The sequence below is a fragment of the Poeciliopsis prolifica genome, unplaced genomic scaffold, assembly GCF_027474105.1.
Source record: "Poeciliopsis prolifica strain line A6 unplaced genomic scaffold, Auburn_PproV2 SCAFFOLD001, whole genome shotgun sequence".
NCBI lineage: Eukaryota > Metazoa > Chordata > Actinopteri > Cyprinodontiformes > Poeciliidae > Poeciliopsis > Poeciliopsis prolifica.
This window is the reverse complement of record NW_026562376.1, coordinates 3,531,209-3,637,500: the sequence shown is the minus strand read 5'-3', so window position 1 is coordinate 3,637,500 and position 106,292 is coordinate 3,531,209. Positions and strand designations below refer to the sequence as shown.

Below are 106,292 nucleotides of genomic sequence, written 5' to 3'. Positions count from 1 at the left end.
TTTAAGAGACCTAGTCAGATTTGGGTTTTAGTTTAGTTGTGCAGCAAGTTAAGTGGAAAAAGTTCTGAAATTATTGGTCAACCAAAAAGTTTCTTGTTTTTTTTTTTTTTCCATATAAAAAATAAACGTTTTCCACTCATTAGTGGTTTGCCTGACAGGTTTGTGCTTCAGCAATGGCAGATGCAAAAATAGAAAACAAATATTTCCCTTTTAATGATATAAACACTGACTGACTCGTTCCTCCACCATTATAACAGACCCAGAGCGGCTGCATCACCGAATGCCAGAACGGGCCCCATTAACGGCAGAGCTGTTGATGTTTTCCTGCGTAATGGAGACGTTTTTATTCTGAAACCTGAGTTATTATTATCCCACAGGCTGCCTGGAAGGCAGGAGCAACCACTCAAACTGTACTCTTACTGCCATCAGACGCGCTTAAATGTCAGATGTAAATGTGATCCAGTTTAATCAGATGGAGACACAATTGAATTTACAAGCTGTATATCAGTGTCAGGAGGAGAGAGGTGTGAGGAAGTGAAATAATATCAAACACGGCCCAGTTAAACGCAGACGAGCTCCCACCGCCTGCAGCTGCGATCAGACTGGAGTCAGGACAGATTAAGTAGCTGTGTCACTTAAACCCTGCGGAGGCTGGAAATGCCAAACTAAGCCTGGCATTTGAATCACTGTCAGTCTTTTTCTCTACCTCCAACACTTTCTCTGCCTGGAGAGTCGCTGTCACACGTCAAATCACCGAAGGATTCAAAACCGAGCCGGTTTCACGCACAATGAGTTCAGGAAGGAGACACAGGAACCAATCAGCTATCTGACTATCTGATGATTACAGAGCTAATGAAGTAATTAATTAGTCTGTCTCTGCTCTGTGGCCCGTGATCAGATCTGCGGCTGGGGGACGTGAGCGCCGTCAGGCGTGAAGCGGGACATTTGCTGGCTTCGCCTCACATTCTGCAGCTTTCTGTGGGAAAAACTTTGAAGGGGAAAGATTATATACTTTCCAGGCACATATTGACATTTTATATCACAATCTAGTAACTGTTAACTCCAGCCATCAAAATGCTTAACCCACCCACCAACCAACCACCACCAACCAACCCACCAACCAACCCACCAACCAACCAACCAACCAACCAACCAACCAACCAACCAACCCACCAACCAACCAACCAAACAACCACCCAACCACTAACCCACCACCAACCCACCACCAACAAACCCACCAACCAACCCACCAACCACCACCAACCAACCAACCAACCAACCAACCAACCCACCAACCAACCAACCACCAACCCACCAACCCACCAACCAACCACCAACCAACCAACCAACCCACCAACCCACCAACCCCCACCAACCAACCAACCAACCAACCAACCAACCAACCAACCCACCAACCAACCAACCAACCAACCAACCAACCAACCAACCAACCAACCAACCAACCAACCAACCAACCAACCAACCAACACCAACCAACCAACCCACCAAACCACCAACCCACCAACCAACCCACCAACCCAACCACCAAACCAACCAACCAACCAACCAACCCACCAACCAACCCACCAACCACCAACCCACCACCAACCCACCAACCAACCCACCAACCCACCAACCAACCCACCAACCAACCAACCAACCAACCAACCAACCAACCCACCAAACCAACCCACCAACCAACCAACCAACCAACCAACCAACCAACCAACCAACCAACCAACCAACCAACCAACCAACCAAACCACCAACCAACCAACCCACCAAACCACCAACCCACCAACCAACCCACCTACCAACCCACCAACCAACCAACCAACCCCACAAACCAACCAACCCACCAAACCACCAACCAACCAACCAACCAACCCACCAACCCACCAACCAAACCCAACCAACCAACCACCAACCAACCCACCAACAACCAACCCACCAACCAACCAACCAACCAACCAACCCACCAACCAACCCACCAACCGACCCACCAACCAACCAACCCACCAACAACCAACCAACCAACCAACCCACCAAACCACCAACCAACCCACCAACCAACCCACCAACCAACCAACCCACCAACCAACCCACCAACCGACCCACCAACCAACCAACCCACCAAACCACCAACCAACCAACCCACCAAACCACCAACCAACCAACCAACCAACCCACCAACCCACCAACCAACCAACCACCCACCAACCAACCCACCAACCAACCAACCAACCAACCAACCAACCCACCAACCAACCCACCAACCGACCCACCAACCAACCACCCCAAACCAACCAAACCAACCAACCAACCAACCAGATTATTTCAGTTCTAGCATGAAAAAATGTCGACTTTCATACGTTTATTAACTCTAATGCAGCACAAGGTGTTAAGCGATGCGGCTCTGTGTTTTGATCGCCGTCATTTTGCTTCATTTGTAAATAATTGCCACTGCACTCACTACCTGCAAAAGAACTATTGATTTATCAATCTTGGCATTAATCACTTGTTTCATTAAGTAGAGCTCTAAGCTCTGTGACTTGAGGGGATAAATTATCTGGAATGACGGAGATGGTTCCTGAAACTATCACAGATTCCTGCGTTAAATGAACAAGCAGAGCACTTACTTTAATTAGACTCAACCTGAGCAGATGCACCACAGCCGCTCTGTTATCTACTGCAGGAAGCTGTCAGTGTTTATAATTCAGCACGTTTCTTCTTCTGCAGAGCAAAACACATCTGCAGGTTTCCATCTGCATCAAAAGCACGCCTCTGGAAAAAACATACAGAACTCAAACCTGACTGATCTGTGATTTCTACCACAAATTTAAAGCATAAAAATTCATTTTCAATCAGGAACAAAATTCTAGTTCTTAATGTTGCAACAGGTGTTTACAAAAGAAGAGAAAGTTTCTGTAGACCATAACAGCATTTTGGATAAGCAAAAAAGAAAATGCTCTTCTCTTTGAAAATCCAGTCATACTTTCTAACAGAAACAATATTCAAAGCTTAAATGTTTCTCAAAAGGTTGATCTTTTACTGACTTAAATATCAATTTGATCACCCTGACAGTAGTTTCAAATATTTTCCCTAAACTTTTCTCCTATCTGAGGTGCATTTCTCATATGTTAACTGCATGGAAGGAGATATTTATGTGGTGATGAATCATCTCTGCTTCCTTTAGAGGGATTCTCATTTACACTGCAAAAACACATAAATCTAGATTATAAGTAACTTTTCAGCTTGTTTTAAGTCAACAAATCCTTGATATTGATGAGAATGTTCTAGATATGAATGAAATAATCTGCATTTTCCTGATAATAGTTGAAATATCTTGTCCTATTTCAGACTATTTCATTTATTACTGGTACGCTTTCATGGATAATAAGGAATTACTGACTTCAAATAAGCTCCTACATTTTGCTGTAAATTTATTTGGAAGTTTGTTTTCTCCTATTTCAAGTACACTAGAAACTAGACCAAAATTACCTGGCATAATTTCATGTTTTTGCAGTGCAGCTATTGTGCATAATCTTCCTCTTCTTATTTTTCTTCTTATTTCCTTAAAGCTTTTTAATTTGACCTCCTGCTGGGTTTCTTTCCTCACCAGCATTCCCCTGAATTCCCCCCTCTGCACACTGTATTTTGAACTATTGTTGCATTTCCTCAGGGTGTTTCATTATCCTGCATGTTTATTCAGGGTTGCCCTCCGGAGTTGCTTCATTGTGTTGCTTTGTTTTTCCTCATCCGTATGTTTCTGTGTATTGATTAAGTTCTGGTCCTGCCCAGTCTGCAGTGTTTGGTTTGTCTTGCTGCTGACCCTGAGAGCGTTATTAAAGTTTGCTTTTGTTTTTCTAACCTCTCTACGTGAAACTTGAACCCTGTGCTTGAGTTCTGCTGCTGCGAAAATAATTACAAACACAACCAATCAGGTGCAAGTATGTCACATGTGTATTATGATAGCAGGCTGCTGTTCATGAAAGGTTGTTGTTGTTGTGACGCTGCTCACCTTTTAAAACTATATCTTTAATTATCATGCAGCAGCTGTCAGGGAAGCAGATTCAGGAGTTGTTTGTCCGTCTGGACAGAGATCCTGTCCTGCCTCCGGCCGAGTGGAGCTTCTCCCTCTTCATACCAGGCAAGACATTCATTATTGAGCTGTTCACTTTTCTACACATCACTTCTCAGAATTTAAATCAATAATAATTTTTTTCAATAAACTTTTTGATTCCATGTAAGTTGTGATCAATCAATTACAGAAATAATCAATTTCAAAAATATATATAGAAAAAATTATTTTATATAACATATATATAATATTTAGTCATTTCACTGAAACCAATTATTTCAAAAATCAATTAATCCCAATTTATTGCTTCAGCCCTACATGACAGCAAAAATGTTTATTGAAGAAATAATTAGTGATTTATAAACATTTTCTGTTTATATTTATATATACATGATCTGAAGGCTGGAATCTACTTTTTTATTTGTTTTATTTTTTTGCCACTATATCATTTTAAGTCCTGAAGTTGAACTGGGATTTCCGTTTTTTTTTGGGTGAACGACTCTTGATTAGCCAATAATCACTGATTATTGGCTAATAATCGGTGATTATTAACCAATAATAATCATTTCATGAATCCAAAAAGATTCATAAAATGAGAGTAAGAGCGTCGCATTTTATTTTTGCGCTTTTCTGTTGCACAATTACAACTACTTTTGAAGAAAATAAAATGTATCTGAGATGTATCTGAGTATCTAACCTCACCGTGTGAGAAAGAGACTGATCTGAAAGATGGGTCTGAATGACAAAAGTAGATCTTCACCACAAAAGGCTGATGTGAGCCTCTTCTGTTGGGTGTCTAGACTCTGCCCTACATAAGGTGAGAATCCCTCAGGGAAGTTTGGAGCAGAGCGGACCTCCTCTATGCGCCGAAAGCAGAGAGCAGAAAGCAGAAAGCAGAGAGCAGAAAGCTGTGTTTCGACCCAGTTCATCCAGGGAAAGACAGAAGCAACAATTGCACAAGATGTAAACTGGAATACGATGAAACAGAATGAAATTATCTACTGTTCAGTAAAGTCCAAAAACTAAAATCAGAGGCCATCGAGAAAATAGAACTTCTACTTCAAACATCAAACAAAAAGTCTAATTTTATGCTAAGCAAGAATCACAAGATACACAGACACCTGTTCCCCTCCTCGCCTGTGGGGGCGCAGCACCAAGAACCACTGAGAGAAATTACACAAAGACCTAAGAAGAAAACCCTGAACTCAAATTCCTTCTTCACAAAATGTAAACAAAAGTTGAGTGGGATCAGATTTTAGTGGTTGTAGGATTTCTCTTTTGTCTTTGGTAAAAGACAACAAGCCATTTCTTCTGCTAGCGTTAGCAACATCCGTTGGTCAAAATTAGTTGGTTTCTCAGTTTCTTAGATTCAAACTAAGAAACTAAACAGAAAGGAATGAACTAGTACAGCAAAACACGCCAAAATGAACAGAATTGGCGAATAGAAGATTTAAAAAAAACACAAACCTGAAACTAACTAACATATAGACACGGATGGTTGTATCTTGTTAGCATCTCTGGTTGATTTCTGTTTTCAGCTGGGATGAAGACACATCTCTAAAGACTACAGCATTGATTTTATGTCTGAAATTAAGAAGCAGTTTTCAACTCCTTTTCTTCTTCTCCTCCATGGACAGAATAATAATGGACCATTTGTCCCACAGAGAGCCATAAAATCGTTTTTCTTTGTCACTTATTAAATCCACACAACCTCACCACTGAGGGTTTTCTGATTTATTCCTGTACCTAAAGGCTTAGCAAACTTTCTGTTGTTTTGTTTGTTAAGAGCTGGGATTTAAAATTTAAATATGTTCATTTGACTCGCCAATGAGGCCACATTAGCATGAGAAAATGTGTCCAGGTGAGGAGGGCTCTCCAACGCAGCGGCTTTTAAAATGACGGACGCCGACGATGAGCTGCTGCTGGAAACTGGAGGAGCAGGAGATGATTTCATTGTTCATCTAAAACATTGTTTCTCAAACTTTTTCAGGCTGAGGACCACTTAACCTATTCCACAAACCCTCTATAATCGCCCCACAATAACACAACTATGTTCAACCTGAATGAAAATATAAGCCTCTTTCCACACTTTTTGTCATAGACACTAATATTTCAAGCATTTTGAGTCATTTACATATTCTGAAAGTCTGGACTCTAAGCTTGTCAAATACATGAATCATGTCCAATCAATCATGTCAAATACATGAAAATCAAAAAAGAAGCTGTTCTTTCTTACCAAGTGTTGTGTGCAATGATAACATTTAAGCGCATTTGTAATTTAGAAGTACAATTTAAAAATATGTATACTTGAGTTACAAAAACAAAAATCTTCTTATGCATATAAAAAATATACCCATTTATATTTATTATATGTAATTAATGTGACTAATTTTAGTTAGATGAAAATAATAAAACTGTTGACTTGCTAGCAGAGTATCATAAGCAAGCAGAGTCATATCAGTGAACGACACATCAGCACTCTCCTCTCTTCCTCTGATCTTATTCGTATTCCTGCTGTGTCCATCTCTATCTTTATTACTATCCATTATTATTTTTCAACACAATCCTTTGGTAAGCTGGGTGTAGCGTTGCACTTTGAGCTGATAATAATCGGTTGTTTCCATGCTGTACCTCCCAGACCATTAGGGGGCGCCAGTGAACTACTCGTTTGAGAAAAATTGATGTAAAGATGGCTGAAAGGTCAACAGGAGCAGGGAATGACAGACTGCCGCAGCAGAGAGTAGCACATTTTTCAGCGCGTTCATCAGGAGTATTGGCATCGCTAAGCCCCTCCTCCTGGCTCTGATTGGTTGTTTTGATCGGGAGCAGTGCATTTCAGAAAGACAGCACAGAAAAGCAGCTTTGCTTTTGGCATAATTAGTTTTTGTGGTTTGTAATTTCTTTGAATTTACATGCCAGGACAATTGATCAGTTGCCAAGTTCATGAAATATGTTTGAAATTAGCTCACATTTTGTGTTTTTGCTGGATTTCTTCAGCTGCAGCATGTTGGACTCCCTGTACGGAGGAACAAAACTGACTTCTTTAGAAATAAAAGCAGAAATACAAATATTTTGTTTTCCCTTTTTTACACATGTGGTATCGCCAAGAAATGTATTTTGTTTTTCTTTTTTCCAACGCATGCCTTTTCATTAAGAAATATATTTTATTCTTAAATTTTCTCACATTAGGGGGTTTTGTCCTAAAATGTAGACATTTTATTTTATTCTTTCTTTACACATGGGTTTTGTTAAGAAATTCATACTTCTTGACGATTCCCATTTCATGCTGTCTGTGAAACACATCTGTAAGGAAAAGGAAAAACAATATATGCATATATTTCTGCTTTTATTGTGTCACGTTTTGGCCTCCGCACATAAAACACTGAAAATGTCACAAAGGATTCAGTGTTTATGACTTTCTTGCTTTCATTTCCTGCGACAAACATCTTTCCTCTCTTTTTTTGTGACCTTGGCCTGTGTGGTTGTTGCTATCGGACAGATAGTCCTCAGAAAGCAACGTTTCATCACGGTGGGGAAGCAGAGAAAGAGGGACAGAGATATAAAAGAGACGCTGCGAGGTGACGCGCGATAAGAAATACAGGAATTCTCTGTTTAAACCGAGTTTGTGGCGGTTGGCCCCGCTCTCAGGAACTCATCTGTCACTATCTGCACATTCTGTTGTCACGGCCAAAAATCACGTCCCTCCAGACTCCAATCAGCAGCCTGGCTGAAGGCGGGAGGCGGAGGGGAAGGCGCTGCGGCAGATTGGTATTCACGGCGTCATTCCAGGGGAAATGAAATCACTTGAGCCACATTGTGCACATTCAGCTCCATATTTGTCTTTATGCGTCTGCTGAAGCACGATAATAAACAAGAATATTTTCTAATATGAGCTTCTGTGAGGTCTCTTATGTGAAAGAAGTTTTTATAATAGTTTATAATAAAGATGATTGTGAAGTGAAATTTGGGTGTTTTGATGCCAATATGTTGCATTAAACGCCTCACAGCTGATTTACAGAACATGAAAATATTTTCCTTAAAAGGTTGGATTTAATAAAATGAAAGAAATACATTGTAAAATAAAGAAAAACAAAAAGAAAACTAACAACTTCAAGTAGAACTGAGCTAAACTAAATGAAAAACTTTAAAAATAAAGAAATATAAAAAAACAAAATATATTTTTTACAAAAAAATTAAATTATTTAAAAATTCTGATGATTAAAAACTGAATAAAAATAAAACATAATTGGCATTTAAAAAATACAAATTTAAAATAAAAAAAATATGATAAATAATAATTAGATTTAAATGATAAGGGGGATGAAATAAAATACATTTCAAGAAGTAATAAAAATGTTACAAAACAATAAAAACAGTTCATTACAAAAGTAATATTACAACAACAGTAATATTACATAACAAAATGTAACCAATTATGGGGGAAAAAATCAATTATGCACAACAAAACAAAAAAAGATCAAGAAATAAAATAAAACTAAAATTTGAAAATATCGAGCAAGTTATGATTCATGTGGTACAAAATTATGTGTATTTATTTATTGTCTATGGTTGTTATTTTCTACTGCTGTTACCTTAAAAAATACAACTATATGTTAAAATATCAAAAGATGACATGATATCAGGATAAAATTGCATGTAATAAATATTAAAGCCCAGATCAAAACTCCATCATGATGCAGAGGATTTTAAACATGGAGGTTCTGGACTGGGCTGTGCAGAGCAGTGAGCAGCGTGAATAATTTACCTCCATTATGAGAAGATCATGGTGATGAATACAGTCGGTTGCTTAATGTTGATGAGAGCATCTGCTTTCCTAGAAAAGATCCACTTCTTGTTGCATTGACGCAGAATAAATACAACAAAGACGATCAACTCTGAACAAGCGGATGGAGATTTCCAGCTCTGGGTTCCAGTCCAATATTTACTTTCTGACTTGTTTTGACTCGTTTTTCTTTCCAATGATACTTAATTTTGTGGAATTTTGCAGAAGTAGCTTTCTAAAAATACTTTTTCTGCAATTCTGAGGAATTGTTAATTTCAAACAAGCTACCATATTGTGCTGAAAAGTTGCTTTTAAGTTAGTTTTATCTTATTTCAAGTAAACTAGAGCAAAGATATTTTCCTTTTTGCAGTGAGATAGATGCACTCCTTTTTTCCCATCTAGTGGCCCGAACACGCCGTTGTATTGACATGTGTAACAGGATCTGTTGGCTGTTTGCTTCTCCAAGCAGATGAATCAGCAACATCCCCACCGAGATGCTAATGAGCTGTTTTTGTATCTGTCAGTGACTGAATATCTGCTGGACGGACGGTGAATAAAAGCTGCCAGAAACCTGCAGGGGTTTTACCGGGTTCCTGCAGAACTCTGCCAACTGAACAAACAGACAGGAGAAAAGCCCGACCTGTCGCTTTCCTGCTTCGTTGTGTGACAGCGGTGAGCATGTTCGCTGCGTTGATGAGATTAGGTGGAACTTTGTTGATCCTGGAGGGAAATCTGACTGCGACGCTGCAGAAACAGAACAACCTTTGCGTTATTTATTTAGCAGAGATGTCCTTCTACTCAACGAAACCACAAGTTACCAGAGTCGAGCAGTAACTAGTTACAAAAAATAAATACTTTCAGTATGTTGTACTTTTTGCTTTTACTTGAGTAATATTTCTACTCTTACTAATGTCTTGAATCTCTTCGCACTGAGTGAAAAACAAACATGTTTTAACCAAAAAATTCACCAGACTCAGACACACACCGGCAGTTTTTGTTAAAGTTTCACAAGTTTTTTATTTAAAAAAAACTGATTTGGAAACATTTTCTTTTTCCTGATTTTGTTATTTTTTGTTATGTGAATTATTTTCATTTTCGTCCTTAAAATAATCTGGAACAAACAGGAGGTTTGCATTTGCAGAAATTGTTCTTTAGTGAATCAAAATTGGTTCTGACTGTGAAAAACTGGTTTTACAATTGCAGAAAATACTCAAAAAGTTCAAAAGTATCATAAATGATACTCGAGTACTAAATGATAAAACATCATAATCAGGCCAAAATACAACTTTCATGTGGAAATTTAGGTTTTCTTAAAGCTCAAGATAAAAATAATTCATGTAAGTTACAAAATCAGGCCAAAGGAAATTGTTTCCAAATTAGATTCTTTCAAAGTAAAACTTCTAAACTTTATCAAAAACTGCAACTCTGTGTCTATGATGAATTTTTGGTTAAAGTTACTCATAGTGAGTCGAGTATCCAGAAATTAAACCAAGTACAAAAAAAACAAACTTCATAATAAAATAAAGGTACAGATGAAAAAAATACTATTAAAGGATATTTTTTTCCAAAAAGTTACTCAAGTAAAGTAGCAAATAAAGTAAAAATATAATTTCTCTTAGGAGTAAAGATGATCAAAGTGATTTATTATCATATAAAACTGTAAAATAAAATGATTCTTTCTTATTAATGGACAGCCTCCTCTGAGTAAAAATGACTTCTGTGGCCTCCTGCATGCAGCTCCATTCATGCAAATGTGTTTCTATTTTGGTTCTGATGAATTCAGGCTGGTGCTGAGTGTTTCCTTAAAAGTCACAAAGCGTTTTGTCACAGCGGCGAACCTTTCCTCTGCAGAGCTGATCTCAAACACGCCGGCGCCGCCTGGCAGGAGCTCCTCTGGGCGCCATTAAGCTGTTGCACCCCATCTCAGCTGGAGTGCTTTTCACATGTCTACAACACTTTTTTTGATTTCTTACTTACTGCCATCAAAACCCAAACAGAAATAATTCCCGCCTCTTTCATCCGGTTTTCTCTGCTGCCATCAAAAACACGGTGGTGATAGTCGGAGGTCTCAGAGCTTACAGATGTCTTACGGTTCCCTCCTGCTGATTCCCAAGAAGACACACAGCCAGCACTTTATGAGAGCAGCAATCGCAACATCAGAAAAGAAATGAGGGTGGAGGTGTTGCTGCTTGCTGTGATGGCGTATTTCTGAGCTCCAGACATCTAAAATTTAAAAGAAAAATTTATGATGTTTTAAATTTAATCTCTGAAATTTTCTAGAAAAATACGTGAAAATTTATTAGTTTGAAAAGTCAAAAGTTTGTGAGAAAGAATGCCAACATTTTTAGATTAATATAAAAAAATGCTTTTGAAAAAGATCTGAGCTCCAAAAGTCTAAAATTTTAAAGAAAAAATTAAGAATTTTAAAAATGAATATCAGAAATTTCCTAGAAAAAAAACATTGAAAGTTCAGAGATCCAAAAGTCAAAAACCTTTTTACTTCTGAAAGCTCAGAAATTTCCTTTTTTCTTTTTCTCAAATACATTCTTAAGATTTATCCCAAAACATCAGTTTTTTTGAGCAAATATTCAACTTTTCCAACTCAGAAATTTCAAAGATTGTTTCTAGAAAATTTCTGAAATTAACTTCAAGTTTTTTTCGCTCTTCCATTTTTCCTCCCTATCCATAATGGCCCTAATATGCTGTTGCTATCACTGCCTGCAGGCAGAACTCAGGGGAAAAAGCCCAGAAGAGAACAGATAAACATTGCTGCTTTAATATGGAGCTGTGGCCTTCCTGTTGATCAGTTTAAACAAACTTTTAAATGCATTGAAGCCAAATCTGAAGTAATGAAACAAAATGAATCATGAATGAAAGTTCATTTTGACTTCTGTTGGCCTCTGGAGCAGAAGGAAATCAGTTACCGTCAGATTTATTGGCTGAAAGTAACGACTCCGCTGTGTTCCCAGGCAACAGGCAGAGAAGAAGGAGCAAAATTAAGAAAAACATAATGAAGCCAGGCAGCTCTCATGGACTCAGACAAGCAACAGAAAGCAGCAGACCTGCTGAGAAATATTATGATCCCATGAGGAAAACTTCTGTAAGAAGAAAAATCAACAAAATTTCATTGACTATTAATTACCTTTAAAACTAGAAAATCTAAAAATGTTTGACAGTATTAAACAAATCACTAAAAATTAAGCTTCTCATCCTCTTTAAGGCAGATAAGTAAGCTTAAAACTTACTACACTGCATTATGTAGAAACAAAAAGACCGCTAAAACAGAAAGGCATGACCAAATATGGACCTTTATAGCAAGGAGTTAGCACTTGTGCTACAAAGATCTATAGATGGAACATTCCAAACCCAACCGCTTAAAAAAAACAAAACAACAACAACAAAAAACACCCAGCTGGTTTTGGCAATAAGTTCATGTTTTTTTGTGTCTGGAAAAGGAGCCGTTTAAAAAACCCTCCAGAATGCAACGTCACAAATCTGCAGGCACTGCACGGTTACCTAGCAACCCCAGCAGAGTTCCACCCGTTACCTAGCAACCCCAGCAAAATTCCACCCGTTACCTAGCAACCCCAGCAGAATTCCACCCGTTACCTAGCAACCCCAGCAGAATTCCACCCGTTACCCGGTAACCCAAGCTGACCAGCTGGTTTTACCACTGTATGCTCTGTCCAATGGCTGCTGGAATAGATAAATGTTTTGTTGTTGACTTACCATCCAGAAACCACTTGCTGGATTCTTGTTGCTTATGCAGGAGGCTCCACTTGTGCTTTTCAAAGATGCACTGTTGTTTAATTGCGCATCTGTTTGCAGCCATTTTCACATGCGAGTGTAAACGTTGAGTTGGAGGGGCGTGGCCAGCAGCAGATTATTTGAATTTGAAGTGAGAAAATTGCCTAAAACAACAAAATAGATAGAACTGAGCAGAATAAAATCTCATTATTTGAGAATAATTTTGAGAAAAAATTATATAAGCATATTTTGTACAGCTCATAGACCTGCCTTAACTTGAACAGCGAAGCATAATAGGAAGAAGAAGCAATGCATCTCATACCACAGATAAGTCTATGTCTTTGGAACCACAATCCTGCATGTTTTTGGTGTTTCCTACCTCATTTAAATACATTGGTGAATTAAATATGTGCCAAGGAAAAAGGCTGAGACATTAACAGTAGTTAATAAAGAGTCACATAGCTATCAGCTTTTAAGTAAGGGAATGAGCCAAATAAATGTTACCCTGATGAAGATGAGTTTTAATGTGTTCAGTGGAGTTTCCCAGGAGAGTGTGAGGTTAATGAGGTAGAGAAGGGCTACATCCGTTATATTTCTAACCAGAGGGAACCGTAGTGCATAGGTTTCTCCTCAGTGCATAAAATAATTAAGAAGATTTAGTCGAATCTGTTGAAGGACAGAGGTTGGCCCTCCAGCTATTTTAGCTAATAAAAATAAAAACTAACCAGAGTCAAATCAACGGTTAATGACTCAGAGTCAAGTCCCCATGATCAGGCACTGAATATTGTGTTATTATTAAAAGATGACGAAAACACTGATGTTAATAGCAAAACAAATACCTACATATTTCGCTTATAATTGCGACTCTATGTTCAAGTTTCACTTGTTGAATGTAAATGCTGAAATAATATTAAGATATTCTAATTTATTTTGGGCACAGGAACAGTAAGGGTGACTTGGAGGATTCAAAAGATATTGAAACAGGAAATAATCTAGATTCAAAACAACTTCTTACCTGATCAGGTCTCTGTCAAAGCAATTTTATTCTGAAAGCAAACTATGAAATACTAAGAAGTCTCCAAAAATCAACAGTGGACGCTTCCGCTATTATGCTAATAACCGCATTTTTGCTAACTTTGAAAACATTTCGCTCACTTAAATTCCTTTAAATTAACCTTTAGAGATGAACTACAAAGAAATAATTTACTTGCTTGTTTTATAAACTTCCAGTTGAATAAAGTTTGACATCAGACTGGACGTTTTGCTTCAAGTAGCTAAATGTTCGTATGCTTTTATTTTGAAGTCAATGGATACTGTTTACTCTGCAGTTCCGTTTCCTGTCTTCCGTTCCGTTTTCTGTACTTTACTGAAAGAATTCTGCAACGTGGTAAAGGAAGGAAAACGTATTTTAGATATCTTTATTCTCAGTTCTCTCTCGTAACAGACGATGTCATTTTAACAGGAAGGATTGTTGCTACTGAAATCCTAAAGTAAGTAGAGACAAGACTGTGATTTGATTAAGGGGGCTTAAGCCCCTGCCCCTCCAAAGGTCTCTGCACGGCCCTGGAAACAAATACAATGAACTTAACTTATTAATGTACATTGACACAAATGTACCGAAGCCAGGGGAAATATTTATGTAAATTAAATAAAGTTATTCTCCTTATTTGAACCTTGCAAAATCAAACTGACCCAAAACTGAGCATTAACAAATGGTCCAAAAAAACATATTTATGCTTAAATATGTTGTTTTTGGTGAATAAGCAAGAAAAAAATTGTTTTCTTTTATAAAATATAAGATGAGACATGGATGCAGTATGCAAACATTTATTTATAAATAACTCAATCTTTCATGGATTTTGTCTCATTTTTACATGGCTAAAAATAAAGCTGCACCACAAAAAACTTAGAAACACTTAAACTTTTTTAAAAAATATATTTTGTGAAGATGCCGAACGAAAGCCACTGTACTGCACCACAGAGCAGAGCACGCTGCAATTTTCTTCACACAATCAAACATTTTCCTACATCAACAACAAAGACAACACTTTTAAAAACCAAAAGCACTTTAAAGGAATCTGTGATTACAGCACATTCAAGAACACATCAAACCAGCAGCTCTCCAGGGCCAAATAATTACAGAACTACATTCAAACATCCACACATTCTAATTATACAGAAACAGAACATATAATATCCAATACAGAGTGGGTTTTCAGCGCTGAATCACTTGGCTGATTTAGTTATCATTAACTTTCTTATTTTCCTGCTCTCTCTGTGGCTGATTCATACAAACATCAGGCTTCTATTATTTTTTTTTTTTATGTTGCAACTTATTTATAAAAATCTCCCTGTGAACAGTCCGCACACATCAACACAACTTCACACACATTACACCAAATAATCCTTGTAAATTTACACCAAGTGTCAGAAAACACATTACAAGTTAAAAACACAGGAAGAAAAAGGAGCAGGAATGGTACCAGAGGTGCAAATGCTTTGTTTTTCAGGCCGAGGCAATTTATGAAAGACTGAAACTGAAAGAACATAAAAATATACTACTAAACATATATCTGCATCTGTCCATGTAGTCACAAATAAACAAATTAATGTTGGTAGCTCTGATTGATAATACTTCTTTCTAGAGAACATAATAGCTCTCAATCACAACCTAATAGTTAACAAATAATTTACTGCACCATTCAATATTTCTAACAGTAATCCCATTTTTCTATTTTCTTTATTTCCCCAAACATATTCATCCCTTTCGATCAGCTGCATGTCATTTTTTAAAATATTTCTGCTTTATTTAGCAATCAAAATATCAGTCAGGCAAGAATCAAAGCTTAAAGAAAAATGAATAAAACAAATGAAGCTATCCACCGATGCTAACAGTGCTAACAGTGACAGTATGACATGTGTTGGATAATGCTAATGGTTGTCATAAAGATGCTGCTTTATTGGGCCAAACTGCCAATAAAACAAATCAAGCTAACTGCTAGTGCTAATAGTGCTATTACAAACTATGCCAAAAGTTTAGTGGATGAAGCTGATGGCAGTCATGGCAATAAAAACGCTGCTAATGCAAACGATGCTAATTTAATTGAAGGTCTGCAAAAACTTGCATTAAGCTTTATAAACTGCCTGTAAGCGGAAGCTAACAATGCTAAAGTGAAACGCATGAGCAGCTTAAACTTACGGTGAGGACAGTTGGCCAAGTAGCAGAGCTTTTTCCTTTTAAAGACAGAAACATGAGCATTATAGGACATCATTTAGTGAAATTAATAAAATCAGTTTTCACACAAGTGAATAAAAATCAGGCATTAGCAGCTCATTTAAAATGCTGCTCATAGATTTGAGGGATGTTTTGGTAAATTATTTTTATGATTTTAAATTGAAGCAAAAAGATAAAAATAATCTGAACTTAAATAGTTAAACAAAACACAAAGGTGATTTGGGAAATAAATAGGAAGAAACTGAAACTGTGTACTTCTTAATTTACACAAGGAGAATAATAACTTATTTGACATATTACATGCTACATATCCAAAAATAGTGAATCGTTTTGTTTTGTGACATCCTCAAAAACAATTCAATACCCCAAATTATAACAACAACCTTACTGGAAGCATTTTTACACTTTTATTTTGGAACTGCCTTTTTCCCTTACATGTTCTCTGTTTGTGCATAAAACCCCCAAAGGAACAATTTCTGTACCTGAAAAACTGAAAGATAAAATAGGTCTTATGTTTGACCAACACATTTCACAAAATTATATAATCAGTCATTACAACTTCAGTTAATTTCCATTATTTGTAATTGTACTACTTCTTGTCGATTCAATAAATCTTCAGGATAAGAATTGGATATAATGGGAATGTGATAAAATACCAAAGAAATGTATATATTTGTGAACTTTTAGTTTCGTTCACACCTAAATGTTTAAAACGATCAAACACAATGTTAATATCACACAAAGATAACCTGAGGAAACCCAAAAAGCTTATTCTATTTATTAAGGTAAAAAGAAAAAAAAACAAGATTTTAATAATGAATTAAAAGTAATCAGGTATTTTTGTCATTCTTTTACTTTGTTTTAATGTTTTCTGAATGCACCTTTATATTCAGTTTAATTTAGCTAATAGTTTTCATGCACATTTTTCAGCCTAAAACTCAAAGAATGTTTTGAATTATTAAAAAAAATAATTGCGGTTGATGGAAAGTTGATTTTATACTCTTTATCATGCAACTAAATATATAAATCTGTATTTTTTTTAGCTGTAGCAAGGCAAACATTTTGGAGGATGAACATACACAAACACACACAGACTATTACAAAACTATAAACCTCACCAGCAGGGTCGGTGGACATGCAGTCATTCAGATAATTAAACAGAAACATCACTGTACATTATTTACACTAATAAGTCCAAGTTGCTAAAGAAAGTCTCTAATTTCCAGCTTCAAATCTACAGTCCATCTTTCCAGCATTTTTACCTTCAAAAAAGGAAAAGCGAAAAAGGTAACAAGGTTCTTAAAGTGACTGAATAATAGGAGGAAAACCATCAGAGACACCAAATATGACGGCAGAAAGGAAATATCCCTGCACACGTTAAAATACACACATTAGAAAAGTATAAGTCTGCTGGGAGACGAGGTGATGGACATCGACTATTAAAGGGAACGCTGACTGATGGGACACGGCTATGGAAGCAAATAATACTCATAAATATTTATCCAATCAGAAACTGTTTCACTGCAACATAATAATATAAGAAATAAATGTTAAGAATGTTTAGGACATTTAATAACAAAATGATGAAGATATCGTAATATAATCTGAAAAAGTTACTAAATTTAGGTTGTCAGGATTTGTTTTTTGCAGATTTGATAGTGTAGTTTTTGGAATAAGCAGCAAAAAAATCCTGAAATATTAATAAAACAGAATTGTAAAGTGTGTTTCCACGCTTTTGCTTTGGCATTCTTCATTACAACACATAAAACTGTCTTTGCACTTAACATTTTAATATTTATTTACATTATTTGCTTCCACACATGTCCCTAGAAACTGTATTTTCAACCATTTGCAGAAAGTATATATATTTTTTCTTTTCACTCCAAAATACGGTGAAAACACTGAAAAACATTATGGCTGTATTTAATGTGTTTAAGGTCAGTAAACATGTATAAGTACTTTTTTCTGAACAAAGTTGATTAAGTTACTTCTTGATCTATTTTAAACTTTCATTAAAAGGTGAATAAAGTAAAGTAAAAGACAAATATATACAAAAATTTACAGAGGTGGGAACACTTTCTCCAATGTGCTAATTGCAGAGCTAATTGTTTGTTTAGCATTTTAGAGTTTTTGCTAACTTTGAAAATGTTTACGGCACATAACTCCCCGAATTTTAATTTTAAAGCCCTAATTTACTCAGCTGTTTTGTAAACTTCCAGTTAAATAAAGTTGTTTATACTAATGCTCTTATTTTGAAGGGGATGAAGACTCCTAAAGCAGCAGTTTTCTTCCCTCATAACTTTATTTTACACATCAAATATATTGGGAACAAAATAAAAACACAAATACAATATTTAAGGAAAAACTGGTGTTGAACAACTGCAAGTCCTTCAGATGTTATTACTCATTTAAACTGTTAATGGGCCTCAGAATGAACTTAATAATCACCCAATTATGAGTTAATTGCTCAATGAAAGTCATGAAACACAGATATTGTTCTTTTAAAAATAAAGCTTCAATACAAAAATTTGGCTTTTACTAATCTATTGTACGGAAGAAGATTAGGGCCAATGACAAAGAAAATTCTGGCTTGAATCTCAGAATTAAGAATTTTTTTCTCAGAATCCTGACTTAAATCTGATTGTTAACATTTTTTAATCTCAAAATTTTTTAATTATTTCTCAGAATTTTGCAGTTCTTTCTCACAATACTCAATTTTATCTCAGAACTCTGACTTTTGATCAGATTAAAGTCAGAATACTGATAAAAAAAAGTTGTTTTATCTCCCAGCGACCATGATCATCTTCAATACTACTGTAACATATAAGTTTTCTGAGTGTTATTAAATACAGTTAAATAAAAAAAATCTGCACCCTCTTAAAATTGTACACACACACACACACACCCACACACCCACACACACACACACCCACCCACACACACACACACACACACACATATATATATATATATATATATGAGTAGATGAGTATATTCACATGGTACATAATGTATCTACATTATTCACATTATTGACTGGTTTTGTCTGCAGAACCAAGCGTTTTGTTAACCGACTGATCTAATTCCTGGCCGTCGGGTCGATGATCTGCCGTCATCCCGTTCACCGCCGCCATCTCCTGATGTTCGCTCCTGTGGAGTTTTGACGTTGAATTCGAGGAAGGCTCCAGGACGGCCCGCGTCTCCTTTTCATCGACTTGGTTGCTGTTCTGCAGGGCAGGCCTCGGGTCTCGAACGGTACCAAGGCAGGTCTGGGCGGTGGACAGCATCCGTTGGTTCCCCTCCACTCGCTGGCAGCTGTACAGCCCCCGAAACGCGGAGCGAAACTTCTGAGACATGGCGTTGTAAATCACGGGGTTTATGGCGCTGTTGGCGTAGATGCAGGTCCGACAGAACAGGAGGAACCAGGAGTCCAGGTAAGGTGTGGACACAAAGGAGTTGATCAGAACCAAGGTCCGGTAGGGCATCCACAGCAGGGCGAAAAGGATCACCACCACGGCGAGCATCTTCGTCACCTGCAGGGTAAACACATTTTAAAAAGTCTAAAACCGATGGATCTGTTAGCGAAAAGCTCATAACAAAGACATTTTGACAGCTTTGTATTCAAAGTGTCATGATTTACCGGATGACACTAAATGACAGCAGTCATAAATATTGATGAAGACTTACTCAGGTTCATGTTACGTTTATGACCATGTTGTGACAGTCTTATTCACAAAGCATCAATAAAGTGCAATCAGTAATCTGAATTACTGAAATTTTTCAGAAACTTATTAAACCTTTTATACTTCCCCAGTTACAAATGAGCATGTTCAGCTAATTATCAGAAAATTGTTGACATGAAACCAAAAAAGACACTTTTGAATGAGCATTCGAATGACGTCAAAAAGTGAAGAAAAAATGGAGAGAAAGGGAGAGAATATCTACAGGAAGATAAAATAACTGGATACACAGCAGGTGTGATGATAAACACATTATGAACAGGTGTGAAGTCTGAAGAGACAAACAAAGAGAAAACATAAAGAACTGAAAATATTAAACCTAAGACACAACCAGAAACAACCAACTGCACCACCAGGCAGCCCCTGTTTTCAAACATAAAATAAATTATACTAATATTTAGTACCAGACAATAATAATTAATTATTGTGCTTTTTTTTTCCTTACTTGTATTTCTGAAGAATCAAATATGTGTTAGCACAACACCGGTTGATTCTTACAGGGTCATTTGCAAACTTCTTCTCCAGTAAGAAAGATTATTCACAAGAGGAAAACATTTAATATGGCAGCTAGCTGCGGAAACAGATTGTAGAATACAAAGATTTTCTTTCTAAAATTGGTGAAAACAAACTCAGAGGACAAAAACTGTAAATAATTCCCCCCCAAACAATCACTGAATTATTCAACCGCAGCCATTGAAATGCACAATGAATGTACAACTATGCAGTGAGCGCTGAACCTCAAAGGACCGGTCCAATATGAGCTGATGGTGTCGTTCTAATTTCTGCGATTAGCTGTGATTGCTTCGTGATAACTGGAATCATCAGCATGTCAGAGGAAGCACGAGCAGACAGAGTTCTCGCCTGCGTGGAGCATTTTGACACCAATTATTAAAATGCTTTGTGTGTCTCTGAGTGCGCTCTGAGGGGGTTAATGAAGGCTCATTGGGTAATTGAGTCATTGGAAAAATAAAGACAAAGACAAGTGATACGAAGTGGGATTTGTGTGAAAGAAAAAGGGAGAATTAAAACATTTGAAAAGTATATTACGGAGTACGTAAGTTACCTAACAGGTCCAAAATATACCAGGAGATGACGGATTTATCACCAGAAAGAAGCTTGAGAGCTTTTGCTCAGTCGTCTTTAAACAGAGAGGAACATCAGGAAAACAACTTTACTGAAAAAACACAAACTCATATCAAGTATTTTCTGTCATTTCAAAAGCAAAAACTTCATATTGTGCCAAATTAACATTTTGTTTTTGTACTTTTATGAAAAAGACAAAACACGAAGCTGGTTTGGGGCTATATGTTAATGTTTTTTGGTTTCTGGAAAACAACCAGTTTCTAAAACCTGGGAAATGTAACGGCACAAACTAGCAGGAACTATGGCATTACCTAGCAACCCCAGCAGAGTTCCGCCGGTTATCTAGCAACGCCAGCAGAGTTCCGCCGGTTACCTAGCAACCCCAGCAGAGTTCCGCCGGTTACCTAGCAACGCCAGCAGAGTTCCGCCGGTTACTTAGCAACCACAGCAGAGTTTCGTCGGTTACTTAGCAACCCCAGCAGAGTTCCGCCGGTTACTTAGCAACCACAGCAGAGTTCCACCCATTACCTAGCAACCCCAGTCGAGCTCAAACACATATAAGGTCAGCTTGTTTTGCCGCTGTCTGTGCTGTACAATGGCTGCTGGAAAAGACAAGTGTTTCGTTGTTGACTTACCATCCAGAAAACAATCGCTGCATTTTTGCTGGTTGTGTTCTACTTCTGCTTTTCACAGCCATTTTCACAACGAGTGCGGCTAGCAGCATCTTATTTCGATTTAAAGTGACAAGACGCCCTGAAACAGATCATTCTGAACAGATCTGAGCTGAGAGGACTAAGATCTTATTATCCAAGAATGATTGTGTGCAAAACATGCAATGAACATGTTTTGTATCACCTGTAAACCTAACGTGTCCAATAAAGGATAGCAGATCACCTTTAAAATAAAGCAAAAGTAACTCACCAGTAACTTTTCAGCAAGATATAGAAGCTTGTTTTGCATCACAAATTTTTGAATATTCATTAAAAAATACTAGTTCCAGTGGACGATTATTTCATTTATGAAATGGGAAAAACGTCTTATTAATGAAATCCGTTGTAATTTGTTCAGTCTCTGCAGGTGTGCATGAGCTTGCATGATACACCTCCAAGCCAAAACTCGTTGGCGACACTTGGTGATTTCTTTTTCTTTTAATTACTGCAAAATCTAGATTGAAGTCTAGAAATAAATCCACCATGAAGGAACATCATAAACTCTGTAGTCTAACTACCAAACATTGTATGGAACCCAGGAATGGGAGAGAGATTCCTGTTCATCACCTTTTTTTTCCATGCTGAGCAGAACAACAGTTTCTCCCTGGTTGCTATGGAGATATGCAGGGATTAAAATCAACCCTTGACCTCTGAGCTGTTCCCACATCCTGACTGCAGGTTAACAGCAGCTCTGGGAGGCAGGACAGACACTGAACACGCATCTGAAAGTCCAATTAACGGGCAGCTCGTTAAAACACTCGCACACAACTCTGACGGTGCTGTTTCCTGAACTACAAAGTTCTCAGTTAAAATACTTTTTTTACAGCAGGCCGCAAATATTGTTGGAAGTTGCTAAGAAAACTTTTGTTTACTTCCTGCACCAAACTAAAGCAACTTTTCTCAGCGTCTCTGTCATGAGGTGCAGTGAAGGCGGTGAGGCAAAATGGGTTGAAATGATGCTTTTAATGATGAATAGCACACAAATAATTCCCAAAGTCCAGGCAGCACAGCTGGAGCGGGAGGCTAATATTTTTATCTGTTTGCTCCTGATTGTCTTTATCACTTGTTTAGCAGTTTAATGTTCATGTCTGATTATATTTTTTATGTATTTATCCGTTTATTGTTAGCATAGCTAAAATTCTTGAATAGCAAATTAGCCTTTAATGAACCTAACTTTTTGGTTAGGTGGTAACTGTCAATTTTAGTAAAAACATAATATCCATTACAACCATGGCGGCCATTTTGAAAAAGGTCCATCAGAAAACGGAAACAGAAGATCAATAAAATATATGGTTTCTGTGGCTCAAAACATTTGATTTGATTCTTAGTACAAAACTGTATTTCCTTGACAACCGTCGTGTTCATCTTGAAAACTTGAAATGTAATTTCCATTATGATAAACATTGGAAAGCCCAACAGAATAAATATTTAACGTGTTCAGATTTTTTCTGTGAAAATGCCACAAAAACGACCTTTTTTTGTTGACATTTTCTTTAATCTTCATGTCAAAATGGCAAACGAGCCACAGCACTCAGACAGAAGCACATTAGGCATTCCTCCCCGGTGGAAAAATGTTGCAAAGCCTCAACATTTTGCAAGTGAGCGACATCCCTTTGCACGCCGTGACCCCCCTTAACATCGCCGCTGTCTGGTGACCATGGCAACGGCTCAGACGTTTTTCCGAGCCGCTGCGAGACAGCGGGTCAACGGGGAGGGGATGGAGTCAGTCAGCCTGTACGGCTCAGGTGATTAGTCTTATCAGTCAGAAATAATGCCGCACACCCTCAGCCTTCCTCCGTCCCGTCGGTGCGCCTTTCTCCGGTTCTGCCGGAGCGTGTCACTCCGTGCTTCATACACCTGATCGGAAAGAAAAGCCTGGAAAACAGCATCACGTCAACGCCCTCTCTCAGCAAAATGCTATTCGAGATAAGCGTCCAGGTCCAGGTGGGAAGCCGAGAGCCAAACGAGGCCATCTCGGCAGGTAGATAACGGAAAACAATTAACTGTTTAATTGCAGTCGAGGAGGAAGAGGAGGAGGAGGAAGAGGAGAGCGTAGCCTCTTAATTACACCTGCAGTGATGAAACACAAGGCTTTGTTCACACCAGCCATGTTTGATCCGCTTTAATCCCGTCAGTTTGTCCGGTTCCTTTGTGGACCAAAACTGCTACATTCTCTTTTCGGTTGAAGTGAACTCTGGTGCGTTTCAAAAGCAGTAAGTGGACTAGAGCGCAGGGTATTCTGGGTAAATACAACCAAAACAAACACAGTAGTTTGTGCTTGCAGGTGAAATAACTATATGGTTGTTAACATGCAGCTTAGTCTTTTTCAAGGTAACACTGGTGGACAAACCAACCTAAAATCATGCTTCGTTTGTGAACTTTCACTACTTTTTCGTAAACGAATTAAAAACTGAATGTTTTAATTGTTTTTAAGCATCTGAGTGAAATGAGCATCGGATGCTATCAGCGGCGACCAACTGTCAACGTTTCCTCGACACACAATGAAGAGATCAGGCACGGAAAACTCCCTCAGAGATCAAAACTCTGCATTAATCTCCAATCATGCAGGGGGTCATTATTTTTCAGTGCAGTTTATCAAACCCCCATCAGATTGAGTTGGCCTATCAAACAGAATGAAAAAGCATGAAGTGCCTTTTTGAAAGAAATGGAGGACTGAACTCATTGGCTTTATTAAGATCTCTTCTCTCATTATGTAAATCTTCTGCTCTCACATGGAGCTCCTTAAACACACAAGATTAGGATCTCCTCCGCCGTCAGGTTCAGCCTGTTTTCATGCCGACACACAGAAACTCTGCAGGCGAATCACTCAGCAGCCATTAAAATCCAAGGTTGATGGTTTTAAAAGGCGCCCTGAGCACCATCTGTGGGTCAGAGCGGACTGAGAGCGTTTGGCAGAGCGTGACGGATCCGCTGGAGGTTTCCTCTGGTTCAGAGGTAAATATAACTTTGCTAACAAACGGCTAACATCCTCTCCGGCTTGAAGCGGCAGCTGCAGGGCTGCTGTGTCAAAGCCATGTGAGTCTCTGATTCTTTAGTGTCAGAGCTGACACTGTGAATAAATATCTGACTGTAAATAAACCACGAGTAGGAACCCTGCAGTGTCCGAGTGTTTTCACAGAGTTTCTTCAGGTTCTCCATGTTCCCAACAAACACCCGCTGGTTTCGTGGATTTGAATGTGTGTCTGTCATTGTAGTTCGTTTGTGAATGTCCTGGATCCAGGCAGTGTCTTAGCAGCAGAGGCAGTCGTCTGCTGCTAAACATCCAACACCTTCACCTGCTTACCAGATTCCCTGGATCAGCACCAAAACACACAGCCTGGAACGATTAATCACTATGAATCAAATATTCCAATAATCGTCAACTATTTCAGTGATCAATTAATCATTAATTGGAGTATAAAAACTCAAAAAAATAGTAATTAAGCCAAAAATCCACAAATATTATACATATTCAAGTGACAATTTTACCTTCACTTGGTTCAAATTCTGTAAAAATCTACTTTTAATCACCTTTTGCTACCCTTTGATTGATAAAAACAAATCAACCGATTACCCCTGCACTGATTTGATGTCAAGTTTTTCACGTTATCAAAACTTTTTTTTTTTTTTGCTACAAGTGATCAAGCATTGACTATAAGAATGTAGTTTTTGCATTTTATACAGTAAAATGTTTATTTTTTTACTTAGAAAGGGAATTTAATGGTTTATTTGTATCTTTTAATGTATTTCTAATATCATATAAAAAGGCTTAAATGATCATTTTTTGTGGGATTAATCATATAACCGTTAAAATGATCGCTAGCGGCATCCTGAGGGCAATTAAAGAAACCAATTAACCAAAGTCATGTGTTTTGGGCTGCTGATAATTTTTGGAATTAACCAATTAATAAATGGATGCAAAACGTGTTTAAAATGAGTTTTTAAAGGAATTTGAACCAGGTGAAGCTAAAACTATATTACTTTAGGAGTTTTGAGTAGAGCATATTTACAGACAGTTTTGTTTGTTCATCTTAATTGCAAAATGTCTAAATTTTGTACAGCTTTGGGTTAGTTACTACTCTGAGTGTTTAATTCTTTTTTTGAGTCTTTATACTCCAGTTAACAATTAATTGAGAACTAAATTAGTTGACAGTTATTTAAACAATCAATTAATCATGTTTAATCTGATTAATCATTTATCCAAACGGTGATATTTGATAGTTGTGGATCTTTAGAAAAAGGTTTGTTTGAGGAAATCTTGTGTCAAGAGGCATGAAAGTGCTTTTAGCTTTTCATGTGTCCACACAGAAACCCAGACTGACCCCAAAACGGAGACATGCAGGAAATTATACCACTCTGCAAACACAAGATGACAAAGTCGTTTTGACTCGGACGTGTTATGAATCCAGGGATCAAGCTGTGGCAGCCCAGGCTGACAGAAAATTACAGTCCGCGCTCTCCGCTGCTCATCTTTCAGCCCTTTTTTTCTGCTTCCCAGTGCAGATTGTTAGGAGGAGGCTGGATATCAAAGCGCTGCTAAAAACATGTTGCTGCCTGCTTCAAGGCACAGTTTGATATCAGGAGTGGGGTCAAGACGTCTTCGCCTTGCAGAGGAAGAAGCTCTGGTTCCAGACGAGCTGAAAGTCTCACACACATTCACAAAACTGAAGCTACTTCTGATTTACTGCAAAACCTCACAGGGTCACAGATTCATACCACTGGTCTGAAAACTGTTTGCTTTAGCAGATTAATATGAAACAAAATGTGAATACTAAACAAAGACGACACTTTTAAGGTAGAAAAGCAGCAGAGAAAACAGAGCTGTCCAGAAAAACTATTCATTCTGGGAGAGCGAGAGCTTCTACCATGAAAAGCTTCAGCATCAAGAAAAGAAACCATCACGACTGCCTGCAGAGCCGTGGACCGACAGCTGATGAGACGACTTCTCTCAGAGAGCGAAGGGCTTTGACATCATCATCATCAGGCTGGCAAACAGAACCCGTGGGCCGGGTCGAGTTTAACTAAAACAGCAATTACCAGAGGGATCAAACGTTAACGAGGCTCAGACCTGTTTCCTGGAGGAGACCGGCGTCTTGGGCCGGCCCTGCCGGCCCGTCCTCGCGGCCAGCGATGTTTCGCGACAGCTCCTTCGCAGTGTGGTGGCGCTGGTTTCGGTGTGGCTCGGCAGAGGGCTGGAGAGGCACAAACAGCCAAATACAGGAGCTTTACTGGCGTGGAAGCAAAACAATGATGACCCTAAACTAAACACAAAAACGTGAATGCAACCATCGTTCCTGGACGATGATGGAAACATAAATTCTTTCGAGGAGAAAATCCTGATGGAGAAGATCTTGTAATCAAGCACACCAGTTATTCCACCTCTGAATGAAAATAGGATTTAAATCTGGTTGAGATTCTGTGGCAACATTGCTGAAACAAAACAGTTCATCAAAGCAGAGTGGGCCACAGTTCTCCGTAGCGATTTAAAGGGGTTATCGTCAGGTATTGCAAGCCCTTGACCTCAGCAGTTACAGCCGAGGGAGGAAATACCAGTTATTAGATCTGAGGGGAAATTAGCTGTTTACAAAGGCCATCTGGTTTACCACAACTGCGCTTTTATTCAGGTTATTTGTGACTAATGTTACCACATCTTTAAAGTTTCAAAACAGAAGAAATATGTAAAGGGAAAAGGATCTTCCGAATCCCTGTGTTTTCCTCCAACTGCAGATAGCAAACAGCATCAGGTCCTGGTAATGCGACACTAATCGCAACTGCAGTAACTTTGAAACTTTGATTGGTGTTTCTCTAATTATTTGCATTCGATTTGGGCTAATTGAAAAGGGGACAAAGCCACTGTGATTGGTCTGCAGGGCTCTTTGATGAGCTCATTACTCTTGGTAAAGGCGTTGTGAATTAGCAGTGTCTGGTTCTAAGCGGTTCTGTAGCGTAGCAGGAAACAACTGGCCAGATGTGTCTGTGAAAGGTGCTACTGCTTCATCAGAGGTACGACCTTCTTGATAGACTTTATTGGTCACTGAAAACCCTCATGAGCAGCAGTGTGAGTATAAACAGGAAGTGTCACATCACTGTGGACAGAGAAGGTTCCAATCTAAAACAGACCATTTGGTGATCACTTGGACATCAATTGGACTTTCTCACGGTCTGATGAGAAAGGTCAAACTGTTTGGCCCCTCTGACAAGACGTTTGGAGACGTCAATGTGCCCTTGACCAGTTCAGCATGGTGGTGCTACCATGTTAATCCCAGTGGTACCAGTGTTTTCCACAAAGTTTCCATATTCTACCATTTTACCGCAAATTAGCTCCACAGCGTATCAAACTGATCAAAGATCATCACAATGTCAGTAAGTGAAGAACTGTATTTGCAGTTGACTTCTTGACTGTAACATTTGGGAGGCTATAACATTTTAAAGGTGGCATATTATGCTTCTTTGAACATAATAGGATCGATCTATGTGCTATACAAAACATGTTCATGATATTTTTTTTGCACAAAATTATCCAATCATCCAATGAGATTTTAGTCCAGTTAGTTCTACTTTCAGAATGAGTTGTTTCAGGGCGTCTTGTCACTTTAAATCCAAATGAGCTGCTGCTGGTGACGCCCAGATCAATGTTTTCACTCACACTCGAAAACAGCTGCAAACAGATGTGCAACTATAGAACCGTACATCTTTGACTTCTGGATGGTAAGTTGGCAACAAAACATGTACCATTTGCATCAATCGCTGTTAAACTCATGTCAACGTAAAACCAGCTGGCCAAAGATGCTGGAATTCCACTGGGGTTGCTAGGTAACGGCGCAGTGCCAACTTAACATTTCAGAGGGTTTTTTGTTTTTTCTGCATAATTGATACAATGAGATTAAAGTCATAATATCAGAACTTTATTTTCGTATTACTGTGAATTTATTGTCAAAATATTTCAACTTTATTCTCAACTCTGTGACTTTACTCTCATGTTATTTCTGCTCTTTTCTTGGAAGAGTTTATGAGTTTATTATGACTTTCAGCTTGTATTATTTTGACTTTAATCCCATAATACAACAAATTTATTCTTCTATTATTTCTACTTCATTTGTGTGCGAGTTTATTTTCACAATTTTACGACTTCATTATCATGATTTTATTTTAATTTTTAATACTCTGTTGTAATTTCAGGTTTTATTGTGTTAAGAGTTATTTTTGCAAGTTTTTTTTCCATTTTTATTGCTAGCTTTATTGAATAAACTGTCATTTTAACAGCATTTCTGTCAGCTCTGTCTGTTTTTACCTGAGGTAGAGCACCCGTGCTATCAGGCCGTACAGCACGATGGCGAGCAGCAGCGGGATGACGTAGAAAATGGTGAAGTCGATGAGGTAGATGGGGAGGTAGAGCTCCCGTTTCACTCGGTAGCCACACTGCACATGTCCGTCCTGGCCGACCTGCACATCACACACAGACGTGACGGAGATAAGAACAAAACCGGCTCCAGCGCTCGGAGCTGCATGTAATAATGGTTCACATCTCAACATAATAATACTACTCTCAGACGAGGCTCAGGGCTCTTAAGCAGCCCGCAATTTAAGCAGCATTTGAACAAAACAGGTCGTAAATGTTTCACCCGCCTGCTGCGGACTCCTGTCTGTGATAAAACACAGCATCTTCCTGTAATAGCTGAGTAAATAAGCCTGTGATTCAGCAGTGTGTAAATAAGTTTCTGCCCCACACTCTCATTCTGTGTGTTATTAGTTCAACCTCATTAGTTTAGCCAGAGTAAACAAAAACCTGAGGCTTGTCTCAGCCTTCCACTCATTCATTACTATAAAATGATGCGTTACCACAAGAGTTCATGGTAAATGTTATATTTGTTGCAAACAAATCAATTCATGCAAAATGCTTCACAAAAAATGGGTCAGGATAAACCAAGTGAAACTAATGTGTTTTTTAATAACTTTGGCAAAAGCAGTAAAAACAACCAGAAATAAAGATATAAAAACAAATGCAGGTTTTTATTTTTTATAAAATAATTGCACTAAAAAAACAAAAGAATCAGTCCAGCACAGGTAGTAACATTTTTCAGGGCTTTTTTTAATCAAGAGGTTGGAAACTATGTGCTTTTGCAGAATCCTATACAGGCCAAGATTGTTTTCAGAGACAGAAATATTTTCCTTCTAATGGTTTTTTTGGCTCTATTGGCCTTTATTTGCAAATGCCAGGACAGGAAAGAAGGGTAATGAGAATGAGGGAAGACATGTAGACCGGGATTCGAACCTTCAACGGCCGTGTTGAGGACTGAAGGATGTGTGTGGCTGTGAACTTTGACTTCTATTTCAAGAGCTCAAATTGTACAGACAATAAGTTTAAACATATAAACATTAAGGGATTTTTGACCAATATCAACATCTCACAGAAGAAAATGTCTTTAATCATTCTTTGCGTTAAAACCCAAATGCAAAAACAGGACTAAAACGATCATAACTGAAACACAACGCATTTTATACAATAGATAGATACCAATAAAAAAGTTATAAACCGTCTTTTTTAAAAAGGTCATAACATTTGCAGCCCTAAACCAGTTTTATTTAGCTGGACTGAAGGTAAAATTAGTCTTTCTATTGTAAAGGTTGCAGACTTGTGTTGTAGATGAAAACTAAAAATATTTTAATCCTTTTCTTAAAAACTAGCTCCACCCTTCCTGTGAGTTTTCTACCCACTGAATGAAATTTTACTCAAGTAAGAGTAGAGAAACTTTATAATAAATTAATTAAGTACAAGTAAAAAGCACAGTGTAGTAAAAATACTCCTAATAGTAATTAAAAAAAGAAAGTTACTCTATTAGCCAACTCTGGAAAAATGCATCTGTCTGTTTTTGTACAGTGTACTTTATGTAAATGTCTGGTTTCAGTGGTGGATATGGATTCAGCTAATAAAAACAATCATCCTGCCTGATCTCATAAATGTGGCTCTTCGTCGGTCGCTCTGCTGATGATTGACTCAATGCCAGACACCTGAGTCCCAACCTCTTCACAGAAATGGGTTGGAAAGTCGCCACTGCACCTGCACCAACCGGATCAAAGCAGCTCTGCTGTCCTGACAGGTCTGACGGGACGCACAGCGGATCCACGGATCAGAACCACGGATCGGATCCACGGATCAGAACCAGAACTACTCAGCGGTTCTAAACGTGAAATAAATTTTTTTTTTTTTGTACACAAACCAGAAGAGGTGGGCATTTATTGTATCGCTTATCATTTATCACGATAAATTTCTGATCGTGATGATATTTTGATTTATAGTTCATTGCTGGGATTGTTACTGTTGCTATTTCTCTCCACTTTGAAAATGTAAAAAAATAAATAAAAAAAAATATATATATTTTACTTTTCTGTTTTGGTGCTTGGAAGTGCCATTTTATAATCTAATTCAAACTTGAAAATGCAAAACTACAAATGAGATTGTTTTTAAAGAGAAAACTCTCTGTTTGAGGGTTTATGATTCCTTTGCTATGCAAACACGGTTATAAATTTACTACATAAAAAAAACTGTAATAAATAGTTATTGTTACTGTTATCACAAATTAAATTTGCCACATGGACTTAAATTAGACTTGGGTCCACATCGCTCATCTCTACCATCCAGAGCTGCAAAATGGTTAGAAAATCAGATATTTTCTAGTATCTCCTAACCTGAATGTCCACCAGGAAGAACCACAGCATGCAGTAGACGCAGGTGAAGATCCAGACGCCGGTTATGATCCGCTTCGCACGCGACACCGTGCACACCGTCTGAGCCTTGATGGGATGGCAGATAGCAATGTACCTGCAGGTGAGGAGTAAAAACAAGGTTCAAAGCATGTGCAGGTTCAGGTTTTTTACTCATTTTAGTGCACTCAGCCATTAATGCAGCAGAATCAGAGTTCTGTTCGGAAGCCTTTTCTTTCATTATCCGAACACACAGGTGGCGTTAAAACTGAAACTGCGCACAGAGGTCACATCATTACGAGGTGCTTTTCTTTAATCCGTTGAGCCTCGGCAGCACAGAGAGGCGGGAATGCGGATTGGGATTGGATGTGTGTGAGGAGATTCATGGTTTAATCATTTCTCAGGTTCTCCATGGAAGTGCCCTCAGCAGATCCACACTCTGTTATTAAAAACACAACCTGATGTGAGAGTCTGGAATGAAACTGAGCAAATGTTAGCAGGTGGGTGTCTAAAAATAAAAGCGCTGAGGCTGAGAGCTTACGCTGTTATAGGATGAGAGAAACAAAGAGATTTTGAGTCAAAACAGGATCATAAGTGTCTTATTTAACATGATGTGGGGGAAAGTACGCAAAAAGACAAAAACAGAATTATACAGCTTTAAAAGTTTAGTGAGAAAAAGTTAGGCAACAAAATAAAACAATAAACCAGAAAACAAAAGATAAAAGCTATAATAATAATAATAGTATTGTTTTAATTTTTAAAAAAAAGATAACTATATATATAGTATATTTGCTCTTTTTGTCATAATAATGAAGCACCTCTAGATATTATATTATTATTATTAACAAAATAATTGTTCATATAGTATATGTGAAAATATACGTATTATGTATTATATAATATATCATGAAATAAAGATAATATATTATTATTAATAATAATAATTAAATAACTTTACCATTTATGCCACAATAATAATAATAATAATAATAATAATAATAATAATAATAATAATAATAATAATAATAATAATAATAAAACAAATTACCTAAATATTACATTAACATTTATTTGTCATTTATTTATTATTTATGTATTTTTCATTTATTTATTTTTAAGACATAAATAAATAAAATGATACAACTGTCACTACCAATCATAATAGTTTTTTATCTATTTATTTTATGTAAGCAATTTATCTGCTATTAATGTCCTAAAAAATAATCAAAATAATAATAAAAATGAACCTTTTTTAACATTTATTGTTGTTGTTCTTATATTAACATTAAAATAAATGAATTAATAATAAAAGTCAACACTCAGCTCTCTGAGGTTAGAAATAAAATAAACATTTTCTCTTTGGATGCACGCCATCTGGTATCCCTGAAACGTTATGAAATCAAATCCCTCACTACGTTAAAGTGAGTCGTAACATAATCACACAAACGTTCATTCAATATCTCCCTCAGGACATTTCACTTGACACGCAACCAAATGTTACGGCTCAGGTGAGGTAAATTATTTAGGAAAGTATATAATAGACGTCCACATCTGTAGCTCAAAGAAAAATAGCAAAACCCGTAAACATAAAATATTTAAATCAGACAAACAGGAAGTGCTTTTTATGAACAACACAACTAACAATTCAAATAAAGGACATGAGGGCCAATAAACCAAAACATCTTCTGAGAGGGTAAATCAAAGTCAAGACTCGAAGTTTTTAGAGAACAAGTCCGAAGTCTTTGTTTTTGTGATCCAAGTCGACCATTTGAGTCCTTATCTTTGCAGAACTTCCCCTGATTCTCCAAACTGAGAGAATCCGTTACATTAGAGGGAAGATACTGACCGCTCAGAAATACTCCACATGACCTCCTCGCTTCAAAAAGCAGAAAATAATATCAGCCTGACGTTTCAGGTCTTTTTAAGTCCAAACCTTCATCATATGAATAATTTTTATTATTATTAGACTACAATGATAACAGTGTGACCGTAATTATTATACAAAGTCAATTTTCCTAAAAACCATCAAGTCATAAATACACATTTAAAAAAGCTTTGTCACTGAAATGTGGAAAAGTTACAACAGCTAAATGGATCAGAAGAGATCATTTCACTGAATGACCCTTTGAACTCTTGCTCAGTTTGAGTTCTCATGATTAAAGTGCTGCTGGTCTGCTGAGTGCCATCGACCTGAACACCTCCTGTTTTTATCTTTCATACCTCAGACCCTGACATTTATCACGCCGTGCAGAGTATCCACTTCATTTGCCTCATCCGTGGGCGATCGCGTTGTTTTCTGAGCCGGACATAATGCCCAAAAATCAGACTCCAGGAAGAGGCGCGCTACTTCAACATATTTTTACTGAAGTGATCAAATTATCGATCAATCAATGTTTAACAATTACGTCATCAGATGGACTGCATTTTAAAGTTAAGTTCTGGTATTTCAAGGACTAAAATGACAGTAATTCACATAAGTTGCAAAAAATAACAAAATCAGGTGTAAAAAAAAATCAGTTTCTTTAAATAAAAGATTTATAAAACTTTAACAAAACTGCAGGTTTGTGTCTGGTGAATTTTAGGTTAAAAGATGTTTGTTTCTCATCCAGTGGGTAGACAAATCCAGGAATTTTGCAAGTAAGAGTAGAAGAACTTCATCATAAAATTGCTCAAGTAAAAGTAAAAAGTACAGTGCAGTAAAATACTTTTAAAAGTAAATTTAAAAACAATTGCCAAGTAAATGTACTTGAGTTACAACCCAACTCTGATTGCTTCAACCACTTGTTTCACAACATTAAAGGATCAAAACAAGCGTCTCTCTCACCTTTCCACGGTGAAAGCGGTGATGGAGCACGAGGACACGTTGATCCCCAGGTACTGCAGGTAGGTGATGCCCAGACATCCGGCGTTCCCGTAGATCCAGGTTCCCGTCAGGCTGTCGGATACGTTGGGCAGCCCGGCCGCCACCAGCACCGTCAGGTCGGCGATGGCCAGGCTCACCAGGTAGCAGTTGGTGGGCGTCCTCATGTGGCGCGAGGTGACGACCACCAGGACCACCATGATGTTCCCCACGATGCCAACGCAGCACACCAGCAGCACCAGGAACACCGAGATCGTCTTGTACTCCAGCGAGTCGGAGACGGCGACGGCGGCGCTCAGGGAGATGTTGGTCGGTGTGTCGAGTCTGGAGCTGAGGTTGTGGGTCATGACTGCGTGTTTGATAACCGACGGCGATGCTCATTTAATCTGAATCGGGTAGTGAGAGCTGTGACCCCCAACCTGCTGCCATGTTTTCTTCTTCTTCATTTGGAGAACTTCTTCTCATGTAGGAGGTTTTAGAAAGGTTTAACTAGCGACTGGTTTATCCTGAGTCCTGCTCAGTCCTTGTTTTCTAGGATTCCTCTGGTTTTCTGTGATTTAGTAAGAAAACTGGATTTATCCCAACACTTCCAAACACACCTCAGTTACCTGCAAACAGCATCAGGCTGCATTAATACCGATTCCCTTCACTCCCAGTTAGCATCTTCTCCATACAAGAGACTTTTCGCAGGCTGAAAAAATGGAAAAGGGAAAACATAACTTATTAGTACCAAAGGTTTCACTTCCTTCAATGTGAAATTCAAACCACTTTTATCACCTTTGGATATAGACAGTAAAAAACTTTAACATTCTCTCAGGAATCTTTAATCTTCTTGGGCTCCTAAGACAAAAACTTCAAGTCAAAGTTTTATACGGGACAACACCAAGTTTAAGTAAACGCATAAACAGAAAAACAAATAACAAATTAGACTTTGGAAGCAATTTTCAAAATATCTGATCCTTAGATCTCCATTTATCTAATTAGAAGTCCAGGGCTTTAAACCTTCAGTTTGAGGAGGAAGCTGGAGCTCAGGATCGTCTCCATCAACAACCAAAACACACAAACCTTCATTTTCAGGAAGATGCATCAACTTTTATTCTCTTTTCAGCATAAATGCTGCCTCTCATCTTCGGGTGTTTGTTGGCTATGCTACGATTGCTTAACGAGCTTAATAAATTCAGCTGGCAGCCAATTATTTTACCCAATATTTTATAACTGAAACAGAGATTAGATTTTAAAATAATAAATGTAATTTAAATTTTTTTTATTAAAAATGAATTAGACTAACTTTGTAATATTTTTTGTCATCTTCCCTCCAGTTTTCTACCAGCAGCAACTGCACCATATTCATAGAGTAAAGAATTTTGTTTCAATGTTTATACTGTCAACATGTGAAACTCCTGACCTGACAGCTCATCAGAAAACATCCTGAACAAGTTCTGAACAAGTTCTGAACAAAACGTAAAAGGAGGAGCTTTTACCATGCAGAAACCTGTTGGAGTGGAGGATCTAAACATCTTTATTTGTCTGTTTGTTGAACATTTTGGTAGCATAATAGCCAGATCTGATATTTATTGCATTCCAGTGGTGGACACAGCTAACTAAAAAGTTAGCTGCTCTAGCCCTAAATCCCTGGATATTAGTATTAGTTCTGCTAACACAGTGCTATTTAGCAGAAGCTAATGCTAAAACTTTAATTTCAACCATACCTGCCATGTCAGTGACACAACATAGCAATCCTCCCTCAGCAGGGTTTCAGGAAGTGATTCTTTGGAACATATTTCACTCAGTTTCAGTTTATTTGGGTTTGGTAGGAAAACCAGAAATGTTCTAATGTTACTCTTTTGCCTCAGTCAGTATCTCAACTTCCTGGTTTTTACAATTGGTTCCTACCTGTTCATTCACCCACTTGTGCAGCATCCAGTAACATGACAAAATAAAACCCATAAAGGTCAGTGCTTGGCTGGGTTACTATTTCAAAGCTTTGTCAGGTAACAAGTTAGGAAGTCTCAAGTCTCAGGTCCAGAATCCATGAAAACACCAACCAGCCTTCATCAAACAAGACATTTCAGGCCATCTTCTGGCATAGATTATTCATGCATTCATTCTTTTGCAACGTTTTGCTGATACAGTTGCTGATATGATTTCTCATTCAGAATGATTAGGGGGTCCCTAAGTGTGGTAAAACCTTCCAATGGTCTGAGTCTCTTTATATTTTCATGGAAGTCCTCTAATGGCCTCAGAAGGCCGGCTTGGTGGAAAATTGCTGCAGCACAATCGGAGGGAAATCCTTTTAAAAGAAGAAGGCTTATTAATATTTGCAACCGCTGGCTGAGTGGAGGTCAGCTGTGTGGTCTTAACAAAGAAAAACTCTCAGCAGAAAGGAAGAATCTGACTTAATTACAGCTGAAATGTCTGATGCATGATCACCCCAAGGTTAAGTGCAGCTATTTCAGCACGCTCAATGCTTTCAGAGCCGTTTCAGGGCAAAAACTGCAGCTAACAGGAAGGTGTCACAATGTATGAAAGACTGCAACATGCATGACTCTTTTCATATCTCTCATTATGGATAAATGTGTCGTTAAAGTGCCTGATAGTGTTACTTAAGGAAAGCTAACCAGAGTCCCATAAAAGTCAGAGCTGCAGCCAGCTCTAATGAGACCCACAATGGATCCTTATTAAAAGCAATATTCATATCTACTTTCAGGCTCCTAAAATGCAGCACTCAAAGCCTTAAAACGCTTCACAAGTGCATTAAGACCCTTTTGACATGACAACCTGATGAAACAAAGCAAAGCAAATGATTTCCCCTCTTCCCCTAATGCACTTCTGATGCCTCCTAGTGCATTTCTGATAATGTTACAGCCACATCTCCAGAAAAATTCTGCATAGCAGGAAGAGGAATCTGATTAGACAGTTTTCACACTTAAAGAGCTTGAAAAGGCTTTCTGGTTCCTTTCTGGTTTTTACATTTTAAAGAAGCACAGCGTTTGTTTTGATGGGTTTTATTCTGCTGAAAGCTGATTAATACAGCATGCAACACTTTGAAACTCTGCGACGTTCTCTATTGCTCTTTTTACTTATCTCTCAGCCTGGGAGCACACACACACACACACACACACACACACACACACACACACACACACACACACACACACACACACACAAACACACACACAGTGAACGGCAGCTTCCCGATGGCTGCCTCTAATAAATTGAGGTGGATTTGAAATGAAAAGTAATCTAGTTCCACTATTGTGCCGTCAATCAGACTGCTGCCACTCTCTGTTCCATTACACATGCACAAGAAGTGATTTCCTCCCAGTTTCTGGTCAACAGGCACATTTGGCAAACGCCGAGGCGTCAGGAACTCTGATTGGCTCCCGTCACCGCATGCTTCACCAGCACTGATGACTATTCCAAGTGAGAAAATAACGGACCTCAAATTAACATTTTTATGACGCTTTAAGGATTTTGGGATTCAGTGATAAGAGGGATTTTCATCTGCATGGTCCATTTGTGCTTTTTTTTCATTGTCATATTTTAAAAAGCAGCAGCATCACAGTTACAGCTTGTTAAACAAAGGCAGCAAATGTCCTGCTGGCATTTGCTGCCTGTTCGTGTCTCAGGGGACGGAAACGTCTGAAGGTAATTTCTCAGGAGGAAAATGGAGACAAACCTTTATAAGACTTGCTGTTTTCACAAAACTACATTCCAGTTCTTTTCTTACTTCAAAGTGGGAAAAAACAACTGGAATGCCCTCCGAAACTGGATTTTTACGACGGTGCACAGTCAATTTCCACCAAAAAACTGACAAATTTGCTAAAAATGTTTTTGACATTTTTGAATTTCAAAAGAAATTCAGAAATTTCCAAGTTTTCTCTCGAAAATTTCTAAGACTAATCTCAGGTCTCTGAGATTTTTTGTGGAAATCTACTCCTCCTTCTTATCTAATCCACAATGACTCTTAATACGCTGCTGTAAATTTTCCACTGAGAAATTGAGACTACCCTAAGCTACAACTTGTAAGGCGGACTTTGTGTTTCAATATGGCCACTCCCCGCAGCCACCCTAGATAATGAGATTTTAGTCTGATTGGTTCTGCCTATTTTCAGTTCCTTTCAGAATGAGGTGTTTTAGTGCTTCCTGTCACTTTAAATCTTAATAATTTGCTGCTCGGCACAACCTCCCCTACTTAAGTTTCTAGGCAGAAATACAACCGGACATCTTTGAAAAGCAGATGTGGAGCCTCCTCCACAACCAACAAGAATGCAGAGACTGGTTTCTGGATGGATAGTTAAAAACAAAACACCTGTCTTTTCCAGCAGCCATTGTACAGAGGTAAAACCAGCTGATATGTGCTGGAATTCTGCTTGGGTTGCCAGATACCGCCAACACCAGAAATCACTGATTCCCAAAATATATATTTTTTCTTGTGTTGGTTTTAGAAGCATTTGAAATCCAAATAGGTTTACAAACATGTTCAAAATGTAAATTTTGTCAATAATCATAATTAATGTGACTACATTGAGCTTACTGCACCAATTGAAATCCAGGATTGATATCCAGGACTACGGGTCATCTATCGCACAAATCGCCTCACATTTGGCCTCAGGAGGAAGTTCTTGCTGGTATGTTTGGTTTTCTCCAACATGGCGCTGAGAATTATGATCAAACATCTTTACTTTCATTAATATGCACCTGAGTCATGCTAAAGTATTGATCTTCTCCTTCAAATAACTTATTCAGTCATTTTCTAATTATGCTGTAGTAAATTTTACATTCGAGCTGCTAACTGAGGCCTGGAGAGTCTGAGCCTGGTTTGTTCATTTCATGCTCTGACCTTGTTGTGAATCTGCTGAGTCGTCCACTTCCAGTAGGATTGGCTGCTGGCCTAAATATTTTCCACTTGTTAATTTTTTTCTTTCTAGGACAGATAGTTGCACTATTCCCGGATTGACTGGCACCAACAGTGAGGTCATTCTGATGTCTTTAAACTTTGGCAATATGTTGACACATTCCATCAGTGCCACCTGAGTGCTGATTCCTCATCATATTCTTACCACTTCCTGTCGTTGTCTTCGTCATTTCCGCCAGCAGTAACATCCAGTTGTTGATCACTTTTTGATACAGCCAAAAAGACACCTCCTCCTATCAAACAGGTAGAAGGCTTTTTTTTAAAGTTGGCTATTTTCATTAAGCAAATTTATTTTCATGATTCCAGTGTGGACAAATTTATAGTCACTGGAAACAGCTACAGTTGCCTACTTGACCAGTTTTACCAGTAATAGAAGGAGTTGCGTCTTTGCTCATCATTTTAATCAAAACTTTTCATTCTCAGTAATAGATTTTAAGAAACAGACCCTGAAGATGCAATAAACTGACAACAGTGTGTTTGTTATGTTTGATGTCTGCTTACATCAGGCTGAGCCGATATCACAGTTACATTTATTAAAACAGTTATATTCATCTTACCTTTGGAGCTGGAATCTGGAATCATATTTACTGAGACAAAATACCAAGTTGGCTTCAAATAAATGCTTTAAAATAATTTAAAAAATATATAAAATAAACGCAACAAAACTAGTCCGTTCACATCGGGAAATACTGATATGCCAGGAGATTTATCCAGACCAAATCGTGTTTGTATTAAATTCACTCAATTTAACCAACATTAAAAAGTAAAAGGTTTGCAATAAACATCTAAATGAGTAAGAACATTTTCTAAAATATAGGTTTGGTGCTTAAGGAGCAGGTATTTTCTTTATTTTGTTTTTTGCTAATATTTGATTCAGGTAAATCTGGTTTACCGAAGCAACAATCCATGAAGACCAAGCGACATCCTATTTTTTTTCCACTTATTTGCTAAAACTATTAATAAAAGCTTTTTTTTAATCTAAAAAATAGTGGACAGAACTACTTTTTCCAACAGAATCTGGTTTCAGGTTGCGTCCATGCCTCAACGTGTTTTCATGCAGCAAACAGAAGGAGGAGAAACAAAGTACATATTTCTGAACCTGCAGCTGCTGCATTGATCAGTGAGCTGCATGCTCAATAAGCATTAGTGGAAAAATAAATAAATGAATAAATGGGGCAACATTGAAAACACAACTGATTAATTGTGGAATTTAAAGTGATTAAATTATCTGAAATTACATCACAAAAATCTGAAAACGTTCCTGCTCATTTTAGTAAATCAGGAGAAAATAAAAGTTTTTCTTTCTCCAAATGTACCTGACAGTACAAACTTTTAATTATTCTGCCAGGAGATTAGAGTGAACTCACCTGATCAGCGTTTCCATCCTTTCTGATTCATCCATAATTCTCTTTTAATCCCGTTTTTACTCTCCAGATGAATTTCTGCGGACTATTTGAGTGCGTCAGCCGCAGTTTACGGCGCGCTCCGCGGCAGAGCCATGCTTCAACTGTTGCCTACATGATGTGAACACAGAGTGCAGCTACTACTGGCTGTGGGGCTGACACACACTCTCTCTCACCCACACACACACCCCCCCCCACACACACACACACACACACAGAGGAGGCAGAGCTGGTGCCTTCAAAATAAAAGCATACATTTTTTTATGTTGCTTTTTTAAAAACAGTAATGACTAAGAATAATAACATAAGAACAAAACACTGTTAAAATTTTGAAAGACATGGAAATATTCAATTGTTTAACTGTAAAACAAATCTTATCTAAACCCAGAATCTTCTCACTTCAAGACAACAGTGCTACCAACTGTACAGCTCTACAACCCACTATAAAAACAATTTAAGTAAAATACATTGACCTTTTAAAATCAATCTTGAAATTTGCTATCTGCTTTCACACAGTTGGAACAATTACCAGTGACATTTAAAATCAGGGATTAGACATTTTGCAAACACAAGTGTCAAAATTGAAAAACTATCCAGCAGATGAATGGTGTATAAATTTATATCTTTCACAAAATTTGATTTGACCTTTTAAAAAAAGAGTAATTTTTCTTTGTTTGCTATGATAACTTAAACTAAATCCAGAAAAAATAAGTTACTATAAACTACAAACTCTTAGACAACCTAAGTTGGGCTAAAAGAATAAGCTAAGCTGACATGAGATAAAGTAAAACAAGATACATTAAGTTGAACTACAATAAATTAAGCTTAGATTAATTAAAATAAATCTGTACAGGTCTTTCAAAAAAAATTATCCACGCAGTATGTTATTTATAAGAGTTGGACAATATGGATTTAAAGTTTAATCACAAGTATTTCTGATACTATTGTGACAATGACAAAAGTGACAATAACAACTATTTATTACTTCTTTATGTCTGTGAATGCATGACTACTCTTGAGAAATGTTTCCATATGTAACATGCTTATAAGAAATTTGTCACAAAAATGGCTAAATACATATGTATGGTCAAAATGCATAAAAATTAATTTGTTTTCCCAAATGCGTGTAACCTAGCTTTCAGTTGTTAGCAAGCTCTTCTGATCCTGATTCAGAAAGTTTGGAGCAACATCCAGCCTCAGCATTCAGCCATAAGAGGGTTGTTATGTCTAAATTATGTGTGGTACCAGCTGCTGCCAGACACTGCCCATGGTGTTCCATCTGTTAAACGCAACATTAGACATGAGATAATTAAACTGGACCTATTATGTAAAATTCCCTTTTTGCAGGTTTTTGTATGTCTATGTGGACCAAGCTGTTTTTTGGCAATACATTAACGTTTTAATGTATTGCCAATGTTAGTTTTCTTGGTGTCCAGAAAATGAAGTGTTTCAAAACCCACCTGATTATTGAGTCACAATGAAGAGGCACTGCGCCGCTACCTAGCAATTCAAGCTAAGCTCCAGGACGTTTGGCATACTGTGGTTTTACCACAGTGTCCACCGTACAATGACAACAATTGTTTGGCTGTTCGTTTATCATTCAGAAACCACTTGCTGCATTCTTGTTGGTTGTGCAGGAGGCTCTACTTCTACTTTTCAAAGATGTACGGTTGCATAATTGCACATCTTTTTGTAGCCATTCTATCGTGCAAGTGTTAACTTTGATTTTGACGTGAAATAGACAGAACTGAACAGACTAAAATATTATTATCTCAGAATAAATTTGTCCCAAAAAACTTTATTAATATGTTTAGTATAGACCACAGACCTATCCTAACCTGCTAAAGGAAAGATAACAGGTCACCTTGGAGCAGAAAATATCTCAATAGTTTGCTCGAAGAGCTGCTTTCTCCGGTTCACACACAGTGTCTGAGTATCAAATATACATCAGAGTAAAGTTAAGTTGATTTCCTGTATTAATCTTCTCCAGTGTGTCTCCACCGAGCTCCTGAACTGCTGTTAAAACATTTATTTTAGGACAAAATGGATGCCACACAAAGAGGAAAATCTATTACTCAAGACTTTTCTTTGTTTACTTTTGATGTTTTCAGCTGATAGTTTGGCTTTTCTTTAAGGTTACCCAGCAGGTGCCCTGAGGCAAGCAATGGAAACTGAGGAATGACTGATGGCCGAGCAGACCAGGCACGCAAATTTACAGTAGGAAGAAATGATTTGGGCCTTTAACTTTGCCCCAGTGGCCTCCATTACTAATGACTGATGTGTTAAACAGTTGACAGGGCCCTGCAGGGGAGGGAAGAATAATGAGTGTGGCTGCAATCCCAAAAGTCAGAAATGTGAGAAGTCATCCAGTGTCCGTTTCTCCTGAAATGCATCACCGCAGGTCGCCTGCCATTCAGACGTAAACAGAGATGTATTAGCTCAGGCTGCAGATATTCCACATATGCCAAGCGGGAACTTTTAGCTCCGACAGCGGGGGGGGGGGGGGGGGGGGGGGCAGCATAAATATGAGTCTGTTCTGAATGCAGGACACATTTTATTTGTTGTACTTCTGTCAAGGTCAAGGTTATTTCAATTAATAACAAATTATTGCAAATGTACAGAAAATGCTACAAATATATAAAGCAGTGGTTGTCATTAAGGACACATTGAGAGAACACAAGGGCCACTTCTTTATTTTTATTAAAACTGAAGAGATTTGCTGTTTATCTCTGCACATTCTGCAAATTTTTCATTTGAAAATCAGAAGAATGTGCAAAAATATTTGCATCTTTTATTTGCTTTAAGAAATGTAAATAAACAATTTAATGGCTTTTTGATAAACATTGATTAGAATCAATAATATAGCATTCCTTTGGTGGACAGAGGATTATTTGTATCACAAAATGCTTCTTAAGTGGAAAGTTCAGCCTTTTCTTCACATCAATACAATTTAGGACGAATCTGTTCACAAGTTTTTGTTTTAATTAATAATTGGATAGTAAAAGTTGCTTAATACTTTATTTTATTTACATAACTTGAACCGGGTGAACTAAAACATAGCATAGTCACAAGTAAAGAAGGTTTTTCATCTTAAATGCAAAATGTATTTATTTTTTGTACAACTGTGACTTAGTTCCTGCCTTGAGTTTATTGTTTTCTCAACAAATCATCTTCTGCAGCCTGGAGTGATTGATTAATTTAGTGATTATTTAATCACTAAATTGGTTGGCAATTACTTTTAAAAAATCACAATTTATTATTTCAGCACTAAGGATTAAATTATTTAGGCTTAAATTTGTGCTGCTTCTATCATAAATTACTCTTCATAAACTCTTTATTTGAAGTTCTGTGAAAAAAGTTTAGCATTGAAATCTAAAGACAGTCTCCTTTGATAAATTTGACACATTATATGTGTCAATAAGTAAAAGAGAGTGAATCCAGATTAACTGAAACAGAAAATAAATTATAACCTTAAGCAACTTATGTTTTCCCTTTCATGTGGAGCTAACCTCAAGAGGTTTTAATGGTTCCATTTTGCAGGATTCTTAGGAAAAAATGTTTTATTTCATCCCTTACTTTATATATTGATTGTACTATAATTCATCATTCCCCCAGTTTGTCTCAAAGGTTTGAAATATTTCGAAATCATAGACAAATTTAATCTCTGGGTGGAATTTAAAACGTTTACTTTTTGTTTAAAGTCGTTACTGCCACCTAGTGGCAGAAAATAAGAGAAGCAGCAATTCTAAAGATTCCTTAAATGTGAATTTAAAAAAAATATTGCAAAATAGTTACCACTATTATACTGTTCAGTTGTATTAAACAAAGTGGTTTAAAGTACTGTTTAGTTTTTACAGTTACTTTAAACAAATCTCTTTTGTCCAAATTGAATGGTGGATATTGAATATTTTGATGTTCATATCTATAACAACTTTGTTACAGTTCAATTCTGTTTATTGTGGGAACTTCATTAAGCAAATACAAGTAAAAAGAAGGTAAAAAAGTACCTTACAACTACTCTTAAAAGTACATAGTGTAATAATAATATTAAATATAATCAGGGGAGAACTACTTCAACATGTTTTTACTCAAGTAAAAGTAAAAGATAGACATCCAATAAATTACTCAAGTAAGAGGAAAAAAACTTATTTGGTAAAAAGGCTACTTAGGTACTGAGTAACTGATCAAAACATAAATCAATGTTAGATCAAAATATAAAATTATGTGGAAATTTTGATATTTTTATAAAACCAAAATGAAAATAATTTATACATTACAAAATATGCCAAAAGAAACATTTTTCCAAATCAATTTTTTGAAACTGATTTGGAATTTTTTTTTTTTACCATATTTTGTTATGTTTTGTTACCTACAAAAACATCTTTAAAATAACAAATTTTCCATTTAATTTTATATTTTGGTCAGCCTCATTATGTAATTTTTAAATATTAAATTACTTAAAAATGCAAAATACTTTGTGACTTACTTGAGTGATTTAGTTTTGGACGGCTACTTTTTACGTTTACTTGAGTACAAATATGTTGAAGTAGTACTACTCTTACTTCAGTATAATCTTTGAGTACTCTGCTCACCTCTGTTCATAATGAAATTATACTCAAGTAAAATAAAATATACAGCGTAGTAAATATACTGATAAAAATAAAAAAACATTCAAAAAGGTTACTCAAGTAAGTTTAAGCAAAGCCTAAATATAATAAAATTTAATTTAATTTAATTTAATTTAATAAAATAACTGATCGTAGATCAGATTTTGTCCACTGACCTTTGGCTGCTGTCCTGCTGAATGAACTGATCTCAGATCAGCCCTCCCTGTCTTCCAGCTCGGTCTGACTCCTCCCCTTCTCCCGCTCCGCTCTGTCGTCTGTGGATGACGCTAAGCTAATGGCCGCTGGTGCTGCACGGTGCGGACTCATTTATTTTCTCCGCCGCAGCGGCTGAAGTTAAACCGTGAACAAACTGACCGTAGTCCGTTACTCCGGTATCAGTGGGAGGGGGCCGTCGGTATCGCTGCAGAGCCGTCAGTAAAGAGCTCCTGGTCGGCAAGGTGAATGGAAAAAAATGCTGTTAGTTAGCCTTTAGCTTAGCTTCAGTTATGCTACATTGTCAACTCAAAGATGGCGAGCGTTGTGCGGCTAAACCGAGACAAAGTTCGTAATTAAGTCGTTAAGCTCGACCGGTTTCATGTTTCTAGTCGTGGAAGAAGTTCGCGGTTCGGCCCGGGCAGTTCGGGTTCAGTTAGCCTTCTCTCTGTTCGTCGCCAGGTTCTGGGCCTAAGCTAGCTTGACCAGCAGCTATTGTAAGTGTTACCGCTTGTTTTTGCTACAGGAGATAATGTGTAGCATTCACAGCAATAAAAATGTTTGATTCGCCAAATTAGGAGGTCCATGTGAGGGTTGAGGTGGTAAACCAGATTCGGTAAATCTGACCTGGTAAGCCGGGAGCGGTTCTTCATGAAGCTCATCTTTGTATTTGCTGTATCTTTCCAAAAAATACGTTTTTTCCCCTCATGTATGATGTAACCATGTTGAAAACAAACGCTGCACTCATTTCTTAAGCTCCAAATTGAGCTGTTTGTTGTTTTTTTGTAGCTTAGCCATGCCTTGTTTTTACAAAAAATGTTTAATTAAGCAAGTTATGAAATGCTGATCAGCCATAACATCATTACTATCTGATGTTTATTATACTGAATGTGCCACAGATTTTTAATATTGTCAATTAAATTGGATTTCAAGGTATTCCACTGAAATGTGTCATCCATAGAAATATTGTGGTCCATATTGTTTTATCTCTAAGGAGTGGAAGATGCACATGCAGGAATTAGAGTTGTCACCCTCTTGCTTTAGATTGAACATTTAAAACATTTAAGGGTTTTCATAACCTTTTTAAACCTTAAATTGTATGAAACAATCTATTTGTTGACACCGTTTTGTTTGATCAGATCCAGCAGGGCATTTTTTTTTTCTTTTCTGTATGCTTTGTAGGTCCTGACTGTTGGAAGATGTAAACTTCCCAGAGATAATCTGACCAACTCATCCTAGTATCTCAGATGTACTATGTCCATTATTTCAAGATCAGTAATAAGGACAGAGTGATCACTGAATTTCTGATTGACAACTTTTATGGCCAAAACAGGCGCGGCTGTAACCAGAACCCTGAAGGTGTAGTGCAGTATCTGGCACTAAGATGTTAGCAGTAGATATTTTAAGTCCTGGAAGTTGTTATGTTCAGCACAACATACAATATGGGTGCTTGAAATTTCTTTAATTTCAAGTGGATGTTTTCAGGGTTCGGAAAGTGCTTGATTTCTATATAAAAGTTTTTGTAATAAAATGCAATCTAATGCTTGATTAAAAGCATAAATTTGACAAACATTGTTTACAGTTGGAATCAGATATAGATGATGAAAAAGACATATTTCCTCACTTACTGGAGTTAAATCGGACAAAAATGTATCTTGTTTTAGATAGTTAGAATGACCAAAATTATTTCTCTTTGCTAAATGCCACAAGAGAAGTGTCAGGTGTAAGAGAGACACTTTAAAATGTAAAATGTTGTCACATTTCAGTGTACTTTGCCATAAAATATCGGTAGTATCAAAATATATTGACAATAATCTCATATGAGATTATTGATTATTATTGTTCAGTTAATTTGATGAAATCAGTGACTGACTTTGTTGTTTTGTTTTTGCCTGCAGACTGAGGAAACCAAACAAGGGCTTCTTTTTAAATATAATGTAAAATAACTAAATTCTGATGTCGCTCAGAGAAAAGAGCATAGCATTAGACTGAATAGATCTGCCATTATGAATCACATTGTCACACATCCAGTCTAGAACATTTTTCAAAATTCAGAAAAATACATCTCGGATTGTTGCATGTATCGGGCACATTCTCACCGATACAGAGATTGGTGCATCTCTAGTTTTAAGTTTGTTTTTTTGTACTAAACCTCAGATATCCATATTGGAAATTGAGCAAGTGTACCAGTGCGTCACTAGATGTGATGTTCTGGCTGATTGGTGTTTTACCTTTTGTTGCTTGGACTCAGTGACTGCAAGACTCATTGATTCACGCTTTCTTCCTCCGTCAGAAACATCCACCATGGATACGCCTGAAAGCCCCACGCAGTCCCCTCAGTCTCCAGAGGAGGAGAAGGGCCTTTCTGACAGCGAGCTGCTGCGCTCTCCCGACGATGACGAGGCCGGCGGCATCCTCTCAGACAGCGAGTTGCTCCAGGACGAGGAAAACGGAGGCCTGATTGAGGAGGAGGATGATGAGGAAGAAGAGTATGAAGGTCGAGGAGGAAGATTGGACCTGGAGGACGAGGTCGTCCCTGACTTTGTCTCTGATCCGGAGGAAGAGGAGCCTGTTGAGGAGTCCAGGATGGGGCTGGAGGATGAAACCATTGTGTTCATGGACGGTGATGAAGATGATCCACAAGGGCGAAGGTCAGCTGAGGAAGAGGATGGAGTTCTGGACACGCCGCAGTCTCCAGACCTGGAGCCAGACCAGAGCAAGGAGCATGCTGAGTCTGAGGAGGGCGGCGACGAAGGGTACGGCGGCTACAGGGAGGAAGCCTCAGCAGAGCGGGATGAAGATAAAATCAGGGCTGAGGAAGAGGAGGAACTGCGAAGAGCCGAGGAGAGGAGAGCGGTTCTAGTGAGGGAGATGAAGGAGGATTCGGCCTCCGTTTCCCGGGAGCTGGACGAACATGAACTTGACTATGACGAGGAAGTCCCGGAAGAACCGCTTCCTGCTCAGGATGAAGAGGAGGATGAGGAGGACGCAAAGGCGGAGGGAGGAGAGGAGGATGAGGAGGTGAGTGAAGAGAAGAACAATAAGAAAAGGGAGAAGAAGCCGATTCTTCCTCCCTCTCCAGCGGACGACGAGTCCAAGAGGCTGGAAATCTCCAAAGGGACAGAGAGACTCCGGAGAGATTCGTTCAGAGACCGGAAAAAAGACGAAGACGATGGAGAGATTGACGAAGGAGAGATTGATGTAAGTGATCGTAGTTTGTTTGTTTCTGTCTGCTGAAGGGCTAGAGCTGTGGATTACAGATCACTATACTAGGATAGTAACTTGCTACATGAACTTGAGTAACTTTTTGAAAAAATACTTTTATTAATAATATTACTACACTGCACATTTTACTTTTGAGTGATTTTATTATGAAGCATCTACTATATTGAAAAACTCAGTGTTTTGGCTGTTTTGGAGTTTTATGGAAGTTTGTTCCAGATTTGTGGCGCATCGAAGCTGAATGCTGTTTCTCCATGTTTGGTTGATGCAAGAACGGCATATCTTCAATGTATGAATTGTTTGTAGGATTTATAAACAAACAGTATTTTAAAGTCTGATTAGAGATGCTATTAGTATGTTACTGTTGTTTGTGATGTAATGGTCATAATGTTGGCAGTAGCATCACAATCACAGGTACGTGGAAGATAAAAGCTGAATTTTTTATGCTATGTAAATGGGTCTTACAGTTTATTTCCCGGTTACATTTAAAACCGATGTATAACGTTTATTAAAAAAATATTTTTTACATATTTCTTGAAACTGTCATGTTGTAAACATAATGAGGGTGTCCAATAGGATGAATTTATCAATCATTTTACTTTAAATTGGTTTCAAAATAACGATATAATGCGGTGAGGAAACTTTACTGAAAGGAGAAGCTATGGATTTACAGATCCATCAACATTTCACCAGTCTCTGAACCCAGAAGCGTCTTTTCTCCTTTGTGGCTTGATCTGACATATGGGAGGATGCCTTGAAGTTCTGATAAAAGTAATTTATGTGAGATCAGAATTGATTCTCTTGTTCTCGTTGCAGGACGATGACCTGGAAGAAGGAGAGGTCAAAGATCCATCTGACAGGAAGATCAGGCCACGCCCCATCTGCAGGTTCTTTATTAAAGGTCAGATACTGTAAAGTATATTTTATTTATTTAGAAAACATCTTTGTTTACAAATAGAATGAAAAACAAAGAAGCAGTAGATGGAATATGAAAAAGTATGCCAAGACTGTAGGCTTCTATATGTAGCTGGGAATCAGGCACAGACGACATCTGGAGTTGTCTTTGCAAATTAAAAAAGTTTTATTTACCTTAACACAGAAACTCAGCCTGTCACTCTCTGTGCCTAACGCTCCTCAGCAGAACGAAAACAGCGCCCTGCCTCGCCAACAGTACGTTCAAGGAACACACATAAAACAGCCGCATTCAATGACATGTAGGAAATATCAGCACCAAGGCACAAGACGGACACAAATCCAAGTTCTGAAGGAAAGAACAAGCTACAATAAGGAATGAATGAACGTTTTATAATAAACAAAATAAAATGGGTGGGGTACATGTGAACTAAAATACACATGAACAGTAAAATAAATAAACTAACTCACATATAGTAAATACATAATATTCAAGAACCTACAACATCGGTATGTGTTTACAGCTTTTCTGTTTGCACTCTTGATAGTTAAATTTCCTTAACCAAATCTGTAAAAAAAAATTAATAAAAAAGATGAAGATGATGAAAATTTACATTTGTGAATATGAAGTTTGCCAAATATAGCATTTGAAAAAAATAGCAGTTTCTCTGATTTTACTTTTTATAGATGCACATTTTAGTAAAATGAACATTGTTCTTTTATTTTATGAACTACTGACATGTCTCCGAAATTTCAAGTGGAATTTTGTATTTGCAATTTCTCATTTTGAAAATGAGAAATTGTCAAAATAAAGAAAAAGATGCACTGCTTTCATACCTCAAATAATGCAAAGAAAACAAGTTCATACTCATTTAGAAACAACAATGCTAATGTTTTAACTCAGGAAGAGTTTGGAAATTAATATTTGATGGAATAAGCAGGAGGTTTTAAATGGGTTCAGTGAACTGGACTCTATTTTTCCAGAGCTGTATAAGCTCAGGTTGTGGTGGATGTTTGAGTTGGTGTTCAGCAGAGGGAGCCATTGAGCTGCAGAAATTGATTATTTGATAAGATCTGGATTCCAGTCTTCACATATTTAAATCTGTATCTCAGTGATATCTGAGCTGCATTTTAATCTGATCTACTGAATAATTGTAAAACCTTTGCAAATGTTTGGCAAAAATTCCATCCAGGGTTCCTATGCTGACATGCAAAAAAATTCAAATTTATTGAAACTGAAACTTATAAAATGCTGGAAACTGATGTCACACTGCAGGCTAGTTAAATGTAGAAATAATTCACTGACTGACCTGAATGAGTGCTATAACACCAACATAAATGTTTTCTTTTCTGTGATGATTAATCTCACAGTTTACAAATGACACATAAACCATAAAGTTGTTCATTTGTGGCAGGAAAATGTAACTTTATATTAAAAAAGATGGCTGAACAAAAGACATGGATTGTGGCTTTTAACAAGTTTGAAGACCAAAAAGATAAAAGTTAAACCTAAAATTATAATTTTTGAAAAAAAAATGTATACTATAGATTTGCTTAATTCAAATATTTCAAACATGAATTTATTGCAGAGCTTTACAATTTAAGGATTCTCAACACTTGTTTGGGTAAAATCTGGAGACACCGATGCAAACATTTAGATGTTAATATTTTCATAAACTTGATAACCCTCTGGAAAATTTGTACTGTTAATAAAACCAGACAAAACCTACAAAACGTTTTTTTTCTACAGTGCTGTTTTTTGTACTTTGTGTAAAGAGTAAACTGGCTATAAAGCACAACTGTTGCAGTTTAAGAAAAAAATCTACAACTACATCTCAAAAGCATCTGATAATCATCAAGGTTAAAAGGATTTTCTAATTTAGTTTACCTCTATTTTTATTTGAATTCTGATTAACCAGGAATGCCGTCATGTTTTCCTCAGGAAACTGTACATGGGGAATGAACTGCAGGTTCATCCACCCAGGAGTCAACGACAAGGGCAACTACTCTCTCATCACCAAGCCAGACCCTTTCTCTCCAAACGGAGCGCCCCCTGGTGGACCGCTGCCTCTTCTGCCCAACAACCCCTGGGTGAGAAACTCTACATCAGGACTGTCCATAGGGCCAACAAAATAGAAAACGACAGATGATCAAAAAAACAAACATCTCAGTTAATAACCTGAGACATGGAGATGAAGTTTTTCTTTTTTTAGTGTACTGCACCAGAGCAAAGGAGAAAATAACACAGAAAAACAAAGACTAACTTTTTTCTCAATCTCTGTTTTGACTGTTACACAAACAGGCTTGTTGTCGTATAAACCGACTGACAACAGCGGCATCAGAACACAGAAAAATGCTTAAACTTTTCCCACACTAAGAACAGAACATTCAGTCAGTTACTGTTTTGTGTTTTCAGGTTTGGTGTTTATTTTGCAATTATTAATTACTGACTGAGTGGCAAAGTTCATGTGTGGGTCTCCTTTTTTCTGCGTTTTTATAACTGAACTGAAATGCACCAAATTCTGCAGCACGTCTACATGCTCTGATTGTCATAGTCAAGCTAACATAGCCGACCCACTTGCCTCTCTCTCGCTCTTTTGTTTTAATTAAATATTTTTTCCAACCTTTTTTTGTAGTTGTTGCAGTGTTAATAATTACTACCAAAGCCCTGCACCCTTTATCTTTTATGCATCAGACATACAGGTAAGATTTAGCACGTTGTGTTGACATCTTGACAGCTAACACCAATGCTAGTCATTGTCAGGAGAAGTTTGCTGCATGTGTAAAGTCATGCTGCAATGTGTTTATATATGTCCAGTAAAGTTTAGATCTTTGTTGAGCAGATAAAACTAAAAAACGGAAAAATATTTTTTTATTTTTATTTATTTATTTATTTATTTATTTTCAATTGAACAGCAGTATTCATGAAAATATGAATATGAGCTGAAAGGTTGTGGTTGCTTATCAATTAGGGGATTGACTGCTGGGATTCCCTATCCGGAAAAGTTGACGGTAGTTTTCCGTGTTGCAGGCCCCTCCTGTGGTGGAGGAACTCCCTCCTCCGCCGCCCCCGGTGGAGCCTCCCGTGGAGAGCGCCTGGGAGAGAGGTCTCAGGCACGCCAAAGAGGTAAACGCTGCCACTGTGTTTCATGCAAATCAGTCCCAGTTTGTGCCATATGTTTATGTAAATTTGAACCAATGGGTTGTTTACTCAATAGGTTGTGTAAAACCAAATGGAAGCATGTGCAAATTTTTTGCTGTGATCTCATCATTTCCATTTTTCAGTTTTGAATGTGTTTCCCTTTTCCTTGAATCTCCTACTTAATCCACTCAAGTGGCAGGTCTAACATTTATACGCAATTATTAATCGATGAATCCAAAACATAACACACATTAACCCTACTTTTTATTGCTGTGAAGTCAAACAGAAAACTTTTCACATGCAGATGTTAGAAATATTTTTTGCATTCACAAATAAACAATAATACTCAAATGTTATCTTTTTGCATTTTAGGGAACATATATTTATTTTCTTTCTTTAAAAAAAGACAGAATTGTTTATTTGAAACCTGTAGATTCGCACATATAAACCCACAAATAATCTTTTTTTGTTAAGCAACAAAGACTTGTTGGATTGAAACTAATGAACCAGTTCCGTCTGCATGACATTCACACCCATATCATCGCCATACCTGGACGAACAGATGTCGCCGTATCTCACACTGCTGTCTGTGTTTGCATTTCTGGCAGGTGCTGAAGAAGGCCACCATCCGGAAGGAGCAGGAGCCCGACTTTGAGGAGAAGCGCTTCAACGTGACGATCGGCGAGGACGAGAGAGAGTTCGACAAAGAGAACGAGTTCTTCAGAGAACGCAGCTACAGGATCATCCGAGAGTACGGCCGGCTCACGCTCAGCGCTTCACGCTCGTTTCAGCCTGCAGCAGCACATAACGCAAACGTCCCGATGCACGTTCTGTTGATCCGTACAGATGTCGGCAACTTTAAGCTCCAAAAACCAACTGCAACAAAAGATAACAGTTCTGATTTCAAAAAGGAACGTCCGCTGTCTAATCCAAACATAGGTTTTATGAGTCAGGTCATAAATACAAAATAATCTGTATTTATCAAATTCTAAAGTTTTATATGTTTTGTTATTCACCATTTATTGCGTATTCAACAAACATTATGGACTAACAAAGCAAAAACAGGGCGTATTAATCTACAAAATAAACAAAAACAATATATCAGTCGAAACCTGATCACCAGCGGATCAATGATCTCAAACACAAATGTGTCGCAGTGGCCTAGTCCAAGGGTTTCCAACCTTTCCAATCCAAGCAGCCATATTTGCTCTGTCCATCTAAATAAAACTAATTTAGAGACAGAAACGTTAAATGACCTTCTGCAAAAAAAAAATATTAATAGTTTTTTTATAAATGGCTACAAGAGCAATTTTTATGTTTATTTTTAGGATTTTAAATATAAAAAAATGGCCAGTTTTAATGGAGAGAGTGGATGCATTTTTTCCTATGATATAATGAAAAATTGTGTTAAAAAAAAGACAATAAAAATATTTCTGGTACCTTTAATGAGTATTTTCTGTGAAAATTCAATAGTATTCTAACTTTAAAACATTTTAATTAACTAATGTATGTAGAAAAAACATTACAGACTAACAAAACTAAGTATTGATTTACAAAAAAAGTGGATAAGAGATCAAATAACAGCAACACAAAAAACAAAACAGGTATTAAAATGAAGAAACTGGATACATTCACAACAACTTAGTAACTTAGTTTTTATTCACTGATTTCTTATTCATTTACATAATGAACAGTTTGGCTTCTGTTGGTTGTTTTTGAATGCTTAATGTTAAATTTTACTGTGACTAGATAATTATGTTCTGATACAGAAAACCCTGCAAAGAGGCAGTACTTTCTTTTTCCAATAATAGCTACAGATAATGGAGTTTTTAACAGCTCATTTTGACAGGAGTGTGTGTGTTTAAACTTTACTTCTTCTTCTGTTCTCAAAAATATCCCAAAACAAAAATAGAAAGTAAAACGCGATGTTCCCTTTAATGCAGAAATACTTTAATTAAATGTACTCACATGATTCCTTTACTTCTTTCAGGGAAATGGACTTCAGAGAACCTGTATATGGGTAAGTTTAAATCATCCTCAGAAATATTAATCTGTTACTTTACATCATTAAAACCCTCATTAACTTTCATAAAATCAGACATTTTTAAGAGTTTTTACCCAAAAGTCCTCAATAAGCAACGATTAGGATTTTACTTGATATTAGAGAATGACCTTTTAACCCTAAATTAGATGATTATTTCAATAATTGATTAATCATTTAAGCTTAAAATACTTTATTGATTGTATTGAAAGATTAAATGTTGTAATTTATTAATTCAAATTCTTTAAACAGTTATTGTAGATGGTGATTGGCAGGAAAGATCTACTTTTAAAGCTCATCTTAAAACCTATTTCTTTTACTTGGCTTTCTACTCCAGCGAGATCTAGTTTTATATTGTATGTTTGTTGTTTTAAGCTGTATTTGTTTTTATCTATTTTATGTACAGCACTTTGTTTCAGCTGTGGTTGTTTTAAAGTGCTTTATAAATAAAGTTGGTATGGTATGGTATAGTATGGTAGCAGTCTGTATTACAGTGAATTTGAAGAAGCATCTGACTGAAGACAGTTTTTCTAATCCTCAACCCTTAAAATTAAAAATCTGTAGAATTTGTAGCAATTTTTCTTTAGATCCAATTAATCAATTATTGGTCTGGACGTAGATATGTGGTGCATCTTTGCAGTGTTTGCAAACATCTACATTCTCCATAGCAGCAAACTTTCAAAATGGCTGCCTTTACAGAAGTCAAACTGACTGTGATCAACAGAAACCTTTTTATCACAATTCTGTTGATTTCTTTTTTCTTAGTAGAAATTCTTTCATGATAAGAAGGAATTATTTATTTTTTATGGAGACATTTTGAAAGTATCATCCAGTTTCTGAATATTGCTTCTGTCCACAGTGAACCATATGTTGACCCGTACTACGACTATGAAATGGAGGCCTTGTGGAGGGGGGGGCAGTATGAAAACTTCAGGGTTCAGTACACAGAAGCACCTCTTCCATACCACTTTGCCGTGAGTATCGCCACTCAACGTTTCTCTGCATAAATTAAGGCTTATCCAGCCGTGGCATCTGTTGTTTGTTTATTCTATCAGTGACAAAACAGGTGTGTCCAGCTTATTAATTATATCAATGAATACATGGTTGATGAATGCAGAAAATATACAATGAAGTCTCACATTATCTGACACCACTTCCCAGTTTCATGACAGGCAGAGTTTAGCTGCTCTTCCTATTCAGCAGGATGCAAACCTTCTAGCTGAAGCCCTGAGTCACAGAGGAGCATTTGTTGCCCACAAAATGTATTTTTACAGTTCATCACCTGGCATTACAGGGTGGTTGTAGTATATAGTCGCCTACTTCTTCTTCATGTCTGTTTCATCTTCTTATAGTTGCTCTGCTAAAGGAACAAAGATCAGTAAATCATTTTTAGCTGACTTGATCCAGCTAAAAAACAAAGACGAGGAGTGGGAATGATAGCATTCAAACTAACGTTAGCTTTTAACCAATTTAACTCAAAAACTAAGATCACTTTACTGAATTAAATTATTACTCAACATGCCGGTATACAGAAACTTAATAATGATAGCTTTTAAGCTAAAATGAAGTTTTCAGATAATTTTGTCTCAAAAGCTGAAGTTAACTTACTAAATAAGTTTAATTTGTAAGCAAATAAACTGTATTGTCTGTTTGACATAAAAACGAACACATTAAATTAACTGAGTTAATCTTAGCCATCAAAGTAATGGTAACATTTAAGCTAATATTAGCTTTTTAGCTAATTTTGACTCAAATGGTAAAATTACTGAATAGATTAAGTTAATGTTACCAAACATTGATGTTCCATGTAAATGAACTTGACTAGTGTAAATAAATATAATGTTAGACTTTAAGCTAACATTAGCTTTTTAGCTTATTAAGGTTAAAAAGCCAGCATTAACTTAATCTTTCCAAAATGCTAATGTTACTCCACACGATGATGTAGATCACCACAAGTTGGAATATATTTGTCTGTTACTACCATTTCTGCAGGAGCGTGACCGTGAGCGTGACCTCCGGGAGCGCCACCGAGACCGGGAGCGGGAGCGAGATCACCGCGAGAGGGAACGACGGCAGCAACGGGAGAGGGAAAGAGAGCGGGAACGCGAGAAGGAGAGGATTCGACGGAAAGAGGAGTGGGAGAGAGACCGATTGAAACGCAACGAGAAGGAGAAGCCGAGGATTCGTCCTCCTCGCGACGCCCGGGAGAAGAAAGAGGAGGACAAACTGAAGCCGCGCTCCCCACTCGGCCCGCCGCCAAAGTAAGGACTTTTCCCTTCATATGACATTAGATTAAAAAAATGATGCAATGTAGCAATCTGTTACACAGTCAGATTTATTATTACCAGCTGTTAAATCATCATTGGCATCATTATAAAATATTTCTGCCTCATGACTGTTATGTCATCTTCCTTTAATTTGGTGTTTTGCAAGTTTCCTAAAATAAGAAGCACAGATTAAATCTGATTTTCAGTTTTACAGCTAAGTAATAATAATATCACATTTTATTTCCAATTATAGTGGATAGAAATAAATAAGGTTTATTAATAAGTGCTTAAATTCACCAACAGCACATGCAGTAATAATGCATTGTCTTTGTCCGGTCTAACCAGTTAATACTGTATGAAGTGTTTTACCCTTTGACTTGTCCTAGATATTGGCCATGTGACAGGAAATTTGAAAATGTATCAAGGATTTTTGAAAGGTGACACACAGCAAAATGTGAGATCCTTTTCCATAAGATGTGGATATATATATATTTTCTTTTAATTTTAGCAGATATTTTTTATTTGCATTTTTGTTTTCTTATTCTCTAATATTCCTGGATAAACCTATTGTCACAAATGTTTTGGCTAGATGGCTTTTAAAGATAAGTCCATTATTTCTACACATTATGGTGTTTTTTGGGTTTTTTTTTACAAGGAATAAAAACATGACATTTAAAATTGGAATATTACATCAGACCATGAAGAAAAAAAATATTCATTTCAAAATGTGGGCTTGATAAGTATATTTAATACCAGCTCAAAGGTTATTTTAAAACTCATTCTATACACTAATTTATAAAATGTGACTATTTGACTAACATGAATTACACATCAAATAAAAAAAAAATTCAGACTACTTTATTTCTTGTATTAAAATACTAAATGTTTGCTTTGAGAAAACATTTTTCAAAGCATTGAAAACGTCTAACTTAACAATTTCAACCCACAGGTTGTTAAAAACTCTTACATTTATTCAATTTTAAGTCTTATAAAGTGAGACGAGTTGCTCCAAACGTGGCCCAATCATGTTTGTGCTAATTTGCTGTTTGGGTTCAGTGAAAAGCTTTTCAAAGAATAGTGACTCTCATTCAACCGTTTTTTCTGTCTTTTCTGACGATAGAATTGCTCTTCTGACTTCAGCAAGGTGACATAAGTTTCTGACAATCAAAGGATTAAATGATAATGGAGCAAAACGGTGTCTCATTGTTTTTTGCATGTGTATATCCGTTTCTGATATTGTGCAACATTCCCAGGCTTCCCGACAGTCTATCGAAGCCCAAAAACAATGATGATGACGGTCCTTCAACAGCTGTAAACACACGTGAGCCGACGTCAGTATTTTGTCGTAAAAAAACACTGGTTTCGAAATCATTGCAATTGTTTTCTCTCTTAGTCACATACGACTAAGACACTCTGACCAAGACAAAGTCCCCATTAAATAGTATTCAGTTATTTTTTGAAGGACAATAACTGAATACATGTGCACAGCCAGAACTCGACCTGGGTCGGCCTGGGTCTGGCTGTGCAGTGCAAAAAGGGCTTCAGACTCTCTGCCTTAGACTCTAAGACAAAAATAAATCAATATTTTTTTTAAAAGGCTATTGTTTTCATGTAATTGCATGTACTGTCTGGATCAGGTCAATGCTCGTGCAAAGTTCAGCTAATAAATGCGACGTCTTCTCGTTTCCAAGGTTGTTATAGTTACCTAAAACCAGCGACATTACAAAACTGAAATTGAGAAAATATTTTTAACTGAAATGAATAAAAGCAGTAATTAATGGGGGAGAATCTTACAAAGTAATTTTGGTCTAGTTTCTGGTGCAGATATTTTCATACAGTTGAAATAAGATAAAACTAACAAATAACTTTTCAGCAAGACATTTGTTTTAAGGCAATAATTTCTTCATATTGATAAAAATGTTCTATTGATACATTAAGTCACTTAGGATGAGGCATTTTTCTCTGTTATGAGTGAAATAATTTATCAATAGAACTAGAACTTTTATTATCAACATTTAGGCATTATTGACTTAAAACAAGCTCATATATCTTGCTGAACAGTTACTTCTAAGTTTGTTTTGTCTTAATTTAAATGGATAAAGATATTTACACTAGAAACGGAACCAACAATACCGGTAAGATTTTGTATTTGTGCAGTGATCACTGATAAAAACTAAACAAAAACTATTTAATAACTAATAAAATCTAGTAAATACTATTAAAACTAAGCAAATCGGTCAAAAAGTCAAATCGAAATGAAACTAACTTATAGTATAACCCCATTTTCTTTCACACATTTTTCTACGAGTCCTGTCAGGATCTTTTAATAAAGTCTTCAAACACTGAAGACTTTATTAAAAGTCTTCAAACACTGTGATTTTATGCGTCCTGCTTCCTTCCTTTCTTCATTCCTTCTTGAAAAGGAAACAGGAATAGATAAGGATCTAAAAATATCTCCAGTGTTGTGGTTCTATTTTTAGCTGTGACACGCCGACTTGTTTGCTCTTGCATCACGTTTATGATCTCAGTTACTCCAGGCTATGAATGTACACGATTGCGCCGGCATGCATACAAAGTGAGCAGTTACTCATTATGGTGATGTAACTTCAGGTGTGTTCTGGTTGTACAGTTTACATAGTTGATTTATTCAGCAATCGCAACGTAAACGAAACTTTTCTGAGTTTCTTTAGCACTGGGCAGTGTTATTTAGTAGGAATGTCCCCTTGGTTCATTTCCAGTTCATTTCCTCCTACAAATATTTATTTTAGACACTGGAGGAGAAGAGCTCCTGGTTCTTGATGCTATATTTGGAAAATTAAATGCCGATAGCGCAAGCAGGATAATTCCGGTCGCTGCTTCCTTTTGGTCCCGTAACTGTGAGGTTGTTGGTTCAAACCCCCGCACCATCTGTCTCTTGTTTGTTGTCAGAGGGACAAGATTGGTGGCACCTAAACCGTTTGTCACGTGGGCCAAAGTCGTGAAGTCAAATGTTAGTCTGTCGCAGTCAGAGGTGGGCAGAGTATCCAGAAACGGTACTCAAGTAAAAGTAACACTACTTCAACATTTTTATTCAAGTAAAAGTAAAAAGTAGCCGTTCAAGAAATTACTCAAGAGTAAAATGTCTGCTCAAGTACTCAGTAACTGATCAAATTATCAATCATTTCATATTTAAAAATTACTCCAGACGGACCAAAATATAAAGAATATAAAATATAAAGCAGCTCTTTTACACTTTGAATTTGGATTGTGGATTTATTTTAGAATTGGGTTTGTTCTTTAGTTCTCTAATTTTTGTACAATAAAACTATTGATCTATCGATTGATGGACAGATCTAAATGTTTATCTGTGATGCATATATACTGCTGCACTAAAAAAATTTTTTTCTTATTTGTGACTTAAATTTCAAAATGAAGTCAGAAGAAAAGTTAATATTGTCAGATTTTCCAGGGAATGTACTTAGTTATTGGTATATCATGACCAGTGACGTGCAGTGAGGTTCATAGTTGGTGAGGCACTGACTTAATCATAATCAAATATACAAATATAGACATTATATAGATGTTATTATTTACATAAGAAAATTTCACTGGTGGGCAAAAAAACATTTCTTCTTCATGTCATGCATAGCTGTGCTGCCGCTGTAGAGTAATTATTTAACTCAATGTAGATATTATTAATTTTGTGCTATGCTGCACAGCAAATGGAGAAACCGTTAAAATACTTCCAATAGCAGTGGTAACTTATCTACTACAGCGATCACTTAATAATCGCAAAATAAGCATCAAGCCTATCATAAAACTGAAACAGACTGAATGTTCTGTTCTTTATTTTGGAAATATTGGAGTGATTTTTTTTTTTTAACCATCTTCTTGCTCTCCATTGTTGCGCGCATGCGCAAAGTTTCCAGACGTAAACAATTACATGGAAGGGGTTTATAGTCTTTCTATTCTGTCTATTTATATATTGCAAATTCACAATGAACATTGTCTCAAGGCATTTTCCAGAAAATCTAAAATAATTTCAATTTAATTGCACAAACATTTCAATTAATCATAGTTATGATCTTGATTATTTAATTCTACCTGCCAGTCCTGAACTCTTTACAGTTCTGTACGACTCTGTAATATTTTAACACAAATTAATACTTTTTTGTCATCACGCTTTATTGTCTTTAGCTTAATCGCTGTTTCATCGTTTCTGCATTTTCTATGATTCAACAAAAACATCTGAGTACAAACTGAATCACCCGCTCACTTTCTGTAGCATGATTGTTATTCCATTATTGCAAAATGTTCTGCATTGAGAAACCCAAGAGTGTGAATCAGTTTGGAGAGAACAAACCTGGAGGTGTGTGTGCAAAAAACAAAAAATAATCAGGAATAAAGCGGCCGCTTTCACGGAGGATATGCAAATACAAAGAAAGGTGTGTTGGCCTTTGTGCCCTTCGCTTTCCAATCGTTTCACAGGTTTCAGCTCAGAAACTTTATGCTTTTAGCAGGAAGCGCCTTTTATTTACGACACTCTGATCATCTTAAAAACAAAAAAAACCTTTTTGAGTTTGAACAATTTGTGTACTGCAGAGAAATAAGCTGCAGGTTTTACTTTTTCTTTCTGTTGATATTTGAATTTAATTAAAAACAACAATGGAGTGTAAAATTCCCTCATTATTTGGACACATATGACCTTTTACAACAAGTGGCTCTGATTTTCCCCGTCTGGCTCAACTTTGACAAGTCGGGTCGTTTAGCTGAGCCTGCATAGATAATCATGGAGAGGTAGTTTCACTGTAGCCTGTGTGTTGTTGTTCATACAAATCCTTTAATCTCTGAAATCTTCTTTTGTAATTAGTGGTTAAACTAATGTTGTCGATCTGCTGTTCCATATGACTAAATAGAAACAATAATAACCTTTTGTATCTGCTTTCATTAAGGGTGAAATATGGGAAATGATGGAAACTGTAAACCTGCTTTTTATGATTTTTCAGCAGATTTCAGCTTTTTTAATGGCCATTTCTTTTGTCGTGTCTATAAAGTCCTCAAACTACTAATTAGTAGGATCTAATTTTTAAAAATTAGATCCTACTAATTAGATCCCCCGCAGAAGCAAGAGCTGTGCGATCGGACTCAAACATCAATTCTCAGTTTTTTTCATACCAAATCCAATTGTTGATTTTAATCTGTTTTCTATTTCTTTCCTAAAAATGGCAGAAACTATTTAAAAATGTTTATTTAAATCATTACTTTTATAAGTTGTATGATGGAGTATTAATGCCAAGCTACAATCCCTTTTAATTATGAGAATACAGGTATATTAGTAGAATAAATATGCAGGTCTACTAGAGAAATGTACTAAACTTATGAGCAAAAAATTAATGAAAAAAAACTTGGATAGTTTGAAGGATTTTCTGCAAAATACAGAAGTTTGTAGGACCATTTCATAGAATTGCTACAAACATTTTTTTCATGTGAAACCAGATCCAGATTTCTTAAAATTAAATCTTCGATTTGATTAATTGCCCAACCTTTGCAGAAATTACATCATCCCTCCCAACAATATCGCAAAATATCAAAATATTATGATGAATTCTGTCCAGCATTGTTCAAAACTTGCATAAATTAAAAGGGAAACAATCATTTTTCAAATTACACTTTGAGATTAGCTACCAAAAAAAGAGTCAAAGTCGGCACACAGTCAACGTTTCTTTCACATGACAGACCTTACTGGCTCTTCTTCTGCACAAACCAACAGATGATCCATTTTTCTCAGCAGGCTGATGGAGCCTCCCTCCAAAAAGGAGATGCTTCCCCTCATCAGGCGACCAGATGAGTGGAAGGACCCGTGGCGACGGTCCAAATCTCCCCGGAGACGCGCCGCCATGGGCTCCCCGCCCCGAGGACGCCGCCGCCATCGCCCCTCAGGCTCCTCCGTCTCTCTATCCAACTCATCCAGGTAGGAACTCATCTAGTCTGATTTAGTTTGTTGAGAAATGTATGTGACATTTAAATTGACAGTAGGAGCACTACAGCGCAGGGCATTCTGGGTAAAAGCAACCAAAACAAACTTTCTGGGTTAGTTGGCGCAAGCGGGAGAAATGATCAGAAAAGTGAAATCATAAAACTGCTGAAACCTGATGCTACTCCATTTTTATTTAAATTTTGTGAAGAGGGAAGTTGTGCTCAGTGTCCTCTTAAGAGGTTTTCATGTTTTCTTCAGTGGTTCTTGATGCAGCGCCCCCACAGGCGAGGAGGGGAACAGATTGTGCAAAGTGTTTGATTCATTTAACACAGTGCAGCGTCACAGTGAAGCTAGAAATGTAACAAATGTTACAACCTTGGTCCCAATTTATCGTCCAGCAAAAGATTTTTCAGGCCTAATCAGAAAATATTGTCATGGTTTCATTTTTAGTGTTTAAAAACTGAGATGTTTGGGAGGGGATTCCAGCTTGACAAGTTAAAACATTACAGTTTGCAACCATATAATTAGTAGCTGCAATCTGATGCTGCGGTTTTCATCGGAAGTCTTTCCAATTTCCTTTTCTTTTTCCAAAGTACACGCTGCTCCCCAGTGCAAGGCTAAAGGAAGATGCCTCCATGTCAATTTCCCTAACAGCCCGAGTATATAAGAAGCATCAACCGTTTTATTCTGATGCTTTTGTGTACTTGTGATATTGCCATTTCCTCCCCAACAGTCAGACTTGTTGTACTTGCTGAACAGGAATGATGGGTTCTGAAGAACTCATGATTTTCTTCCCAGCTAAACTTGAAAGCTGCATTTTCAAGTTACTGAAACTCAAGTTTGTTTTATTCAAACAATAGGTGCCGTGTGGCATTCTCGTTGAACACGTTTTCCTCCAGAGGAAACAAAGTAAACATCCCAACAAAGTAAACATAAAACAATGTTTCTGCTCCTGGTTTCCACTTACTGAAGTTTACTGTTCTTCTGTTCTTGTTCTGTGGAAGAAAAACAAAAACTGAAGAACGTTTGGCATAAAGCAATAAAAGCTGTGCACCGCAGTCGGTGTGAATCCCACCAACGGTACATTGCTTCACTCAAATATGATTACAGGGTAGCTTATCTCCACTGAGGAAGCAGATGAAGAGAAATTCATTCAGCACCTGCCAATTAAGATGTACTAAATTTTCCCGGGGAAGTCCTTAAAGTAGTGGAAAAGTTCACGTTTTTTGTTGCATAGCAAAAGTTTGATGATTTAAACCTGTATGGAAACTTCCAAAATCAGTAATTATTTTACTAGAAAGTGAAAGCATGTTTGAACTTTGTTTAAATCCACATAAGCACAACTTAATATGATTTTGCAATTATTTTGGTTTTTATTCAACGTGTCAGAAACTCTTTTAGGTTTTTGTTCTTGCTTAGAAACATGGATTGTTGTCTGTAATATTTACATAACAGAAAACAAAAGATTGAGGTTCATTAACTGGCCGAATCTCAAAGAAAAGCTGACACTCAGTAACTGTATAAATTCATATATCTATTTTTAAAGCATGGAAATCTTTAGTTTTAGTTTCAGTTGGTCTCTATTAGCTTGTGATGTGATGTTTTTGAATTTACCAGAATGTTGCCAATTACATTTAGCTCAGATGTATGCAGATGGTGCATTCCTCTAAAAACGAATCACTTATAATGATAATTGATTGATTATTTGATCAAACTACTATTTGATCAAATAATAATCAACAAATTCACTAATCGAATAATTAACTGGAGTACGTCAACTCAAGAAAGAACATTTGCTTAAAGAGCAACACAGTTGGAGCCGTAATTAAGCCAAAACTGTGCAAAAAATACATAAATTTTGCATTTGAGATAAAAAAAAAAAAACTTTGTCTGCAAACATGTTTGACCCGAAACTCCTAAAATGGCATCGATTTAGGTTCAACTTGTTAAAATTCTCCTTTTTTATATCCATCCATTAATCAGCTAATCTAGAAATTAATCATCAGGGCATCTTTAATCTACTGAAGTTGAGCTTTTCACGTTAAAATTATTTTTATTTTTATTAACATTTTGCATGTTGTGTACTTCCATGTGGGTTTCTACCACAGACCCCACACATTCTGGACACAGACTGCTCCGACGTTTACCTTCAGGTCAGTGCTGCATAGCGATGTTTGAAAAACAGACACTGTTTGTTCCCCCAGGCTCTGTCTCTGTGATGAACACGTACCAGTCAGGGTCCAGATAAATTTCATGCACACTTGCACTAATTCAACCACGCCTTCCTCTTTTGTTAAAACTCTGTATATATCACAGGGCGCGTTAACAGAATTTTGTTTTTCTTTTCTTTTTTTTTAAAATGACGCGAAAATTTGAAGGCTGTCGGTCATTTGACAGCTTGTAATAAACATCTCTGACTGGTGCACATGGACAGACATTAAATACTTTAGGCAAACAGTTAAACAGAAAGGCAGCTAAAATAAATCAATAAAGAAATTCTTTCTGACTACATGCGTCTTTGTAACTGAGAGCTGGAAGCGTCTTGAAGATCCGTTGCGCCACGTCTGGTTAGGAAGCAAATTCCAAACCTTTGGTAGACATAACTAATTTCAGTCTCCATTCCAGGCCAGAGGAAACTAAAGAGAAGGAATGTTGTTAATCCGTTTATAGTCTAACCAGAGGAGCCAGCAGTTTAAGTTGAGAAAATAAATAAAGGTGCATAAGTGAATTAGCCCATAACTTGAGGGGCTGCAAAGAATTAAACTGAACTGCGCCCAGAAGGAGAGCGGCGCTCAAGAGGAGCGCGGCAGACATAACATCTGTCTGATGCGGGTTAGCAAAACAATGCAAAATAAAATAAAAATTCTCGTAAAAGCGCACACCCGGACTATGTAGGGTAAAAAGCTCGTAGAGCTCAGATCAGACAGATGCTACTGACTGATGAACCGGCGCAGATTTCTCTGAAGACGCGGATCAAGAGGAATTGGTGTAGCTGTGGGTTCAGACCCCCAGCAGGTGAGGTGCTGGTAATTTAAATGGAGTGGTTTATTTAATTTATTCTAAGTTATTGGGTCCACAATCTGTGATTTGTGTCACTGTGGGGAAAAAGTTAGATGCGTTCATCTGCTTTATGTGTGACGGGGTCTGGATTCACGGTTCAACTCGGTGAATATGAACCAAAACGCTTAAAAATGTTACTATGATTTTAACTTGACAGGTAAAAATAGAACATGACTGATTTATGTTGTCGGTCAAATGACAGATAATAAAAGTCTAGCACGACCTCTGATACGTAAACACAGCATTTGGAAAACATTCACAGGACTTCACTTTTTCCACATTTTGTGTTCCAGCCTTTTTCCAAAATCAGTGTTTCCACATGGTAGTGACAGATGCTAAATTAAATGTTGGCAGTAAACAGAATTTCACTTGATAGTAAATTTTTCATCACTCCTTAAATTATTTTGACTTTTTTATTGATGATGACTTTTAGTTTTAATTTCATTGAACTATAAATTCTGTATAAATGTTGAGGAACTCGATTGGTTGAGACTAGTCATTTTGCGTCTCATCTTGGGAAAATACACGTTTTTATAACTTTGACTCAATGACCAGAAATTGAGAGATTGGCTTAAGCCTGACTTGGGGGAATGAACAAGAAGCTTTTTATAAATGGCTTCTATAAAAAAATCTTTACATTTTTCCCTAAACAGTGTAACTGCGATCAAATCACACCAAGCATTTACCAGCAGCGCTGAACTGAAATAGGGTATGAACTTATGAAAACAATTATCTATTGAACAATATTTATAAATTATTTCTTGTAATATATAATCATCTTTTGATTCAAAGTTGCATTATCAAAATAATTTTCTATTTCTACAAATGAACCTACACTTAATATATTGCATCATAATACTAGTATTATTCATTTACTGTCTTTTGTTGCATTGTGTGCCTCATGCCTAAAGTTAGAAATAATAAGCAGAATTTTATTTACTCTTTATTTAATTTAGTATGTCATATTTAGAAGACGTTAGTGAGTGAATCTATTTTTATTGCACAAACTAACTCAGAGTTAAGATTATTCACTGAGTTTATCAGCCAAATTTGATGCAGTTGCTTTTTGTTCGCTTCCACTTCAATGAATCATGTGTTGTTCTCACTGTGACTACAGTCTGGTATCAGAGCGCTTCTAGTAGCAGCCTTGGTATGAGAGGCATGCATAATATCCCATATGTGTAATATTATTCACTATCTGGGCTGTACTTTCACTGAAAGAGGTATGAAACCAATTAGCTTTGCTAGACTATAAGCTCAAACTGACAAAGTGAACGTAAACTGTCCAGCTTTAGAGAGAACTGGAATGACTTTTTCCTTCTGCCTCGTACAGATTGTTGTTCGTGTGTTGCAGAAAGGACCAGACTGCTCATAAGTGTTTGTTTTTCTATTTTATTTAATCTTAGATCTTCGTCTCGTTCTTCGTCCTACACGGGCTCCGGCTCGTCCCGTTCCCGCAGCCATTCCTCGTCGTACAGCTCTTACTCCAGCCACTCCTCCCAGCACAGCTCTTTCAGCGGCAGCCGCTCCAGGTACGCATCTCACTCCCGCTCAACCTGTAGAGATGTTTTGGATTTAGAAAAATAAATGTTGTGACTCTCGTACTGCCTTTCAGATCCCGATCGTTTTCCTCGTCTCCGTCACCGAGCCCGGCTCCACCGAGGATGGCCAAGAACAAACCGGAGCCTCCACCTGTGGCTGCTAAGAGGTAAAGCTTCAGGACCTGAAACGACTTCAACAGAGCTGAAATATCCGGTCTCACTCAAATGGTTCCCAATAACGGGGATAATTTGTGGAAATTGCAGCCAAAATGATTGAACCTGACATCATAACTGCTTGTTGAGTTACGACACATAAATGGATGGGCAGAGAAAAGATGTCTGTGCATCAGATGTTTAGGCCTTTAAAATGTTTTAAATTCAGTTCAGAACATGTAAATTGGCCTTAAATACCGTAATCACAGGCCTTAAATTCTCTTCTGTATTTTGTATGTTTCTTTTTCTTGCCAGATTTATCTGTCAGACAAAAGTTTGAGTTGTACTCAAACATCTTCATTTATGGTTTAGGCTCCATGTAATTCACTGCTAACATGTCCTTAGTTTGTCTAAAATTAAGGCTTTGAAATCTCTTAAATTCATTTATTTAAACATGTTAATCACAGGTCTTAAATTTTCTTTTATTAGGAAGTCTATTTCTGTGGATGTGAAGGTCTTAAATTCAGTTCATCATAGTCTTGAAAAGGTCTTAAAAAGTTTTTTAAATTTGTCTTAGTGAAACCTGAGTTAAGAAAAGGGAATCTATTCATATTAATTTTATAATTATATACATTTTTACACATTTTCTCTTCATAAATGCTTGGATGTGTTTCCCTTTCCCTCCCCAAGCATGCCACCAAAGCCGGGAGCAGCTCTGCCTCCGCGGAGAGAAAAGCCTCCCCAGAAGAAGGCACTGAGTCCCCCTCAGCCCGGCGGGCCGCCCAGCAGGCCCTCCAAACTGCCAACAGAGGGAGGCAAGCCGCCTACCAACCCCAGGGAGGCGAGCGGCGCATCGGAGGGGCAAGGAGACGGGCCGCTGCCTCCACGGGAACCCGGGAGGCCCCTGAACCCCAGGGAGGGCAGGCAGAGGGAGCGGCAGCAGCATCCTCCCCGCAGGTACGGCTTCTGGTTTACTTTGACTACACGGCTGACAGCACAACAAAAAATATGGAAAATTATTTTCCAAATTACTGATAGTTAAACGTTGACCCTCATTTTGATGAATGGTTCCTTGTGTATATAATGTTTTTAGAGTATAATAGAAATTTCCTTTCCACTGTGGGGAAGTTCAGGTGTGCCAGCATCAAGTTACAGGTAAACAGAAAAGCAGTAGCAGATTATGTGCAGAGAATCTATTTAAAGAAAAGCATAAAAATCAGCAGGAATGTTGCAGGAAAACTTCAAACTCAAAAATACTTTATTGATCCCAGTCAGACAAGTTTATTTGAATAGAAAATTTCAGTTCAAAGTGCTTTACATCATAAAAGTAAACCACACAGTCAACAATGGAGAAATCCAGTAAAAACTCTGTTAATGTTTCATTTATAATGTTTCAGAAATAACTGAACAAGTGGGTTTTTAATCTAGATTTAAGAAACTCAGTGTTTTGGCTGTTTTGCAGTTTTCTTGAAGTTTGTTCCAGATTTGTGGTGCATAGGAGATCCAAACTGGTTCTGGATCTGGATGCAGAGCAGAACCAGAAGAGCTGAGAGGTCTGGACGGTTGATAGAACAGCAGCAGATCTTTAGTGTATTGTGCGGTGATTTATAAACTAACAACAGTATTTTAAAGTGTATTCTTTGAGCTACATGGAGCCAGTGGAGGGACTTTAGAATCTGCATGATGGGTCCAATCTTCCTAGTTTTAGTCAGAACACCAGCAGCAGAGTTCTGGATCAGCTGCAGCTGGAGGATTGGCACTGTTGCAGTAATTGCTGCGACTACAGATAAACACATGGATTCTCTGGTCCTTTAATCATAGAAGTTTTTTCAGGTGATAGAAGCCTGACTTTGTAACTGTCTGAAGGTTTAGGTCAATCAGTGAGTAATCTAAATGAATAACTAAGTAAGAGTTTGTTGGTAGTTGTTGTAAAGTCCTGACCACTGCTGGTAGGAAGGACCTTTGATTACGCTCCTTTGTGCACCTTAACGTGTGTGAAGCAGCTAAAACACAGGAGAGAATACCAGATTGTGTTTTGCTGACTGAAGTGTGACGTGTAGTCGTAAGCGTAGTCAGTCATTAACTCCACCTTTATGAAGGCCTGCAACAAGGTTTCCACCGGCTCCAGCTTTCCCACGTGGAATGTCAACAAAGTGGAGATCTGCATTTATTCTAACCTGTAGCAATCCAAAAAGTCCCAGGAAAAAAAATAGATTTTTTTTTTTTACATGTATTCAATCCAGCTGGAGTTTTTAAATGGATTTAGTTTCAAAAACGTATTTGCATGTTGACCCCCGCAGCTTCTGCACAGCATATCACAGTTCATACAATCAGGTGCTGCATTCACTTAAACAGTCATTCCTGCTGTGCAATTTAAATTAAATTAAATTAACCTGTATTTAATATTATTCTTCCAGCCAGACTCTTTGAGAGTGCAGAAATGTGTCCCGCTGTTGCCCACATATCTCCTCTGATGGCCTCCACTGAGCCTGTTTCCTTTTTCCCTTTTATATATGCAGAATGGGACGTTTCCTTTCAAATTTTCCAATCCTGTGAATTTTTTAAATCAGTTTTTTCCCCATTTCCATTTGATTTAAATAAACATGTTAACTATCCCAGATTACAACTTTACAAATTTAGTTCCTCAATTGCAACTACCTGAAAAGGTTCTTATTGCTGAGTAGAGACGGAGGGTGCACCGATTTATCGGAGCAGATTTTCTGATCAGACAATATGTGCATGTGAAGCCGATCCAAACTCATCTACCTCAGTAAATGCTTAAATATCAGCCGCTGTCCTCTTCTGCTCTCCTGTTAGAGAGGTTTGACCGACAGACCGGCCCATCAGGTCATGTCTGCACGTTTGCTGTTGCCACCTCAGCAACTTTCTTGCTATTTTTGGCAACATTTCAGACAAACAAAAATATCTGTCACTTTTTCAACCATTTTTAAAGATCGGCTAGAAACTGCAATCAGTAGATCCAATATTAATATTGGATCAGAGCATCCTTATCAGAGCTTTTAATGGTTCTGATATGTCAAAAATGTAGCTTGTATTGTTCCCCATCCATAAGTCAAACTATGCTTGTGCTATTACTGTTTATTTGTTGTTATATTTTGAAACCCTAATTGCACTTTCTGAATTATTTGTTGTGGTTTATTTTTTACATGTTTGACCAAGGAAGTGACCTATTGTTTAACGGTTTCAGTTTCTTTATTATTTAACATTGTTACATGTTTTAATCCTAATTGCACTGACTCAGCATATTTGACTGAGTTCCAACTGTTATGAATGGGACACAAATTACAGTGTGCATCTGCCGAAGGTGTGCAGTGAAGTAGTCGGGTGAGTCCCTCCTTGTTTTGTGGAAGTGCGAGCAAAGTATTTATTTATTCAACCTTTGTCTTTTGACACGCACCGAATTATGAGAAGACGGGAAGAAATGCAGTTTTCACGGTTTGCGTGCGTGCTGCGTTTTTGTTTTGCTTCACGTGCGTGTATGAGAAGCAGTATCTGTCTCAGCTTCTGCAGAACTGACACTACCTTGTTTGCATAGCAGCGCGCCGGCTCACAGTGGCACTGCATGTTTGTACATTTTGGGGAAAGACCTGAGAGTGGATGGGTGGGCGAGACAGCGTGGGTGCCATAACTTCAGTGATTGTGTGATCGGAGCTTCATGGTGCAGAGAGGAAGAAAGAAGCAAAAGGGGAAAGTTGAACAGGCGCAGTCTGTGTGTTCGCTTTCATGTTTGTTTGTGGGCGAGTGTGTGTAGGTGGTCCAGGTGGAAACTATCCCGGAAAACTAGTCGCTGCACCTGTTGGGCATTATTTCTCTCAAATACTTCCCTCCAACAGACAAAAACATATTGTTCACATGTTTCTTTAACTTTTTATTTTATCAGTAATGATCCTAAAAATAAAAGATATCTGCTCCGCTCCAGAGGAAACATCCCTGGAGCCTCTTGCCGCCACCGTTTAGTAATGAGTGGAGCAAAATGGCCTTAGAGTGTCATAAAGGTGTAAACAGGTGCAGTAAAACTCAAGTACAGCTTGTGTCTGTGATAAAGAGATTCCTCATGCGTGGGAGTAAGTGGGAGCAGGAGCTTGAATATTCAAATCGGTTTGTTTGGGATGCAGCAGATCGGCGCTGCCGGCCGAACGGTGGGAAAACCAGGAGCAGAACACAGGAATATCAGGTCGTATGGGGGCGAGTGGGTTTGCTTCATCACAAAGAAGCTTTTCCACAAACAGCGGAACCACAGAATTACGAGCTGCATGCCTGCATAAAACGTCACAACCAGACCTGTCACATCAAGCAATAAATCAATCGCATGATAAATTAAAACAAGCTCAGTGATTTGTTGGTTTTCTCTTTTCTATCTTTATACCAAAAATTTCTAAACAAAAACTTATTTTATTGGTTGTTGTTTTTTTGTTGTTTTTTTTTGGGGGGATTTTTAAAATGCCTTCCAGTTCAGCTGGTGTAGATTTCTCTCTCTAGATAAATCTAGATTCTCTCCACAAAGTCCTGCTGTTGATAATATGACTGATGTGTTGAAACATCAAGTATTTCTATTGAATATTATTTGCTAAACTCATGTGCATTTGTGGTTACAGTTAATATGGATTTTTATAAGGAAGAGAAGCTGGAAAATACTTCATTATATTATCAACACAAGACTTGATTGAAGTCGTTGGTGTGAGCAATTACTAAAAAAAAATAAAAGAAAGCAACCAAAATCTTTACACACTTAGTTTTCTTGGATAGTTCATTTTAAAGCCGAACAATTTTGTGTCTTATTATTTCAAAAGCAAGCTGTTAAACTGGTTATTCTTCCCTGAAGCTTCAAAATTATCTAATGTTTTAGGTTGATATTTATTTATTAAAAAACAGTGATGGGCATATTTCCAATAAATACTGGGATAGTGTACTTAGTTAGCATTAGCATGCAAAGTGCTGTGAGAGTTTATATAGTGTGATTGGTACTTTAGCATTAGCTTCCTCTAAATATTATAATAGCAAAGAGTTGGACTTTGGTCATTTTCTCAAAGTATTGAATATTGTTGTTGGATACTTGGAAAATAAAGAGCCATGATTGATATGCTTCTGCTAATGTGCTAATAGTGAAGCTAATTGGCAGTTTGGCTAACTTTTAGCGCACTTAACTTCCCCTAAATAATTTTTTCTAAAATAAATTTTAAGGCAATAATTCACTATGTTGTTTTGTAAATTTCAATTACTATTTATGTTGCATCTGAAGGAAGTTGGATTTCCTTTAGGGGTATCAAACTAAAAAAGGCTGGAAACATTTGCCTTCCACACTTTTCAGATTTTTATTTGTAAATGGAAAAAAAAAATTAAGACATCTTCCCTTCGTATTCACAATGATGCACAACTTTGTGTTGGTGTAAAAATAACAAGATGAATAATTTTTTAACCGTCCAGCGTTTTAGTATTGGTGTCTTTTGTTTTTCCAGGAGGACTGTCAGCGGGAGCGTCAGCGGCAGCAGTTACACAGCGACCAGCTCCAGATCGTCGTCCAACTCCATCTCAGGCTCGGCCTCGCGCTCGCGCTCCGGGTCCAGGAAGTCCCGGTACGCTGCCCACGCCGCCCATCATTGCTACGGTTCATCAAAAGAAATCTAGATGACATGCATTCATTTATTCACCAGAACACAATGAAGCACAAAGAACAGGCAGAAAATACGAAATCTGAGCTGTTCCAGTGGGAATCAGGAGTTTGACCTGCAAAAACCTTTACATATGCACCTACCTTTGTAAATATACAATATTATGCAAATTATCTGCTAATGGCTGAACTTAAGTGTTTATCTAGGTAGAATAATTGAGTTGGGCAGCATGCCCAAACATTATACTCTAGTAAGAGTTGTACTACTTCAACATATTACTTTTACCAAAGTAAAAGTAAAAGTAAGAAGTAAAATGTAGAAGTTTTTTTTGTTTGTTTTTAAGTTACTCAAGTAAAAGTCACTAGTTATTACACAACTTTAGAGTTTTCCTTCTAAATCATGAAAGTTAAACACATGAGATCATCCGGTCTTCATTATGTCACTCTCCTCATGATTGTGTTTTGCCTCTTTCATGTGCCGTTTCTGTTGGGAATTTCTCCAGGAAATCCAGGTGAGTCGAATCAGGTGAAAGCAGGTTTGGTGTCAGCAGGTGTGGTCGCCGTGGACATGCATCACAGCTCGTCTCCCGTTTCAGGTCGCTGAGCGTGAGCAGCGTGTCCTCGGTGTCGTCAGCTTCATCCAGCAGCAGCTCGGTGCGCAGCGCGGACTCGGACGACATGTACGCCGACCTGGCGAGTCCGGTTTCCTCTGCCAGTTCTCACTCGCCCACGCCAAATCACCCACGCAGAGAGAGAGGGCCCCCACGGGACCGGTCCCCCCAGGGCCGGGACAAGAACAGGGGTTAGTGTCACGCACAGCAGCAGCTTTACCCTTTTACTGAAATCTCTTTGTTTACTCAGAAGAAGGTCTGTCGTAATAAATCAATTAATGACGGATTAAAACAACCTCAATAATTTTTTTACACACTTGGTTCTGTTCGGTTAAATTTGAGGTGAAAAACGTTTGTGCTTTATTGTGTCAAAGGCAAACAGTTAGGCTTTGGTCATTTTTCTGTAAAGCATCAAAAGTATTAAATATCTCATTTGTATGTATATTTACTATAGAGCAGTAATGGGCTCACTGTGTTGGTACTGCACTTTAGCATTAGCTTCATCTAAATACCATAGCAGTGCACCGCTTTATAATTAGCGTTTTTCAAATACTCTGTTGGTTTAGCACACGGTATTTATGCCTTTGGTTTAGCACTTTGGTATTAACTCTAAATACCATATTGGTCTAGCGCTTCAGCAATAGCATCCTTAAGTACCATGCTGGCGTAGCGCTTTAGCATTAGCTTCCTTAAATATTGTGTTGACGTTACTAATGTTTATAGTTTTGCATTAGCTTACTGTATGCCTTAGCAGTAGCATCCTCTTTATACCATGTTGGTCTTGCACATTAGCATTAGCTTCCTTAAGTACCCATTGGCGCTAGCGCGTTACCATAGCTAATGTTTCTGAGTAGCTATTACTTTAGCATTAGTGCAACTAACCTTTTTAGTTAGCTGTGCTTTTCACCAAATCTCACAACTTTAACAAATAATGACAGTTTGTTTGTTCTCTGCAGCAGCTGAGCATCAATAAAACTGGAGTTGGTCAAATATGCTAAAGCTAATTACGCCCAAAATTTTCCTGCGTCACAGAAAGGCCATCAAAGAAAGATGAACCTTTCCGGGACGATCGCAGGAAGATCGACCCGTCTGGCGGTCCGTCCAGAGGGATGAACGCCATGCCCAGATCTGGACCCGGCAACAGGGGCGGCCACCCTTCTCATCCTCGACCCGGCGCCATGGGCCCCCCGGGGAACTACGGAGGGTCGGGTTCTCACAAAGACATCAAGCTGACGCTCCTCAATAAGGTGACTTCCTGTTACTTTTCTTCTAAGAAACGGGCTTTCACATTTTTAAGTGAAAGTGGCGTAAAACATTTCTGATTTAAGCTTTTCCTTGTAAAATCTTAAATTTTAGACATTTTTAAATGTGTTTTTAGAATGAACACTTTCTAAAATTAAACAAAATATTGCAAATCTATTACCGTAATTTCTGCACTATAGAGTGCACCTGATTATAAGCCACATGTGCCTACACTGAAACATGAGATATTTACAAAGAAAGACGATACACAGAGAAAGTTTTCAAAGTTTTTAAAAAATACTGAAGCTTTTCTTTCCAAACAGTGCCTGTGACGCAGCAAAAACACAGTAGCAACACGGTAGCACAGCACTAACGGCTGATTAAAAAAACATACCGGTAAAAGTCATTCTGACGCAGCAAAAACAAAAAAAAGTTACGTTAAACTTGCGTCTTCCTCGACACACCTGTCTCACTCTTACCTTTTCCGCTCCAGCGCCCCTGGCAGCCGTTAGAAAAAAATGCATAAATTAGCCGCATCATTGCATAAGCCGCAGGGTTGAAAGTGTGCGACAAAAGTCGCGGCATATAGTCCGTAAATTACGGCAATTCTTTTTATTTGCGCACTTTCATCTACCGTGGTTCAGTGAGATACTTAGAAGATCTTTTCAAAGTGAGTTGCAGACTCCCAGCAGGAAGCAGATTTGCTAATCCAGAAAAATTTTGTCGAGCTTTCAGTTTATAAACATCCTCTGTCGTAATGGCTCGTCTGCAGCCGAGGTCGTTACGCTGCAGACATACGTTTGTGGAAGTCACCATGTAAACAGTCTTGTCGTGTCCTAACGAGACGCAGCAAGTGACAAGAACTCTTAAAGTAAATTAATTTAAAGGAAAAAACTGTTCCCCTGAAAAAACCTGAATGTCTGGAAACTGCAGGAAGTTTGGGGTCTTAAAAGCTTCTTTGAATTTACTCCAAAAGAATTGTTGACATTTCTGGAAGAGAGTAAATCTGATGAGCTTCTGCGTTGGTGTGCTGAAGTTTAGAAATCAGAAGAAGAAACTAAAATATTATAAAGACACTTGATGTTAATTAAATGTTGGATTTAATTAGGGATTTATTAAATTAGAAATTTAAAGATTTTTAATTTATTAAATTCAATTTGGTGGGGGGTCCCTGAACATTCCAGCGTTTTATTTTTCTGTCCTATAAAAACTTTAGGCCATGTTTGGTTTCGGCTGCTCACCAGTCATAAGTCTGACGAATTTATGTTTGTTTTCCAGCAGCAGGGAGACCGAGGCGGCAGGAAGCGCTACCTTCCTTCAGACAAGGACCGGCCCGGCTCTCCTGCCAGCAAGAGGATGGCTATGTCGCCAGACAGAGGTCAGGGTTCATTCTCCTTCTGCACCGGATGACACATAAAACATTTTCACAACTCTGAGCTCAGAGCAGTCAGGCCACCGAAGATGTAGAGATGCAAATCTTTCAGTGTCTGGCAACTCCATGGTATAAAAAGTCACGGTTTGATTCAGAAATATTTTTTTACTCATATAGTTTAGAGATTTTGTTTAAATGATGTAACTGACAAGATAGAGCAAACAGAGAAAATAAATTCTGTTAGGATCTCAAATGAACCAGAATGTTTGATTTATCCTGATGTGTAAAGAAATTTAATTCACTGAGGGTTGAAGAAGAACCAATCAGGTTCCGATCTGCTGTTATTTTTATTGGAAGGTTGTTTGAAAAAGGAAGTAGTTTAAAGTCTAAGTAAAAATGTTGAATTAGCATGATTATCTCTAACAATGAATCAACACATGGATCTTTTGTCTTCATCTGATTCTGTTAAACTCCCAGAAATGTATTTACTGAAAATAATATTTACTGAATTGGGAAAAAAATTTTGAATCTCAGTGTTTATCTGAGCAGCAGATTTTGATCTCGGCACATCCTTAAAAAGTCTTAAAAACCATGTGTTTAAAACTAGGGTCTTAAAATGTCTTAAATTATTTTATTATTATTTTTTTTGCCCTTAAATATGTTAATTACAGGTCTTAAATTTTTTCTAGTTAATCTTGCTTTCTGTGATTTTATTTTTTTCTTGTGGGACTTTTCTGCCAGCCAAAAGTTTGATACGTTACATTCTCCCACTTGAGGTGGTTGCTATTGCTAATTAGCTGCTAATTATCAATGCTAACTAGTTAGCTTATGACTACCTAATACAAAAAAAAGAGATTGCAGGTTTTCTTCTGTTTTAATTTTTAAAATGCCTCTCAGATGCAGAGAAACTCATCACTACACTCGGATTCTAGCCGCAGATTTCTGACCTCATTTGGTGAATTAGTTGTTTCTGGTCCTAAAGGTCATAGAAATTATTAAATGTTCTTTGAAAAGAGACTCAAAACAGCTTGGTTTGCATGACTGAGTCGATCTTTGATCTTGTCTTTCAGGACGAGATAAAAGGAACCTCGGTCGACCTCAGATGTCCCCACAGATGGAGCGACCCAGAGGTCAGGGGCCACGACCGGGCCCCCTACAGGGCGACAGGTCGGTGCTGTTTGTCAGTCAGCTGGAATTTCTTCTCTTCCCAATTAGAGTTGCCATCTAAACAAAAACGCAGCAGGAATTTACATAAGAGTGTTTCTTTAGCACAAATGAGGAACACCCTGTGAAAAGTGGAAGCACAGAGACATCTAACCATCGCTCAAAAATACACACCAGCAGAATGCCCCAACATTAAAAAGATCCTTTTTTTATCAATTGATTCCTTTCATCGCCGGAGAGCTGAGAGGAAAACGGTTTCATAAACAGGAAATAATCAGAGTGAGAAAAAAACAACAATATTTTAGTGATTTGTGTGTTCGTCTGACATTTTTCAGATTGCATAATGAGGATTCTCAGACCTGAGAATCGTAATTTCTCCAGGTTGCATTGGATCTACTGAAGTTAAAGACTGCCATGCTCATCTGCTGCATGAGTGGCTGCAGCATTAAATCTCTGCAGTTTAACACTGAGTTAAACTCTGCAGTCTCTTTGAATTAATGCAGATTTTGTCATCCTTTTAGTTTCTGCATCAAGTTGGAGTTGCTCTGTTTTGTTCTTATTTTTTTGGTTGCTTGGTTTTCTTCTCTAAATACTCTAAAATTATTCATTATTAACCTTTTTGATAATTGCAACACATTTTCTACAAACATGGAAAAAATATTAATTTTAGGGCTTAAAAAGTCATAAATATCTCCAGATTCTCCAAACTTGGTCTTAAATCACATCTAGCCATTCTTAGCTTTATTTTTTTATTACTTATTTTTTAAATGTTTTGATAAATGTGCTAGTGGCATTAATTTCATCTAAAATGTTGTAGCTTCTCAGTCTGAGCGCAAGGAGAGGCTTTGAGTACAAGCATTAAAAGTTTTAAGAAGAAAAACATAAAGTCCTGCTTTCAAAATAAAAATGTAAGCAAAAATATTAAAAGTTGAGAACAAAAGACATGAAATCCAGCTTTCAGACTGAAGTATTTGCTCATGGATTAAGGCAGGAAAATACCCCCATACACCTGTAGTTTATCTTTAGCTAGTGGTGAGACATCAGAACAATGACGATGATAAGCAGGCGCTAAACTTCCCACAACTGACTAAAAATAAACTCAAAAAGATTAAAACTAGGACAAGCTAATGCTAATATTAGCAACATTTTCTCAAATATTTTAACTATGTAAGAGTATTCAAAATGAGAAAATACAAAAAAACAGAAAATATTAAAAAGTGTAGAAGAAAACTTTTTAGTGATATTTCTTGCTCTAAAAGAAAATCCGTTGTCAGAAATGTCAGGATACATTTTTAAGGAAAAATACTGAAAATACACAAACTATTTAAAGGTTGAGTTATAGTAAAGTTGTTAAATATATACAGGGTGAAAACCAAATTGTAAACACCAAAAAATATGTATACATTTGAATTCAACACATTGACAAAGATTAAAAATACTTAATTTAATCTGCAAAAGACATGTTAAATACCAATAAATATACATTTAACATATTAAATGTCTTTAAAACTAATACGTTTACTCAGTACATAAAAAGGTTACATTTTATTATTTATTTGTTTTGGTTAATTTTTTCACCTTTCCTTTCATCACGCAATGACTAAAACAAAAAGAGAAAAAGAAACAAATAATTAAAGTCTAACTTCCTGTCAGTGGGAAGAACACAAAGGAAAAACATGTTAATGGAAGAAGAAGCTGATTATTATTATTCTATGTATTTTTAATCCATAGTTCATTGTAAAAATCAAAATAGCTGAATGTTTCCTGTGTATTTCTGAAACATACCGAGTTCACCATTAAAAAGTCATGCATGAATATATATATTTTTAAATTCAGGTAAACTATATAAATATTTCTTCCTTTCCATGTTCTGAAGTTTCCAATTTACTTCAATTCAGATGTTACAGTTTGATCCCAGTGTTTGGCTCCCGTTTCCTCTTATTGGTATTTACTGTGTCAATCGCGTCAGTATCGTCTCATATCACAAAGTGATCAGAATAATTTTCCTGCCCATTAAATCAAGATCGTCCTGATTTGCTTCATGACTGCAACACGAACCGACTCGTTTCGTATCGACTCCCAGCGACTGTGGGGCGATAAGAGGAGACGACTTTAATCAGTCCATCATCACTCTGTCACATAATGTCTGTGTGGTTTTCTGCTTCAGACACAACTCCTTTGTCTTAGTTCTGTTTTTATTTTCCACATCAAATAGTGAATCTACCGTAAGGAGATGATCCTGGTTGTGAGAATTTGTCATGACGTTTTCTTCTGGGAAGACTGAGATATGAAATTAACATAAATAAGATATGAAATCCAAATTTTGCACGTTTGTATTTCCGTTTAAGACTAAAAACAGCTCAAGCCTTTAAAACAAAACAAAAACACCCAGCCGGTTTTTATCAACTGCAAAATGAGCCGTTTCAGAAACCTTCAAAATGTCGAGTCGTACAGGGCACGCTGCCGTTACCTAGCAACCCCAGCAGAGGTCCACCTGTCACCTAGCAACCCCAGCAGCGTTCTGCCCGTCACCTAGCAACTCAGTTGAACATTTGGTTTTCTCACTGTATGCTCTGTACAATGGCTGCTGGAAAAGACAAAGTGTTTATTGGTTGACTTACCATCCAGAAACCACTTCACTGCATTCGTATTGATTGTTCAGGAGGCTCTACTAATGCTTTTCAAAGATGACATTTGTTTTTATCTCTTCAATAACATTTGAAACAGACAATATTTTAACAAAGTCCTCAGAGATCTCAAGATATGGAGAGCATTAAGTATAAATCTATTATTAGAGCAAAGTAGTCTAATTGTTGTAGAAAAGGAATCTGCAACTCGTTCTTGAATTCAATATAAATAATCAGTGCTTTGCACATTTTATTTTAAAAAATTGGAGGGGAGTCCATTCTTGTTTTTCTTTTTGATTTGGTAACGATGGTTGGGCTGTGATCGCTGGTTTTAGCAAAGAAAACAGAAATATTGTTCAAGGAAAAATGCTTAGTTTTGTCTCTAAATAAAACAATGCAAAATCTTTTTTTTTTTGGTCTATAAAAATATCAGTTTAATTGCAAATTCTCTCCCTTTATGAATTGTGGACTGAAAGGCCCAACAGAATCATTCAGTGGGCCGCAAATTTAGTTAATTTTAAAGAAAACAAAAATTATGATAAAAATTCTTACTTCAATCTCATAATTCTGACTTTTTTCTCAAAATTGTCTCATGATTTGATCAAATTCAGAATTATAAGAAAGAGGGCCGCAAATGGCCCCTGCGCCACGCTTTGGACATCCCTGGGTGAGACGATAAATCTGCAGTGTGCCAATGTTTTTCAAATTCAAAAATATGTTTTATCGTAAAGGAGAATTAAATGTTGTGACTCATATGAATTGCGGTTTTGTAGATAATGATGGCGGTATCTGATTAATTAATTGTTGGCTGCTGCCCTAAAAATGTAGGACTGATGTAAGAAAAGTTCGATCTGATGTGAAAAGTTGAAACTGGTGATCTTTTGACTTCAGCAGCTTTTTTACTCTTTTGTTTCTCCTTTTTGTTCTGACTCACATCCTCCAACAACCATTTGAGTGAAACTTCACCTCTGACCCCTTTCGCTCTCTCTCTCTGTTTTTCAGAAAACGCCCTTTGTCTCCTCCGCCAAAGTCGTCCGGGAAAGGCCCAGCTGCGCCTTCGAGCAAGCCGCCCGGCCCGGCTCCCGCCCCGAGCGCCGCCGGGTCCGGTCCGGGTCCCGGCAAAGCCAGCAACACGCTGTCGCGCCGAGAGGAGCTGCTGAAGCAGCTAAAGGCCGTGGAGGACGCCATCGCCCGGAAACGGGCGAAGATCCCCACCAAATGAGCGAAGATCCACCTCCAGGCAGGTGGAGTTTTTCCTTTTCCCCACCCGGACCGCCGCCGGTCGGCACGGCGGCCCCAGCAGGACGCAGGCGGGGTCGGAGGTTAGGAACGGCACGTGGACTCGACTTTGCGAGAGCGGAGGAGATGATCGGAAGCATCTTCCTCACCTGGACTCCTCTCCTCTTCATCACCATCGTCCTGTTCCTTCATTTTTTCCCTTCAGTTTTACCTTCACATGTTGTACAGAAGCAGCAGCTTGTCAGATAATTTCCTGTGTATGAATAAAGATCATAAGGATGTGAAGTATTGTTTTTTATTATAATCTACTTTTGGTTTTCTTCTTGGCTCTTAAGTGACGAACCAGTGTTTGATTTTCTTCGTGTCACGCTTTGCGTTGCAGTCCAGCAGGTGAGAAAAGGACGTCAGGAGACGAAACGTCTCGCTTTTGTGACAAAAGACTTCTAAATAAACTATTTTAATAAACAGAAGCTCTCTGGGTGTTTTCTCTGTTCAGTCATTCATGCATTTGTCAGACAAATATTTTTATAAAATGCATAAAAATCCACTTTTTACGCTTTATTTAAATAAGCAGGAGCCACACTACTACTATTCTTAGTATATTTACAAAGTACTTTAAAACAATATTTACAACAAAGTGCAGCTAATAAACATTCATAGCACAAACAATAAAATGCAAAAAATGGAAAAGCAAAAATCTGTATGCATCAAACAAAATAGGTAAACAAAAGTGCAGCATTTCCACAAACATACAAACAGGGCTGTAACTTAGACATGCAAATATTGACATATGAAAATTGCCCCGACAGCCTTTTTGTTGGTAATTTACTTATAAAATGAATAAAATATGGCATTTTATTAATAAATGTACATTTCTGATTATAAAACTTATTTGATAATCCTTTGGGATCCAAAACAGTCAAAATAATTTTCCATCATAAGGAAACTTCTCTCAAAATATGGTGGTCAATAAATCTGCTAATGCTAAGCTAGCCATTAAATCCCTGACTACGCCATTACCCATAATTCATAGCGAAAACGTTTTGTTTTGTTTTGGGGGGGTTTTACTAGCTGTTTTTTTTTTTTTTTTATTGCTGAAAAACAAACAAAAGTTGAACCCGACGTCATGTTTGAACCGGTAAAGACGCCCGTTACCGTTAATCTGTCATTAGTTACCCGGAAGTATAAAACCTGACGGCGGAAGTAGTGGCCTGTAATGGCAGCCTGCCTTCCATCACGGAAACTGGTGGTTAGAAATACATTTGTTTCAACAGTTTGAGTAAACGATCATATGGAAGCTTAAATGGAGGAAATGGTGACTACACTGTTTTTAAACCACGTGTTGCCACAAACATGTTTTATTCTTGTTTTTAAAATAAATTTCATGCTTTATTTTTGCACTTTCTATGCGCAATAATAAACTATAACATTTATATTGATATCGATTACTGGAATCAACAAAATAGTTGGATTTTTGCAGGAAACAGATCAGTAAATCCACTGAAAGATACTAAAACCATAAAAATTCTTGCAGGACTTTATTAATACAGTCTTATTTCCACTTGAATAAATTCATTTTGAGCAATAGCAGCTCAATAATTAAATATAGATATTTATATAGATTTTTTCCACATATATCTGTATATGGAAAACTTTGTGCATTAAAAGTGTAAAAGTGGCTGTCTGCAGAATGTCTGTTATTGTTATATTTGTTTTAATTGTTCAAAAATATTAGTTATTAGTGTTCATTACTATTAATTAGAATTTATCAAAACAACAATAAATCAAAATTCTTAAAATAATTTTTTCATAGTGATAAATTCCCATTCCAGATCAAAATACATTTATTTTTAATCACTTTATGATTCTTTTAAAAGTCTTTTCTATTTTAGATAAGCATATCTGACACCTCATTTATCAACAATCGCATTGTTTAGATAAGACTGTTAACTCTATCTTTATCAAAACAGGTTTACATTGTTAGATAAATCTCAGTTTTGAACTGTTGCTTAAATCTACACAATGTTAGGAGGAATATTTGCACGATTTGATTGAAAAAACTTCTCTGAACCTTGTAGGAACTCAAGCGTTATAAAAAGCAGCTTTTTATAGTGGTACAGTTGCTGTTTGCTGAGATTAAAGTTGCTTCCCCTGTACTCAGAAAAGTCCCCCCTTTGAGTTTGGTGTGAAGAAAATTCCCTGCATTTTCTTGGCATATCTAATAAACTATTATAACATCCCAAAGGTCTGAAAAGTTGTCATATAATGACTTTTGTAAACAGGTTGTGGTTTCTGCTGATTTTCTTCTTAATCTCTAAACAAAAGGCAACTATTGTGCTAAAACAGAGCTCTCTAAATGCAGAACATGTCTCAGCGCTGCGGTGACTACCTGCTGACGGAAAGTCGGAGGTTAAATACAGGCGCAGAAGCAAAAATGAATTACTATTCAGAATATTTTCTGTTTGATTATAATCTCGATTGTGCTGGACAAACCATGAAAACATTTCTAAATATGTTTTTCTGTCATGTTCTATGACCTTTGTCAGTGTTTATATAGTGTTTACTTAGTATAGTATTTATAAAATCAGCCCATGTTTTTTTCTGTAGGCAATAATATGATTTAGGCCAAACCAGTAAAATAAAATTATACCGTTTTAACAGTTCAAAGGAAGTTGGACTGTGATTGTTTAAATTTTCTTTTTAATACCTTTTGCAGTTTTCTGGAGTTTCTGGAGTTTAAGTTTGATGATTTCTTTTGCTGATTTTCCCACAGAAGCTTCAACTTGCTGATGATGTCACACACGCTGTGAAATATTCAGAAAAGTTTTGGACTCCAGCTGCTGTTACATACATCAAAACGCAGGTATTTTGGTCTACTTTTGTTACCTTAACAATCAGGGACTGTCTTACTCACCAGCTTCTCGCCGATTAAAAATCATCTTTAAGTAAATTACTGATCCTCAATAGGTTTGAAAGAGAAAGGATTCAGTGATTTAATTAAAAAAGTGAAATAGTTTTTTTCTAAATCTTTTTTTTCTGTTCATTTTGATAATTACAGGCAACAAAAGCAACACAATTCAGTGTTGTTTTTTTAAATATTAGATGTGAAGATAAAATCGGTTTAATAGTAATAAAGAAAAATTGAGTGGAAGGGAAAAAGTACACAAGCAACAGGTGTAACTGCAGCCATTTTGAGGATTGAGAAGCAACAGTGATATTAATTAACATCAATTTACATTAATTAAGCGAAGTTGTGAGATTTAATTTATTGGTAGAACTTGGTAGCTGTTTGTCCTAGTGAAAGTACCAACATCTCGTTAGATGTCCACAGTGTTTCTGTGTTTGTACTGTACAGTACATTAAGATATTTTTCAGTATTGGTTAAAATCATTTTTTAAATAGTTTAAATTGTTGACTTTTATGTGGACTGAAAAGATTTAAAAATTTATTTGTTGCCTCGTTTTAATTATTGTGATACTGAAGAGAACAATGTTTGCGTAATTCATGAATAATATTAATGAGGTTGATCACTTCCTCTTTTTTTTCCACGCTAGAACTACAACGGCTGAGTGATGTCATTGTTTACAGTGAGGTAATGTCACATGACCCAAAAGTCTGCAGGACATGCACGTTACATTAACTTTCTGTTCTGCTTCTCAGGTGTTTGCATTCAGGAAACTATCCATATTTTCCAGCTAAAGTGCTGGAAAGTAATTTTCCAAGGAAAGTTTTTCTTGTTGGATGACATGAAACACAGAAACAAAACAAAACAAAACAAAAATTTCTCATCATAAAAACTAAATTTGAAGATTAAAAAAACATACTATTGTTTACAATAATAGCAATCCAGACAAGAAACTGCCTGAGTGGCAAAATAAATAAATGAATTTGAATTAATATTCAGCTTTTAAGTTGGTTTGATATTCTGAAACACAGAAGTGTCACAAGCATGTAAAGAAATAGGAAGTTTGGAAGGAGGGGAAACATTTTTCACATCAAAATACTTCTGCAGAAGTGGAAATTATCTTGATAAAATATTGACCCCAAACACTCCAGTAAAGAGGAACATCTTCAGTCTGCTGCAGAAACGCTGGGCTGACAGTAAGTTCAAATAAAGTTTATTAGTTTAGCACATTTCAGCAACAGAGGAAATCATTTTTGGGTATGGAGGTAAACGAAGAACAAACACAAAATCTTACAAAGTATTTTTATTCCACTTTTTAGTATCTTAGTACACTTGAAATAAGGCAATTAACCCGCATGTAACTTTTTAGCAAGATATGAGAGCTTGTTTTGAGTTTTATAAAGATCCTTAATATTGGTTAAAAAGTATGATGGAGTAGTTTTACTAAGACAAAAAAGATAACTGGAATAAACTTGTATAGGAATAAAGCCAAATAAGAAAATAGAGGTGTGATATTCAAACGTTATCCTTGTCACTTTTACTGTCATAATATTTACTTTATTCTCCTAATATTCTGACTTTATTCTTGCCTTTTTATTTATTTTAGTTTTCTACATTCTGTCGTAAAGTAGCATGAGTTCCAATGGCAGATTTTTTTTCATTCATAACTTGACAGGAAAAATAAAAATATCTTGTTACAAGTGAACTAGGACTTTTTAACTACTTCCTAATATTGGTGAAAAGAGCGTAGAGAAGAAGAACAGAGCCACTCTGTAGTAAACAAGTCTGTGTTCCCGATTCAGTCTGCTGTTGCATCACTGCAACATGTGGAGCAGAACTGAAAGTAAAGTCCTAGAAAATCACAATCTTTATCTGGGATTTGTCCTTTAGCTGAAGAATCATATTTTATTCTTCAGCATTGACTCCTTTCAAAAACAGAAACAAAAAACTATTTAAATTTGTAGCTGTTGACTTTTCAGTTATTGAAGATGGTGAGCTGAACTCACATGGTTAGAGATGTAGTATTAAGAGACGTTCAAACCCGACACACAGCTAGCTAACCTGAACCACAGTAGGTTCTGTTGTAAGCTAATAACAGCCGATTCCATGCAAAGACGAACAAATCGAAACCAAGTCCTGCCAAATCTCCCAAATTATGGCAAACATGTCATCAGATGTTAACTAGTATTAAGCTGGGAAAAGCAGCAAATCTTGAACAAATCTTAACAATAATGTATTTTCCAGGCACATTGTGCTGTTTTATAACCAAGTAACTTATATGAACTTCAGCTGTGAGAAAAATGCTATATATCAAACAGAACTTTGACTTTGCATCTGATGTTCTGAAATTGGACCTCTGTCTCTTTAAGAAGCTCCTGCTTCTTAAGGCAGAACTTATTTTGATATATTTAGACATCAACAATAACTTTGACATATTTAGATATTTCACTTTAAAAACAATTTGCTGCCTTCAAATTGGTCTCTGTCTCTTTAAAAAGCTCCTTCCCTTTCCAAGAGTTCCACCTTCATCTCCCTCCATGGGAGAGTTCAAAGGTCAGAGGACCACAAAGCAAGACAAAAATAACAAAAGCTGAAACATTGTTGCTGATAAACCATCCAAGTGAATTATTTAATGTTTTACTTTTATGCAAATTTTGACATATTTCTGTAAATTTGAGTTATATTTTTCCTCGCTCATCCCCACCATTTGGTCACGCCCCTAAACGTCTCTTGGCTCCACCCACTGTGGGAGAAACGTTCTAAATTAGGGGCTTTGCTTTCACTGGGGGATTAGCTTCACTTTAATGTCAAGATTAGAGTTAAATTTGACCCTGAGCTGAAATTCAAGTCAGGCTAAAAGAGAAAGCAGTTGTGTTGATCTGTTCATTATAGTCTAAAAATAGAAGCAGGAAGTTTCCCTGTCAATGAGGCAAAGACAAAGAAAGAAAGAAAGGAAGAAAGAATGAGATAAAGAAAGAAAGAAAGTTATTAATAACTTTCATGTCAAACTACTTTGCTTAAAGGGGTGGGATTATGTACTTTCCAGGCACATAGTGTAACTTTATAACATGATTAAGTAAATATGTCACCTTCAGTGGTTATAAAAATATTTTCTGAATCACAAACACCTTAAAAGAAATTTGACTTTGCATCTGATGATCTGAAATTGGCCTCTGTCTCTTTAAGAAACTCCTGCCTTTTCTCAAACTCCTCCTTCATCCCATTGTAACAACAATGCTCCTCTAGGATGCCATTTTTATAAAGATGCTAAATCTTAAGTATTTTTGTCTAGTTTCTCCTGTAAATATCTTAGAACACTTGAAAAATGAGGCCAAACTAACTTTCAATTAAATTTCAGTTAGATGTAGAATCTTGTTTTAAGTCAATAATTTTTTAATATTGATGATAAATAAAAGTGCTAGTTTCACTGCCCGATTTTTTTACTTATAACATGCAAGAAAACTTCATTTTTTAAAATTCCATGTAGAGTTGAATTGAAAGTCAAGATGGCTCTGAACAAAAATAAATGGTAATATTTTGTGTTTTTTCGGGGTTGGAGCTCAGGATGTTTGGTAACTGCTGCTGCTGCTGCTAGTCTGGAGGGACTGAGTGGAATGGTGGTGCCTGTTCTAAAGTTTTTTGTTTTTTTTTAAGTTTTGGTTCTGATTTAGTTTCCCATAAAACCAAAGACAAACATCTAAACGTGTGCAGAAACTTTTTTTTATGATTTCTGGTGAATACCTGTGAAGGGATTCACCTGAATGCCCCAGAACACTCCTGCTGATAAGAGGACATTCCTCTTACATGATGGATGAAGCGCCGTATCGACTGAATGCCACCTGACTGTCTCGCTCCGTAACTGGATCGGGGATCGTGCTTCTGATCCTGAAACAAAAACAGAATCAGCTTGGCTTCTGATTTGGAAACAAAGCTGCGATGTGCGGCGCGAAGCTCAGTGGGAGTCGCATGAACAGTTTTCTGGAATGCAGTCGGGTCGTTTACGATTGCACACGTGCTTTCTGCAGCTTTTGGCACTTCAATAACTGTTTCACACGCAGATGTGCTCACATTCTGTCGCAAATGCTTCACTGATAACATTATGTAGAACACTGGTGTCCAAAGTGTGGTTCAGGGGCCACAGGTGGCCCTTGGAATAAGTTTGTGTGGCCCTGACTGCAGTTGAAGGATGGTACAAATTGGTCCCTCCTGCATTTGGAGTTGATGCAGGCACCTTTTTGTAATTGTTTTAGAAGATTTTTATATCTTAAATGGAAAATGTACAAAAACAAAGAGTTTCTCTTGTTATTATTTTTATATTTTTCTTTTATTTTTATTTCATAGAAAGTTACATACTCAGCAACTACTTATTCATAAACTTGGTCTAAACTCAACAAAGGTTTTAAAAGAATTTATTTTGTTGTTGCTGGAAATCAACTCAGAACATTTTATAGACCAACCAGGTGGTAAATAATTGGCCAAAAGAGTCAAATAATTGTAAAAAAATTAAGGCAAATGCTACGCTAATGTTGGTTTCGTTCAAATATTGCTTGTTTAATTCATTGATGTAGTTGAATAACATTTTATGCAGAAACAAACTCGGGATACACTGCAAAAACACAAAATCTTACCAAGTATTTTTTGTAGTTTCTAGTGCAAGTGTAAAAAGTACTTTAAAAAGTAAATGTAAATTTAAGTGATTTTTCAATAAGAAACAGGAGCTTGTTTTAAGGTAATAATTTCTTAATATTGATGAAGAACTACTAATTCGACTAGCTGATTCTTTTCACTTATAATAAAACATTTTTTCTTTTTTTAAGTGAAATAATTTGCCTGTGAAGCTGGTACTTCTATATTTATGAATTTCTCACTTGCAAAAACTCCTGTAACTTGCTGTAAAAGTTACTTTTAAGTTAGCTTTGTTGGTTTTGTAAGTGCACAAAAATATTTGCATTAGGAACTAGACAAAAATACTTACTAACAGCATTAGTATTTACCACCATTTTGTGTTTTTATGGTGTAAAGTTGCCAAAAACGAGTCACTGTCACACTGAGTCAGGCTCTCGCTCTGCTGAGGTTTTCTTCCTGTTTTTTTTTATGTAATAAGTGAAATAATCTGCCGGTGAAACTATTATTTTTGATCAACATTCAATAATTATTTACGTAAACCAAGCCTGTACATCTTTCTGAACAGTTACTTTTAAGTAATTTTTTTTCTTATTTTAAGCGTATTAAGATTTTCACCAGAAATTACTGAAAATATTTGGAGAGATTTTGTGTTGTTCCATTGAACTACACATCTCCACAAACAGACCATCTCCATAGTGGAGGCAGCATCATCCTGTGGGCTGGAAGGTAAAATGAATGGAGCAAAATTAATGAATTATTTCCATCTGCAAGATAACTTTGACCTTAGGGGACATTTATTTTCCAGCAAAACAACGAACTAAAGCTACACAGAGATGGTATTAAGTCAACAAGTGGAGGTTCTGGAGTGGCCTAGTCAAAGCCCAGACCTGTTCACAACTGTTTCCTATCAAATTGGAACAGTGTCGCAGGAAGAAAGGAAGGAAACTGCAGGATCCTGGCTGGAAAACCAAAGGTGCATTTACTAAATATTGACTTGAACGGTGAGAATATTTATTCAATTTCTAATGAAATGTCACATATTTTTACTTGAGTGTCTTTCTTTTTGGCAGAAATCAGTTCTCAATATGCATTTAAGTTTTCTTTTTGTCAAAGAAGCCAAGTTTTATTCATCATGCCTGATTTGAAAACCCAATAAAACACTTTTTATGGCCATTATATATCACCGATGAGTGCTGTCCGGGTTTTAGAGCTGAAATCAGAGGAGAAAAAACCCCAAAGTTCTGCAAAACGAGGGAAAAAACCTCGATCAAACAGGCTATTACATTTTATCGGTCTAGTTAAAGGATAACCAACGACACAATGACAGATGCATTGATTTTTAACCAACAGTCTGATGCTGGAGAAAAGGAATGTTGTGCTGGAAAGGTGAAAGCAACGGCGAGAAAGTGAGGAAGGATTGAGGAACCGTGGAATCCACCAGGTTCTGCCGGTCTGAGGTTAGTAGCCCTGTTTCTGATTTACAGCCGTGGAAAAACAAGACGCTCATTGTCCTGAAAGAGGATCCAACTCATCCAGAAACAACGCAGAAAACCATGGAGAAAGAACGTCTGCTCACTGATTCAGCAATTTGTTTACGGACATTTTAATTGTGTTTATTTCACAGAAAAATATGATGTTTTTGGAATATGTTTCTTCAAAGATATTGCCGAGTGCTGCTCAAGTAAGAGTAGCGCTACTTACACATATTTTTACTGAAGTAAAAGTAAAAAGTAGCCATCAAAAAATGCCTGTTGGTTTGTGATAACCAGTTTTTGTTGCAGAACTGCTGACACATTGTTGTTGTTTGATGATTGCAGTTTTTCCCTCCATCACCTGATGGGAGAAAAGCAGAAGCTTCTTGATGATCTCGTGCTGTTTGAGGTTTTTTTTATGTTACTTCTACACTACACTTTCAGTTTCTTCTTTCTTTGAATTTTAATTTTGGCATCAAATTTCTGCGTATTTCACCAGCAGTTGTTGGGGGAGGAGCCTGAACATGTCATGCCATCCATCACAAGACAAACAATGCATTCACAACCTAATCTAATCAAGTCAAAGAGTTTAATTAAAATCACCTGGATATTTATTTTTGCTGTCATTCTTGAAACAGAAGAGACAGACAAAACTTTCTGAAGCAGATATGAATGATAATAACAAAACATATGAATGATAACATTTATCAGGTTGAGCCGCATTTAATATTGTGGAGCTTCAATTCGCGAGTCTTTTAGACTTATACCTTCCCTATTTTCGTAGTTTAAAAACCAAACATGCCGAAATATCCGTTAGCTTCTGTGCTAACGGTAACATCAACGGCATTCCAAGTTTACGCGTTTGGACGTCCAGCCAATGAGCGCGAAGGAAAATGACCCCCAGCCAATAGCGTGTCGAGCAGCACTGTAGCTAGCTGTCCTAGCTTCCAAAGCCGCCTTTTTTTCCGCATATTTTTTTTAAGATTAGCTTTTCGAAAACACAAGTAATCTGTGAATTTCCCACAAATAAATTGAAGACTAAAGAAATAGCTGAATTTGCGAACACGCAAGTACAAAGGCGCTGGGGTTAACGATAATGTGTAGAGAAAGGAAATGTGGAAGAGAAGAACTATTAATCCCACACTGGGGAAATTCACCTGTCACAGCAGTAAAAAGTTCCATTGAATATAAAAATGTCTAAAAACAAAATTAGCAACTGTAAAATATTACAGCACAGATAAAATTCAAATTAAACATAAACCTGAACTAATGGGAGATTTTTAAATACAGAACATGTTCTCATGTTGTAAGATCAGATGTGAAAAGTGTGACAAACATTATTGTAAATATTGCAATAATTGTTGAATTTACATTTAATGAACAACATGCAGCTTTGGGAACAAGTTGGCAGGAAAACAGTGCTACCAACGGTCCCACCATGCAACCTTTATTTTATTGAAATATTTTGTTATTATTATTGAATTTGCACACATCGATAGTTTTTAGAGAATATTAAAAATTCAACCACTGAACTTTCTTGCTGCGAAGAGTGAGCATGTGTTCGAATTACTATGAAAGACAAAACAAAAATAAATAAAATACTGTCATTTTATTTTTAGAAAGTATGTTTTTTATAAATTTGGCTCCTGAGCTGGATGTCATCCATAAAATTCACTTAAATGCACATAAAATAAAAACTACCAAAAAAAGAGCATGAACCTCAGACATAATGAACTAAAAGACTTCACAAGCAACATTTACACTCTTCAGTTAAACACTTCTTAAGAACACTGAAGGAAATTGGCAGATTATAACTTTTTCATCAATGTAAATGTTTTAACCTAAAATAAGCTCTTATATTTTGCTGTTGAGTTTCTTGTTTTGTCTTGATTCAAGTGTCGTGGGATTTTATGTTTTTTCTGGGAAAAGTTTGGGAATAAATTGTTGAAATTTTACTACTTGCTCTCTCTTTGTCTCGTCACATTTAAAAGTGAACTTTCCCTCTTCAGTCCCTTCAAAAGCTCCAGAATTCCCTCAATAATTGTCTGGTTCTGTTTTCTTTATTTTTGTCTTTTTTCTTTCTTATTTTTGTCCTGTCAAACTTTTCGGTATAGTGACTCAGTGTCAGATTTCCTGCATTGATTTTGAAACAGGATATCACCCTGGGTGTGTCGGCGCATTGTTGCAGACTCAACAAAGCGACTATGAAGACTCTTCGGGAAAGGATGACCTTCGCATTTGGTCTGGTGATTTACTTGGCAGCTGCTCTGAACAAGATGCTGGAATTTCTGCTGTAGACTAAAATTATTTATGGTGCTATTTTAGGACGAGCAGCGTTGCATCACCAGAGGAGGAGCTGAAGAAAACTGAGCTGTAATTCAAGTTTTAGAGGCGTTTTCTTATGATCTCATCCTGAGTGATCAACAGCTTAAATAAAACTTTCCAGACTAATTGTTTTGTCCTGGCAGCATCTCGCACGTGCGGCTCTGCTGACCTTTGCCCTACAACATCTACAAAAATAAAATCAAACCTTAAACAGGTTGAGCCAGGCTTGGATCTCATACGTCTACTTTACGTTTCTGCACGTCAGGTTTGAAGGATTTCATCATCGTCGTCATCATCATCATCATCGCCATGAAAAGGTCGGAAATCCTGCAAGCGGCTCCAAACAGAGACGAAATAAAAACTGGAACTGGAGAAAATGTTCGACTTTTCACACGAGGAAAACTTTCCGGCTCAAAAACTTTAACTCAAAAACTTTAGCTTCAAAAATATTTAAATATGTTCTGTTTGAGTTCGCAACTTCTTAGTTGGTCTCATCAGCGCCCCCTGCTGCTCATTTCAATGAACTTCAGCCTTTATCCGCGTTGCCCTGGTTTCTTCTTTGTAAGAGAATTCACTCACATAAAAGTACTTCACAAAAACCTAAGAAATTAAACTAATCGAAATACAGCACAACATAGAAGTCTCTATTTTTGTGCTATTTATTTCAGGGTTATTTCCTGAAAACAATAAATTTACATAATTTTCCGCTTTTTTTCCATGTTCTGTCCAAACAGCATGGCGGATCTGGTTACCTTACAGAGTCAGGGAAGATTTGTTCAATAAAATGGGGAACATAAACTATCTCTTCCTGTTTCGACTAAAAATATCAATTATATCTCGTTTGGACAAGAAAAGATTTTAAAGAGACAGTACAACGCCACACTCCATGTTATCTCACAGTGTGAGATAACATGGAGAGAAAGTGGAAATTAAGATTATTTAATCCAAAATGATCTGAGGTCCCAAACAGAATCTCATTAGGGGCCAATTTCCCATTTAAAAAGTGCAACTCATGTGCCACAAATATCAGTAATCTATTTAAATGCACATATTTAGTTCTGTTAGTTTTTTATTTTTAAGGCTAAAATCTAACAAAAAGACAAAGTTAAGTTTTTCTTTTTTGTAAAAGGTGAAAAGTAAATTTAGACTAATAATAAAAATATTTTTTAAAGCAGAAACTTAATATATTTACTTCTATTCATACTGGACATTTTTCCATGCTTTCATCTCAGTCAGATGTTTCTCAGCTCATCAACTGTGATCAGTTCATCAGAACCTGTCAGGAAAGACTGAAGAGACAAAAAAAAAAAACTAACTGTCTTCTAAAGTAATTTTAAGACCAGATAAAATGCTGGTTTGCACTACAACATGTGATTCATGATGAAATGTTGGAGATAAGTCACTGTGAATGGGATGTGCCAGTGGAACTAGTAATTTTCCATCAACATTAAGCTGCTTTCTTGTCCTGAAAAGTTTCCTGTAAGTTAGTTTAGTCTTATTTCAAGTTTACGAAGATATTTGCACTGACTAAACCAAACACACTTGGTAAGATTTTATACATTGGCATTGCTAATTTATCTTCATTTGATTTTTATCATTATCATTTTCTGCATTTGCAGTCATATTTGACTAGTTTTAAAAGCAGCTGCTGCAGCAGGTGAGATCATCGCCAATCTGGCCACTTCCGGTTACCTGGACCGGCTTGTTTTTGTTAATCATACTTGTAATTGTGCGTCTCTCTCTCTCTCTCTTTCTCTCTCTCTTTCTCTCTCTCTCTTGGTTCATTTGGGAAAGAGGAAGTCTGGGAGCGTTTCCATTTCCTCATACCGCCGGTGTTTCCCCTCCGTTTTTCCCTCCTCCCGTCCAATCAGGTGCAAGCGAGGCGGAGCGCGACGGAACGAGGACAGATTTAAAGTCCGAATGCCCAAGCGCAAATTACAGCCAGGATTTATCACAGAGATTAAACCATCTGCTGGAGTAAAAGTCTGCAAAAGAACATGGAACTAGCTCAGGTGAGTGATGGGAATCTCTCACACTCTCCTTCTCCTTCATCCTCCGCCATCCTCATCCTCCTCCATCCTCATCCTCCTCCATCCTCCTCCTCCTCTATCCTCATCATTCTCACCCTCCCTCTCCTCTTTACAGATCTTCATCCTGGCGCTGAGCGTCGTGTCCGTGAGGATGGATTATTGCTATGATGGTGCCGATCTGGACAAGAAGGCGCTGAAGATGATGAAGAAGTTTCTACATTCCCCGAACCCGACACCCCCTCCAGACTCTATACCCACTAGGAACTCTTCCTCTGAATGCCCGTTGGACCTTTTCAGGCTGGGCGCATCTGGGTCCAAGGAGAATCGCTCCCTGTCTCCCTGGACATACATGTGAGTAGAGGCTTTAATTCAAAACGCAAAATATTCTTCTTTTTTATTCTTACTTATTTATTGTAACTGTGAAGGAAACAAAACAGAAGCTGATTGAGATAAAATAGAGAAAAGAAAATCCAACCTGCATGTTGACAGACTGATGGAAACTCCAGATGATTTCCCAGTTAGACTTCAAATCAGAAAATTTCCCACTTCCACGCTAATACAATCTTTAAAGTCTCTATTTGTGCCAGTTTATTCTCTTTTCTTTTCTTTATGCCCCTCAGATTAAAATAAGTTAAATTTCCTTTTTGTGTAATTGCAGCTAATAATAATAATAATAATAATAATAATAATAATAATAATAATAATAATAATAATGGTCATATCGGATTGGACAGTCAAAGTGAAGTTTCAGAAAAATATTAGATATGCAGAGGCGATTAAAGCTAAGAATTTATTGCATGAATTTATGCATGTGGAATCAAATCAATTGATCCCTTATATCTTAAAGGAACAACAAAAAAGACCAACTGTCCAACTTTGTTGTTTCTATATATCAGATAAATGTGCTTCTCATCATTGCTGAGGATTCAGAGTTCAGGTTTAACTTTAACTGGCTGTTTTATTCTTCAGGGGTGTTCTTTGCTTTAACAATGTCCATGGTGAATCTTTCCCTAATGCCCCCTAATACCTGCACTTTTTAAAATGTTTTTTCTTTACATTACTAACTGGAGTAAAATTGTTGCTTTCATGCTTGGCTCCCAATGAAAAGTTATTTGCGAGCCAGATGTTGTGGTTTTGCAGTGTATTGTGCTTTAAAACACAATACACTGTGTTTTAAAGCACAGTGTATTGTTATGCTATATTAACACCTTATGTTTGCAGTACCTTGATAATAAGCATCAACAAATTTAACCGACAGCAAAGTTGTAAAGAACAGATTCTTCATAAAAGTTAAATCCTGCATTAATAGTAGTGTTAAGAATGAGATAAAAGTCAAGTTCACCCTTTAAAGTTTGTATTTAAGCCTCACTGAGTCGTCTTCCTTCATCCACAGAATAGTAGAAGACCCTGACTACTACCCCCAAGCGTACACCCAGGCTGTGTGCCTTTGCAAGGGCTGCATCATGTCCAGAAACGGCGAGGTGATAGACAACGAAGACTACAACTCAGTTAACGTCACCGCCTCCAGGGTGTTCATAAAGAGGATAAAATGCCAGGAAGGCGGGTACAGGCTGAAGCCGGAGACACGGGAGGTGAACGTGGGATGCACCTGCGTCAGGCCGGAAGTGTCGGGCTGAACTCCAATCCCAGCAACCCCTGGAGTTCATGGCGGCATCACCTCTACGAGGTTCTGAGGACATATTTATTATCTATTTATTTATCCAAGCTATGATGGATTGGTCTCTCTTAAAACTAGTGTGAAGCTCTGCATAGTGCAGCTAATGGAGGGTATTAAATACCTGATTCTACAACTGATGATGTTTCATCAAAAAAAAGCTATTGTGTACTTTTATTATGTCATAATGATATTTGTTGGAATTATTTATATTATGTGTTTGCATTGATTTTCATCATGAGACTGGTGGTTTTTTACTGTAGATGTTTTGTCCCAGTGGGACTTCACAGTTCAGCTTTGTTGAAGCAGAATGAAACAACAAATAAATAAAATGTTGAACCTTATATCAAAAACAAAGCAGCCTGTGTCTGAATTATTTGATTGTTCCCAGTTTTTCCACACATACAAATATATAGATACATCTAGAAAAACATAAAATGAAAGTCATTTAACAAAAAATTTTACAAGTATTTTTGTTCGTACTCTTGAAATAAAACAGAACTAACGAATAAAATTTCAGTCAAATTTAGGAGCTTGTTTGAAATCAATAATTTCTTAGTATTGAGTGAAAAAAACCAGATTAATTAACATAAGTAAAATAATCAGCCAGACAAATTAGCTTTAGCAATAAATGTTAAACATTCAATTTGAACATCTTTATATGTTAAATCTATAAATTTATACACTGAAAAACACGAAATATTACCATATTGGTCTAGTTTCTAGTTCAATTATCATTGTACACTTGAAATAAGACGAAACTAGATCCCAAGTTAATTTTCAGCAAGATGCAGGAGCTTGTTTTAGGTCAATAATTCCTTAATATTAATAAAAGAAATTACTAGTTGGACTGTCAGATTTTTTTCATTCAAGACATTTTCTCCATGTCATAAGTTATAGAAATCATAGAAGAATAACAGTGATGAAAATAATAAAAGTATATTCATAGAAATAAACATGCTTTTCAGAAACTTGACATTTCCATTTAAAATCTAATTTTATTTATCTTATGTAATATTTAACTTTTCTTAGATGCTGAGTTCCAGGTTTTACACTCATCTAAGTTACAAGAAATAAATATGTATGTGGAGAGGGAGTATTTTTCTAAATATTAATCATTTGGTTCACAGAAAAGGAGTGAAAAAGTTCACATTTATTGTTGTCACAAGACACAATACACAAAAACGCACACACACACAAACATACACACACACACAGACACAGACACACTCACACACACACACACACACACACACACACACACACACACACGTTTCTTTCAACTTTGGATTCATCTGGATTAAAAATTATTTCATACTTATTATCCTCTCTCTCTCTCTCTCTCTCTCTCTCTCTCTCTTCTCTCTCTCTCTCTCTCTCTCTCTCTCTCTCTCTCTCTCTCTATATATATATATATATATATATATATATATATATATATATATATATATATATATATATATATATATATATATATATATATAATATATATATATATATATATATATATATATGTGTGTGTGTTTATTTTTTGTTTACGTTGCTCATCTATTTTTGTTCTGTGGCGTCAGAAATATGTGGACATATTAGTGGTTTAGAAAGAAACAGCGCCTCCTACTGTCATGGGCGTAGAATTGTATCCGAATGAGTCGCCTGTCTGAAAATATGTGAAAATTTTTGACTTCATTTCGGTTGTCTCGGCCTGTAACTTTATTTGTATAATTTGAAACACGAGAAGAAACTAAAACATGTTTTTAACAAATGCGTACTTGTCTATTTTTGACGGCAACCGTTACTGGTGGTTGGCCAGAATGTAAAATTACAGTTTACGTCGGAACTAATGAGTTGGTTGTCGGACTGTTTTCAGCGTAACACCAGGTGGTGATAAATAAGAGTAGGTTGTTACCCGCTAGCCGTAAACTCGGTAAGTTTTGTAGATTAAACAATTATTTCAGCTAATGTGAACCTGGTGAATAATTACTAAGAGGTTGTGTGTGTTTAGTTTCTGAAAGTCAGACGTACTGCAGATTTTGAGTCGCTGATAGCGACAAGAAGCTAACGGAGCTAACATTAGCTTGCGTCTCGCTGCACCTGAACTGAATACAGATTATCTTTACACACCCTGACAGACGCCACGTTAACACATATTCCTCTGAAAGCTTTAATCGAAGTGGCATACTTTCATTTAATAACATTTACTTGAGTAGTTTAAACACTGGCGGTCAAGAACAGGCAAAGCCCATATTCACAGAGGAGTTGTGTCAAAAATAAGGATGGTTTTGTCTGCAATTTAAATGAAAACGTGCATAACTGATCACAGAAATGGGTAAATTTTAAAATACTTCTTTAGTATTTCCCTGAATTATTGAGTAGACATCTCTACCTATTATTTCCCACAATCATTTGTTAATAAACTTGTAATACTTGTTGTATTTAGTGAAAAATCCTCAGTAATTTAAAGTCATATTAATAGAGTTGAAATCGAAAGAATTTATAAGAAAATTTTATGTATAAGTTTAGACAATAGACTTCGAAGCCTCATGTTGAGTATGGAAGACATTATAGTAAAATCCTTTGAACTATTGCTTAAGATAAAAATATTTAACGAATATAAATAGTTTGTATGGTGTATATACTCCTGTCTGCCATATTATTCAGAAATATGTAATGTGAAAAAAACAAATATTGACGGAGTGGTTAGGTTACAAAAGAGAAATTAAGTAGCATATGAACCAGTTAATAAACATAGTATTTAATTCTTTAAAACGCTTGTGCATATATGAAAAATACCAGAAATAATGTATAAATCAACAAAGAATATTCTTCCTTGAAACTAAAATGCAGATATTTTGTTATTTCAATAGTTATTTATTACTCTTAAAGAAGTCCAGGCCTTCCTCTGGTTATGTAGAAATATGGTTTATTCAGTCTTGCATGGCTATGTCAACAGAAGAAGAAAGAAATGTATAATGAAGGATTATTTTGGGTAGGTTGTGGTTGTCAATATTCAGCAGCAGATAGAAGTCTGTTTTTGAGAGAACGGTTTAGCAAGATTGGAGCTGCTGCTGCTCATGGTAGCAGACTGTGGCAAAAATAAACTGATTTACTGTCAGGATGATTGGTGCTACTTTAAAGTGCAGAAAAAATACATTTTCAATTATTTTATTTTCCTTTCTATAACCTTAATTTGACCAGAAAGAATATGTTTGTAAAATAGTTATATATCATACAGAACAATTTAAGGTAAAAAAATAAAAAAATATCATTTTGATTATATTTTTAATCACTCTTAATATCCATTATGTTTACATGGTAACATTGTTTCTTTTTTTTATTTTATTTTTTATTTTTATTAATTTCCCTTAAAACTCCGTACTCCCAGCTAAACGTGTCCCGTTGTCTTTAGGGTCGCTCCGATGGCCGGGGGAGAAGCGACGGGCGTCGACCTCAGCAGGAAGTTCGTGTCTGAATCGGAGCTCGACGAGAGGAGGAAGAAGAGGCAGGAGGAATGGGAGAAAGTCCGAAAGCCCGACGACCCAGAGGGTGGGAGCGGTGCATCCAGAAGACCCGGATCGGGCCGACTCCGGCCCATTTTTAAAACACGTTTGTGTCTATGTGTTCACCAGAGGTCCCGGAGGAGGAGTACGACCCCCGCTGCCTGTATGACCGGCTGCAGGAGCAAAAGGAGAAGAAACAGCAGGAATTTGAGGAGCAGTTCAAGTTCAGTAGGTTCTTTTGTTCCCATTATACTCCCAAAATTCCTGAAGGTGTGAATGAAAGCATGAAAATATGTCACTGCTCATTTTGTTTATTTCTTACTTTAATTTCAGGATGGCGGCCATCTTGCCTGCCATTTCTGAGTGTTTATAACTAATTATTGCTATAAAATGTTACCCATTTTGATAAATTTGATTAACTTTATGACTTTGGCCATCCTATTCATACAATTTATGAGTAATAATATGAAGTTAAATCACCTGCTGAAAATGAGCCATTATCCTCCTACCAGTTCCTGTCAACTCCTTCGTCTTTTTCGCCATTAGTAACATCTGATCACATGCTCTCGACTCTGGTCCCTTCAAAATAAGATACAGATGCGCCACAAAAACGAACATTTTACTTTTGTGAAAACTTTCACACACAAAAATTAGTCAGATCAGTCAGATAATGACTAATCATCTGACTAAGCTTGTTTCTCTCAGCTGGGAGTGATGAGAGACAATGACACGAAGTGTTGGTTATGCACATGATGCCTAAACATAGATGGTTTAATTATTTCTTGCGTGGCCCAGAACCAATTGGTCCACGGCCCGGTACCGGTGGGCCCGGTACTGGTCGGCCCGGAGATTGGGGATGACTGCCTTAACAGATATTTGGATTGTCTCAATGTTGTAAATATTTATTATCACTATGTATGATCAATTATTGATTAATGTGTGTAATTAAAATAAAGGTTGACATTTATATAGTATTAAACAACATTGTTGAAATTGGAGGATTTTTTTTTTGTTAAATAAATGTTTCTGCAAATTAAGTGTTAGAAAACTTGATTTGAAAATGCCTGAAAAATGTTTGATTTTCACTGTTGGAAAAATGAACGAACCCATTAGACCAGACATGTCCAAAGTCCGGCCCGGGGTCCAAATGCGGCTCGTGGTCAATTTTCATCCGGCCCGCAGCCTCCGTCATAGAATCAACAACGCCTGGCCCGCGTGTAATACATTACTTGCGTGTTCTAAGTGCTGACATCTAGAGGCTCAAATAGGAACAGCAAATTAATATGTGAGGCCCCCCAATTTTCTAAAATGGCGGCAATTAGCAAAAGGAGGAAAGTTGACAGCGAGGGCCGACGGTTCAAGGATGGGTGGAAATTGGACTATTTCTTCATTGAAATACATAACAACTGTGTTTGCCTCATTTGTAAAGAGACAGTGGCTGTTTTGAAGCGACATTATCAAACTAAACATGCTGAGGCATATGACAAGATCACAGGTAATGAACGCAGCAAGAAACTGAAACACCTTGAAGCTAGCTTAATCTCACAGCAGCAATATTTTACAAAAGCTCGAGAGTCAAACGAGAATGCTACAAAGGCTAGTTACGAGGTAGCAGCGCTGATCGCAAAGCATTGCAAACCTTTCACCGTTTCACTAGTGCGCAGCGTCCTGTCCCCGGGTCGCCAAGTGAGAGAGAGGTGTGCTAATCAACATTTATAGTTACTGTCATATTTTTAAATGAGCCCTGCACTTGTTGATATGACAATTTCTCTGTTATTGTGTTTAAAAATTCTGTAAATATTAAACTCCCATTTTGAGATTTTTTTTAATGTTTCAAATGTAATTTGCACCCAAGAGTACAATTACTTCTCTTCAACTATTACAAAAAAGTTAGTGTTAAAAAAGTGAAGTTAAATGAATATTTAATTTCAATTTTCAATGTCAATTGAATTTTGATATGTATGTTTCAAATGAACCAAAACATATGCTTAAGATGGCTGAAATTAAAATAAAAAAGCAAATGTGAAACACACAACAGCTCGCTGAAATGTATTTAAATTAATTGGTGTTATATGTAAAGAACGTCCGCCAAGGTTGGCCCCCCTATATTTTTAACACACCAAATCTGGCCCCCTTTGCAAAAAGTTTGGACACCCCTGCATTAGACAGAGGTCACTGTTCCTCTTTGGATGTCTCAGATTAATGCCGTTTCTGTCTTGCCGTACGCTGACAGGAAACATGGTGAGGGGACTGGACGAGGACGAGACCAGTTTCCTGGACGAGGTTTCCCGGCAGCAGGTCCTGGTGGAGAAGCAACGCAGAGATGAGGAGAAGCAGGAGCTCTTGGAATACCGAATATCCTTCACAGATTTAACTCTTTCTTATTATTGTTAATGTTATTATTCAGCATTTTGTGGTTTTAAAGTTGCAGAAGAATGTTAAAATAGACTCAGTTGTTTGCAAGAAGTCTTGCTACTGACAGAAATTTGATACTGATGTGTTAGAAATAAGTATTTATATTTATAAAACCAATATCAAAAGTATAATTTCTCAAAATGTTCAACAATCCTCTTTCTATTCTCATAATGCAACATTTTATATCGTATAATTACGACATTCTCAAATTATCACGATTTATTCTCAGATTTTTTCAACCTTATCCTCGTAAAACTGATGTTATTTTTAATATTGTAGCAATCTGGTGTTTTTGTGACTTTTTTCTCGTACTTTGATGATTATTCTCATATTACGACTTTATTTTAGTATAATTACAAATTTTTACTTCTATTATCACGACACTCTCGTATTTTAACAACTTTATTCTCTTTCATTGTGACGTTTTTCTTGTAGTTTTATTACTTAGTTCTAATACAACTTTTTTGTCGTAAAATTCTGACTTTTACTGTCATAAACCTTTATCTCAAAATATTAGAATATTATAAAAAACTGATTTTTTTCAGGTCAGTAAGTATTCATATATAATCTATATCCATCATCTAAATTTAGATATTTCCAGCCTTTATTATTATTTTTTTAAACTTTTTAATTTTTGTAGGTTAAGGATAACGAACAGCTAAAATTCTGCCTTAAAAAATTTAATATTGAGGAAAAGTTAAATGTGTGGACCTCGAGCGTCTTTAATTCAATGTTTCCTGCAGCTTTAAATGTTCCCAATCTTGGTCAGCCGTCTGCTGAAGAAGCCACAACAGGTCATTACTAAAAAAGCCTGCTTACAGAGCTCTCTATCCAGGAATATTCACAGAAAGTTGAGTGGAAGGAAAAAGTTTAACCTGGAATTTCAAACGTATTTGAAATAAATTTGATCTATCCGTGTTTGATCTCCCTAACTCTCCACCGTTACAGCGCTCTGGTCAAGCAAGCTTCAGCATCTGCGGAGAGTCGGAGAGAGTCAGAAAAGAAGGCGGGGCCTAAACAGTCGGGGGCGGAGCCAAAGACCAGCCACCTGTCTCAGGCTCATTTATTAGTAGGAGCTGTGAAGAGACGCAGGTACGAAGTTTTCTGAAACATGGAAATTACTCTTGGAAAATGGAAAACTGAGAGTGGAAACAATATTTGTTCTTGATATTAGTTTCTTCTTATTTTAACAGATGAATGGTCAGGATTTCTAAAGATAAATGAACGAATGAGGGGAAAAAGGAAACTGGATTTACACTAGTTTACATTTTTATTTGAGAATAAACCAGATTTCAATTTTCTAAAATTTTTGCAATTCAAATTCCAGGAAAGTAAAGATAATTTGAACAGGATTTTCCATAACTTTCCATGATAAATCAGTCGTAGAGTTTTCCTTGGGGTTGGGAGGCTTCCATCTTCTCTCTCCTTTTTTATTTATTTCTTCCCCCAAAATGGCGTCAAACTGTGGGTTTTCTTTACGTTCTTTAAAATTGTTTTACTCTATGTTTTTGCGATTTGTGTTTTTCTGGAAGCCATGGAAACCGTTTCTGAAGCCTCTTCTCTTCCTCTCAGCTCCTCGCAGTCGTCAGACGGCGGCAAGAAGCCGAGGGTGGAGAAAACGAGAGGTATTGGAGACAGACTCGCAGGTGGGCATCGGTCTGAACCAGAAAAGTAAATGTTTTGGTTTTTAGCAGCAATAATCCAGAAGAAGAAACCATTCGGAAGAAAAGACTCAGATTTGAAGTAGGAAGGATGATCTGAGAAAGGAAGGAGACTAGTTTACGTATCGTTCTCTTGTAAAAACGGTCAAATGTTCTCCAAAAACCTCAGATGAAGGAAGGAGCGTGTCGTTTTCACCAAAACATTGTGGATATTTTGTGTCTAAATCAAACTTTTTCTTCACACTTTCTCAGTTTCTCTTGATCTTCTTGAAGTAAACGGCGGTGCTGATTGTGAATGTTTTCCTGTCCAGAGCAGGACGGAGGAAGCAGGGAAGTTGAGGACCGCCGAGCCGTCCCCGGCCTCACAGCAAAGACGCCGGCGTCGGCCGCCCACGGCATGCTGCACCTGCCGCCGGCGGCCGTGTGCGTCGGCGTCTTACCGGGGCTGTGCGCGTACTCTGGCAGCAGCGACTCCGACAGCAGCTCGGACAGCGAAGGTAGCGTGGACGCAATCATGTCGCCGTATCCGCGGCACAACAGGGCCTACAGATAGACACACACTCACCCACCCACAGAAACACTAAGCGTTCAGCTGCAGCTCCATAGCTGCACGTCACTGTAAAAATCCTTCAAATGTGGATACAAGCATTAAAATTTGCTTGCAGCAGAAAAATGGCAGCCATCTTGAACTATCAAGATGTCTACCATTATGTAATATTTGCAAATTTAGAGCAAAAATAAATTTTTCTTGATAACTATCTTAAAAAAACAGCAGCCATATAAAATTGTTCAAAATGACTGGAAAATGGCAGGGAAAACTTGACAACCATCTTGAAAAATTGCAGCCATCTTAATTTTTTTAATGACAAATGGATGGATTATTACAGATTTAATGCAAACATTTTTGAAAAATTACAGCCATCTTGAATTTTCCACAATGGCTGTTAAATATTTGCAATTTTAGTACAAAAACTAATTTTGCTTGATGAACGGCTTGAATTTTTCAGTGACTAATGTGTTAAATATTTGCAAATTTAGTGCAAAAATTAATTTTCCATGATGACCATACTACATTTTTCAAGATGGCTGCCATTTTTAGATATGTGCAAATTCTCCTTAACCATCTTGGAAAGTGGCAGCCATCTTTAATTTTTCGGTGGCTATAGTTTATCGTTTCTCCAAGAATTAATCCGCTGGGATTATCTGTGCCAGTTTAGGTTCTTGTATCCGCACGTGAAAGATTTTGTTGAAATCTTGAGTTACCTGCTGCAGCTTGTAGAGGTGTGTTCACTCCGTTCCTCTCCCAGCTGTGAGTTTAACTGTTTCTCTTTGTCTCCAGACAAAGTTCAGCCCTAAATCTCTACCTGATCTGTGCATAATTTCATGTTTTCTCTGAAATGTGACTCCTTCCCTCGATCACATCTCATGCAGTTTAAGCCGACCCCCCCTGAACCCACAGCGACTGCAGGCTGTGCTATTGGCTGAGGGAACAGAGACTGACAGCTGTGGAGCGAAGAAGAGAGGTCGCTTTAGGACTCACTGTAGGACTTTACGTTTGATGTGTTTTATCATCAGAGGAAACTTCTTTCTGTCTCAGATGTTGAAATATTCTGTGTTTACAGACAGATTTGTGAGAGTGTGTGACAGTACGACAGCGCTCCCTGCAACTGTCATGTTGTAATAAACTGATTTATTGATCAGAATCACTTGGATTTTTTAAAAATTAATTTCAGGATTTAAGGTTTAATTTTCTGCACAGATTCTGTCACAAAAAATGAAAACAGGAAAGTTTTCAAATGATTTTTGTTTTCTGGGTTTCTGAATTAGTAAATTAGTCTTTTATTTCTTGCTCATCCTTCCTTGCCTGCTGCTCCTTGTATCCTTCCGCTCTTTCCTAACTTAATTCCTTCCTTATAAACTTTGCTTTTCTCTTTACCTCCTTCACTCCTTGTGTCCTTTCCTCTTATTTTCTGTCCCCTAACCATTTTTTCCACCCTTGTATCCTACCTCTATTTTCTTATCTTTCCTTCCTCGCCTCTTGCTCCTTGTGTCCTTTCTCTCTTATTTCAGTTAATTGCTTCCTATTATGCTTCCTTCTTTCTTTTCTATCTCCTTTGCTCCTCGTGTCCTACTGTAAGGTAATAATGCTCTTAATCTACAAAAGATCATTGCAAAATAATTAGGAAACTTTTTTTTAAATATGACGCTGACTGTAAAAACGTGAAATAATAAAAGCTGCTTTTATTCTTTAATAAACATGAACTTTTTAAAACTCCCTGGTACAGAGAAAACACAGAACTGCATCTAAATATTTATAAAATTAACTTGTTTTCTAAAAGTTAGAAAACAAACTTAGTGGGGAACCAAATATTAAGCTTCAAAACTGAATACTCTGTTCTGGACTAAATATTTATTTTAAAACTCAA

The 106,292-nt window shown here is 37.0% G+C and overlaps 4 protein-coding genes across 12 annotated transcripts; 3 read left to right on the top strand and 1 right to left on the bottom strand.

Annotated features, from left to right (window-relative positions):
• Positions 1 to 18,822: 18,822 nt before the first annotated feature.
• On the bottom strand, positions 18,823 to 40,366 carry trhr2 (thyrotropin releasing hormone receptor 2). Of its 2 annotated transcripts, XM_055034136.1 has the most exons (7): positions 40,227 to 40,366; positions 39,005 to 39,092; positions 33,906 to 34,632; positions 31,067 to 31,199; positions 28,671 to 28,822; positions 26,448 to 26,571; positions 18,823 to 19,379 (listed from the first exon to the last, which is right to left on the bottom strand). In XM_055034136.1, the coding sequence occupies exons 3-7, from the start codon at positions 34,286 to 34,288 to the stop codon at positions 18,876 to 18,878; spliced, it is 1,296 nt and encodes a 431-aa protein (XP_054890111.1). In that variant the 5' UTR covers positions 34,289 to 34,632; positions 39,005 to 39,092; positions 40,227 to 40,366; the 3' UTR covers positions 18,823 to 18,875. The 2 variants fall into 2 exon arrangements, with proteins under 2 accessions (XP_054890111.1, XP_054890103.1); XM_055034128.1 differs by lacking the exon at positions 39,005 to 39,092.
• Positions 40,367 to 45,119: 4,753 nt separating this feature from the next.
• On the top strand, positions 45,120 to 81,545 carry zc3h18 (zinc finger CCCH-type containing 18). 7 transcript variants are annotated; one of them, XM_055042028.1, is made up of 22 exons: positions 45,120 to 45,579; positions 45,661 to 45,712; positions 47,376 to 48,283; positions 49,121 to 49,205; positions 51,159 to 51,307; positions 52,248 to 52,343; positions 52,967 to 53,109; positions 54,349 to 54,378; positions 55,259 to 55,373; positions 56,392 to 56,660; positions 62,434 to 62,616; positions 64,731 to 64,775; positions 67,089 to 67,214; positions 67,298 to 67,390; positions 68,067 to 68,333; positions 72,854 to 72,970; positions 73,509 to 73,517; positions 73,602 to 73,807; positions 74,649 to 74,863; positions 76,137 to 76,236; positions 77,301 to 77,397; positions 81,024 to 81,545. In XM_055042028.1, the coding sequence occupies exons 3-22, from the start codon at positions 47,387 to 47,389 to the stop codon at positions 81,241 to 81,243; spliced, it is 3,462 nt and encodes a 1,153-aa protein (XP_054898003.1). In that variant the 5' UTR covers positions 45,120 to 45,579; positions 45,661 to 45,712; positions 47,376 to 47,386; the 3' UTR covers positions 81,244 to 81,545. The 7 variants fall into 7 exon arrangements, with proteins under 7 accessions (XP_054898003.1, XP_054897912.1, XP_054898155.1 ...); XM_055041937.1 differs by lacking the exon at positions 45,661 to 45,712; XM_055042180.1 differs by lacking the exon at positions 45,661 to 45,712 and having other exon boundaries at positions 45,121 to 45,327; positions 76,140 to 76,236.
• Positions 81,546 to 94,538: 12,993 nt separating this feature from the next.
• On the top strand, positions 94,539 to 96,529 carry il17c (interleukin 17c). Its single transcript, XM_055042998.1, has 3 exons — positions 94,539 to 94,600; positions 94,734 to 94,969; positions 96,012 to 96,529. The coding sequence occupies exons 1-3, from the start codon at positions 94,586 to 94,588 to the stop codon at positions 96,253 to 96,255; spliced, it is 495 nt and encodes a 164-aa protein (XP_054898973.1). The 5' UTR covers positions 94,539 to 94,585; the 3' UTR covers positions 96,256 to 96,529.
• A 1,586-nt stretch (positions 96,530 to 98,115) lies between these two features.
• On the top strand, positions 98,116 to 105,572 carry psme3ip1 (proteasome activator subunit 3 interacting protein 1). Of its 2 annotated transcripts, XM_055042883.1 has the most exons (8): positions 98,116 to 98,217; positions 99,700 to 99,836; positions 99,920 to 100,018; positions 102,024 to 102,146; positions 103,153 to 103,297; positions 103,778 to 103,851; positions 104,178 to 104,363; positions 105,298 to 105,572. In XM_055042883.1, exons 2-8 carry the CDS (start codon positions 99,710 to 99,712, stop codon positions 105,300 to 105,302), a joined length of 759 nt encoding a protein of 252 aa, XP_054898858.1. In that variant the 5' UTR covers positions 98,116 to 98,217; positions 99,700 to 99,709; the 3' UTR covers positions 105,303 to 105,572. The 2 variants fall into 2 exon arrangements, with proteins under 2 accessions (XP_054898858.1, XP_054898770.1); XM_055042795.1 differs by having other exon boundaries at positions 104,178 to 105,572.
• The last annotated feature ends 720 nt before the right edge of the window (positions 105,573 to 106,292 follow it).

Coding starts and splice junctions, on each gene's coding strand:
- trhr2 (XM_055034136.1), bottom strand. CDS start 34,288: ATGACCCACAACCTCAGCTCCAGACTCGACACACCGACCAACATCTCC. Junction 31,200..33,905: donor ACCGCTTTCACCGTGGAAAG/GTGAGAGAGACG, acceptor CCTCACCTGCAG/GTACATTGCTATCTGCCATC. Junction 26,572..28,670: donor GCACGGGTGCTCTACCTCAG/GTAAAAACAGAC, acceptor GTGCCTCTCCAG/CCCTCTGCCGAGCCACACCG.
- zc3h18 (XM_055041937.1), top strand. CDS start 47,387: ATGGATACGCCTGAAAGCCCCACGCAGTCCCCTCAGTCTCCAGAGGAG. Junction 55,374..56,391: donor CTCTTCCATACCACTTTGCC/GTGAGTATCGCC, acceptor CCATTTCTGCAG/GAGCGTGACCGTGAGCGTGA. Junction 76,237..77,300: donor GGCTATGTCGCCAGACAGAG/GTCAGGGTTCAT, acceptor CTTGTCTTTCAG/GACGAGATAAAAGGAACCTC.
- il17c (XM_055042998.1), top strand. Junction 94,970..96,011: donor CTGTCTCCCTGGACATACAT/GTGAGTAGAGGC, acceptor CTTCATCCACAG/AATAGTAGAAGACCCTGACT.
- psme3ip1 (XM_055042795.1), top strand. CDS start 99,710: ATGGCCGGGGGAGAAGCGACGGGCGTCGACCTCAGCAGGAAGTTCGTG. Junction 99,837..99,919: donor AAAGCCCGACGACCCAGAGG/GTGGGAGCGGTG, acceptor TGTGTTCACCAG/AGGTCCCGGAGGAGGAGTAC. Junction 100,019..102,023: donor TGAGGAGCAGTTCAAGTTCA/GTAGGTTCTTTT, acceptor GTACGCTGACAG/GAAACATGGTGAGGGGACTG.